The sequence below is a fragment of the Heterocephalus glaber genome, unplaced genomic scaffold (genome assembly GCF_053883595.1).
Source record: "Heterocephalus glaber isolate CG9 unplaced genomic scaffold, H.glaber_assembly_v1.0 deba00001479, whole genome shotgun sequence".
In the NCBI taxonomy this organism is placed as follows: domain Eukaryota; kingdom Metazoa; phylum Chordata; class Mammalia; order Rodentia; family Bathyergidae; genus Heterocephalus; species Heterocephalus glaber.
In genome coordinates this window covers 6,316,965-6,454,910 of record NW_028258316.1, presented here as the reverse complement: position 1 = coordinate 6,454,910, position 137,946 = coordinate 6,316,965, and the positions used below count along the sequence as shown (strand labels likewise).

At 50.0% G+C, this 137,946-nt stretch overlaps 4 protein-coding genes and 1 long non-coding RNA gene across 34 annotated transcripts in view; 3 read left to right on the top strand and 2 right to left on the bottom strand.

The window, feature by feature from the left end:
* Odf2 (outer dense fiber of sperm tails 2) overlaps positions 1–18,145 on the top strand; it is a 31,945-nt gene extending 13,800 nt beyond the window's left edge. For 8 of the 15 annotated variants that reach the window (XM_021261927.2, XM_021261926.2, XM_087183090.1 and 5 more), the window contains 14 exons: positions 479–610; positions 3,531–3,602; positions 5,944–6,015; positions 6,114–6,230; positions 6,672–6,857; positions 7,248–7,357; positions 8,440–8,575; positions 10,265–10,375; positions 10,468–10,572; positions 11,997–12,158; positions 13,268–13,368; positions 15,270–15,432; positions 15,886–16,011; positions 17,208–18,145. In XM_021261927.2, coding sequence (XP_021117586.1) covers positions 479–610; positions 3,531–3,602; positions 5,944–6,015; positions 6,114–6,230; positions 6,672–6,857; positions 7,248–7,357; positions 8,440–8,575; positions 10,265–10,375; positions 10,468–10,572; positions 11,997–12,158; positions 13,268–13,368; positions 15,270–15,432; positions 15,886–16,011; positions 17,208–17,396 — 1,782 coding nt within the window. In that variant the 3' untranslated portion in view covers positions 17,397–18,145. Of the gene's footprint in view, positions 1–478; positions 611–3,530; positions 3,603–5,943; positions 6,016–6,113; positions 6,231–6,671; positions 6,858–7,247; positions 7,358–8,439; positions 8,576–10,264; positions 10,376–10,467; positions 10,573–11,996; positions 12,326–13,267; positions 13,369–15,269; positions 15,433–15,885; positions 16,012–17,207 lie in introns of those variants that run through there. The other 7 variants (XM_013073818.3, XM_004849201.4, XM_087183089.1 and 4 more) reach the window with 2 other exon arrangements.
* Positions 18,146–20,348: 2,203 nt separating this feature from the next.
* Positions 20,349–20,783, bottom strand: LOC110350156 (uncharacterized). Its single transcript, XR_002396544.2, has 2 exons — positions 20,675–20,783; positions 20,349–20,581 (listed from the first exon to the last, which is right to left on the bottom strand). It is a non-coding gene; the product is annotated as an uncharacterized LOC110350156 (long non-coding RNA).
* A 66-nt stretch (positions 20,784–20,849) lies between these two features.
* On the top strand, positions 20,850–49,739 carry Gle1 (GLE1 RNA export mediator). 3 transcript variants are annotated; one of them, XM_004849199.4, is made up of 16 exons: positions 20,850–21,049; positions 23,297–23,518; positions 27,612–27,713; positions 31,611–31,759; positions 31,989–32,049; positions 32,163–32,432; positions 35,842–36,070; positions 36,442–36,554; positions 36,672–36,741; positions 40,943–41,085; positions 41,186–41,376; positions 42,093–42,222; positions 44,108–44,212; positions 45,436–45,518; positions 46,739–46,802; positions 48,367–49,739. In XM_004849199.4, exons 1-16 carry the CDS (start codon positions 20,951–20,953, stop codon positions 48,433–48,435), a joined length of 2,100 nt encoding a protein of 699 aa, XP_004849256.2. In that variant the 5' UTR covers positions 20,850–20,950; the 3' UTR covers positions 48,436–49,739. The 3 variants fall into 3 exon arrangements, with proteins under 3 accessions (XP_004849256.2, XP_004849257.1, XP_021117583.1); XM_004849200.4 differs by having other exon boundaries at positions 27,603–27,713; XM_021261924.2 differs by lacking the exon at positions 27,612–27,713.
* A 10,015-nt stretch (positions 49,740–59,754) lies between these two features.
* Positions 59,755–117,120, top strand: Sptan1 (spectrin alpha, non-erythrocytic 1). 12 transcript variants are annotated; one of them, XM_087183086.1, is made up of 59 exons: positions 59,766–59,894; positions 62,451–62,501; positions 70,768–71,007; positions 72,771–72,896; positions 76,879–77,019; positions 77,281–77,427; positions 78,919–79,052; positions 79,163–79,307; positions 79,381–79,535; positions 80,872–81,007; positions 82,166–82,267; positions 82,947–83,084; positions 83,823–83,933; positions 84,358–84,435; positions 84,559–84,714; positions 84,921–85,125; positions 85,601–85,782; positions 86,084–86,327; positions 86,469–86,591; positions 87,429–87,646; positions 88,874–88,966; positions 89,270–89,404; positions 90,377–90,525; positions 91,552–91,611; positions 92,780–92,978; positions 93,704–93,808; positions 94,153–94,176; positions 94,881–94,916; positions 96,397–96,444; positions 97,020–97,111; positions 97,340–97,484; positions 97,572–97,753; positions 99,577–99,676; positions 99,793–99,990; positions 100,070–100,216; positions 100,922–101,025; positions 101,160–101,322; positions 101,663–101,677; positions 103,709–103,840; positions 104,000–104,137; positions 105,021–105,125; positions 106,990–107,198; positions 108,296–108,416; positions 108,602–108,723; positions 108,997–109,129; positions 109,920–110,018; positions 111,211–111,370; positions 111,738–111,814; positions 112,454–112,663; positions 112,863–113,159; positions 113,270–113,382; positions 113,743–113,760; positions 114,573–114,635; positions 115,389–115,443; positions 115,735–115,931; positions 116,027–116,080; positions 116,164–116,310; positions 116,393–116,540; positions 116,701–117,120. In XM_087183086.1, exons 2-59 carry the CDS (start codon positions 62,469–62,471, stop codon positions 116,824–116,826), a joined length of 7,533 nt encoding a protein of 2,510 aa, XP_087039212.1. In that variant the 5' UTR covers positions 59,766–59,894; positions 62,451–62,468; the 3' UTR covers positions 116,827–117,120. The 12 variants fall into 12 exon arrangements, with proteins under 12 accessions (XP_087039201.1, XP_087039207.1, XP_087039202.1 ...); XM_087183075.1 differs by lacking the exon at positions 62,451–62,501 and having other exon boundaries at positions 59,755–59,894; XM_087183077.1 differs by lacking the exon at positions 91,552–91,611 and having other exon boundaries at positions 59,786–59,894.
* Positions 117,119–127,474, bottom strand: Dync2i2 (dynein 2 intermediate chain 2). 3 transcript variants are annotated; one of them, XM_004849197.4, is made up of 9 exons: positions 127,276–127,474; positions 120,584–120,829; positions 119,381–119,490; positions 118,891–119,048; positions 118,547–118,656; positions 118,124–118,291; positions 117,812–118,044; positions 117,516–117,673; positions 117,119–117,416 (listed from the first exon to the last, which is right to left on the bottom strand). In XM_004849197.4, the coding sequence occupies exons 1-9, from the start codon at positions 127,459–127,461 to the stop codon at positions 117,142–117,144; spliced, it is 1,644 nt and encodes a 547-aa protein (XP_004849254.1). In that variant the 5' UTR covers positions 127,462–127,474; the 3' UTR covers positions 117,119–117,141. The 3 variants fall into 3 exon arrangements, with proteins under 3 accessions (XP_004849254.1, XP_021117582.1, XP_021117581.1); XM_021261923.2 differs by having other exon boundaries at positions 117,835–118,044; XM_021261922.2 differs by having other exon boundaries at positions 120,584–120,826.
* Positions 127,475–137,946: the final 10,472 nt, after the last annotated feature.

Genomic DNA, 137,946 nt, shown 5'->3' with positions numbered 1-137,946 from the left:
GGTGCGCGGGACAGGGTGGGGCCTTTGTGTCGTCATCAGGTTGCTGTGACATCCGGGCTGGGAGGGCTGTCAGGGCCTCTGAGGAAACCTCATCATGGGTTTCCTGGGATCCCTGTGAATCCAGGCATGTGCTTGAGTCCTGCCAGTGTCAGCCACCAGGTAGTGCTGTCCTCTCTTCCTTGAGGTCTCCCTTTCCCAGACTCTCCCACGCTGAGGGACCCCCCTCTACACTCTTCTCTCATTTTTGCTTTGTTTTTTTGAGACAGGGTCTCATTATGTACTTAAAACTGGCCCTGAACTCACCACGATCCTCCCACCTCAGCCTCCCAGTTGCTGGGATTACAGCCCCTTTCTCCACCTCTTCTGCCTCCCAGGGCTGCCGCCTCTGGGAAGCCCTTGACCCCCTGCCCAGCTTCTCTTGCCGGAGCTTCCCTGGCCCCCTTCCCTTCTCTGGCATCGCATGAACGGTGTCTTCCAGGAGAAACAAATGACCTGCACGGACATCAACACGCTGACGAGGCAGAAGGAACTTCTCCTGCAGAAGCTGGGCACATTCGAGGAGACCAACCGCACCCTCCGAGACCTGCTGCGGGAACAGCACTGCAGGGAGGTGAGCCACCCACCGAGGGGCTCTGGCACCTGTGCACTCTGGTGCCACCAGCCGGGCTGAGTGCCACGCTTGGTCTACGCAGGTGCGAGCCATCCCCCGGGGTGGCGGGGTGCTGTGCTTGGTCAGTGGCGGATACGAGTAGTGGGCCCAGCTCTCTGAATGTACCCTTGGGTAGCAAATGTTTCTTCTAATTGATCGCTTCACTTTTTATTTCTTTATTTTATTGTTATTTTTTTAATGATACTGGGGATCAAGCCCAGGAGTGCTCTGCCACTGAGCTACATCCCCAGCCCTTTTAATTTTTTTATCTTGAGTCAGGGCCTCACTAAGTTGCTAAGTTGTTCAGGCTGGCCTCAAATTTGTCATCCTCCTGCCTCAGCCTCTCAGAGTGCTGGGATTACGGGTTTGTTGCCATGCCTGCCTGAGACCATCATTTTTATCCTTAAGGCCCTAGATTTTTTTAATGAATCCTCACTGTTCTATTTTATTTTGCAAATGTAGCAGTGTATTTACCCGCTTCTGTCAGTGGCCGTTTTCAGTTGTTTGCTGTCACAGGCAAGGCTCATGTGCATTTTTCTGGTATACTTGAGAGTTTCTGGAATATGTTTCTAATAATTTCTATCTAATAACTTTGCTAGTTATGGCCAAATTCATCCCTAAAACAGTGATACATGTTTTATTTCTGGCTCAGTGACCACAGAGAGGTGATTCTTACTTCTCTGAGCCTCATTTTCCCCACTTACAAAGTGGGCACGGTGTAGGGCTGGGGATTTAGCTCAGTGGTTTTGCTGCCTGCTGTGCAAGCGCAAGGACCCGAGTTCAATCTCTGGTACAAAAAAAAAAAAACCCAAAAAAAACAGGCACAGTGTCTCTCACATAGGGGCGGTCGTTTGAGGAACAGAGAGGATGTGGCGATCCTCCTGCCTCAGCCTTCTGTGCTCACCAGCATGCTCAGCTAGCTGAGGCTCTGCTCTGTGTTCTTTGTCTCTTCACCAGCTCCTCAGTCCCCAGGAAACTGGCAGCCAGGGAGCCTTCTTTCCTTTTTTTTTGTACTAGGGATCGAACTTGGGACCTTGCGCTTGCGAGGCAGGCGCCGGAACCACTGAGCTGAATCCCCGGCCCTCTTTTCTTGATTTGTGAATGGGACCTGTGGGACCTAGAGGGAGAAAGGCTGAGCCTCCTTTCTTCAAGGGACGTTTTGTCTAAGTGCCGGCAGGGGTGGGGGTTGGAATAGGAACAATCACAGAGAGGTAGCCAGGTGAGAAGGGAGATAGGTGGGAGCCGGTGACTGGGGCAGAGGGAACCCAGGCGGCTGGCAGACCAGCGTGGGGCTGTGAGCTGTGGTGATTAGGGGAACAGGCGCAGTGCTGCCGAGGTGTTGGCCAGGGCCTCGGCTGCGCTCGAGCCAGCGCTCGTGTGTCCTGCCCACTCCCGGGCCGGCCGTGTAAGCTCCGGCAGGCTCTGGAGGCGCGTTGCAGCCGCAAATCACAGACCTCCCAATTGGGCCATCTCTGTTTCCTATCAACCTAGAGAGAGGCTTGGTTCCTGCCTAGCATTGTCCATTGCCACACACTTTGTAGATACAAAACCCGGGCACAGCTTCTTTGGCAAGATTGTGGGGAGAAGTTGAAATTGCAGTGGCAGGGTGGCTGGAATCCCACCAGTCAGGAGGCTGAGGCAGGAGGATCAGCACAAATTGGAGGCCAGCCTGGGCAGCACAGTGAGTTCAAGTCCAGCCTGAACTACATAGTAAGACCCTGTCTCAAGCCATAGGGGCTGGGGATTTAGCCGAGTGGTTCTGCTGCCTGCTTTGCAAGCGAAAGGTCTTGAGTTCGATCCCTGGTACCAAAAAAGAAAAAAAAAAAGCCAAATTAAGGGCCGGGGATTTAGCTCACTGGTGCTGCTCCGGCCTGGCAAGCGCAAGGTCCTGAGTGTGATCCTTGATACCGGAAAAAAAAAACCCAAGTTAAAAAAAAAAGTAGTTTGGAGAAGAACCAAGTTGGCATTATGTTTGGAATAATACTTTCCTAATGAAGGAGGAAAATTTCAAGGCTTTAAAATACCTTCTGCTCTTATATTAAGACCATATTACTGTTAGAAGGTAGGACAGATTCCTGAAATGGTGATGATCATTCTTGGTTTGAGTGAAACAGCTGCTGTAGTTAGTTCTCTTAGGGTAGGAAGTACTGTTCCACCCTTCTTGGAATCGCACATTCAATGTCTTGTTGAACTGTCACAGTATAGTAAGTGCAGAGGCAGAATGGAAATCCAGCTTTGATGCCCGGTACCAAAAAAAAAAAAATCAGTTGCAGGGCCAGGGATTTAGCTCAGTGGTGTCACACCTGCCTGGCAAGTGCAAGGTCCTGAGTTCAATCCCAGGGACCCCCCCCCCAAAAAAAACTAGTTGCAAGTACAAACCTGGGCGTGGCAGGGCACCCCTGTAATCCCAGGATTTGGGAGGCTGAGGCAGGAGGATTGCCATGAGTTTAAGGCTAGCCTAAGGTACACAGTGAGTTCAAGGTCAGCCAGGAAGACATACAAGGCCCTGTCTCAAAAAAACAAACAAAAAATCAGTTGCAAGTGAAAATTTAAAAAAACCAAGTTCCAACCCAGAGATACAGTATTATATTGTACTTGTGAAGCTGCACATGGGTCTCTTCTGTCCTCTCCCTAAAGAAAGACTGTTTCTCTGGGCAGGGCTAAATGTAAATGCAGAGAGAAAGGGCGGGAAGGGCCCTTCCCAAACTGTGAGCAGCAGGGTGAGGTCTGGTTAGCTTTCTTGGCATTCACTGTTGTACACTGAGAACAGATTCATTTACTGCTTTTAGACTTGGTAATGTAGTTTTCGGGGAAGGAAAAGAATCAAAGGATGCAGGATCTGGGTTTATTGTTTACCGACCTGACTTCCCACTTCCTCCAGGACTCTGAAAGACTCATGGAGCATCAAGGAGCACTGCTGAAACGGCTGGCGGAGGCGGACTCCGAGAAAGCGGTAACACAGTGCCCCCTGCTGGCCCTCATGGGGACTAGGCCTGAGCCTGGGGAGCCCAGAGAGGCGAAGGCTGCAGCCCCTGCTCTGGGGTTGCTTTGGGTGGTGCTTTCATGATCTGTAGGATGGCGTTGTCCAGTTGATCACACGAAAGCCGCTGGAAGGAAGGATGATGGATGTGTAACCCATGCAACTGCTCACCTGCATTTCCAGGGCTGGGGGTGGAGCCCAGGTGTGCAGCTCTGGCTTGGTGTGCGGGAGGCCCTGGGATTCATCCCCAGCACCAGAGAAAGAAGGAAACCTGGATTCCATATTGTACTGTAGATTCCAAACCATCAAAAAGTGCACACTTAGGGCCAGGCATGGTGGTGCACCCCTGTAATCCCAGCATTTGGGAGGCTGAAGCAGGAGGATTGCAGTGAGTTTGAGGCCAACCTGGGCTCCATATAGAGTTCAAGGCCAGCCTGAACTGCACAGTGAGACCCTGTCTCAGAAAACCAAGGAGGAAAAGTACACAGCTTTTTCCTCAATAATTCCGAGTGTAGGAATCTCTCCTAAGCTGATCTGTTCATGGACAATTAAGTTCTTTTTCTTTTTTCTTTTTTTGTGATTCTTGTGTACATTAGTTCAGGCTGGCTTTAAATTCACTATGTAGCCCAGGCTGGCCTTGAACTCATGGGAATTCTCCTGCATCAGCCTCCTGAGTGCTAGTCTTACAGGCACATACCACCACACCTGACTACTTAACCCATTTATGCTGAAGATTGAAATTTTAAAAATATTTGCCTGAAATTCATATATGTTACCTAGAAAAATTCAAGAATTTGAAGAGAGCACATTTCATTGTGTTCTCTTGTTATGGGCATTCCAAAAATGGATCACTCAGCACTGAAGGGTTAAGTTCCATAGGATGGTAGTTAATAGATCCACGGTGGAAGGCTGAGGGAAGAGGATCTTCCTTTTTAAATTTTTTTGCTACCAGGAATCGAACTCAGGGCCTTGTGCTTGTGAGGGGCAGCGGAACCACTGAACTAAATCTCCAACCTGCGGATCTTAAGTTCAAACCCAGCCTGGGCAATTGAGCCACTTGAGATCCTGTCTCAAAATTTTAAAAATGAAAAAAAGGACTGGGGGGATGTGGCTTAGCTGGAAGGCCCCAGGTTCAACCCCCAGTACCATAAACAAACAAGCACTTACAGTGAAGCAAGAGGGGCCATTGAGGAGCATGATGATAATGCTGAGCCTGTATTTTCTGACTGAGAGAGCCACCTTATGATATAGCAGTGCATTGAAACTAACTGCTTCAAAAGATGTAGAGTATTTCATCACATTCAGTAAGCAGGGTATGAGAGAACTGTAGATTGTAGAACAAAATAAGCTTTTTATTATTCAGTGTTTGCCGTACATCCTGGGGAGGTGGTGTATGTATATAACACTTATTAATTTGTTTTACCAAAATACATTGTTGGGTTTGAATGTGTATGAACAGTGGTTATATGTGGGTAAGAAGGTTATGCGGATTCTTTAGTGCTTTTTGTGTGTTTTTTTCAATATTTTCCATGATTAACATTACTTTTTTTTGTACCAGAGATCGAACTCGGGACCTTTCACTTGCGAGGCAGGTGACAGAACCACTGAGCTAAATCCCCAGCAACATTACTTTTTTTAAATTAAAAAATACAGGGCCAGGGATTTAGCTCAGTGGTTTCGCCGCCTGCTGCACAAGCGCCAAGGACCTGAGTTTGATCCCCAGTACCAAAAAACAAACAAACAAATAAATTAAAAAATACATGTTCGTTATTTTGGGGTTTTTTTGGGTACCAGGGATCAAACTCGGGTCCTTGCAGTTGCACAGCAGGCGACAAAACCACTGAGCTAAATCCCCGGCCCCATGTTCATTATTTTAAAAATATTTTATTTCATTTTTGGTACTGGGGATTGAACCCCAGGGCCTTTGCACTGAGCTATATCCCCAACCCTGTTGCCCAGGGTAGGATTGAACTTGCAGTCCTTCTGCCTCAGCCTCCCAGAGTACGGGGATTACAGGTGTGTGCCACCATGGCCTACAAAAATTCTTAGAGATTTTATTCTGTGCTTTCTTTTACTTGTTTGGCAGTGCTAGGAATCAAATGCAGGGCTTTGGGCATGCTAGGCAAGCACCGTACCACTGAGCTACATGCATCCAGCCCTCAATTTTGAAAAAATGTCACCCAGATGTTAGGTGCTTCCTGCTAGGGTCTTGGTGACAGGGCTGGTGAATCTCTGTACCTTGGGCCCCAGTGGCCAGGTCTCAGACCTCTCTCCTTCCTGGGCTGGGACACGTGACAGAGTTTTTTTTCCGCAGCGGCTGCTGTTACTGCTGCAGGACAAGGACAAGGAAGTGGAAGAGCTCCTGCAGGAAATACAGTGTGAGAAGGTGCTGTGCCACACCTCTCTAAGTGGGGGCAGAGCACAGTGGGTTTGCTGGAGCTGGGTTCACATCCTGGCTTTGCCACTTTCTCCATCTCTCCAAAGGCCCAAGCAAAGACAGCATCTGAGCTTTCCAAGTCCATGGAGTCAATGCGTGGGCACCTGCAGGCGCAGCTCCGGTGCAGAGAGGCTGAAAACAGTCGCCTGTGCATGCAGATCAAGGTGCCTATGGGGCTGTGGGGGTGGAGACAGAGGTGGAGGCAGTGCGTCCCCCCAGGACATTTGCCCCAGGCCTTTATGAGCAGAGGCTGCCACGGCCTCCTGAGGCTGAGACTCGAGGACACTGACAATGGCAGTGGTCAGGGGACCTGAAGGTCTGGGGCCTTTCCCAGCAGTGACCAGGTTGGGTGCCATTCCCTGGGATCTGTCACAGTCCCTCTGGTGCTCGACTCAGCTGGCTCCCTAAGGGACGCCATAGTCGCAGGTGCTATCAGGGTCCCCTAAGGTGACCTCTCTGCCAGGTGACTGAGGGGATTTCTGAGTACCTGGTTGGGTGTTCAGAGGACTCCAGAGGATCCTGTCCTGACATCAGCCCCGCTCAGGTGCTGATCTGTCCTCTGGCTCCTTCCCACCGTCCACCTCACCCCTCGTCCCTCACCACAGAACCTGGAGCGCATCGGGAACCAGCACAAGGCAGAGGTGGAGGCTATCATGGAGCAGCTGAAAGAGCTGAAGCAGAAGGGAGACCGTGACAAGGAGTCCCTAAAGAAGGCCATCCGGGCCCAGAAGGAGCGGGCTGAGAAGAGCGAGGAGTACGCTGAGCAGCTGCACGTGCAGCTCGCAGACAAGGTGGAGGGGTAGCAGGGTGTGGAGGAGTGGAGGGACAGTGGTTGTGGACAGGGTGGGGTGAGGGGCGTTGGGGGACTAAGGAGAAAGGGAGGAGGCATGGTTGTCAGGTGGGGTAGCGCAACCCTGTCATCCCAGCCCTCAGGAGGCTGAGGCAGGAGGATCACTGTCAGGTTGAAGCCAGCCAGGGCTACACAGGGAGATCCTGTCGTGGGTGGGTAGGCGGAGATGGCTGGGAACATTGGTGGGATAGTTGGGCCTTGTCCGCTCTAGGGACAGGCCGCCACAGGTGATTTGGGGAGTCCAGGAGCGGTGGTCAGGTTGATGGCGTGGGGGTTGGTTAGGGTGAGACCTGCAGCTGGGCCACTGACCCACCCACTCCCTCCTCCCCAGGATCTTTATGTTGCTGAAGCTTTATCCACTCTGGAGTCATGGCGGAGCCGCTACAACCAGGTTGTGAAAGACAAGGGAGACCTGGAGCTGGAGATCATCGTCCTGAACGAGTATGTCCCAGTCCACACAGGAAGGGGGGGGGGTGGCAGGTGCCCCAGGTCATGGAGCCTGGCAGGGCTGCCCGGGTTGTGCTGCCTTGAAGTGCGGGCACCCTGAGCAGGGCTCCAGATGGAGCTGGCTGCAGCTTTCAGTGATGGCCTCGGGCCCCTCCCCTGCGCAGTGCCAGCCTGTAGGGTGACAGCAGGAAGATGGAGACTGGGCCACGAGAGACACAAGCTCCCTGGGCTGAGCCTGGGCCTCCCAGGTCCAGAAAGCCTCCGCCAGGAAATAGCCTTGCTGTATTCAATCCAACTCAGCAAATGCACCAAGACCCTGCTATGTGCCGGGCCCAGGCTGTGGGCCATCCTCAAGGAGTTCTCCATCTAGTGGGAGAAAAGAGGTCACTAAAGTAGAAGCATCCATCATACTGATGGGAGGAGTTGAGGAAGGGACGCCTGAGAAGGGGAAATCTGAACTGGGTTTTTATTTTTATTTATTTATTTTTTGGTACGGGGGATCGAACTCGGGTCCTTGTGCTTGCGAAGCAGGTGGTGGAACCACTGAGCTAAATCCCTGGACCCAAAATGTTTTTGTTTGTTTGGTTTTGGTACTGGGGATCCAACTCGGGATCTTGCACTTGTGTGGCAGGCGCCAGAACCACTGAGCTAAATCCCCAGCTGAACTGGGTTTTAAAGGGTGAGTAGGAGCTTGCCAGATAGGATGTTTACTTACCAGAGGTGGTATTTGGACCCAGTCAGTGGCTAGTAAGTATTTGCTGAATGGTGGACCATGAAGTACAGCTACTGAGAGCGAAGGTTTTTTTGACACATCTGAGCTGGACAAGAGTGTCCTTGGGGACAGCGTCACAGTCTCATTGGTGCTTACTAGGTCATCGCTTGTGACTGAACTGTGGATGGTGTCTTGGAGAGGGTGCCATGGGTGACAGATCTGGAGGATGTTACCAGGAGGCCGCCTGGAGACTGGGGAGTCAGGAGTGGGTGTGGCCTGGGCAAGACCCCAGGGCCCCTCCCCACAGAGAGGCCTCAGAGCTGTGGTGCTGATTCCCTGCCATTGTCACTTTGCTGCCTTCCAGCCGGGTGGCAGACCTTGTAAACCAGCAGCAGACCTTGGAGGAGAAGATGCGGGAGGACCGCGACAGCCTCGTGGAGAGGCTGCACCGGCAGACGGCCGAGTACTCTGCCTTCAAGCTGGAGAATGAACGGCTGAAGGTCCAAGGAGCCTCGGGTCTGGGTGGGAAACAGGGAGGCTGAGGCCAGTAGGGACCAGGCAGGGGTCTTTAGGAGGCCTGGAGGCGGCAGTGCAAGTTTTTGTGTCTCTTTGGTTTTTTGATTGGATTGAGCTGATGTCTCTCTATATAGCCTGAAACTCACAGCTATCCTCCTGCCTCAGCCTCCCAAGGGCTGGGATGACAGGCAGGTGTGCACCACCATGCCTGGCTCAAGTCAGCAGCACAGTGAAAGGGAGTGTGCTCAGGTCTGGGAGACCTGGGTCCAGGTCCCGGCTCTGCCTCTTGCTAGCTTTAGGCCTGGGTGAGAATTTCCCAGCTCATTACTGCGGGACATGGAACTGACTCGAGGGGACGAGAATAAGGAAATGGAGGCCTAGGGAGGGCCCAGGGTCATGCCAAGATTGTGGCCAGGAAGAGTTGGAGGTGGGATTTGAACTTATTATGTAGCCCAAGCTGGCCTTAAACTCATAGTGATCCTCCTGCCTCAGCTTCCCGAGTGCTGGGTATTACAGGTGTGCACTACCATGCCCAGCTTCAAAATGGTTTTCTTTCTTTTTTTTTTTTTTGGTACCAGGGATCGAACTCGGGTCCTTGCACTTGCACAGCAGGCGGCAAAACCACTGTGCTAAATCCCCAGCCCTCAAAATGGTATTTTTAGAAGTTTTTTTTTTTTTTCCTGTGGTGCTGGGGATTGAACACAGGACCTGGTATATACTAGGAAAATGCTCTGTCATTCAGCTACACTCCCTAGAAGTGTATTTTCCTACTTAGCATAATCATAAAAGTCAAATACATGAATAATAAGTTTAAAACATAAGGAGCTGGGGGTGGGGTGTAGCTCAGTGGTAGAGCGCTTGCCTAGCATGCGCAAGGCTCTGGGTTCCATCCCCAGTACCGCACATGCACACGCATGTTGCAAAGCAATAACAATCTAATCCCATTCTTGCTGGAAACAAAACAACTAAGGAACTATAGATATGGGGCCAGTTACAGGCATTCTGCATGTAATTAGTGTGTCTAGATTTGGTATCCTTCCTCTTCGTGGTGCTGGGGACTGAACCCAGGGTGTGTTAGGCAGGCAAGCATTCTATGCCTGAGCTGCACCCCAGCCCCCTGTTTTCGTCAGTGCTTGTAGCTTTTGGAGTTTCGTTTGTTTGTTTGTTTTGGTACCGGGGATCGAACTCCGGTCCTTGTGCTTGCAGCATCGAAACCACTGAGTTAATCCCCAGCCCCCCCCCCCCCCGCTTTTTTTTTTTTTGGGTATTTGGGATCGAACTCAGGACTTTGCACTTGTGAGGCAGGCAGCGGAACCACTGCGTTAAATCCCCAGCCTGCTTGTAGCTTTTGGAATGAGAAGTGTGTCTGCCCACTTGAGTTGGTCACATTAGGAGTCAAAGAAAGTTGCTAGTTGCTGTGTGGCTTAGAGGAGGGGCCTTGCCTTTGCTGGTACTTTCTTTGCTTTTTTTTTTTGGTCTGTTTTTTGCGACAGGGTCTCACTATGTAGCCCAGTCTGGCCTTGAACTCACAGCAATCCTCCTGCCTTAGCTCCTGAGTGCTGGGATCACATGGCCCAGCTGGTTTTGCTGTTTCCTTGGAATAGAGCGGAGGTTGGGAGGGGTCCCACTCGATGGGGCCTATGTGGCGGCTGCTCATGAACCACCCCCTCCAGGCCAGCTTCACCCCAATGGAGGACAAGCTCAACCAGGCACACCTCGAGGTCCAGCAGCTGAAGGCATCGGTGAAGAACTACGAGGGGATGATCGACAATTATAAGAGCCAGGTAGGCCTCTTACAGTTCTGCCGGGGGGCGGAAGGCAGGTCTCACCCAGCCGGGGTCTGCCCACAGTGGCCCACTGTGGTGTTGGCCCCCAGGTGATGAAGACCAGATTGGAGGCTGATGAAGTGGCTGCCCAGCTCGAGCGCTGTGACAAAGAGAACAAGATCCTTAAAGACGAGATGAACAAGGAGATCGAGGCGGTACCGCTCCTGTCCTTGCCTTCTCCCCTCCCCATCCCAGCATGCAGCTCAGTTCATCCCACCCACCATGCGCCCTTGGCTCTGGGTTGGGATCCTATCTGCCCCTCCCTGTGTCTGTGTTCTCCCCTTTCTTTCTTATTCCTCCTCACACTTTACCCTTCCCTTCCTGATTTTCTTCCTTCTCCTCTTCTGCATCTGTTTTGTGATGCCAGGGATCAAACCCAGGGCTTTGTACATGCAAAGCATGTGCAGTGCCATTGAACTACTCCCCTAGCTTTCATTTCCTTAAAAATGCAAGCAAATAGGCAGGCGTGTTGGCCCAAGCCTATAATCCGAGCACTTGGGAGGCTGAGGCAGGAGGATTGCAGCAAATTTGAGGCCAGCCTGGGTTACATAGTGAGTTCAAGGCCAGCCTAAACTGCATAGTGAGACCGTCTCAAAAATAATAAAATAAATAAAAATGGCAAACAACTCCCTCCCACATGAAACACTGAAGTGGACTCAGTCCACAGGTCTGCTAGGTCTCTGGCACATCCATTTCATTTTGTATGGTGTCTTTATTTTTGTATTATTATTTTTTTGGCACTGGGGATCAAACTCAGGACCTTGCGCTTGCGAGGCAGGCACGGCACCACTGAGCTAAATCCCCGGCCCTGGTGTCTTTATTTTGTACCAACCAAAAAATATGCCTCCTGTCCCCTTCCCAAAGAGCCTGCTCCAGAGGTACTTGGCTGGCCAGGCACAGGGAGTAACTCAGCATTAGCCCTGGAGACAGGGTGGGTCAGGCTCAGCCACTAGTTAGTTTTGTAGCCTTCTCTACTCCTCCATATCCTGGCTATGTACAAAGATGGACCAAGCCCAGGTATTTCTTACTCTACCTCTGAGCTGTGGCATTGTGGCTGCCTTCTTAAGGGCTTGGGAACTAGTCTTGGCCTTACCCCTGACTTTGGCTGAGTGACCTTAAGGATATTTAGCATTTTGTTTGTGTTTTGTTTTTTGAGACAGGGTCTCATTTTGTAGTTCATGGTGGCTCTGAATTCACTATGTAGCCCAGGCTAGCCTCAAAACTCACAGTGATCCTCCTACCTCTGCTTCCCCAGTGCTGTGATTACAGACATACCCCACCTCCACCGGCTTGTTTGTTTTTCAAGGCAGGGTTTCAGGTGCAGTTCAGGCTGGCCTTGAACTCACTATGTAGCACAGACTGGTCTCAAACTCACATTAGTCCTCCTGCCTCGGCCTCTCGAGGGGAGGGGATTACAGGCCTTCACCACCACGTCCAGCTCCCGCTTTTATTTGATGACTACTGTGCATGAATCCAAGCCCCAGAGTGAAGCAATGTACCTACCCCCTGCAGCAGCGCACTTCCGCCAGTGGGGCCCCACCTCCCCAGCCCTTGCCAAGCACACTCCTTTCCCCCCAAGCAGGCGCGTCGGCAGTTCCAGTCCCAGCTGGCTGACCTGCAGCAGCTACCTGACATCCTTAAGATCACAGAGGCCAAACTGGCTGAGTGCCAGGACCAGCTGCAGGGCTATGAGAGGAAGAACATCGACCTGACGGCCATCATCTCCGACCTGCGCAGCCGGGTAAGGGACTGGCAGAAAGGGTCCCATGACCTGACCCGAGCAGGGGCCCGCTTGCCAAGATGAGCCGCATGCTCCCCACGGGACGACTGCTGCCTTTTTCTCCACTGCTGCTTTCGGAAGGAGTGAGCTATCATCAGTGCTGTGAAATAAAAGTCTGCTGTGCCAAATGCCTCGTGTCGCACAAAGTGATTGTCGTCGTAGGAGCCGCCACTTGCTGGGGACCCCCAGGCCCTTGCTGTGCCCCAGCCCAGCCCTGCACTCCGATGGCCTCCACCCCACAGACACCCAGCCACTGCTGCTCCCTTCCCATCCTCCTCCTGCTTTAACCACCTCTGCTTCCTCTTTGCAGATGCGCTGCTGAGATTTTGTCCTGAGGGACAAAGCCCTCGGCCCCTTCTCCAGCAGTGGTCTGCCTCTGGGTTCCCGGACCCAAGCCTGCTGCCCGAGGTGGTCCAGAAATGCTAGGCCACTCGTGTGCGGTGTGGCCTTGGGCAGGGCCCTTCCCCTCTCTCGACCTGTTTGTTGCCTTGGGATAATCAAGCAGCTACCGTTCTTTCAGTGATTGCCCGGGAACTTGGTGAGGTGGACATGTCATTTCCCTATTTTATAGAAAGCAGCCTCGGGCCTAGAGGGGAGAGTAGTTCCCCAGTGTCACAGGGCTGCTGCATCTTGACGCGGATTGGAATCCAAGCCCAAGTTTCCAGCCTCCACCTTCCCTGTCTTCTGCATTGAACATTTGCACTCTCAGGGCCTTTGGAGCCCCGATACCTGAGGCTGTGTAAAGTGGCCCCCTGGGGACTTCTCCAAGTGGCCAGCTCAAAAGGCCGATGGCTGTCCTGCCGCCTTGCTGCTCTGGTACCAGCACTGTCAGCCAGGACCCAGCATGGCCTCTCCCTGAGGGGAGGAGCGAGGAAGCATCACTGGGGGTTTCTCCTGGTGTGCAACAGTGCCCCCGTCTCTGCTGTCCTCTCTGGGTTACATCCTGAGCTTCAGACACCGGCCTCTCTCCTGGCTCTGGACCATAGGTCCAGGGAGAAGGGAGAATTCCCTCGCTGTCTCTCCTGAAGGGCAATTCCTTTGTAAACCAGTCTGTGTTCCTGTCCTTTTAGATTGAACACCAGGGGGACAAGCTGGAGATGGCGAGAGAGAAACACCAGGCCTCCCAGAAGGAAAATAAGCAGCTGAGTCTGAAGGTGGATGAACTGGAGAGGTTAGAGGCACTTGGTCCCTTCTGTGTCGTCTTCCTAGGACCTGAGACTTTCAGCCACTTAGCTGCTTTGTGCTCAGTGTGCGGAAGTGTTTGAGGGACTTGAGGCCCCAGAAGGTGCTAGGCAGACCTCAGAGGAAGCCTCTTCCTGCAGTGGTAAGGACGTGGGCCAGGGGAACGAGGTCTCAGCCTGCAGGGAGGGATGCTGCTGGACCGCGTGATCACTCACGGTCAGCCTGCCTGAAGTGCTGCTTGGTCCTAGCAAGTCAGTGGGCCTGGTGCGAAGGAAGGGCGGGGCTTCTTCTGCTCCTCTTTTTCTGAGACAGGGTCTCTACGTAGTTCAGGCTGGCCTTGAGCTTGAATCATGAAGCTCCTCCTGCCTCAGCTTCTTTTTTTTTTTTTTTTTTGGTACCGGGAACTCGGGTCCTTGCGCTTGCACAGCAGGTGGCAAAACTACGGAGCTAAATCCCCGGCACTGCCTCAGCTTCTTGAGTGCTGGGATTACAGGCATTTGCCACCATGGCCAGCTATTTATTTATTATATTTTTTTGTTTTGTGCTCCTGGGGCTCAAACTTAGGTCCTTGCTCATTCTAGGCAAATGCTACGGCTCCACCCTGCTTCCCACTTCGCTGTCCTGTGTTCCCAATTGCCCTTGCTGTGACCTGTCTGATCCAACCCCTCTCTCGCTCATGGACTATTGGAATCAGAAGCCCTGGTCCCAGCTCTGCCACTTAATTGCACTGTGACCTGGAGCAAATCTTTTGTGAGGCAGGTGGGGCAGCAACACTGAGCTAAATCCCCGCCCTCAAGCAAATCTTTTAATTACTGTGGACCTCACATTCCTCCTCCTTTTGGGAGTAGGGTGTTTTGTGAGGTTTTCTTTCTTTTTTTTTTTGAGACAAGGTCTCACTGTGTAGTCCAGGCTGGCCTTGCTGTGTAGTCCAGATGGGCCTCCAACTTGTGGTGATCTTCCTGCCTCAGCCTCCAGCGTTTCCTCATCTCGAGGAGGGCTTGAAGTAGGGAGGGGAATCCATCTTCAGTGAGAGGATCCTGAAAGGGTCTAGCACATTCCCTGGTACAGAGCTGCTCAGGATACGTCAGTCTTGATTTGCCGGCTGCTCTGGCCTTGGCCCAGTTTCCACATGAGGACTCTGAGCTGGGGGACAGGTGGTCACGTCTGAGGTCCCAGCGGGGCGCTGCCCAAGCTGTGGTGTCCTCTGGAGCCTCTGCCCGGCCCGGCGGACTTCACGCCAGCTGGCGCCAGGTGGTCTCTGTGAGGCCCTCCCCGAGCCCTGCCCTGCCCTGCCGGGCCGCACCGTCCAGCCAGGTCCAGCAGCACTTATGATGCTCCATAAAGTGGAAAGGGAAGTCCTGCCTGGGGCTGAGGGAGGAAGATCACAACTTTGAGCCCAGAGTGGGCAACGTAGTGACTTAGTGAGACCTTTTCCCCAAAAAATAAAAGGCTGAGAGGTAGCTCAGCATGAAGGCCCTGGGTTCAACTCCCAGTATGGCCAAGTTAATAATAACCTCTGATGATAGACTGGAAGGTGTCTGGAAGACCGGCAAGGACAGCGTGTGGACTCTGGCATGGCCATGGGTGCCCGTGGGCTGTCTGCCACAGGAGGCAACAGTGAACAGCGGAAGTTGAAGTCACGGGGTCTGGTGACAGACCTGGCCCGGCCAGGGTGCCCTCCCCGAGGCTCAGGCCCTTCTCTCTCCTGTGGAGCGGGGTGGCGATGGCAGCCCCTCTGCAGCTGCAGGCCTCCATCCTCGCTCCCTCCGTCCTCTCGCTGCTCTGACCAGTGCCCGGCCGCCTGCTCATCGGCACATTTCCTTGGAGATTCTTAATGGGCTGCAAGAAGACGGGGGCGACCGCGGGCTCTGACTGGGCGCTTTCACCTAGGAAACTGGAGGCCACCAGCGCCCAGAATGTGGAGTTCCTGCAGGTGATCGCTAAGAGGGAGGAGGCGATCCACTTGTCCCAGCTGCGGCTTGAGGAGAAAACCCGGGAGTGCGGGTCGCTGGCCCGGCAGCTGGAGAGCGCCCTCGAAGACGCCAGGCGGCAGGTCAGTGTCTGTCTGCCCCAGCTTTCTGAGCCTGGCTCCCCAAATGACGAGTGGGTAGAAGTGGCACCTGCCTCACGGCCTTGTGGGAAGAATCAGATGAATGGGGGCTCTCGCCTGTAACCTGAGCACTTGGGAGGCCGAGGCAGGAGGATTGTCATGAGTTCAAGGCCAGCCCAGGCAACATGATGAGTTCGGGCCAGCCTGGACTGCATAGCGAGACCCTGTCTCAAAAAAACAAACCAAATCAAATGAGTAATTATTGTGCAGGGCTCAGGTGCTTCTACAGATTGCTCGTTTACTGCAAGTCTTAGCTGGGGAAGGGGAGGAAGACGGGTGCAGGCATAGGCTCAGCCCTTAGCTCCTGTCTGGAGCCCCCGGGAGCTCTTCCCACACTACTGTGCAAGTGCTGGCAGTGCCAGGCCTCTCTGCCCACCTCTGTGCCTTCCCTTGCAGGTGGAGCAGACCAAGGAGCAGGCGCTCTCCAAGGAGCGAGTGGCCCAGAACAAAATCCTGGACCTTGAGACGCAGCTGAGCAGGACCAAGACGGAACTGAGCCAGTTGCGTCGGAGCCGTGAGGATGTGAGTTGGGTGGGAGGTGGGACCGAAAGACAGCCCTGGATTATGCTTTGGTCCTTGGGACCTTGGGCAAGGTGTTCTGTTGTTAAGAATCTAACTTCTTTTTTCAGTTACTTTGCCATCTCTTAAGGATGCCCCATATAAATACTTTTTTTTTTTTTGGTACTAGGGATCAAACTTGAACTCCTGTCCTTGCGTGCAGCAAGTGGTGAAACTACTGAGCTAAATCCCCAGCCCTAGACACCTTTTTAAATACAACTTTAGCAGGGTGTGGTGGTACACACCCAGCACTCAAGAGGTTGAGGAAGAAGGATCGATGCAAGTTCAGTGCCAGCCTGGGCTTCAGTGAGTTCAAGGGTAGTCTGGACTACATAGCAAGACCTTGTCTCAAACATCCCCCCCAACTTTATAATGTTTATATCCCATAAAATTTACTCACTCAAATTGTATAATTCAGCTGGGCCTGGGTGCTGCATGTAATTACAGCATTTGGGAGGGTGAGGCAGAGGATTGCTATGAGTTCAAGGCCAGTCTGGGCTACATACCAAACACTGTGTCCAAACCCAACCCACCACCGTAAATTGTACAATTCAGTAGTTTTCCGGGAGTGTACTCACAGAGTTATGCGATTACTAGGATAATCTAGGTTTGGAATATTTTTAGAAAAAAATCCCCAAGCCACCTACCCAGGAGGCTGAGGCAGGAGGATTGATTGACTCTAGGTGTTAAAGGGCAGTTTGGGCAACACAGCAAGAACTTGTCTTTCTCTTTTTGCTCTCTTTTTCTTTTTTTAATGTTTTTAGATAGAGTCTCACTGTGTCATGCAGGTTGGCCTTGAACTTACCCAGGCTCACTTGAACTCAAGGTGATCCTGGGCCGGGGATTTAGCTCAGTGGTTCCGCTGCCTGCTGCGCAAGCACAAGGACCCGAGCTCGATCCCCAGTACCAAAAAATAAATAAATGAAAAGACAAACAGGGCTGGGGATTTAGCTCAGTGGTTCTGTTGCCTGCCTCGCAAGCACAAGGACCCGAGTTCGATCCCCAGTACCAAAAATAAACAAAAGAAAAAAAAATTGCTGTGATTTCAAAAAAAAAAAGCTAAACAAACTCACTCCCCATGTACCTCCCTAGCCTGACACCCTGTATGAAAGTCCTGTGTCTGATTCCGCTGTCCCTTGTACAACCCGTTTCTCTCCCAGGCGGACCGCCGCTACCAGAGCCGCCTGCAGGACCTGAAGGACCGCCTGGAGCAGTCAGAGAGCACCAACCGAAGCATGCAGAACTACGTCCAGTTCCTCAAGTCCTCCTATGCCAACGTGTTTGGGGACAGTCCCTATACCTCCTTCCTCACCAGCTCCCCAATCCGCTCGAGATCACCCCCTGCCTGAGGCTGCCTGCCCTGGGCCAGAACCCTGCCCAGTGCCAAGAAAGGAAGGAGTTGCCAAGCCATAGCCGAAAAGCTGCTGGCCCCACGTCCCGGTGAGGAAGCGTCTGGGCTTGTCCTTGGCTGTGACTCCAGATCATCCTAACTCGGCAGGCGGAAGCAGGGCACACTTGGTTGTCTCCTTCCCGATGGCGCTGTCATCTGATGGAATTTTGTTAAATTTTCTACTCCGTCGGGGAAGCAGATTCCAACTCCCCTCGAGTTGCCAAGAGTCTCCCAAGAGAGTGTGGACTGGACTTCCCCCTCCAGTCCCCACCTAGCCTCATCTTCTTGGGAATCCGTCTTGGGATTTCTGATCTGAAACAGCAGACATCTCGCCTGGGCTGCGAGCAGCTTTCCTGCCTCTTTCTTGTTTCACGGGTACAGGCAGGTGTGGCACTCTCTCGAGGTTCAGGGAGCCCTCGACACCTCTCACACCTGTTTCCTTGAGGCCACTCGGTCCCTAGCACTTCACAGACACCTTCTCAGGGCTCGGGTCCCCTCTAGACTTTACAAGTGTAACGCCGAGCTCGTCCATTCCGGTTTTCTTTATATCTCTAGAACACATTTATTCTTGAAATATTTGTATGGTTTTACAAAAAGTTTTATAATCAGTTATTTAAGGCTCCCTTTATCCAGCCACCCCATCCCTCTTTTAAAAAATGAGTAAAGTAAAATGCTGCAGGAGAAAGTAAATGTTTTGAAAGCACTTGGTATGTGAAGCATCAGACTCTCTTTTATTTTGGCATGTTTCTTTTTCTTTTTTCTGAGACAAGGTCTTGCTGTGTCATTTAGGCTGATTTTGAACTCATTGTGTAGTCCTTGAACTCATGGCGATCCTCCTGCCTAGTCTTTCAAGAGCTGTGATAAAAAGCGAGCACCCAGCTGTTCTTTCACCTTTTTGCACTTTCACATCATAACGCTCAGATGTCTGAAGGAAACCCACTTGGTGAGACATTGCTCGTGCTTTGGGTAGGCCCCTCTGCCTGTTAGGAAGAGCATGGGAGGTTCTTGTATTTTATTTTTTTTTAACGTTAACGGGTTTCTGAATGTTAAGATTATGGACCACTTTTCTGTATTTATATGAAAGAATAGGCCAGGCAGAGTGACACTTTAATCCCAGCCACTCAGGAAGCTGAGGCAGGAGGATCACAAGTTTGAGGGCAGCCTGGGCAATTTAGGTAGATCCTGTGTCAAAATAAAAACTATGAAGGGCTGGAGAGGTAGCCTGGTGATAGAAGGCTCCTGGGTTTGATACCCAGTACTGGGGGGTGGGGGATGGGGATGTAGCTCAATGATAAAACACTTGCCTAACAGGTGCAAGGGCCTGCCTTCCATCTCTAGGACCACAAAAAAAACACATAAAAAAGGAACAACCCAAGCACGAGGTGCTGAGTTCGATCCTTGGTACAAAAAAAAAGGAACAACCACATTCATTAGAGAGACAAGAACAAACTGGTGCTGTGGTGAACCCTGTAGCCTTTTCATTCTAGCTGGAACATGTTTCTGTCCCTTGGCCTTGTCATCTCTCACCCACTATAACCCAAGTACAAAACACTTTGTCCTTGAAGGCAATTCCCAGCCCAGCATATTTGATTTCAAAGGCTGGAAAACTCCCCTTCAAATTTCAAGGAAATTTGTCATTTCCAGTTTTAAGTATTTCCAATGAAAGTTTTGAGTCATTGTCTCACTATGTAGTCCAGGCTGGCCTTGAATTTGTGATTCTCCTGCCTCAGCCTCCTGAGTGCTGGGATTACTTGTGTGTGCCACCACACTCCACCGAAAGGAATTTTAAAGTTAGCTCCTATTGCCACAGAACTGAGTCCATTTTTTTCTTGTAAATAGATTTGATTTTATAAGACCTTAAAAAAGAACAAGCAGCAAACTTACACCAGTATGTACCTATAGACCTGTGTAACGCATAACCAGTCAGCAAACATGTGAAAACTTAGTGCAGGGCTGAGCTCCCCAGCACCACTGAAGGGGGTCCATTCCTGGGACACTCCCACCAGCCTTCTATTTTTCTTTGTAAAAACTTTTATTAGAAAAAGTCCAACCCAAGGGCTGGGGATCTAGTGCAATAGTTCCGTCGCCTGCTTCGAAAGCACAAAGACCTGAGTTTGATCCCCAGTACCAAAAAAAAGTCTAACCCAGTTGTGGTGCCCTCACAAGGTTGAGGCAGGAGGATCACTGCGAGTTCGAAGCCAGCCTGGGCTACATAGTTTAAGGTCAACCTGGACTACCTAGCAAGACTCTGCCTCAAAAAAAAAAAAAAAAAAGTCCAGGGAATTCGTAAAAAAAAAAAAAAAATCAGAAGGGGCCAGGGATTTTTCTCAGTGGTTCTACCACCTGCCTTGCAAGTGCAAGGTCGAGTTTGATCCCCATTACCAAAAAAAAATCAGAAAATTAAAAATGTTCATACTGTTCATGAACATTCTCCAGAGACAACCCTTCCCACCTCAAACAAATCCTGTGAAATAAATGCTGGGCTGTAGAAGGGGCAAAAGGATGAGGCCCGGGTAACTGAGCCTCATGTTCTACTTATCTACTGAGAAAATTCAGAGACTGTAAAATGCAACCATTTAAGGTATATAATCCAGTGTTTTAGTGTACTCACCAAGGTGTGCAACCATCTCCATTATCTAATTTTAGGCCATTTTCATCATCCCCCCCAAAAAATAAAACCTGTATGGATTAGTGCACTCCCCATTCTGTCTCCCTGTCAACCACAAGTCTATTTTTTGAGACAGGGTCTCTAGGTTGGCCTTGAATGCATTATGTAGCCTAGACTTACAGGACAATCCTGCCTCAGCCTTCCCAGTGCTAGGATTACAGGCCTGTTCCACTACACCTGGCTTTTTCGTTGGTGGTGGATTTCCCTGATATAGATATTTCATATAAATGGACTCATACACCATGTCATCTTTGGTAGTTAGCAAAACACTACCATTTACCTTGTTGGGCGTACAAGTACTTTTTTTTCCCTTTTTTTTTTTTGTGGTACGAGGCGCAACCGGGGGTGGGGTGGGGGCTTGTTTTTGAGATAAGTCTCCCAGGCTGGCCTCGAACCATTTGGTTGCTTGCACATCTTGACTAACGCTGCTTCCAGCATTCTCATCCAGGTTTTACTGGTGGGCATGTTTCGTTTTTCTGGTATAGTTCGGAGAAATGTTAACTATGTTTATCCTTTTGAGGAGCTGCCAGACCGTCTCCCACAGCATCTGCCACATCTCACATTCTTACCAGCAGGCTGCCAGGGAGTGTCCCAGTTTCTCCGCACTCTCATTCGCAGCTGCCCGATTATCTGCATTTCCAGGGAAGGCAGCCACTGCAGCCCCACTTTGCGCACGCGCTTTAGAGAGTGGCCCTGTCGTCAGGGGCGGGGCTTACCGCCATTGGGGCAGGGCTCCCCTGCGCACGCAACCCGGAAACGGAAACCGATTCCCCTTTCCTGGCGGTGTATTCGAGGGCTCGCTTTGTTGCTAGCAGCGCCTCTGAGGAAGTGCGGCAGGACTGGCCATGCCGTCCGAGGGTCGCTGCTGGGAGACCCTGCAGGCGCTGCGCAGCTCCAGCAAAGGTCGTCTCTGTTACCACCGCGACTGGCTGCTGCGGGGCGAGGTGAGCGATGGCCTCGGGGGAGGTCAGGCTCTTCCGGCCCTGGCCAGTCCCCTGTGCGTTCCGAGCGTTCCGACAGCCTGCGTTTATTTCCTGACTCCTGTGTTTATTTCCTGACTCCTGTGTGTGGGTGTCTATGTCCTAGCGCTTCTGCCCTTTACAGGGTGTTCAGGGGGCTTCATTTTCACCCCAGTCGGGGTTAGGTGCCCCTCCTGTTGTCACGGCAACCTTGACCTTTCAAGCTCTGTTTTTTGTTTGGTTGTTGTTCTGGTTTTTTGAGGCGTTGTCTCACTATGTAGCCCAGGCCGGCCTTGAACTCTTGGTGATCCTCCTGCCTCTGCATCCCGAGTGCTGGGATTACTGGCATTTTTTTTTTCCTTTTCCTTTTTTGAGACAGGGTCTCCCTGTGTAGTTCAGGCTGCCCTTGAACCTTGGATTCACTAGTCCATGCCGGCCTCGAACTCACATCGATCCTCCTTCCTCAGCCTTCTGAGTGCTGGGACTACAGGCCTGCGCCACCACCCTCAACCAGGGTCTGTTTTACTGTGCATCTCCAGTGCTCAGAGCTCCAGATTTAGCAGAGCGATTAACCGCCTGTGAAGTGACCAAATGTTTAGATGGTATTGGGTTGATCTGTTGAAGTGGGGGCGTGGTTACTGTGCCTTTTTTCACACCCCTGTACTACAAGTGGGAGGTGTGAAGACAGTTAAGGCAGAGCCCCTGATCCCAAAATACTGGCAGTCTAGCTACAGATGCATGTAGTCCTGACTCTTCAGACTTCCATGGAAAACAATTTTAAAAATATTTCTCTGTCTTTGATGGTTTGGGGAGTTTTAGCTGGGCACGGTGGCGTTAAGGAATGAGTAAAAGACTTTGTCTCAACATTATTTCTTTCTTATTTTTGAGACAGGCTGGCCTCGTACTCACAATGTAGCCCAGGCTGGCCTTAAACTGCTGGCAGCAGTCCTCCTGCCTCAGCCTCCCGAGTGCTGGGATTACAGGCATGAACCACCACACCTGGCTCTAATATGCTTTTTTTGGGGGAGGGTTCCAGGGATCGAACATGGGACCTTGCGCTTTCGAGGCAGGTGCCAGAACCACTGAGCTAAATCCCTAGCCCAACCAGGAGAGTGTTTAGATCTCATTTCATTTTATGGTCTTGCCAGAGAGATTTAGCTCAGTGGTTTCACCACCTGCCTTGCAATCTCGATGTCCCAAGTTCGATCCCCGGTACCAAAAAAAAAAAAAGAATTCTATCATTGAGCTACATCCCAGTCTCAATCAATGTGGTAAAGTGACTAATATTCCACTGTGTAAAAGATATCTTACCTCAAAATTCTTTATATGTTCTGTTCTGTTTTAATTTATATTGCTTTCCAAATTGTAGCCTAGGTTGTCCTCAAATTCACGGTGATCCTCCTGCCTCAGTGCTGGGGTTGCCAGTATGTGCCACCCTGCCCTGCATCAAAATTGCTTTAATGACAGTCTTCATATGTTGCTCCTTTTCTTTTAAAATTTTTTTGTAGTTTTGAATCCAGCATCTCACACATGTTAGGCAAGCAGTCTCCTACTGTGCTATAACCCCAGCCTATTTATTTATTTGGTACTTATTTTTTATTTTAAAAAAGTATCTTGCTAAGTTGCTGACTTGCCCAGGCTGAGCTTGAACTTGAAATCCTCCTGCCTCAGCCTCCCAGAGTACTGGAATTACAGGTGTGCGCCACCACACCCAGCTCTCTTTTATTTATTTATTTGGTACCTCGGATTGAACTCAGGACCTTGAGCTTGCCACAAAGGTGCTATGCCACTGAGCTGAATCCCCGGCCCCTCAACTCGGTCTTATTTTGAGACGATCTCCCTCAATTGCCCAGGCTGGGCTTGCTTCAATTTTTTTTCTTTTTTGGTATCAGGGATCAAGTTCAGGACCTTGTGCCTACGAGGCAGGTGGCAGAACCACTGAGCTAAATCCCCGGCCCCTTTGCTTCAATTTTGATCGTTCTTCCACTGGGATTATAAGTGTGCACCACCACTCGTGGCTACATTGTTACTTTTTTGTAGTTGGAGTTGTTTAGTTGGATTTTCTTTAGGATGGAGGCCAGGATCATTACCACGGAACCACTGTGCTTCCTATCCATCTCTGACTGTCAGAACAGTCACTTTGGGCCTTGGGAGATGTTCAGTGAGGCATGTGGTGGGTTATGCTTAGATCTAGGATGTGCGAGTTGGGCTTAGCCCTCTTTTTCTCCCTAGGATGTTCTAGAAGAATGCCTGTCTCCTCCCAAGCTGTCTTCTTACTCTGGATGGGTGGTGGATCATGTCCTACCCCACACGCAGGGGAACCCAGCTCCCTCCGAGACGATGCCATCATCGGGATCGACTTCTACCTTAGACCAGCCCCTGGTTGTTCCCAGGTCTCCTGTCCAGAGCGATGCCTTCTCTCCAGCGTCCCCCACAGCCCCTGATGGAGCCAAGGTAAAACTGGACTAGCTCAGCGCAAAACATGGTGGCTTCAGAGTTCAAGTGTTTGATGTCATAAGACAGTGACCTTCTCTGGGGGGAGTAATGACTGTTTCTTGTTACAGCTGTGTGTAGGGATAGTGTTTACTACATCAGCCAATGTTCTCTTTGCGGGGGGTGGTACTGGAGATCGAACTCAGGACCTTGTGTTTGCGAGGCAGGTGTGGTCCCACTGAGCTACATCCCCAGCCCCAGCCAGTGTTTTCTTTATGAAGACTCAGAGAAAACCTCATGCTGGTATCAAGAACAATAATCAGTTTCATGAGCAACTTTATTTGTTTTTCCTCAGGAATATTGCATCTGTTTAACTGTTGGCTGCTGAAAGGCTTAGAGTAAAATTTATATTTGCTCTTAAATTAAATTTACCTCTCTTACTGGTTTTAGTGGTTTAACCTGTAATCCCAGCTACTCAGGTGGCTGAGGTATGAGAATTGCAAGATTGAGTCCATCCTGGGCAACTTTTGTTGCCTCATAGACCAAAGGAAAAAAAATGAACCTTGACCTAAAGCTCGTATCTTTTGTTTGTTTAATTGTTTTTTTTCAGGGGGGGTGGGGGTACCGGGGATCGAACTCAGGACCTTGCACTTGCAAGGCAGGTGGCAGCACCACTGAGCTAAATCCCCGGCCCCCATAGTTTGTTTTTTTTTGAGACAGGGTCTTGGTCTGTAGTTCGGGCTGGCCTTGAGCTTACTACGTAGCCCAGGCTGGCCTCAGACTTATAGCCATCCTCCTGCCTCAGCCTCCTGAGTGCTGGGATTACAGGCATGCACCACCATCCTAAATGTCATATTATGTAACAATTACAAAATGATCAGGGACTTAAAGGTAAAACTGTAAGCCTACTAGAAATAAAATATAAGGCATAACTTGTAAAAGGAAAAATTGATGTTAGACCTCATTAAAATGATAGTTTTTGTTCTGGGAAAGACACTGCGAAGATGATATAAACAAGTACAAACTGGGAGAAAGCAGTTTGTAATTTCATATCTATATCCAGAATATACTGTACAAAAAGCTTTCAAATTTTTTAAAAGGGGGCAAATGATATGACCAAACATTTCATCTGCGACAGTATAAGATGATAAATAAAGCTATGAAAGGGTGTTCAACATTAGCTAGTAGGAAAATGGCAATTAAAACCACAGTGAAATATTATACTTTTTTAAGAAGAGTTGAGGGGCCAGGGATTTAACTCAGTGGTTCCGCTGCCTGCCTTGCAAGCACAAGGTCCCAAGTTCAACCCCCAGTACCACCAAATACTGTTGAGGATATGGAGAATCTGAATCACACATACATTTTGAATTGAAATACAAGATTGTCCCACGTTCCAGAAAACTGTGGCCAGCCAGGCAGGGTAGGGTATGCCTATAATCCCAGCACTCAGGAGGCTGAGGTTGGAGGATTTCTGCTAGTTCAAGGCCAGCGTGGGCTATATACTGAGGTCAAGGCCAGTCTGGAATACATACCAACACCTTGTTCCAAACCGCCCCATAATAGAAAACAGTTTGGCAGTTTTCTGTGAAACTGAACATGCTCTTAACTATGTCACCCAGCAATTGGATTCCTGAGTATTTATGTCAGAGAAATCAAAACTTCCATTCTAGCAACAAGTTGTAGACAAGTGTTCATGGCAGCTTTAGTTGTAATGTCTAAAAACTGAAAACGACTAAATGTCATTCACAAGGTAAATGGTTAAACACACTGTTTTGGATTAACCATGTCATGAAATTATTACCAGCAATAAAAAGGAGTGAACTGTCAGTATGTGGAGCACTCTGGATGAATTTCAAGGGCTGTATCCATCAGCTTTGTCATCACTGAGACACAGTGCCTGACATCCGCAATTTAGAAGAGAAGGGTTTACTTTGACTCAGGGTTTGGAGGGATTCAATCCATGGCCAGCTGACTCCAGGGCAGAAGGATCATAGTAGAAGGCTATGGTGGAGCAAAGCTGCTTAGCTCATGGCAGTTGGGAAGCAGACCAGGGAATGGTACCAGAGAGAGAAGAACCAGGTCTTTGGTGGCCAAAGTCATCTCCATGACCCATCCAACGCAAAGTGTTCTTTATCAGTCCCCTTGGCAGCTGCTCCCCAAGCCCATCAATTTGACACAATTAAGCTCAACTACCACAAGGATATTATATCAAGCTTAAGAAAAAAAAAGCTAATCTTGAAAGCTTATGTACTGTATAATGCCATTTGTTTAACATTCTTGAACTAACAACATTGTGGAGGTGGAGAACAGATTAAGGATTATGGACCAGAAAGGAAGTGGCCTGGCCACAAAGTTGTATGGGCTCGGCTCTGTGGTGCATGCTTGAAGTCCCAGCTATTTGTGAGACTGAGGCAGGAGGAATGCAAGTTCAAGGCCAGCATGAACAGCTTACTGAGATTCTATCTCAGAATAAATGCAAAGGGCCAAGAACATAGCTCAGTGATGGAGCACTTGGCTAACATGCACAAGACCCTAGGTTCAATCCAGGACAGAAGAAAAGAAAAAAAAAGATACAGAACTCTTCGCTCAACACCAGACTCCCCCATATCACATTTATTTTTTGCATGTTTGTTTTTTGCACTCCTGGGGATTGAACCCATGGCCTCTAAGCAAGCACTTGACCACGGAGTTACATCTCCATCCCTTTTTATTCCATTTTGAAACAAGGTCTTGATGTGTTGCCCAGGCTGGTCTTAAGCCTGGTGACCCTTCTGCCTCAGCCTCTGAAGTACCTGGGTTTGTAGGTGTGTGCCGTCACACCTGGCAAGAGTTATGTATATTAAGTGTACTTATGTCTATGCAAGTCTACATGCGATAAAATTGCACTAAACTGTACATAAGCACAAAATCTGTTGAAATCTGAATAAGCCCTCTGGATTGGACCAATGCTGATTTCTTCCTGGTTTTGATATTTCTGTATATTTATGAAAGATGGCGCCATTGGGGGAGACTGGGGGAACCATACACAGGACCTATGTTCATACTCTTGCAGCTTCCTGTGACATAATTATTTAAAAATATGTTTGAAAAGTGTATGTGATGAACTTCTCAGAGCCAGCAGTTGTAATGTTGATCCTAACGGTTCCCCTCACGAGGTCTCAGTTTTTTCAACTGTAAATCTGACACTAGACTCACTTATTGGTCCTCTCTGGGTACAAAGTTCCATAATTTTTTGAATTTACATATATTCTTGGGCCAGGGATGTAGCTCAGCAGTGCAGTGCTGGCCTGACAAGCGCAGGACCTTGAATTTGATTCCCAGTACCAGGAAAAAAAATTTACACACATTCTTGAGTGATTTTATTTATTTTATTTTATTTATTTATTTATGGTACCGGGGATCAAACTCGGGTCCTTGTGCTTGCGCAGCAGGCGGCGAAACCACTGAGCTAAATCCCCGGCCCTCTTGAGTGATTTTATATACTATGTTATTTTATCATTCAGGAATTTTTGGTGTTTTTCAGAAACCCAGTGAAACTAGCTTAAGGCAAACAAGGGTTGGGGGAGGAATTATTTCCCATAAGCAGAAGTGAATATGGAGTTACTTAGATTCAGAAGGTCAGCGTTCTCCTTACTACTTGGCATTATTTTTGATTTGATCCAGTGACCCAAACGCGGTGGGTGTGTTTCCTCCTGTTTCTCCGTTCTTCTACACTCTTGTTGCTTTTGTCTTGTGGCCAGGCACTATGTGGCGAGTTGGCTCATCTGGGGAGCATTAGGCTGGTCGTGTGCTTACCTGAGGCCAGGAGGGAGGATTGGGGGTATGGACAAGTGGACACTCATCAGAAAAGTGGGGGATATTTGTTGGGCGGAACAGAACAGAACAGAACAGCAAACAAGCAGGCCAAATGGAAAACAGCAGCAACACACCTAGGTTTATAAAGGAAACAGAACAAGGTCAGTGTCATGGGAAGCGCCCTGCTTCCAACCTAAGTTGTCTTTGTTATTGGTGTTGTTCACAGGATGGATCTGATCTTTGTCCCAAAGAGATAGCATGGACTTTACCATGGTAAAATCCTAATTCTTTCCCCACCTTCTGTCTCGAGGGCAAACAGGAGTCCCAGCACGGAGAATCCACGGCGCTGCAGTCCTCGCGCAGAATCAGTGTGGAAGGCTGCATCCGAATGTATGAACTGGTGCACAGAAAGCAGGGGAGCGTAAGTGAGCCGTGGCATGTGACAGGCCTGGTCTGAGGGAGCCACATTTCACTGCACTTCCTCAGGGTGTGGGAATGCTTCCTGTGCCACACCCACCAGGACTCAATGGGGGCAGTAGCATAATGTAGAAGGCCCATGACTATAAGCCAACACCATGAGAAGCTGAGGCAGGATTGTAAGTTCGAACCCAGCCTGGGCAACTTGGTGACAATTTTGACTGTCTCAAAATTTAAAAAGGGGATGGGCCAGGGATTTAGCTCAGTGGTTCTGGCACCTGCCTCACAAGCGCAAAGTCCTGAGTTTGATCCTCGCTACCCAAAAAAAAAAAAATTTTAAAAAGAGGTGAGGATACAGCTCAGTGTGAAGGCTCTGACTTCAGGCTCTAGTACCACCAGAAAAAAAGAAAGTAGAGGTCTAGAGTGAGCACACAAGTCAAATCTGGTTTCACGTATTGGCTTTTCTATTTTACAAGTAATTTTGAGAAAATTACTTAGGCTTTCCTGGCTTCCATTTACTTCTCCAAAAATTGGAGATGCTCCAGGATTAGCAGACAAGGTTATAGTATAAAGATGGGACCTTAGCTGGGTGTGGTGGCACAGGCCTGTAATGTCAGCACCTGGGAAGCTAAGGCAGGAGGATCACCACGAGTGAGAGGCCAGCCTGGCCTACATAGTGAGTTGCTGCCTTGAACTTGCAGCAGTCCCCCTACCTCAGCCTCCACAGCACCAGGCTCTTGTTTAGAGGGAATCTTACCGTGTTGCCCAGGCTGGCCTCAAACTTCTCGGCTCAGTGATTCTCCCTCAGCCTCTGTATTTTTTTTTTAAATAAACATTCATTCATTCATTCATGCTTTGCTGGGGGATTGAACCCATGGCCTCACCCATGCTAAGCAAATGCTCTGCCACTGAACTACACCAGACCCTCAGCCTTCCCATTATGAGGTTTTTCTTGTTATCCCCTTGTTCCTTTTTCAGAGCATCGCACTCACATTTCATGTCATACTAGAGTTCTTTTTTTAGATTCAGGTGTATTCTTTGAAATATTTTTTCCTTCCAGATTCATCATTTTCCCTTTGTTCATCTTGATCTCCTTGTACAATGTAGAGATTCCCCACATATCTAAAGATGATTGTTTACTAGTGGTCAGATCAGGGATTCAAGTAGAATAATCAGAACAGGATTATTACGCTCTGAGACTTCCTGGGGTACTGTTCTGGAAAACCAGCTCCCAGACCAGAGGACATACTCACAGCCGGCCCTCCCTCCCTCTCTCCTGTCTTCCTTCATTTTCTTTTATAGAACTCTCCATTCTTCACCTGACTGTCCCAAACCTTGTGCCTGGAAGCAGCTGGTTTCATTACCCTTCTGTATCAGGGTCCCTAGCCTCAGCCAGTAGGGTTCTGTCTGGGTTTCTTGTGGTTGTAGCAGCTGAGACTGGAGTCATCACAGTGCTTTCCCTGTCTGGCTTTGAGGTGCACTGGGACCTCTGTCTTGCCTGTGTGGCCTGGACTTCCTCAGGTCTTCGTCAGGTTTCAAGACCAAGGATCCTAATCCAGGTGTGGCGGTGCATGGCTGTCATCCCAGCATGCAGGAGACTGAAGCAGGAGGATTTAAAGTTTAAGGCCAACCTGGGCTGCATAGGGAATTCCAGGCCAACCTGGACTACAGAATGTGGTCCTGCTCAAAAAATAAAATACGGGCTGGGGATTTAGCTCAGTGGTTTCGCCGCCTGCTGCGCAAGCGCAAGGACCCGAGTTCAATCCCCGGTACCAAAAAAATTAAAATAAAATATGTGCGTACATACAGCAAGCATCCTAAGAGCCACTGGCAGAGTTGCATGTCCCTTTCAAACCTACCCTCAGAAGTCGTGTCCCAGCGTTTTATGGCCACATTCACTTCACCACGGTGGTTACAAAGGCCAGGCGACTTGAAGTGGGGAGGGGTGGGTGACAAAGAATTTGCAAGTGTTTTTAAAACATAGCACAGATGCCTTGGTCTTGGCCAGCTGGTCTGTTTTCTGGGAGTGGTGGCAAGAGTTGGCTGTTTTGTCTGCACACATTTGGCTCGTTCTTCCAGTCCAGCCCCGGGAGGCCACTGCACTGCAGCCCTGGCATTTCCACTCTCAGGCTCCCCACATGCACACAACTAGGGTAGCAGTTATGTGCACACACATGTGTATGTTTATGTCAGCGTCTGGGGTTCCTCATCTCTGCTCCGTCGTACCACTCCTTTGCCCACTTCCTGTCTTCCAGTCATGCTCAGCCGGCCTGGCCTGTGACAGCCCCTCATACGGTGTGGTGTCTTTCTCACCTGCCAGTTCCCACTGTCAGGAAGGCTCAGAGGGGAGGAGAGAAGCGGCTTGTGTTCAGTTTGCATCTTACACTGGAAGCTTAAAATGAGTTTCAAAACAGAATGACGTCATGCTTTGTCTTCTCCTCTTTTTACTATGGTGCTGGGCGGCCCCCATCCCTCGTGTGTGCTGGGCACGTGCTCGAGACTGAGCCGCCCCTGTTGTCTCCACACTGCCGTACAGCAGCGTCCAGCAGTGTCTCACCCTCCTGAGCCCAGCTCGGAGTGTCCCACACTATGGCTTCATGGGATTGATTCCCTCATCCCCAGTTCTTCCCCTTGTTTAACTGCACTGCCACCGGCCACGGGGCTGCAGGGAGCATCTGTGTCTGTAGATCTTTGCGTACATGTGGGGTTTTTCCTCGGTATAAATTCCTAAAATGGAAAAAAAAAAATTCCTAAAATGGAACTAGTGCCCAAGGGTAAGTACACTGTAAATTTTAACAAATACCAAATTGCCCTTAAACCGTATGAAAGTGCTCTTGTGGGTGAGAAATGCAGTGCCGGCTGCCCTTCGGTGTTTTCCGTAGGTGTAAGGAAAGGGACACTGCTCAGCAGAGGTCGGGGAGCAGCTGTTCTAGGCAGAGATAAAACCATGAGGAAGGGAGTGAGGTAGCAATGAACATAGCATGTTTGCAGAATTAAAATAGAATAAGAGTTTCTGTAGCTGCTCATGCAGCCCTCATGAGAATACATAGGAGAGAGCTGGGTGCAGTGGCACATGTCTGTAATCCCAGGTGCCCCAGAGGCTGAGCCAGGAAGATGGCAAGTTGTGTACCAGCTGAATCAATTAGGAGAGACCTTGTTTCAGAAGGGGCTGAGGTATAGTTCAGTGTCCTTGGGCTCAATCTCCAGTAACACACACAAAGGATACACAGGGTGGAAGCTTAAAAGTGCATGGTTGTTCTGAGTTTGATCCCTGGTACCAAAAAAAAAAGTGCATGGTTGGCCAGGTACAGTGACACTTGTCCTAATGCCAGCGCTCTATGAGGCTGAGGCAGGAGGATCCCAAGTTCAAACCCAGCCTGGGCAACTTAGTGAGACTGTCAAAATAAAATACACAAAGAAAGGACTGAGATTGTGGCTCAGTGTTAAGATACTAGTTTCAATCCCCAGTACTGCCAGAAAAAGTAAAGGGGCTAGAAGCCAGGTGTGCCGAGGCATACCTGTAATCCCAGCTGTCAGGTCTCTGAGACAAAAGGATGGCTGTGAGTTAAAGGCCAACCTGGGGTACCTAGCAGGACTCTGTCTCAAAAAAGAAAAGGGTGTGGCTGCACTTAATCCCAAGTACTACAAAATCTAAATAGCACGTGGTGCCTGATGCAACATTTGTAAGTACCTGTCCCTTCCCAGTGCTCGCTAGAGTGATACCATATGGGGCAGACCATAAAGATGGACTCACAAGAGAGCGAGGCTCCCCGTGGTCCCCAGGAGTGGGCTTGAGTCTGGACCCTCAAGGTCTCTGCAGAGCTCAGGACTGAGGGAGGGTTGCCAAGGGCAGAGGAGCAAGGTGTGGGGACAGTACCAGAACAAGTGCCCTGCCTTTCAGGAGGGCTTGCAGCAGTGGCAGGAGGAGCAGGAACAAAAGGTTCGAGCCTTGTCAGAGATGGCGTCGGAACAGCTGAAGCGCTTCGATGAGCTGAAGATGCTGAAGCAGCACAAGGAGTTCCAAGAGCTGCAGGAGGTGGTGGAAAGGAGGTGAGTCCTAGAGGATGCTGGGAATGGTAGAAACGAGGTGAGGCCTAGAGGATGCTGGGAGTGGTAGAGGTGAGGTGAGCCTCAGGTCTTGTTGGGAAGGAAAGTGCTTCAGAGCTGGCAGGGCAGCTTCTAACTGCAGGTGGCCGGTGCAGTCCAGTGAGGACGCCCGGCGGAGGAGTCCAGGCCTAACAAGCACCCCTGCCTCTTCCTCCCTGCCATTTCCATGCAGCACCAGAGAAGCCCTGGGCCATCAGGAGAAGCTCAGGGCAGAGCATCGCCACCGAGCCAAGGTCAGTTCTGGGACATGGGGTGTGACGAGGGGTCGGGTTCACAGCCCTGCTTCTGTGACCACCCTGGGAGTCCTATTCCCAGAGCCCCAGTGACCTCTGCTGGCCCTGTGCAGATTCTCAACCTGAAGCTGCGAGAGGCAGAGCAGCAGCGCCTGCGGAAGGAGGAGCAGGAGCGACTGCGCAAGGAGGAGGGCCAGGGCCGCCTGCGAAGCCTCTACACCCTGCAGGAGGAGGTGCTGCAGCTCAACCAGCAGCTTGAAGCCTCCGCCTCGAGCGCCTCCGACCCCCATGGGGACCCGCTGCAGGTGGACCTGGCGGCCTTCCGTGCTCGCGGCAACCAACTGTGCAGCCTCATCTCCGGCCTCATCCGTGCTGCCTCGGAGGTGAGGGCCACCCAGGGACTCCTCTGTCTTCACAGTGGGGACCAGAAGTGCAGTGTGTTTTCCAGTTGAACTGCAGTGCCTGGGCTGGGGGTGCAGCTCAGGGGCAGAGCGCTCGTCTAGACTGGCTTGCCATGGGTTCCACCCCCCAGAGTAAGGCCTGCTTACTGGAGGAAGCAACAGGCATTGCTGACACCTCGCCCAGAGGCAACCTAATTTAACATTTTCTTATGGGTCTTTTTCCTGAATTTCTTACATTATATCTTAGGTTAAAAAATTTTGTTTCTAGCCAGGCATGTTTTGCGCACACCTGTATCCCAGCACTCAGGAAGCTGAGGAGAAGGATTGCTGGAGTTCGAGGCCAGCCTGGGCTACATAGTGAGACCCTTTCTCAACCAAAAGGAAAAAAAAAAAGGGCCAGGGATTTAGCTCAGTGGTTCTGCTGCCACCACCTGCTTTGCAATCGAAAGGACCCAAGAACCAAAAAAAAAAAAAAGATCTTTTTTTTGCCTATAGCTGAATTGTGTGGATGGACAATAAAATTACTATTTCCCAGGCTGGGGATTTAGCTCAGTGGTTTTGCTGCCTGCTGCGCAAGAGCAAGGACCCAAGTTCGATCCCCAGTACCAAAAAAAAAATTACTATTTCCCTTTTCTTGAAAAAATCCTTAGGTTACCAATTTGATAAATGATTCGGGTCATTTTTTTTTAACTGGATTTAATTTTGTTTTATAATTGTATATGTTTCCAAAGTTTGAACTGCACAACAAAGTATATCCAGAAGTCTAGCTTCTTTTTCTTGCTTTGCACTCTGTTCTTTGTGTTGTTTGTTTGTTTGAGACAGAGTCTCACTGTATAGCCCAGGCTGGCCTCGAACTCAATCAATCCTCCTGCCTCAGCCTCCTGAGTGTTGGGATTACAGGCTTGTGCCACTGTGCCGAATTTTCCACTCTGTTCTTGTCCCCTCTACAAAGGATAGTTTCATTTAGCTTTTGGATATTGTATCCATTGTTTAAATATGAAAGCAAAGCAGAGTATGGTAGTGAAGTCTGTAATCCAAGCACTTGGGAGGCTGAGGCAAGAAGGTCAAAAATTTGAGGCCATCTTGGTCTACATAGCATGTCTGGATTATATAGGGAGACCCTGTCCCTAAACACCAAAAAATACTCCTGAGGTAAAAGATCACTTACTGTTGTGTGCCTTGCTGTTTTGTACTGCAGTGTATCATTGCAGGAGGTACCAGTCGTTTCTTTATAACTTCCATATAAGTGCATAGTTCTCTGTTGTGGGTGTACATTAGACATCTATCCTGCGTCCATGCTTTATGACTTTTTGAGTTTCTTTTCTTTATCCTGAGGATTGAACCTAGGGGCATTCTACCACTGAGCTACTCCCCCAGCCCTTTTTGATTTTTATTTTAAGACAGGGTCTTGCTAAGTTGACCAAGTGGGACTCAAATTTGTGATCCTCCTGCTTCAGCCTTCCACAGTATTGGGATTTCAGGTGTCCACTGCCTTGCCTGGCTGGCATTTTTCAAATAACGTGACCAAAATTCAAAATGTTCTGGCAAAAGGAGTTACAAATATAATGGAATATAAAATACGTAGAAAGAAATGAATACAAAATGGATGTAGTTTACATAATGAAAATTGCAAACTCGTTTTTGATTTATAAAATGAAACTTGAGTAATTAGATTAATAATGTTTCTGAAACTTCAATAAAGTGAGGTATGAAATATGTCCAAAAATATATCGGACCATCTCCAGGTGATGACTAGTGATGGAGGACCTGCGTTACCAATATAGAAACACTTTCTAGCAGTATAGTGAAATTAATTTGCTCTTGGCAAGGAGTAGACAGCAGGATTAGGAGCTATTCCAAGCCCAGGAAGAGACACATCTTTTGTAGGTAATTAACACATAGTCGTGCATTGCTTAATGACAGGGCCGCCTTCTGAGAAATTTGTTAGGTAATTGCGTAGTTGTGCAAACATCTTACAGGGCACTCATGTAAACCTAGGTGGCCAGTGTGTCATTAGATGATAGAATCTTACTGCACCACCCTTGTCTGTGCCGCCCACCTTTGACGGAGCTGTCATTATGTGGCAGTGCCAGACTAAATATTATCACTTTATGTGTATGTGTGGAGATGTATAGTCATTTTCCTCAGTGCTGGTGATCAGACCTAGGCTTTCCCATGCTAGGCAAGTCCTGCCACTGAGCTACAACCCAGCTCATATCACTTTACATCAGTGGGAAAGGGCCAGGTCCGAGTCCCTCTGAAAACACAGCAAGAGAGTCAGAGCTGGGGGTGCAGCTCCTTGGGACAGCGCTTGCCTCATGCTCAAGGCCTTGGGGTCCATCTCTAGCATTGCAAAAACAAAAAAGAAGAGAGAAAAGTCAGACCATGTGTATGTATATGTATATATGTATATATATGTATTTTAAAATCTATTTTTAGAGCTAGGGGTGGATTTGTGTTTGATTACCAGAACCACAGAACATACAAATAAAATCAGTGGAGGAAAGATATAGGGAACTGATAGGTAAAGGTTGAATTTACACCACTTTCATCTTATCCCATATTTCTTGGATATTTAAATTTAAAACTATAAGGTATAGGCCAAGGATTTAGCTCAGTGGTTCTGCTGCCTGCCTTGCAAGTGCAAGGACCCGAGTTCGATCCCTGGTACCAACCCCCCCCCCCCAAAAAAAACCAACTATAAGGTAGAGAGCCCCTGTGTAACCATAGCAGTAAAAACAAATCATAAAGGAAATGCTATGAAAACATAAACACTGGGCCAGGGATTTAGCTCAGTGGCACTGTGCCTATCTCACAAGTGCAAGGTCCTGAATTCAATCCCCGGCACCCAAAAAAAAAAGAAAACATAAACATTGAGGATATTATGTATTAGGAAACATTTGTAACATACATAGCACAATAAAATTTAATGTCCATGAGCTGAGGGTTTAGCTCAGTGACACCGCACCTGCCTGGCAAGTGCAAGGTCCTGAGTTTGATCCCGGGCACCGAAAAAAAAAATTTTAATGTCCTTGATATAAACTTTTTGTTTGTTTGTTTTGGTACCAGCGATTGAACTCGGGACCTTGCACTTTCGAGGCAGGTGGCGAAACCACTGAGCTAAATCCCTGGCCCCCCTGATATAAACTTTTAAGAGGTGACTCTGGCCAGTGTTGCTGAGAGCATAGGAGCTCCAGCTTAGATACCTGGGCACGGTGGTAGATCTTTCAGCGGACAGGAAAGTGGCACATGTAAATGTGTTGAGTGTGGGTGCTCTGCTGGTCCAGCCGCACCAGGCCAGGAATACCTTGCTTGTGTGGGGTGTGATTGGACCCACAAGGGCACCTGGGGATTGAGTGCTGTGCCCCCCACTGTGTCCCTCCCTCTGCAGAGTGGCTACCCCACAGCAGAGAACCAGGCTGAGGCTGAACGGGCCCTGCAGGAGATGAGAGACCTGCACACCAACCTGGGCCAGGAGATCACCAGGGCCTTCAAGGACAAGAAGCAGGAGGAGGAGCAGGCCCGGGGCAAGCTCCAGGAGTCACGGGTGCAGCAGGCGCTGGGGGCCGCACCCCAGGCTCCAGGCCCCAGCCAGAGCCCGGGCAGGACACAGAGTGAAGGTCGGTGTGTTGTGGACACGGTCCTCAATTCTAGCAGATGTGTTATTCCAAGTTACTACCGCTGAGTATTTTGAGTAAATCAGTACAGATATATGTGGTGTCCACTCACTGTGTACGAGAAGCAGTAGCGTGTAGTGTGTGACAGTGGGCTCTGGAGCCCGAGCAGGGAAACCTGTTTCTACTTGCGGGAAGCATTTAACCTTTCCATGCCAGACCCTTCATCCATACAATGGAGCTGATGCTGATACCTATTTCATAATGGTACTGTGATCATGAAGGCAGCTCCCACATTCGAGGAACGAGTGCCGCCCCAGCCCCTGCACAGGCTCAGTAAACATAGCTGCTGTTGAAGTCTGTCTTCTACTACCCAGGCCTCCAGGTGAAGGTACAGGACAGTACGATGCAGTGGTACCAGCAGCTGCAGGATGCCGCTGCCCAGTGCGTGTCAGCTTTCGAGGGCCTGAGCAGCAGCAAGGACACACAGGTAGGGAAGGGAGGGTGGCAGAACAGCAGGCCTCAGGGGCCGTGGGAATGCCTAGCCCTGAGGGCATGTGCCCAGCCCTTCAGAGTGCTCTGTCTCCTCACTGTTCTCCTCTGGCAGACCAAGAAGACAAAGATGGACCTACAGAAGGCTGCCACCATCCCCGTGAGCCAGATCTCCAGTGTTGCAGGTGAGTCAGGAGGTTGGGAATGCAGCCCTTCCCATCCGGCCTCATCGCTGTAGTAGACCCAGTGCTGCCGAGCTACTGCAAGGTTCCTATGAAAACACCGTTCAGGGCAGGCACAGCGCAGTGTGGGACCCTCGCCTGGCGAGTGCCAGGCCCTGGCTTCAGTCCCCAGCACCGCAAAGAAAACACACATGTTCAAACAAATGTTGGTTGTTGCTGCCTGTGTGTGTAAACCGGGTAGACCCTGTTTTTCTCCCTTTTTTCTTCAGTGCATGGGTGATAATGTAATCACTGTGTGTTGACTTATTTTTTCGGTACTAGGGATTGAACCCAGGGCCTTTGCACAGATATATGTCCTTTTTTATTTCGAGATAGGATCTCACTAAGCTGCCAAGGCTGGGCTCAAATTTATAACCCTGCCTCAGCCTGCCGGAGTACTGGCATTACAGTCATGTACCACCATCCCTGCCCATTGACAGATTTTAATAAGATATATAGTAATAATAAATTATTTTTTAAATTTATATTTATTTATTTATTTATTTATTTATTTATTTTTGGTACCAGGGATCGAACTCTGGTCCTTGTGCTTGCAAGGCAGGCAGTGGAACCACTGAGCTAAATCCCCGGCCCTCAAAGTTTTTTTGGTTTTTTGAGGCAGAGTCTAGCTATGTAGTTCAGGCTGGGCTTGAACTCACCATGTAGCCCGGCTGGCCTCAAACTAGCAGCAATCCTCCTGCTTCTGCCTCCCAGGCAATCCTCCTGTCCCAGCCTCCCAAGTGCTAGGATTACAGGCTTGCTCCACCACACCTGGCAGTAATAATAAATTATGTAGGATAGCTCTTAACTATAAAATTGACAGTTACTGCTACAAACATCATAAAAGGAACCTAAAATGTGTCTTTACTTTGGTCATAAACATTAGCCTTTTCAAAACCCACACTTGCCACCTTTTTTTTTTGAGACATGGTCCACTGTGTAGGCTAGGCTGGCCTCAGACTCATGTGGCAACACTCCTGCCTCATCCTCCCGAGCTCTGGGATTTACAGGCTATGCCACCACGCCTGATGCACATTGATAGGACTGGTAGCATTGATATTCTGCAGAGACTGAGATGCAGAGAGGAAGAAGGAGAGGAGAGACCTCCCTAGGGTTATTTTCATACAGCTTTATCGAGGAAGCCCCCCAAGTGCCGGCTGTGCCACCTCAGGCTAGGGAAGTGGGCACCACTGGGAACCTGCTGTCACTTACCATGGCCCAGCACCCCATTAACCTGTCACCTGAGAGGCACAGGAATTCCCAGGTCAGGTCCTTGAGAGGCTGAGGTTACATGTCGTCTTGTTAGAAATTCTTTGTGGAACAGGGCACGGTATAAGTGGTTAAACCTACGGCTGGGTGGGATTTACGGTGCCCTTTGTTGTGATAGCAGCAAGGGAGAGAGGCGGCCCGCAGGGCCACACTGCGTTTCTGCTGCTTTCCTGCCCCTCTCCTGTCCTTTCCCTCAGTCACCAAGAACTGAAAACACAGGTCACCTGGGAGTCCTGCTCCTCCACCCCTGCTCTGCTCTGCTCTGGTCACCTTATCTCCTGATTCAGAGCCGAAGTGGCCTTCTTGCCCCAGTTTACCCTTTACCCTGCCCTGCTCCCTCTCCTCGAGGCCTCCTGGTCACTCCGCCCTTCCTCTCCCACTGATGCAGTTGCTCCCTTCCCAGGCTGTGCTGCCCCCAGCCTTGAAATGTGCGGCCATTGCTCACATCCTAATGAATCTCCTGCTCTCGTTTTCTTTTTTCTTTTTTTGGTACCGCAGATCGAACTTGGGTTCTTGTGCTTGCACAGCAGGCGGCGGAACCACTGAGCTAAATCCACAGCCCAGCTCCTGGTTTCTCATCTTTCTCACTTTTCTGTTTGACACTGTTGACCTCCCTCTTCTGTATAGGACTTCTGCAGCCAGATACAAGTGTGGTGCTGGTGGCAAACGTCTGTAGTCCCAGCATTGTGGGAGGCTGAGGCAGGGAGATCACAAGTTTGAGCCCAGCCTGGGCCACTTAGTGACCTAGCAAGACCCTGTCTCAAAATTAAAAAATGTTTTTCTAAAGGCTGGGGGTGAAGCTCAGTGAGAAGGTCCTGGGTTCAGTCGCTAGCACCACAAAAACAAACAGCCTTCACTCATGTGACTTCCCAGCAGCAGCATTTCCAGATTATGCCCCTGCCATTTGTCCATCTGCCCCTTCCCCCGGTCCTTCGCTCGCCCACCTTTGCCTTAGATGGAAGTGTTTCCGAGGGAGCTGCCCTCACCTTTGTTTTTTTCCTCTTGCTGGCCTCACACCTCACCTAGGTGCCAAGGATCCCTCTTCTCCCTGGGTCACCCCTTTCCTCTGGTCCAGTCACCTGAGGGACATCTCTGCCCAGGTGTCTCTCAGTGACCTTGCCTTAGTGTGTGCAGAGCTGAACCTGTCATCTTCTCTCAGTGCCTCGCTTTCTTCCTGTTTCCTGAAGTAATCAGTAGCCTCATCCCCTTAGCTGGACCCCAGGAATCGCTGCACAGCTGCTTCCTGTTTTGTTCCCCGAGTCCGGTTAGTCTTGCTGGGCCTTTTGTTTGTTCATGTGATCATATATTCCTAGGCTCTGCCCCTGTGTTGCCATCATTGCTGCAAGCCTGTTGAGAGCTCACAGGCCAGCCAGACACAGGTTATGCTCCGGAGTTAGTCCTCAGGCAGGGAGAGTGAGTGAGGGAGAGAGAGGAAGGACCTCATTCCTGTCTTTTAAAGAAAGCCTGAGTGGGCGTGGTGGGGAAGCCTGTAATCCTGCCACTGGAGAGGCTGTGGGAGGACCACAGGGTCCAGGCCAGCCCCGGCAGCATAATCAGGGAGGGGCACTGGAGGTGTGGCTCACAGGCAGAGCACCCCTGGGTTTGATTCCCAGTACCAGAAGAGAAGAAAGGGGGTGGGGAGAACGGGAAAGAGAGGTGGGAGGTAGGGAGAGAGAGCAGAAGGGAGAGAGATAAGGCCAAGAGCAGTTAGCTTTGGAGACAATTTTATTTTTTTAATTCAATTTTGGGGGTGCTGGGGATGGAACCCAGCACCATGTGCATGCTAGGCAAGTGCTGTACCACTGAGCTGCCTTCTTAGCCCTCGGAGGAAGGGAAAGTGTAAATGAAGACGTGAGCTGGTGGATGAGGGAGGCCATGGAAGGCTCCAGGGTGGGAGGATGGAGATTGGAACCAGATTGGGAATTCTGCCCTGGGGTCCTTGGAAGTCAGCAGTAACAGTGGAATACATCAGGAGTGTGAGCTGGAGGAATTTATATGGAAATATCCATATTTTATCATCTAGTAAGGCTTGGGTCTCTGTTAGGGTTTTCTGGGATTATTCATTTTAGAGTTTTTGTGGTGTCATTATTTGATGCTTGGTTTCCTCTTGAAATTAATTCAGATATGCTTGAGAAAAAGAGCAGCTCCCTTTCAACTTCTCCCTGCTTGTCCAGAGTAACTGTCATCTCTTTTTCTCCTTTCTCATCTTCAAATAAAGTGTCATGTTTTACTGTAAAAGAAAAAAAAGGGTTATGTCCCCAAGAGGAAGAGTCATTTCCTAGAACCCAGTGACCCCAGTGTGGGGTAGGTCTCAGGAGGCGGAGCCTGCAGTTCTCTGCCTTCCTTGTCTCCTCTTCAGCTGTGCATCTCCACCCTCAGATTCCATACCGCTGGTCTGTGGTGCACACTGCAGGTGCTGGGCCCCACTGCAGCCCCTGAGTGTGTGTGACAGGGACACCAAAGCTGCCTGTGTGAGAGGCTGGAGGAAGGCAGACTGCAGAAAAGGGGAGAATCTTCTTCCCCGGGAAGGTCCTTCGGGTTCCAGACATGCGACTGACTCTTCTAGGGATATCTCCACCAGCCGTGCATCTGGGACACGATTTCGCATCATCTCTTCTCTGTCTCTTCATATATGTTGGTTTCAGAATTATTTCATTCCCAAGTCAGGGAAGGAAGAGAACCATGACCTGTGCACTCTCACACCCCGCACAGTGTGGGTTTGACTGTCATTCATTCCTCTGCACCTGGGTTTTGGCATCAGGCTTTACAGTGCTGTGCAGCTGCTGGGCTTGGTTCTGAGATGCTGTTGCGATTACATGATGGGGAGGAGGTTGGCACGCAGTTGGATCTGCTCATTGTCTCTGTCTCTGTCTCTGTCCCTGTCTCCCGCTCCCAGGCTCGAAGCTGAAGGAGGTCTTTGACAAGATCCACAGCTTGCTGTCAGGAAAGCCGGTCCAGTCCATTGGGCACTTCGTGTCCATCACACAGAGCCCACAGGGGCTGGACTTCGTGCAGTACAAGCTGGCCGAGAAATTTGTGGTGAGGAACCTTGTTGGCAGAGGTATGGGCAGAAGCGGCTGGTGCACAGCATGAACCCCTTCTGGTGTTGATGCAAAGGTGAACCCGTCTCTGTTCCCAGAAACAAGGCGAGGAGGAGGTGGCCTCCCACCACGAAGCGGCTTTTCCCATCGCGGTCGTGGCCTCTGGGATCTGGGAGTTGCACCCCAGAGTTGGGGACCTCATCCTTGCCCACCTACACAAGAAGTGTCCTTACTCTGTTCCTTTCTACCCAGCGTTCAGGGAGGGCATGGCTCTGGAAGACTACCAGCGGTGAGGTTGTTTTTCTCCTTGCTCTCCCTAGGGTGACCAGTGCAGTATAAATAGAATTGGAATTTGTTTCCCTCTTTCTCAAGCTCCTCTGCTTTACCTGGAATATTTAGTCAAAAAATACAGTGTAGGGCTGGGGATTGAGCTCAGTGGTTCCACTGCCTGCCTCGAAAGCGCAAGGTCCTGAGTTTGATCCCCAGTACCAAAAAAAAAAACTCTTTGCGCAGGGGCTTTAGCTCAGTGGTTCCCGCACCTGCCATGCAAGCGCAAGGTCCCTGGTACCGAAAAAAAAAAAATACAGTGTATTTCATGCAAGTGGACAGCTTTGGGATTTGTGGATTTAGGCACAGTAACCCATATACTTTACTTTGCTGAATCTAGAATTCAGGGATCTTAGAACTGATCCCTTTTTTTTTCTTTTAATAGCTTTGCAAAATTGGGTAGGTAATCTAAGCTCTTCGAGCATCAGTTTCCTCATTTGTAAATGGGGTAATGATATCCGTTACCTCCTGAGTTTACCTGTGAGTTTACCTTGCAGGGCTTCTGTGAAGCAAATCAGTAATGGACAGGAGCACTTTGTAAGCGAGGCAGTCCACAGTTGGAATAGTACATAACAGCATAAAGTATAACATCATTACTCTGACCCATTTTTCGATCTTTGGTTGGATTTGTCATCCTCATGGTGGCATCGTCTTAGTGATTATTTTGTTCCTCCACAGAATGCTTGGCTACCAAGTGAAGGACTCCAAGGTGGAACAGCAGGACAACTTTCTGAAGCGCATGTCTGGGATGATCCGTCTCTATGCTGCCATCATCCAGCTCCGGTGGCCATATGGGAACCAGCAAGCCGTAGGTTCAAAAGGCTCACTGTGACTATAAGAGCTTGGCCTGAGAATGTGTTAGTGTGTCCTGCCTTCAATGTTAGTCAGCTTTCTGTTACTGTGACAAAATACCCAGGGTAAACAGTTTGTGAGGGCAAAGGTTTATTTGGGTTCATGGTTTCAGAAATCTCTGTCCGTGGTTACTTGGCCTCATTGCTTTGAGGCTTACAGTAAGCCAACACTTTACGGCAGGTGTGTAGATGGAATAAAGCTGCTCACCTCAAGGCAGCTGGGAAATGAAAGGTAGAGATGACCTGGCGTGATGGCGCACACCTGTGAGCCCAGCACTCTGGGAGGCTGAGGCATGATGATCACAAGTGTGAGCCCAACCTGGGCAACTTAGCGACCTGGTGATATCTTGTTTCAACAAGATAAAAAGGGCTGGGGCTGTGACTCCATGTGAAGGCCCTGAGTTTAGTCCTCGTACCACAGAAAGGTAGGAGATGCTGAGGTGAGGTTCCAGTATCCCCTTTGAGGCACAGCCCTGTCACCTAACTTCATCCAACCAGGTTCTGCCACCTCAGTAGTGCCCGGGCTGGCTACCGAGTCTTTCACACTCGGGCCTCTGAGGGAACACGTACAGACTTGACGTCCTTCCTCAGACACTCAGGTCAGTGGAACGATAAAGGAGAGCGTGGTAGCTTCATCCGTGTCTTTTAGAAAAGAGGACATGGATTGTTGGGAGGTTTTTTGGATCAACAAAGCCATTTGTTCAATGGCTGACTCATCTGGGGCCTCAAAGAACTGGTTTTATAACAGTCTACCAGAGGAAAGGCTATTATTTGTCAGTAATTAGGCTTACAAGGATTTATTTACTTATTTATCTGTGCAGTGCTGGGGATGGAACCCAGTGCCTTGCATATGCTAAGCAAGTGCTCCGCCACTGAGGTACATCCCAGCACTGAGACTCCCTCCCTGTCCCCCTCCTTTCTTCCTTCCTGAACCCAGCGCCTCACACTGAGCAAGGCTCACAGCCACTTACTTGTTTTTTAATAGAGAAATGAACAAGAAATTTTCACCTTAGACATGGTTGCAACCTTGGAAGCCATCTAGGCCCCTACCTTCCTCACTGATTGGCATTTGGAGACTCAGAAAGTTAGAGGGACAGAACCCTGACCGAGGTTCGGGGCTTTGACATGCCAGCCCAGGCCTTTCTGCAGGAACACAGGTTAGAGAGAGGGGAATTTAGGGACTGGAGACCTAAGGGAAAAATAGAAGTTGATTGAATTCAAGAAGTTTTTAGTGTGTGCCTGCTGTACCCAGGTTGTGTTGTAAAGGTACCAAGAATAACAAAATGTCAGTGAGAGCCAGGCATGGTGTTGCACACCCATAATCCCAGCTACTTGGAGACTAAGACAGGAGGATCACAGGTTCAAGGGCAGCCTGGGCAACTCAGCAGGGCTGTGTCTCTGAAAAAAGTCATTAAGAATAAGTGTTGTCCTATGGAGTCTCTGAAACTGATGCTAACGTGTGTATCAAAGGGATCCTGTAAAGAACATGTGTGAACCAGGCACAGTGGTGAACACCTGTAACCCCAGTCACTTGAGAGGCTGAGGCAGGAGGATCACAAGCTCAAATCTATCATGGGAACTCAGGGAGATCCCATCTGAAAATAATTAAAAGAAGGGCTGGGGACCGAGCTCACTGGTAGACTGCTTGCCCAGTATGGCCCTAAGTTCAGTCCCCAGTGCATACTGATGGGACATCCAAGGACATCCACCATTCAAGTGTATTCACCTGTGTCATTTCGGCCCTGCGGTGTGTGCTTGGGCTGGCTGGTCGTGAGGTTTGTGTCTGACAGGAGTGTAGATGTCTAATAAAGTGAAGTTACCACCAGGCTTCTTTTCCCCCAGACTCACCCTCATGGCCTGAGTCACGGCTGGCGCTGGTTGGCACAGGTCGTGAACATGGAGCCTCTGTCCGATGTGACAGCCACCATCCTTTTTGACTTCTTGGAGGTATGTAATTCAGTCTTCACACAAGGGACGGTGGTTGAGGTGACCTTAGGACCCTGAGTGACACGAGTGGGGGAATAGTATAGAAAATGGACCCCAGGTGGGTGTGGTGGCACACACCTGTAGTCCCAGCACTCAGGAGGATGAGGCAGAAGGATCACTGAGTTTGAGACCAGCCTGGACTACATAGTGAGACCCTGTCTCAAAAAAGAAATGTAGCCTAGTGGTGAACAGTATTAGGCTAGTATCACAGGTTTTTCTGAGCTATAAGAAAAACCTAGCTTCCTACAATGTACCAATAAAAGAATTTAATTAAAAGAAAAAAAGAAAAACCTAGCTTTCACTTTTTCTAACTACCATACTTGCCTTCTCTGGGTAGATGCTTTTTTTTATTATAAAGAAAATGTGTATGTACATCCTAGAAGAAGTGGAAGAACAGTCATTGTAGGGATAGAGAAGGACTCCCAGAACCAAGGATGACATGTGCTGCAGTCTCCAGGACCTGGCAGCCCCCTGGCACCCAGACAACCTCTGCGGGTCATGTGTTCTTTTGTGCTCTTCCTGCACACTGCCTTGGCTTTGCTCTGGACACCACCTCTCCATTTTCCTGTGCATAGTAAGAGAAATGGACATCCCGGACTGTCACTCGGCCTCAGTGTGGTGACACCAGTGTCCTCTTCTCCTGGGTCCTCATTCTCAGGAGAGCCACCTTGTGTCAGCTTCTGTCCCGTGGAGAAAGCGCTGGACAGTTCTGGCTACAGCTAAGGGAGCTCGCAGTGGGGTGAGGCAAGGCTTTCTACAGAAAGGACACACTCCTTAAGGAAGGCGTGGCCAAATGCCAGGACCAGCCTGGGACCTTGTGGCTGAAGATGCCAGCAGTTCTCAGTCATGTTTTAGCTCCCGGAGTTAGCTGCATGAACAGGAGCTGAGTGTGAGAACACAGGCATGTGCTGGATTCTTTTCTTCTTAAGCCTGGGGGTGCCAGACCATTCAGAAGGGTTCCATTCAGTCCAGGAAAAATCATTCCTTAGGACCTGACAGTCTGATTAAGTGGAGGCGTTGCTGTGCACAAAGAAGTACATTCTGGAGCATTTCCAGTAGAGAAAAAAGTTGGGTTTTGCCATTCATTTCCTTGTCAGGTAGTTCATTGCATTCTGAAAGGCAGAGGGCTGAGTGCACAGTAGAGGTATCCCGTGTCTGCTTACAGCACCTGTCTGTCCCTCCAGGTGTGTGGCCATGCCCTCGTGAAGCAGTATCAGGTCCAGTTCTGGAAGATGGTACTTCTCATCAAAGAGGAATACTTGCTCAGGTACTAGGCTCGTGCAGCGGGTGTGAGGATTTGGTCACACTCATGAGCTAGGTGTCATGTCCCCCTGAGTGCTATTTATTCCCTGCTAGTTTTGACTCATATAAAAATGTATTAAGGCCAGGGTAGAGCACTCCATCTAGCATGTCCAAGGCCATGTGTTCAATCCAAAAAGAGAAAAGCCTGTGTTAAGTATGACATCTTCCTATTCCCAACCTGTCCTGTCCTTCTATTTGATTTGAACAAATGCATTTAAACTCTGATGAGAGTCTCTCTCTTCAATCTTGTTGGCTAAACCAAGCACAAAGCAGGTCTTAGATCAGGTACCTGGAATTTTTAAAATGTTTTTTTCTGGGCTGGGGATTTAGCTCAGTGGTTTCCCAGAGTTCGATCACCAGTACCAAAATAAATAAATAAAATAAAATGTTCTTTTCCAAACTGCCCCAGATAATCTGGGATGGTGATTACATTCGGTCGCAGAGGCAAGCGCCCTCATTCCGCAGTAGAAGAATCTAATTTATCCACTGTCTTAACTTTTCTCTTGTTGCTGAGACAAAATAGCCAACACCCAAAGTTAAAGGAGGAAAGGTTTATTTAGCTCAGAGTCTGTAGAGGTTTCAGTCCATAGTCACTGGCTCTAAGGCAGGTGGCACAGCAGCCCGGCATCACAGAGGAGAAACAGTTCATGGCTGGTAGAAGGCAGCAAAACAAGCAGCAAGCAAGGGACAGGATGAGCCTCTTTCTGTCCCTTATATTGTATCAGGCTACCAGGATTAGGGCGGTGCCAAACCAATCAGCGGAGTGATTTCGTGATTACACACCCTTAACCCTAGCATTGCACCCATGAATCAATCACACATTCTAGATTCAGCCACCTCTGAAAAAGCCCCAGCTATGACTGCCTGAGGTGACACAAGACATGACACACAGCAGTTTGCATAACTGGTGTGGAGCCACATCTCAATACCCCTCCCTTCTCTCAGCTCAGCTAGGGGTGGCTGTGGCAAGGCCCATCCCACCTGATCACAGAGAGCTCGGGAACAGTGCTCTCTTGTCCTTTGTCCTTTGTTGGGGCCACGTGGAGAGTAGAGTGTCCATAGGTAGGAGACAGTGCTCCAGTCCCTAGCTCTGCCCTTCGGCCCAGAGCAGCAGGTCCTTGACATCTCTCTGGAAGAGGTGGGCCCCATGGGTAGGATTCACAGGTCTCGGTTCTCTCTGCATAGAATTGAAGCCATCACGAGCTCAGGACAGATGGGTTCCTTCATACGCCTCAAGCAGTTCCTGGAGGTAAGCTGCCCTCGGCCCTCGTGTCCCAGCTCTGGCCTGGAGTGCTGTATCCATGCTGAGAAGTCTGGGCCTCCAGACACGGCTCACAGTCTCCCCCTGAGTTTCCCAAACCCAGATCTTGGTTTCTAATTTCCCTTTTGGAGTAAGGGCTGACGTTTCATCTTCCTGTGTATCATTCTCCATACCCCTATGAGGCAGCTGTCCTTAAAGATGAGTAAAATAGCTGGGGATTTAGCTCAGTGGTTCTGCCACCTGCCTCGCAAGCGCAAGGTCCTGAGTTTGATCCCCACTACCAAAAAAAAAAAAAGATGAGTAAGATATAATTAATAACTTCTCTCACTGGTACATTTTTTTTTGTTTTTTGGGGGGTTTTTTGGGTACCGAGGATCGAACTCGGGACCTTGTGCTTGTGAGGCAGGCTCCGGAACCACTGAGCTAAATCCCCAGCCCACCAGCACATTTTTTTTTTTTTTTGGTACTGGGGATTGAACTGCTTACACAGCAGATGGCGAAACCACTAAGCTAAATCCCCAGCCCCTAACACCAGCACATTTTTTTGCATGTTAGCCAAGGTTCTTTTCTCAGTCTTGGGCCCAGGGGCATTTAAGTGTGTTTACTTTTCTCCATGAGAATAGACTGCACCACACTAAGCTGCATTCTTTGTGGGGTTTTGTTGCTTTTGGATTTGGATTTTTTGGGGGGGGGGGTACCAGGAATTGAATTCGGGTCCTTGTGCTTGCAAGCCAAGCGGCAGAACCACTGAGCTAAATCCCTGGCCCTTGTTTTGGGTTTTGAGACAAGGTCTTGCCAATTGCCAAAGCTGGACCTGAACTTGGGATCCTCCTGCCTCAGTCTCTGAGGGTACTAGGGATTACAGGTGTGTGGCACTGTACCTAGCTACCAAGAAATTTTGTTTTGTTTTTTGTTTTTGGTCGTACTGGGGATTGAAACCCAGAACCTTTGCACTGAGCTACATTTTTTTTTTTTTTTTTTTTTTTGAGACAAGGTCTTGCTAAATTGCCCAGGCTGGGCGAAAACTTGTACCTCTCCTGTCTCAACTTCCCAGAGTGCTGGAGTTACAGGCATGTGCCACTATGCCTGGCTTACTAAGAAAATTTAAGGGGTTCGTTTTTAATTCCACAGTAGATCTACCAAGATAGCCAGCCCTCCAACCTTCAGTGTGGTGTTAGTGACAGATGAGGCCAGACTATGATGAGACATAAAAATAGCACCATTGTCACTTCCTGGCCCTTTCCTTTATTGTGTGTGTTTTTGGTTTTTGGTTTTTTGAGACATGGTCTCACTTTGTAGTTCAGGCTGGCCCTGAACTCACTATGTAGCCCAGGCTGGCCTCAAACTCTTGGCCATCCTCGTGCCTCAGCCTCCTAAGTGCTGGGATTCCAGGGTGCGCCACCACACCCAGCATCCCTTTCCTTTTTTTGTCCACTGTTCTGTAGGACTTAACCTTGCCATCCCTCAGTGTTCTCTCAGCTCTGAGTGTTGGAAGCAATATGGTCAGAAACTCATTCTGGTTTGGTTTTGTGTTTCATCTTTCCCTGCCCAGAAATGTTTGCAACACAAGGAGATTCCTGTTCCCAAGGGCTTTCTGACTTCTTCCTTCTGGCGCTCCTGATGTCCTTTTGTCACCTGCCATCACCATTGTGTTGCGGAGAAGTAATAATAAAGCGACCGAAGGCAGCTGTATTTGGAAGAAGTCAGGCTTAGAAATTTGTTGGTGTGTGCTGTATACATTCATACCATGTGGCTAGGTGAGACTTTAACAGGAGCAGTCCCTTAGCAGATTGGGGAGCTCCTTACAGCATCTGCATGACAGAGTGAATGAAATTGCCTTTCTTATTTTACAAAAATCATGAGTGGAGGCCTTCACCACTGTGTCTCTTCCTTTGCCTCCATTGCCTCTGGATCTGTAGGGAGCTGTGATGTCCTAACCGTTTCACTCTGCACTGGACTGAGCTACCTCTTTACCCGGCCCCCCACGCCACCCCGTTCCCATGGAGTCTCCATTAAAGGCTGACCTGTGAGGCTGGGTGATGGTGGTTGGCCTTTCTCAGGTGAGGGAGGGGTTCTAGATGCAGAGCAAATGTGTGCGGTGGGCAGGGGCTCAGTCCCAGAGTGCACCAGGGGGAGCTGGGTATCCGGGTTGAGGACCGGAAGCAGGTCACATCGGGCCACACAGGATTTTCCGTCCCCTTAATTTGGAATCTGCTTCCTGCTGTGCTGGGGATGCATGCACCAGAGTAGGTGCATAGCTTTTTTGGTTCTGGTTTGTATTAAGATGTACTCTAGGCCAGCGTAGTGGTGCACACCTGTGATCCCAACACTCAGAAGCCTGAAGAGGACTGAGCAAGTGTGAAGCTGGGCTGGGCTACAGAGTGAGTTTAAGTCCAGCTTAGACTCCACAGTGAGACCCTGTCTCAAAAACAAAAACTGGAAGGGGCTGAGGATTTAGTTCAGTGGTTCTGGCGTCTGCCTCGCAAGTGCAAGGTCCCAAGTTCGATCCCTGGTACCAAAAAGCAAAAGAAACAAAAAAAAACTGGAAAAGATGGACTGAGATGGGGCTGTAAGCATGCCCAAGCTGAGCGAACATCCCTGTCAGAGCAGGGGTCAGGGTTGAGTGAAGGTGTTTGGGAGGAGCTCGGAGCTGCTGTGTAACCCTCTGTTGTGTTTTGAGTAATGAATGATGACTGGTTTGCCTGCCTGAAGCCACTGCAGAAGTCCCGAGCGTGGCTGTTGACATGGAGGTTTAGGTTTATCATGTGAAAAACTCACTCTGACACTGCAGAGCCAGTGGACGCTACACGCCTCGTGGCGCAGTGTCGCAAATACTCTGGAGTGGCTCAATGTGACCTCTTCTGTGAACTGTTGACTATGGTGCCAAAATAAGTAATAAAGCTTGATTTTTAAAAGAATAGTAAACCCCTTGCTGATGTACAGTTTGTTCGGTAGGATTAACTAACTTTCTGTCCCTTCAGTTGTGCAGTCACTAGGGTCCTGGTAGGTAGTTCACAAGTCCAGATACAGAGCGATATGTGTTTCTTCCTTTTTTGTCCTCTTGACCTTCACCTTAAGAAAATTAGCTTATGGGGCCGGGGATTTAGCTCAGTGGTTTAGCCGCCTACTGCACAAGCGCAAGGACCGGAGTTCAATCCCCGGTACCAAAAGAAAAAATTAGCTTATTTTCTGTCATTCCTGTTTTGGAATTATGTACCAATAGCTGACTATATTTTCGTTTGTTTTGAGAGCATCTTGCTTTGTGGCCTTGAACTCACTATGTAGCTCAAGCTGGCCTTGAACTTGCAGTGACCCTCCTGCCTCAGCCTCCTAAGTGTTTACAGGCGTGTACTGCCATGGTTGGCAGCTGACTCCTATCTAGCAAGAGATATGAGGGGCTCAGGATGCAGCTCGTATTAGAGCACCTGCCTGACACGTGTGAGGCCCTGGGTTCCATCCCCAACATCCCTTCCACCCCAAAAAGGAAAGAGATGTGAAAGTATTATCTGTCAGTGTAGACCCAGGCAGTGAGCACGAGATAGGGGTCAGGACACCTGGGCTTCATTCTCATCTCTGAACCTCAGTGTTCCCACGTGCAAAACAGGAAATGCTGGGCATGGTGGCACACGCCTGTAATCCTGCACTCAGGAGGCTGAGGCAGGAGGATTGCTGTGAGTTCGAAGCCAGCCTGAACTACAAAGTGAGACCCTGTCTCAATAAACAAAGGAAGGGGCTGGGGATTTAGCTCAGTGGTGCCATCGCCTGCCTTGCAAGTGCAAGGTCCTGAGTTCGATCCCCGGTACCAAACAAAAAAGTAAATGAATGGGACTTGTCACAGGAGCTTTGAGGTTATGCTTGGTAGCAGCAGCTCCGGGGCTGTTTCCCAGCTAGTGTGTTCTGCAGTCTGACCTCCTCAGCCTGCGGGGCTGCGGGACAGGGCCCTCAGTGGATTCGAGGTTCCCTGCCCGTTACCACTTGGCAAGAAGCAGGCTGGGCAGCGCTGAGTGCAGGATGGTGGGGGAGGGGCATTGGGAGGGTGGGGCTGAGCCCTTAGCAGATAGAGGAGGCTCGGAGCTGGCTTCTAGAAAGCATCCCTTCCAGATACCACTACCCTCTGCTGGGAATTAGCCCGTTCATCACTGAAAATGACTGGCCGGTGAACAGTGCCCATCAGAACTGCACAGCCACATTTTGCACAGCTGTTAAGTGGGCCCCGCTGGAGCTGTGGGGTCCCCTGGCACAGCATCTTTGCTCTGTGCTTTCTTTATGGGGCTTCATGTAAGACTAGACAGAGATCACTCTGTCAAAACCGAAATGTGAGCCAAGCCTGTCAGTGCACACCTATGATCCCAGCACTCTAGGAGGCCGAGGCAGGAGGATAACAAATTTGAGCCCAGCCTGGGCAACTTAGCAATTTAGTGGGACCCTCTCTCAAAAAATAATAGTTGGGGGCCAGGGATTTGCCTCAGTGGTGCCGCTGTCTCCCTCAGAAGCACAAGGTCCCAAGTTCGATCCCTGGTACCAAAGGAAAAAAAAAAGTTGGGGATGTATGGGCTGGGGATTTAGCTCAGTGGTTCCACTGCCTGCCTTGCAAGCGCAAAGTCCTGAGTTTGATCCCCGGTACCAAAAATAGGAGTTGGGGATGTAGCTCAGTGCAAGGGCCCTGGGTCCAATCCTCAGGAGGACAAAAGAGACATGGTCTTCCCTTTGCCATTTGATGCTGGTATTCCTGATGGATTCTCAGGTAAACCAAGAGAGGAGCACATGGGAGGCCAGGGTTCTGATATCCCTGATAGCGTCTCCTCTGAGACCTCGATGGCGGCAGCCACAGGAGCAGCAGGAGCATCAGGAGCATCAGGAGCATCAGATTCCTCACCGTAGATGCCCTGGGCTGCATTGGCCTCCAACTCATGGGCTCATCTTGTTTCCCTCTGCCTTGGCCTCGCTTCTCAGGCCCAGTGCTGTGCTTCTGTCATACCAGTGTCTTGTGTCACCTTAGAGCAAATCCAAGGAGGCATGAAAACTGAGAGGGTGGAAACTGCAGGTCCGTCGTGTAGAAGAGCATTGCTGCTCTGGGGTGCTCCTGGGTGCTGCAGCTTCCCTGCTTCAGGATTCCTGTGATGACAGTGACAAAGTCAAGGTCTAGAACCACAACCTGAAAGGACACTGGTGACAAAGGTTGTCCTGAATCCATTAATTTGTAGCCAGATAAAGTTGATGTGAAGCGCATTTTGCAAAATACTTCCTCCTTACATGGAGTAAGTGATTGGGGCAAAAATGTAATTCACTGGAGAATGTGACTGAGTTCTTGGAGTGCTTTCTTGATGACTTGAGCTTCAAGTTATAGAAACCCGAAAGAGATTTATTTCATCCAGGACAGAGTTTCCTGGTGTTTTTGTGCAAGGACCTAAAAAAGAGTTTGGGAGCCAGATAAGTTTGGGAAATATGTTAAAGGTAAACCAGTCAGGCGTGTTGGCTTGTGTCTGTAATCCCAGCAGTCTGGGAGGCCGAAGCAGGAGGATCTCAAGTTTGAGCCCAGACTGGGCACATTAGCTAGACCTGTCTCAAAAGTAAAAAATAGTCTCTGGATGTAGCTCAGTGCAAAAGCCCTGGGTTCAAGCTGTGCAGAGTGAGTACTAATCCTAGTATTCAGAAGGCTGAGGCAGGAGGATTGCTGTGAGTACAAGGCCAGCCTGAACTACATAGTGAGACTCCATCTCAAGGAGAGAAAAAGCCCTGGGTTTAGCCCCCAACATGAAGAGAGAGACAGAGGGAAGAAAGAATAAAAAGTTGAACTAGCACAAGTGCAAGGTCCTGAGTTCGATCCCCGGTACCAAAAAAAAAAAGTTTTAACTAGGAGGAAGCAGGCCAGCCTGGACTATATAGTGAGACCCTGTCTCATATAAGTACATAAGGGCTGGAAATATAGGTCAGTGGCAAAGCACTTGCCTAGCACGTACTTGGCCCTGGGTTCAATCCCCAGTATGAAACATACACAAAAAGTCTTAAACCAGCTGGGAGTCAGGCCTTGCACCTGTAATTGCAGTACTCAGGAGGCTGAGACAGGAAGATCACAAGTTTAAGGACACCCTGGCCAACATAGTGAGGCTGTGTCAAAAACCAAAAAAGGCCAATGGGGTTGGAGGGGTGGGCAGGTACAGCACCAGCACTCCTTCCCCAGAGGAAAGTAAAGCAGGTAAAGCAGGGGAGAGATCAGGATCAGTAATTGTTGAAGCTGGCAATGGGCACACGGAAACAACCAGTGGGGTTTGCAGAGACGGTAGCAGGAGACTGACTGGAGGGTCAGCCATGCGTTTACCACCTGCTGACCCACAGGCAAGGCTGCGTTCCACTTGGATTCCGAAGCCCAGGTAACCAGACAGCTGATGGCTCCCCGGACTGGAGAAAGATGGGGATTCCAGCCCCAGCCAGCAGGCAGCAAGCAGCAGGGGAGCAGTTCCTCCTTCTGGCTTTTTGTTCCTTATCAGATTGGTGACACCCACTCCCATGAGGGGGCGCAGTTTACTGAATCCACAGATTTAAATGCTAACCTCATCCAGAAACATCTTCATAGACATCCAGAAAGAATGTGCAATTGGGGCACCCCGAGCCCCAGTCAAATTGACACTTAAAATTAACCATCACTGGGTGTGGTGGTGCACGCCTTTAATGCCAGCACCCAGGAGGCTGAGGCAGGAGGATCACTGCTTGTTCAATGCCAGCCTGGGCTACACAGTGAGTTCAACACCAGCCTAAACTATATAGCAAGACCCTATCTCAAAAATAAATAAAACGTAACTGATGGTTAATTCATTACATTGTCTTATTTACTATATCTTTGAAATCTTCCATAATCAATTTAGGGATGGGGTAGGGGTATAGCTCAGTGGTAGAGTACTTGTCTGGCATGTGTGAGGCCCTGGGTTTGATTCCAGCACAAGACAAAACAAAACAAAAAAACTTAGAGATTAAAGAAAAATTTTTTCTAGCAATACTTTTTGGTGCCTTAACCATGCACACTTTTTTAACATGTGTTTTGTTTTGTGGTTTTTTTTGGTACCGGGGATCAAACTCGGGTCCTTGCACTAGCAAGGCAGGCGGCAGAACCACTGAGCTAAATTGCCGGCCCCATGTGTTTTGTTTTTTGAGACAAGGTCTTGCTATGCAGTTTAGGCTGGTCTTGAACTCACCTTGTAGCCCAGGCTGGCTTTGAACTCTTGGAGATCCTCCTGCCTCAGCCTCCTGAGTGCTGGAATTAGGTATATGCCACCACACCTGGTTGTAACTGTGCTACTTTGAGTTATTAATCTCAAGTTTTCACTGTTTACCAAGGCTTCTGTTGGGCCCAGTGTTTTGGGAATACATACTTTAAGGTGCATGCGTGCCTGCGTGCTTGTGTGTGTGTGTACATACCAGGGATGGAACCCAGGGCCTTGCACATGTTAGGCAAGCACTTTACCTGAGCTACATCCCCAGACCTGAATTCCATCTCTGAAGTGCTTTTCTTTTCTTGGAGGTTAGAGTGGTCAAGAAGGTATATTAGAAATGTGTGAGCCTGATACTTAAAATTATCCTGAGTCTTTAAAAAAAGAAAAAGGCTCAAAAATCCCTTTATCTCGAACACCCATTGTGAACATCCTCTCAGCAATCTCTATATATATGTCCACAGACTGATAAATATAACCCTGACGTAAATGGTCTCAGTACCCTTGTTCTGTAACCTACTAATAGTCACTCAGATCTCAGATATTCTTTCTAGTCAATCTGAGCTGTATCACTCATCTAGTCTGTTTGGTTTATAAACCATAAAGTAGAACAGGGAATGTGGCTCAGTGGCAGAATGCTTCCCTAGCATGCTTGAGGGCCTGGTTTCAAAACCCAGTACTGCCAAAAAAAAAGAAAGAAAAGAAACCAAACAACAGCAACAATAAAGTTGAGGTGCTGGGCTGGGGATTTAGCTCAGTGGTTCCAGCGCCTGCCTCATAAGCGCAAGGTCCCGAGTTCGATCCCCAGTATCAAAAAACAAAACATAAAGTCGAGGTGCTGTGGTACATGCATGTGATTTCCGCACCAAGAGATGCTGAGGCAGGAGGAAAACACTTTCAAGTCTCACCCAGGCAACTTAGATTCTGTCTTAAAATAATAAAAGAGGACTGGTGAAGGGTGGAGTGGTAGAGCAGCCCTGCTTTTGATCCTATCCCCAGTGCTGAAAACAAAACATAATTAAGTCAGTAACTAGATTGCTTCTAGGTTTTTGAGTTTTTATTTTTATTTATTTATTTATTTATTTTGGTACCAGGAATCAAACTTGGGTCCTTGGACTTGCATGGCAGGTGCCGGAGCCACTGAGCTAAATCCCCAGCCCCCATTCTTTGTTTTTTGAGACAGGATCTCACTATGTTGCCCAGCCTGGCGTTGAACCCCTGGGCTCAAGTGCTCCCCAGCCTCAGACTCCAGGGTAGCTGGGATGGTAGGACTGCGCCCCATGCTGGCTGTGCTCAGCTTCTAACATGCTTTCTCAGGCCAGGCAAGCACTGCACCCAGCCCCTAACATGCAGAGCTATACATCTTGTCCTGCCTCCTAGAGCAAAGCCCCACATGCATCTGGGTATGGGCGCATGGCCACTCCTCAGGCTTGAGGCAGGGGGATCACTGTGAGTTTGAGGCCAGCCTCAGCTACATAGCAAGACCCTGTCTCCAAAAAACAAAACAAAGCAAAGGAAAGTTGGAACCAGACTGTACACTCTAGAATGTCTGTTGCAGTAGTTTCAGCTATTCAGTAGTTTGAAGTGTGGGAAGATACTAAAGTTTTTTGGGTTTTGTTTTGGTTTTTTTGGTGCCGGGGATCGAACTCGGGTCCTTGCAGTTGCGCAGCAGGCGGCGAAACCACTGAGCTAAATCCCCGGCCCTTATATGTTTGGCTTCTTCTTTTTTTTTTTTTTTTTTTGGTACCAGGGATCGAACTTGGGTCCTTGCGCTTGCGGAGCAGGTAGCGGAACCACTGAGCTACATCCCCAGCCGGAAGATACTAAAGTTTTGGGGAAAGGTTTGACATGGTTTGTAAAAGTAATTCTAACCATGTGTTTAAGGTGAGTAGGAGGGCTGGGGAGTGATCCAGCCAAACAGGCCGGCAGTCTCCCAAGGGCACGAAGGTGAAACAGCTGGAGCTGGGTTAGGGTTATGAGAGGAGGTAGAGGAGCTCCTCTTTGCTTTCACCCTGAGGTCCTTTTAATCAAGGCGGGCAGAAGATGCCATGCTCCCAGCAGCCATCGGGTCTCTACTCAAATGTCGTTTTTCTTTTTCTTTTTTCAAGACAGTCTCACTATGTAGTTCAGGCTGGCCTTGAACTCACTACGTAGCCCAAGCTGGCCCTGAATTTGTGATGATCCTCCTGCCTCAGCCTCCCGAGTGCTGGGGTTACAAGCATGTGCTACCATTCCTGGCCAAAAGCCTCATTTTAAAATTCAGCTTGGCTGGGGATTTAGCTCAGGGGTTCCGCCACCTGCCTCACAAGCGCAAGGTCCTGAGTTCGATCCCTGGTATCAAAAATAAATAAATAAATAAGTAAAATTTAGCTTCTTGACTCTTGTGCTTGTGCCTTCAACACTTTCACAGTGTGTTCTGCCCCTTAACAAGGAAGGCACGCCAATCTTGTCCCAGACTCATTACCCATTCACACACCCACTGAGGGCCCTGCTGACATGTCTCATTTTAGACAATCCCATAAGAACCTTTGGTCTCACAGCAGGAGGGCCTCACAGGCAGCCTGGACACATAGCTCGTGCAGATTTTGATGCTTTCCTGCCCTTCTTGGTATAAAGGCAAACAATTTTGATACCAGGGCCTCCCAATAGCCTGCTTCTGTTAGAGGCTGTATCAGAAGAAAGCCATTTGGAGTGACCTCATGCCAGCTCAAAGAGCTATTCCTGAGAACTTTCTGCTCCTGCAACTCCTTGGATGGCAGCCAATTATAGATGGAATCAAGTTTAACCTTTTTATATTTATTTATTTATTGGTTTTTTGAGACAGGGTCCTGCCATGCAGTTCGGGTTGGCCTTGAACTCATGATGATCTTCCTGCCGCAGCCTCCCCCCCGACCCCCGTGTAGGGATCACAGCCGTGTGTCACCACGCCAGGCAAAGTTTAACCATTTTTAAGCATACAGTTCTGTGCGTTAAGTACATTCACAAAGTTGTACAACCATAACTCCCACCCATCTCCAGAATTTCCTTATCCCAGTTGGAAACTGGACCTATGAAACAATAATTTCCCATTCCTCCCTCCTCTTAACCCTGGAAACTACTGTTCTGCTTCATTGCTGTGATTCTGATGATCGCAAGGACCTCACCTAAGTGGAACTGTATTGATCTTTCTGTAGCTGGCTTGTTTCCCTTTATACAATGTCCTCTGGGTTCATCCAGGCACTGTGTTCAGACGATCTGCTCTTGCTTGGCGGCTCTGACACTGCAGAATGTCATCTGCAGTGAGGTACAGTCCCCTCACCAGCAATGACTCTTCCCAGTCAGCTCCTTTACAGGGAGGGAAAATGCCACAAGTGCCCACTTTTGAACTTTGCAAAGAATGTGAGTGAGGGGCCCTCTCCCAGAGAAAGCAGGCAAGTGATATTCCCTGGTTGGTCTCCTGAACTTTAGGAGATACCTGGACCACCTAGACACATACTTGAGTTTGAAGTACGTATCAAGGCTTCCAGGGACTGCTGCAACTAGAAGCAGCAGCTTAGAATTAGCTGGACCCATTGCCTGGCGGAGGGCAGGCGACTGTGTACTGCTCTCGACTGCTCCCTGAGCTACCACACTGTCCTGTGCTTTTTTGGGTTTTTTTCCCCTAAATTTCTCTTAGAAAACAAAGAAGGCCATTATCTATTTTATCTTCTCCTGGTCCTCACACCTACTAGAGTTTTAGGCATTTCCCGAAATTGGTGGGAGGGAAGGAGACTGACAGTGAAACAAGCAAAGAATGGCTTTTCAAATGTCTCCTTTCCAGTTCCAAATACAGAACTGGGTGGGTGAGTGGGAGGCGGAGAGAGCTGGGGCTTCAGTTTCTTGGCCATGGCTCAGATCACAGAAAGGATCAACAAATAAGATTTTCATTTCTGATTCAAAACAGACCCCTCTCTTAGGCCACGGTGACTGAAATGAAAAACCCACAGCCCTGAGACCCATTCTTTGCTGAAGCCAAAGGTCTAGGAAATTTTGGAGACCTAGGATTGTGTGAGCCATTTTGTACCCAGGGCTGAAAATCTGATTAACAATTTCGCTGCTACTGGCTGGAAAAAAGGACACTGACGCCATCAGCTGTTTCCAGAAACAGCACAGCCCAGGGAGGAGCCACCACCCGGCCCTGTTTTCTCTGCATAGAAGGTTGCAGAAAATGCCTCTCAGCGCCTACGTTTTTCCTCTACATTCTCTGTAAACTGCTCGAGGTGTGGCCCCTTCTTTTCTTTCTCTCCACTCCAATGGAGAGGTAATAGGGGAATGTTTCCTATCTTGGCTACAGCCAGGGCAGCTTAGAAATCAGGTCGCAGATCCCAGGCCCCAGGAGAAGAAGCCAAACTGTAGAGGACCCGGAAGCCCAGGGCTGGCCCTGGGCCCAAGTACTGGTGCAATGCCTAGTGCCTTTATACTTATTTAAAGAGGAGGGCTGCTTGGTAACCAGCAGACTGAAGCCTCGGGAGCCAGCGCTCCCACTCTGCCTGAGTGCACAGGAATGAGCTGGGTGTTACTCCCAATGGCTGCGGCCCAGCTGTCGCCCAAATGGGGGTAGGGAAAGGGTTTGCTAACGAGGGGGCCCTCTGGTTACAGGGTTTAGAGGCAGGGCCCTGGGCTGCTAGAGCTGTAAGGAACAGAAATTGCAGGAATCTTGGTTTTCTCTTCTCCAGCACCCACCCACATCACAATGCCTCCCTTTCCTACTGGAAGGTAGTAACTGCATGGATTCAAATCCTAGCCTTTGATTGCTGGCCACCTAACCCCAAGCAAGAGACCTGGCTTCTATGTGAGCGTGTTCATTCGTAAAATGGGGAAATCATGTCTACCTGGTAAAATGATTGCAAAGGGGCAACACACTCGAAATGCTTGGCATGGTGCCTGGCACACACGCAAAGTCCAATTAATTGTGGGAAAAGGAACCTTCAGAAATTGTCTATGAAATATGACTAATGTGTCCCATCCCACTGGCGACCAGTGAGAAACCTTCTGCTGTCAGAATGAGAAATTATTAATTCTCCAAATTCTGTAACGGCAAATTTATGCCCCAAATTAGTCGCTTTTATTTTTTCTGATCCAGATTTGACCTTTTTTTTCTGACCACCTCCTCAAACTGCGAGCCCCAAATCATCTTAGTTTTCAGGACCCCAGCCGTGCTGGCTAACCCAAGTCCCCAACGCCACGAGCCTCCTCCAGGGAAGGTGGGCAGGAAGAGCAGGCTTTGGGTGATCTCAGCCCTAGAGACTGGGCGTTTTTCCGGCCCGGACGCGCAGCATCCCCAGGCGGACTGCAGCAAGGGCCCCTGCCCCGCCCTCTGCCGCAGTCCTGGAAGGGCTGGCGAGGGCGGAGGGGTGCGGTGCAGATTCTGCTGGGCGGGAGGGGAAGGGCGGGATTGGAGGGCCCAAATTGCAGGGAGGGAGGTGCACCGCCAGGGCGGAGGGCGCGACGCCAGGGCGGAGGGCGCGACTCCACTGCACCATCCCCTCCCGCCCCTTGCGCGCGCCCTATTTCCTTCTACCCCCCCCCCCAGCACCGCCGCTTCGGCTGCTTCCGGGACCGCTCGGCCCTTTCCGTCGGACCGTCCCTCGGCGAGCCCGCGGAAGCTCCGCCCCCTCCTCTCCGCCAGCGCGCTCCCTCGCCTCGCGCCTCGCCCTGACGCTTTCCCCCACGGTCGCGCCCGCCAGCCACGGGAGCGCGCAGGACCGCCTATAAAAGAGGCGGGGCGGGCGCGTCGTCGTCAAAACTCGCTGTGGAGCAAACGGCGCGGGGCGGAGGCTGCGGAGTCGCGTCGGACCTTCACCCCCTCAGCACTCCTCAATCCGACGCACCCACGGCCTTCGCCGTCCAGGAGCCGGTGAGGGGGGCGGCGGGTGAAGGGGGCAGCAGGCGAGCTCGGGGTGGGAGCCGGGTAGACCCCAGGTGGGGCGTGGCCGGCCCGCGGACAGGTGAGCCGCGCGGGCCTTGCTGCTCCTGCGACCGGTCCATTTCTCAGCCACCGCCGCCTTTGTGTCGCGTGGGCTGCTGGCCCGGGCCCAGGTGCCGGCGCTGGTTTGTCGCCGCCGGGGGGAGGGGACGAGGCCATGGTCTCTCGCTGCCCGCCACCCCCGGCCGACCGGCCACGGCCCCGCCCTGCCCCATCCGGCCGCGGCAGGTGGGGTGTTCCCGTCCGGATCCTGCTGTCCCAGCTCCGCTGAGCGCTCCCCGGCCACCGCGTCCCTACAGTCCCTGCCTCGGTGGGGAGGAAGCGCCAGTGCTTGGAGTCCAGCGCTCCTTGACCTTAATTTCATCCTAGATGGCGACCCTTGGCCCTCTCTTAACTGCAGAAGGGTCTGGGATCGGAGTCTCCTTTCCTTTCTTTGTAATAAACATTTCTTTCTTCCCGAGTTGTGACCTGCTTGGAAAAATAGGTAGACGCAGCGCTTGCTTCTTGTGAGACACAAATCAAATAACCTAATACAGTGCTTTGTGTGTCTGTGTGAGTGTGTGTGTGTGTGTGTGTGTGTGAGAGAGAGAGACAGACAGACAGACAGACAGACTGGGTCTTGGAGGTCGAGGGCTGTATATTATTTGTTCAAAATTCTACGGCCATGCCAGTATGGAATGATAGAGCAGTCTTTTGTTTGAAAACTGTCCCTGCGAATTTGATTAGACGCTTCCCAAAGACAGTTGTTTTTTAAAAGTCTCAGGTACTGGGATAAAATATATTTTAAATAAGGGGCTTGTTTAAATTAAGAGTTAAATATGTTTTAAATGAAAGGCATGAATCGATTTTTGAACTGCTACAGTACGTACCTTATCAGATAGATCTCTTTTATCTAATCCTAAAATATCTAGGTCCTTTGTTCTGTCTTCATGATGGTATTTTAAAGAAACTTACCATCATGGCTGTCTGGGGAGAAAAGAGACCACATGAAGTATTTTCGTAATTGTTGAGAAATTGCGTCGTCATAGCAATTGGACTTAAGTAAGCCAATGTATCAAAGATGGTAGGATGGGGGTGTCCTGCAGCCAAGGAACAGCAAATCTTAAGAATAGCAGCTGGAACACTCAGCTGCATAAAGCCTGGAGCCAAGGTTCCCACTCCTCAAAGTCCCCACTCTTCAAAGTCGTCATTTATTTTCCCTTTCATTGCAGCTAATGTCTTAGATTGTGAAAGGTCAAATTCAAGGCGAAGTTTAAAAAATGTGCTATGAGGGAAAAATGTGCTGCAGTAAAGGCTCTGCAGGAAATTAACAATAAGCCGTTTTTAGTAACTGGGCCAGTAATTACTCCAAGGGACCCTCAAAGTGTGTTAACTGTTACCCAGGGACCTAGGTGGCCGGAATGGAAAAGAGGATTTGCCCTGTACTGGACAAGGGTGAAGCAATTCTTATGGTAGAATATTAGCTTGGTAATTTACTTGCTGATGTTTTTGGTTTTGGCAGTCTTATTTGTAGTAATCTAATAATTGGAGAAATCTGATATGTCACAGGCTCCAGTGTAAACCTTTTAAGCAATTTGATGATGAGATTTAGGTGGGAAAACTGTCTTAAGTACATCTTTCGGATCCCTGGGTTGGAATTCTCTTTTGCCTTCCTTGTCTTCATCCCAAAGGGTGGGGCCACACTGCAGATCTTGAGAGGTCAGTCTCAGAAATAGCCCCCACCTCCTGTCACTGTTGACAGAGGACAGAGGATCTGAGGGCAGCCTGCCTTGGTGACCAGTCCTCAGTGGGCCATGGGAAAACTCCGCTAGTTAGCACTGCTAGTTATGGCCTGGGTCCGCTGTGGCTCTGCAGCGGAAGAATGCACCACCCTGCTGGCAGATGCTAACTCCAGGAATGCAGAGGACCGCATAGCTGATCACTTGGGGCCAGTGGACTGAAGCAGCTGTGCAGTGAACCGTCATCTCCCTTCCACCTCTTTTGCATATTCCTCTTTACTAGTTCTGAGCAGAAAGTATATTTTGTAAAGAAAGTGCACCAGCAAACTAGGCCCAAGTAGGAGCTTCCTTCGTGACTCAAGTTCTTTCTCGTTCTGTTGATTTCATGAAGACATACTATCTTTTCACTGAATGAGAGAAGATTTAGGAATCAGGTAGCCCTGGGATTCTTAAGTTTTTAGAGTGTAATGCAGGGATGGTTATTCAGTTTTCAGAGTATATTTAGTGTTGCTTGGCTAAGGCAGCACATTTGGATGCTAGTAACTGTCAAGCTTGGGAAGCTTGGTTCTCTTTCCACATTGAAAATCCCCAGGGGGGGATTTAGGTGCTGTATGAACGGCCTGTCAAAGAGAAAACACTGGGAACCAGCAGTTTTGATTTTCACCTGTGATTCATATATTTTTACAGATCTCTTTTCTTCATTTTGAAATAATTCTGTTCCCTTTGCCCTTAGACGCTTGTTATCTTGCTCTCCCCCCTCCCTCTTTAGACTCCACATTCCTCCATCATGTTGTCATCGTTTCGTAAACGCAGAGTCCAGGTATTTGTCCAGCATGCAGATAATGTGTTGCTTTTTTGGTTTTGCCTGGCTTGCAGTGAAGACACGTTTGTGTCAGAAAAGTTGAATGATCCAAAGAGGGGGGGAAACCCTGCCTGCATGACCTTTCTGTTAAACAGATTGGTTAGAGGTTGTTTGGGGTTTTGGTGTTCCATGCCTAAAAGCCTATTTAAAATTCCCAAAGCGGGCCGGGGATTTAGCTCAGTGGTTCTGCTGCCTGCCTCGAAAGTGCAAGGTCCTGAGTTCGATCCCCGGTACCAAAAAATAAAAAAAATAAAAAATAAAAATTCCCAAAGCTTCTTGTTTTTCTCCTTTCCTCTCCTTCTCTTTAAGGCATGAATATATTAATTTCTTACAGCCATCCTGGTGTTTGCATGTAGTGTTTGCTGATTTTTCCTTGATGGCTGCTTGGTTCTTTAGAACCAAGGACTAAAGAGATTATCCTAGATATTTGGATAGATTATAATCAGAAAACATGTAATATAAGTAGTGTTTCTAAAATTTGACAGATACTATAAACTTGAGTTTGTTTCCTCTTTGGTTGATTTATTTCTTCTGTCACAGTCCCTGTAATGAAATGGAGCTTATGTTTTTATTTTTCCCTAAGCTCTGTATATTTATTTATAGTTTTTGAGTGTTTACTAAAATTGGACCTTTTTCCCCAAAAATGCTTAAAATGATTATTTTGATATCCAAAAATGAGAAATAAAAACTTTGGAAAATTTCTAGTGATTATAGGTGATAAATCCAAAACAGGCCCTTTTATAAGTCAGACTAATTATTTAAATGAGATTTATTAAAATGGGCCACATTATAACCTTTTCCTGTTTTGAATCTTAGTAACAGTATGTTGCACTTAAATGCCTTTCATCTGAATTTTTCAGGTTAAAAGGTAAGTAGCAGCAAGATAGTGTTTGGGAAGCATTCAGAAGTAAGTTTTCTCAGTGTTACTCTGCATTTCTGGATTTTGATGCAATGCAGTATGAATCTTTTGCTTTCTTAAAGCTAAGTCCTGCTTACCTTTGCAGAATTGCACTACCAAGTTGAGATGAATTAATCATCTTGAAGGCTGACAAACACGGATCCACAATCCTGAATGGAATGTGGTTTATGTAAAAATATTTGTTGTTTTTATTCATGGTGCTGGAAGTCTTTATGTATTATGTACCTCTCTGCTTCCCATCTAAAATCTGCAGCTGGGCCGGGGATTTAGTTCAGTGGTGCCAAGCCTGCCTTGCAAGTGCAAGGTCCTGAGTTCGATCCCTGGTACCCCACCCCACCCCAAATCTGCAGCTAAGCTGGTTTTGAGTTAATTCGTTTGACCTGAGAATCCACTGTTAAACACAGTTGTATGAGTACTAACCAATTCCTTGGTAGTGTGTTCACGGTGGGGAGGAGAAAAGGGGGAGCCCTTCCACACCCATGGACATACATAGTTCTCTTGCTTTGCAAGTCTAAAGTTTGGTAATAGGCTGGCTTTCTAAGCCATATCAAAAAAGTATTGTCAGTTTTGCACATTTGGGCTCTGAGTAGTTTTTATGAATTTTTCCATAGAGCCAAATGATCCCTTTATCCTATTAGTGTCTAATAAAATCCTTTTTTTTTTCCCTCAAAACATTGTAGTTCTGCCTGAAAATTGGCATTCATTTGGTAGTAGTCCAAATGCCTCTTAACATCCAGCACCTTCATTTTGCTAAAAGAATGGCAATCCCAATGCTCTGTAATAGAGACTCCTTTCTTTAGTATTTATTTATTGTGCTGGGGTTTGAACTGAGGTGCTCTACCACTGAGCTACCTCCGCACCAGCGTTTTTTTCCCTTCGAGACAGTGGCTGGAATCACAAGTGTGCACGCACTACTGTGCCTGATTTAGAAACTCTCATGTCTGCTGTTTCTTCTCTTTTGAGATTCCTCAGAGAAACGTGGTTGCTGGATTCTTCCACTCTCTAAGATGTGTGTGAAGGTGTCCTGAACCACTCACTGTGGGTGGGTGTCATGTTCGCAGAGCCCAGATTATTTGACCTTTGGTTTGAAAATGTTTGCATCTGCAGTCTGTCCTGTTGCTCAGCACAGTGTGGTTCCCACCCAGTGCCTCTACCTGCTCCCCACGTAGATATAGTCCCTCCCTGTACGTGGCATGTAGCTTCCGTAGATTGGGTAAAGGCATTTTGAAATTCCCTGTGTGCCGAGAACTCCTCACACAGTGGTCTCTTGGCCCTCATCAGGAAGATAAAGACAGTCCTATCTAACCTCCTTTGTAGGAATTGGTTTCAGTTGATGTGTGGAAGTTTGTATTGGATATGAGGAACCTCTCTCAGGCATGTTATATCTTTGGATTGAATTAGAAATTTCTAGTTAAACTTCATATCTTTAGAACGTGCTCTTCCTTCCCAGAGATATGGCAGCGGTGTAAGAATGCTGACAAGTCCTTTTTATTTATGACAATAGGGGACATACTTGTAATTCCTGCTTCATCCCAGAGATCAACCCACATCACTCACTGAATGCTGCAGTGAACATTTGCTGCGTTGCAGCATTTATAAATAGCCTGCATCTTCAGTCTTCTTTAATATTTGCAAAAATAGGAGCTTTTCCTTAAATGAAACACTGTACTTAGACATATACACAATGTACTTAGCACTTCGCTCCCCCTCCCTGTCTCTGTGTACAGGGATTTGATTGGCAGAATCAGAGCTGGTGGGCTGCTTTGAGATAAGCAGCTAATGACTGCACTCCTAGGAAGTCTCTGTTGCCGTTTAACGAGAGGAGTGGACAGATAGGCTGGTCAGGTGGAGATTGTTTAATGGCACATTTCCCAGATTTCCACTCCTCATGGGGTGTTAATCTCACAAGTCCAGGAAGGGCCTGGAACATTCTCTGTGGGGTGGGCCTTATCAGACCACTGCATATTGCCAGGGCAAGGGCAGGGTTCTGTAGCCTGCAGCCTTAGTCGTGGAAGGAATCTGGCACACACAGGCAGGTTTGAGAAATTCCACTAACCCTCTGACATAGTTTTGGCTGAGGGTCTTTGGATGGTGACATGTTTGAAAAATGAAACATTTCCCATGTTTAGTGTAGTCTATGGAAATGACCCTTTTAGGAGCAAAAGGAAACTGGGACTCTTGTAGATAAACTAGAGCCAGCTCTCTGTCGCATTAAGAAGGGGAACCTCTCATTAACCCATAATCTTTCTATTGTCCCCTGTAAAAATCTGAATGCGACTGCAGTGTGAGCATATGGGTGACTTTCAGATGTCCGGCTCCCAGAGACAGCCAGTTGTGACTTGGCAAAGTTCCCACCCACTGACATCAGCTGATCCACTGCAGGAAAGAAAAGTCCATTATTGCCTGACCAAAGCACTTGGTATAGAATTGACTTGTTCTACTTCACTGGGGTGACAAAGAGGGCCTTTTAGGTTGGTTAACTTCAGCAGGGCCCCACCCTGGATTGGTAGGGGTAGATGGGCCAGCTGGGCCCACAGGAGACTTGCTCCGGTGGTACCTGGCAGCCTGGTGATGGAGATTATTTTTTCCTTCATAAAGAACTGCTTCCAAGTAAGATTTCTTTTGTGATTTTCAAAGCAGCAAAAGGCTTTTTTTAGAAATGCAGTGAATCAGTGATAGGAGACAGGTCAAATACCATACACTTTAACCCTGAAGACTTCAGATGTCTTTCAGGTACTTCTGTACAGTGTCGTTATTCTGATGAGAAAATTTTGTAAGCAAGCAAATTAGATACTTGATTTCCTGATGTTTTTCCATCTTAACTAATTTCCTGGCGGTGAGAACAACGGAAATGTATAAATAATTGTAACCCTCATTTTTGTTTTTGTTTTTTTTGGTATCGGGGATCGAGCTTGGGTCCTTGAGCTTGTGGGGCAGGTGGCAGAACCACTGAGCTAAATCCCTGGCCCACCCTTGTTGATTTTTTTCAGTGCTTAATACATCCTCGCCCTATTTCCCTCCACGTGAGAATGGAAAAATAAGAGAGTGAATAAATAGCCACCAATAAGGAGTACGTTGGCTCTAGTCATGTTAAAATCCCCTGGTTCTTGTATGCTCAATCTAGGAGCCAGAGGATCCTGGATCACCCTGCTCTCGGCAACTTGCTTACTAGATTACCTGAGTCTCCTGACTACTTAATTATAGAGCAATGCCTGGGTGAGGTGGCATGTGCCTCTAGTCCTGAGGCAGGAGGTTGCTTTACCCCAGGATTTCAAGGACAGCCTGGGCAATAGGGCAAGAAGTCATCTCCTTAAAAAAAAAAGAAAAAACAATAAAAGTAATAGTAGTTTCTGTATTTCCAAGTTCACAATGTAGTTGACTCTTTTAATACGAGTCAGGTCCTGAGTTCTGCGTTCTGAAAGTAAGATGTAGTCTTTAAAAAATATTTTTTAGCCAGGCAGGCATGGTGGCTCACACCTGTAATCCCAGCACTCAGGAGGCTGAGGCAGGAGGATTGCTGAGAGTTTGAGGCTAGCCTGAACTACATAGCGAGACCCTGTACCAGGGATTGAACTTGTGATGCAGTGACTTCACAGAGGCCAAGGAATTCACCGGAGACCTTGAAAGACTTGTGTGACACTAAGTGGTAGAGTTGGCAGCAAGGAAGGAGCACTGTGCTCCTGCCATAGGGACATTTGGAGCTGCGCAGTTGACCTTGCCAAGGTGAGCTGTGGCTGGTGGAGACCCCTGCAAGGTGAACCCGGGAGGCCTATGGGCCTGTGGAAAGCACACTGGCAATAGTAGGAACGAGGCTGGACTGTCAGTAGTAATTAAGGATTGCTACAGAGACTGTGCTCAGCAGACTTAGTTTCTTAAGGTCATCTGTTTTTGCCTTTGAGGACTTGGGATGTTTTGTTGTTGTTGGTTTTTGTTTTTTTTGTTTTTTTTGCTGTACTTGGGATTGAACTCAGGGCCTTCTCACTGAACTACATCTAGCCCTTTTATTTTTATTTTGAGACAGGGTCTAGCTAAGTTGGCTAGGCTGGGCTTGGACTTGTGATCCTCCTGCCTCCACCTCCCAGAGTGCCAGGATTGTAAGTGTGTGCCACTATCCCCAGCTTCAAGGTGTTTTAAAAACCTTAAAGCTTTAGGTTGCAGGTGTAGCTCAGTGGTAGAACTCTTGCCTAATATGCAGTTCGATTGCCAGCCCTGCACAAAAACCCCAAGAAAACAAGTATCTTCTCTACTGAGGATACAAAGCCCTGCCTTCCCAACTTTGTTTCCCAAGGTCCTGCCCTGTGCTGGTGAGGAGAGCAGCTGCTTTCTAGGGGACATGCCAGGCAGCCAGTCCAAGACTGGTCATCCAGACTGATTCATGTCAGTGACAGTTCGTCCCATAGCCTCACTCATCATGTTCTGTTTGCCATTCCTGTCTCCAGTCTCGCATTTACCTGGGTAGATGGCACTTTTCCCATATGGGAAGGGAAAGCTTCATTCCGGGGCCCTCTCCCCAGCTCTTCCACATGAACACCCAGGATAGCCTCAGTCATTCATTCAACAAGCATTTCTTAATGACCTCTCTGTCGGGCACAGATTAGGTTGTCCAGGCTAAGCATACAGTGGGGAATATGTGCAAGTGGTTTGCCGGTCTGCAGGAAGTGTGCTTGCATCTGAAAAGAAGACGAGGGGACATTGAGTACAGTTTAGTAAGAACACAGGGTCCTGCCGTTTACTCATGTTGGCTGGGTGTTGAGGTGTAAATAGTTACCAAGGCAGAGAGGAGCTGGCCCATTCTAGGCCAAAAAACAATCATGTGAAAATGGCTTGGAATTCATGGAGTCTTGTAATTCACAGAAGAAAGATTGCTGTGTGTCAAGAGGGTGAAGCGTGGGTGAGATGGTACCGGGCAGGTGTGTTGGGCCAAGTGGGGGAAGGTCCTGCTTAAAGAGGCAAATTCTGGGGCTGGGGATTTAGCTCAGTGGTTTTGCCACCTGCTGTGTAAGCACAAGGACCCGAGTTTAATCCCCGGTACCAAAAAAAAAAAAAGGCAAATTCTTCCTCTGTTAGAAGGGAGCTGGAAAGGTTTGGGAGTGATGGGACAAAGAATATTTCTGTTCATGGTTAAAATAAATCAGTCTATGTGGAAAACAGTTATACAACAGAAGACCTTGTGGCTATGTGGAGTGTGATTTTGGAGGCATGACAAGAAGGCCGTGTCGCCCCATGGCCCTTTGCAGGGAAGGGGTCTCTTCACACAGAGGTCGCCCTCAGATGATGAGGTGACATAGACCTCACATGCTGTGACCTTCAGGCAGGGTGCAGGCAGCAGTTCAGCGACCCCAGCCCCGCTTCTCAGCCTGCTCATGCTCTTCAGTAGCTGGGGCAGGCAGTGGGGTCCTGGGATGAGCTCCCGTGTCTCTCGGTATCACTATTTCTGTATCTCTCTTGTACATTATGGAGCAGTATCTGGAAGAGACCATTACACTCACTGGGTAGCCCCTTTCTAGGCTGTAACCTGCAAGGGATGGTAAACCCCTGCCATTGTCAGACACAGCAGGAAACCGAGGTACAAACTGGAAAGTGGATTGTGCGCATATTGCTGACGAATTTAGAAGCTTTTTTTCATTAATCTATTTACCTTTGTGGTCCTTAATTCCTGATAAGATCAAATAGTCTGCAGTGCTACAGAAACGGTCAAGTTCTCTTTTTGATATTAAATTTGGCAAAACTGCACAGAAAACCAATGGTATAAAGCTGGGGCAGGTTGAGTGCTACAGGAGAGCACCCCATCCAGTCAGCCTGCATTTGCAGTGAAGTGAAATTGATGCTGGCCCTACGCATCCTCTTTGCTTTCCAAAATAACAGGTAGACATTAAGTGGGGAAAATGTTTCTCATACACCCCATCCAAGGTGTACTTTGATTTGGTTTCTTTCTTTGTTTCTTTTTTTTTTTGGTATCGGGGATCAAACTCGGGACCTGGCACTTGCAAGGCAGGTGGCAGAACCACTGAGCTAAATCCCCAGCCCCCCCCTTTAAAAATTTTTATTAATCCGTATTTGCCATACATAACAATTACCTTCATCATTGGAACATGCACATAACACATCTCAGCTCTTTTACCAGGTTTTCTTTTCATTATGCACATTCAGATAAAACTAAGCCTATACTTTCTGTCCCTTTCCCTGACTATGTGATAGTCTGAAGATTTGTATGGTTGATGTTTTGGAGTAACAGAGATCAGATGCTTTGGATAAACTCTGTTTCTTCTTTTATTTATTTATTTTTTGGTACCGGGGATCGAACTTGGGACCTTGGGATTGTGAGGCAGGCGCTGGAACCACTGAGCTAAATCCCCGGCCCAAATTCTGTTTCTTATTGATGCTAAGGACTCAAGTTACTTTATAGTCAGTACTTTCCTTGAATATTAGGCCGACATCTGGAAAAATAGCAAACCTGATTTTTTTTTTTTTTTCTTGAGACAGGATCTTGCCATGTAGTTCATGCCTTGAACTCTTTTTGTGTAGCCCAGGCTGACAACCCTCCTGCCTCAGCCTCCCAAGTGCTTACAGGCAACAAACCTGATTTAAATAAGAGTAAATTCATTCTAATCTCCTGCCCCATGAAATGCAAAGACCAGAGGAAAAGACTTTTGAATGAGCTTATCAGTAATTCTCTGAATACCAATATTGATGTTTCCTTTGAATTCTTGCCTCACAGTTTTTTTTTGGTACCAGGATCGAACTCAGGTTCTTCCCCTTGCGAGGCGGGCGAGGGAACCACTAACTAAATCCCCAGCCCTCTCCTTTGAAGTCTTAAGCCCTTATGAAATTGACAGTTTCCACACATCTTTTCCATTTTGTTATTTCATTGCCATGTTGACTGGGCCTCCTCTGTGGACCCCAGGAGGTAGGAAGGTGTTTTGTGGAGTGAATAGTTGTTTTGTTTTTTTCCTTCTGGTCCTGGGGATTGAACCCAAGGCCTTTGTGCTAAGCTACATCTTCAGCCTGTTTTTATTTATTTGAGAAAGGGTCTTGCTAAGTTGCCCAGGGTGGGCTCAAATACGTGGTCCTCCTGCCTCAGGCTCTCAGAGTTCTGGGGTTACAGCTATGTGCCATCATGCCCAGCTCTGAACAGCTATTTTTAAATAGAGGGTTTGGTTGTTTGATCCTTAGGAGGGGCCGCCTTCTGGGTTCATTTGTCTGCTACGGGATCTGATGCTTCTCTCTTGCCTTCAGAGAGCCTTATTCCACAGAGTCTGTCTTGGTGTCCTGGTATACTTATCTCAGGGCATTCTGTCTTTTCAGAAAATGGACCCAAGCGGGGTCAAGGTGCTGGAAACAGCAGAGGACATCCAGGAGAGGAGGCAGCAGGTCCTGGACCGGTACCATCGCTTCAAGGAGCTCTCAACCTTGCGGCGTCAGAAGCTGGAAGATTCCTATCGATTCCAGTTTTTCCAAAGAGATGCTGAGGAGCTTGAGAAATGGATTCAGGAAAAACTTCAAATTGCATCCGATGAGAATTACAAAGACCCAACCAACTTGCAGGTGTGTCTGATCTCCCCAAGATTACTACCAGAACTCAAGAGCCCAAGTGTCATTGCCCAGAAAGTTAGGCAGCAATCAGGCAGCAGGAGAACACAGATCAGGGCCCGGGATTTAGCTCAGTGGCACCTCGCCTGCCTTGCAAGCTCAAGGTCGAGTTTGATCCCTGGTACCAGGAAAAAAGAAAAAAGAGAGAACACAGATCCGACGCAAGGTGGCACCAGCTCACTGTCCTGAAGCTCCTCGTGCATTAGGAAGGGTGAATGAATGTGGGGCCTTGGAAACATTAACTTTTCTTTTCTGGATGCTTTTTTTGTTTTTGTTTTGAGACAGGGTCTCACTGTGTAATTCAGGCTGGTCCTGAACTCACTATGTAGTTCAGGCTGGCTTTGAACTCGTGGCGATCCTCCTGCCTCAGCCTCCCAAGTGGTGAGATTGCAGGCATGCCCCACCATGCCCAGCTTCTCTGGAAGCTTTAAATTGATGGTTCTTAAACAGTTGTCTTGAAACCACTGGTAACCCAAACATTATTCAGGAAAAATCTGAGTTCTACTCTTGGACTGTGAATTTTTGAGAAAGGGATGCCACCAGTCTTGTTGGCAAAAATTCATAGTCATGAATCCCTGCAAGACTTGTTGGGAAGTCTTATTAAAAGCGAAACGTGGGCCGGGGATTTAGCTCAGTGGTTTCCCCACCTGCTGTGCAAGTGCAAGGACCCAAGTTCAGTCCCCGGTACCAAAAAAAAAAGCGCAAAACGTAGCCTGAATTGTATAACATTTAAATTATAATAATTTTATAATTATTTAATTTACAAATTTAGGAGAAAGCCTTTTTTTTTTCATTGAAATTTTCTTTTGCTGGTGCTAGGGATCCAACCCAGACCCTTGTGCATGTTCAGCAAGAACTCTGCCACTGAACTATATCCCTATTCTTCTCGTTGATTTTGATTTGTGTTTGTTTTGAGGCAGGGTCTTGCCATGTAGTTCAGGCTGGCCTTGAACTCACTGTGTAGGCCAGGCTAGCCTGAACTCATGGTAATCTTCCTGCTTCAGCCTTCCCAGTGCTGGGATTACAGGTGTGCGCCCCTACACCTGACTATTTTGGTGAAAGAGTTTTTAAGAATATTATTTTGGTAGCAAGTGGAACAGTAGTTGGGCCTGAGGTAGTTTCTGTACTACACCCACATAGTGTAAGATGAGAGAACTGTGAGTGTTGGTTAAGGTGCAATGCAGGCCCCTTCCCAGCTCAGTTTTTTTTTCTGGTAGCAGGAATCGAACTCAGGACCTTCCTCTTGTGAGGCAGGTGAGGTGCCACTGAGCTAAATTCCCGGTCCCTTAGTTCAGTTTTTTTTTGTTTGTTTGTTTGTTTTTGGTTTTTTTGGTTTTTTTTTTCCTTAGTTCAGTTCTTGATGACAGGAGGTATTGAGAAGCAAAATGTAGGTAGGAGCAGGGCGTGACTTCTGTAGCAAACAGAACAGTGTCAGGTTGTGAGTATGGGTGAGAGTAGATAATGTGTGCTGAGATGACTGACATTCGGGTTCTGTAGCCACGTAAGGCCTCATTTCCTGTCAACAGTAAAAGTAGGATATTCTGTAGCATCTTCCATCTGAAAGGGTAGGAGGCCACATGGGTCCAGCTTTCAGAAGGCCAGGAGAGATGAGTCTGAGCCCTGGAGAGTGGATGACATGCTGAGTGGGGCCTCCCTGACAAGAGGGGTGGGACTGAAGAGGGGAGGAATGATGGGCTCACTTCATGGTCCCCCACCAGGGAAAGCTTCAGAAGCACCAGGCCTTTGAAGCTGAAGTGCAGGCCAATTCTGGAGCCATCGTCAAGCTGGATGAAACTGGAAACTTGATGATCTCTGAAGGCCATTTTGCATCGGAAACCATCCGGGTGAGTGTGGTTCCTGCCTGGCATGGAAGGCCTTGCCAGGGAGGAGGGAAGGAGTGTGGAGCCAGGCTTGCATGTCAGTTTGGGTTCCCAGAAGGATAGGATTTTCCAGCTTTTTAGAGGGTCTGTAGTCACCTCAAGGAGTTGCCCACATCCTGCCTTTGAAATCGAATTCACCATGAATGTAAATCAGTGTTGGCTTACTCAATGGGGAATGAACGTGCTTCTGGTAGAACATACTGGAGTGTTACTACACATTAAAGAGTGTGTGAATGAACTCTTAGCAGATGGTAATTGGACAGGGGAGCATATGAAGGAAACCAGTGAATGTGGGGGTTAAGTTACAAAGATAAAGAGGGACAGCCAGCACTCCTAGAGAAGGTTCTCTGTTGGAGGCATTGCCGTCTACATCTTGGTGCTTTGCCCTGGGTGAGGTTGCCAGGTGTAGACTGCAGCCAGGAGAAATCTAGCTATGAGGAATGACTTGTGGCACTTGTTGGTCTATGATGTGGTGATGTGGCTGACTTTAAGGTAGGTGGCCTAAAACTTTTAGGGCTGGCTTGTTTTGGAGTCAGGATAATAATGATTGTTCTCTGCCTTGTTTCATATTTCTAATACCAGAGGATGAAGGGAAAACCCTTCCTTATGATGAGCGTGCACCCTGAGTTTCTTAGGAGTGGACAGCTCCTACCTGTCTTTGATGTCTTCATACCTACCTGTGTGTCTTGTTTGGTTCCATGTCCCCAAAGCCATGTTCCATGGAGGACCCAGCTTTTTCTAGGCCTTTCCCTGTCAAGCAGTCCCAAAGACTTAGATGAAAGCTGCGTTCTTCAGCCTCAGCTAGAAATGTTGCATCCTCCTCGATTCCCTGCTGACCATCTTGAAGGTTTCATGCTCTCAAGATCCAGGCTAGTGGTTTTCAGCAATAAATATTTGCTGGCTTACGTTTGTTCTGCTGTATTCTGCAGTTGTATTGAAGACTTGTAATTAGCTTTGAGCTTATGATTAATAATCATTAACTATTACTAGTAATAACTGTAAGTAGGAAATAAAAATGAGTTCCAAATACATGACCTACTGCTTAATTATATTGAACCATTTGGGTGATATAATGCATGCAATTAAATACAAATACTTATCTCCCCATTTTCCCACTGCTTTGTATACAGTCTTACAGTAAGTGAAATCAGCCTGCTTATTACTTTCCTGATAGAGGGAATGGGGCTGATTGGTAGTCACCTAACCAGATCACAGGTGGGAGCATGAGGAATAGACCAAATGTTCCAATGATGAATCTGACTTTGTTCATGTCTGTTAGTACCCCTCTGTCCTGTTTAGAGATCTTGTTAAAGCAACATTAAAAATATTGTTAACTACTGTTTATTGAGCAGCTATTAGTAGCTATTAATGGACAAGCACTTTGCTAATTCTGTAGAATGATTTTTTTTTTTTTTTTTGGTACTGGGGATTGAACTTGGGTTCTTGATGCTTGCAAGGCAGGCGGCGGAACCACTGAGCTAAATCCCCGGCCCACCTTTGCTAATTCTGATTCTCATAATAAATTCGCAAGGTGGCCAATATGGAAGGGTAGAAACTAAGGCTCAGAATTTTGAGTGACCTGCCCACAGTCCCACATCTATTAGATGACACAGCTAGAATTTCAGCCTGGACCTTCTGCCAGTAACAACTTATTGTCCCCCTCCACTTGTATTTTATTCCTTCCTTCTTCAATGACTGCCACCAGTGTCTCTGAAAGCTTTGTCTGCTGGCTCCATCCCTGTTGAGAAATCCACCTGAGTGAGCTGGGCTTTCTTCTCCATCCTGTGCTCTGGGTCCTTCTGAAATGCACCTGCTCCCTGCCCACTCACGCTGTCCAACAGGAGGAGGCCTGTAAAGCTGGACTCTAACCGACAGAATTAACGAGATTAGATAGACAGGCATGGGAAACTAGCTCCTGTACCAGAACAGGCCGCGCCTGAGTGTTGAGTGTGTGAGGTTGCAGCTTGTGAGGCTGACAGCAGATCTGAGCGGTTTCTCCCTGGTCCTCCTACGTCTTGATGTGAGCACGGAGCCCTGGCTTGCACCCAGTTCCCATGGTGATCCCACCTTGGCAGTTTGTCCCTAGTTCCGCAGCTCCATGTGGCAGGCAGCCGTAGCGTGCAGGAAGATGGGTGGGCTGGAGGCTATGTCTGTCCTCTGTAACCTGTGTGTCACTGGTTTAGACTTTCACACCATACCGGACGGCATGGCGCCCCATAGTCACCGCCACCCACATTGGGTCCCACATCCGAGTAGGTGGAGTATTGGCGTGCTGCTGTTTGCCGTGGAGTGGAATGCTGTCACTTCTGTCTGTGGGGCCACCCATGCCCACAGGCAGAAGTGACTTGTGTGAGTGCCCGTCTCCCTGCTGCTTTCTCTCTGAAACATCCATCCCTGTTTTGAAGAGACTCCACCCACGCTGACTGTCCCCTGGCTTTCAGGTTTTTTTTGCTGGGAGTGGCACTTAGTGACGGGTGGATCCCAGATTCCATCTCATTTCTGCTCTGTTTGAGCCTTTCTGTTTGGTTTCCCTCTGCCTTTCCTGTGAAACTCCCCGTGTCTTGGGTGGGGGTAACCACGGCCTACGCACAGCCCTGAGGCTGCAGTGCTCCTCAGGTCCCTGCTTCTTAGTCCTCACTGGGCCTGTGGTATGAGCACCCAAAGATGCTGAGGTAAAGTTTGAAATAAGCCTCACTTTTGTTTTTTGTACCAGGGATGGAACTCAGGACCTTGCGCTTGCCAGTCAGGTGCGGTGCCACTGAGCTACATTCCCCAGCCCAAGCCTCACTTTTGAGATGTTGTGTTTGACCACTGTCTTTTCACAGATGCTCCCAATCTTTGCCAGAAATCGTTTTAATAGCTGATGACATTATAGGACCCCGCCTCCTCTCCTTGTAGCCTAAGATTTTCCTGTTGTCTTCGTAATCTTTCTGTGTATGATAGCTAAGACCTCTTGCTTTGTTTTGTTTTGCTTTTGTCCTCTCGCCTCCAGTAATTCAAAGTACAACCTTCAGTCCGTCATTTTTGCTCAGTTTCCACATTAATTCTGTTTTGTTTTTTTGTTTTGTTTTGAGACAGAGTCTCACTCTGGCTGGCCTTGGACTCACTGTGTAGCCCAGACTAGCCTCAAACTTGCTGGTGATTCTCCTACATCAGTCTCCTGAGTCACATTAACTCTTCATCTTTCCTCCCCCACTAATCTCCTGACCTGGGAATCCCACCTTAATAATTATTAATACTTTAATAATTAATAATATTGATTATATAAGATGCAGGCAATAATTATAATTGAATAATTTCCTTGAAGTAAGCTAGAAAAACATACCTATGAAAGGTCCATTATTTCATAACTTTTAAGACTAAGCAAAGCCCTCTGATGCATGTACTCTTTTTTACTCTCAGTTAAAGTAAGATTTCCTCTCAGGTTAGGGATTATCTTTTTTTTTTTTTTGGTACTGGGGATCAAACTTGGGACCTTTTTTTTATATATATATATTTTTTATTTTTATTATTTTTTCCCCATTAACTTTATTGGTACATTTTAGCTATAAAATACAGTTACATTCATCATTGGGATCTTGTACTATTACATGAGTCTCTTGGTTCTTATTTTTTTTCCCCTTCCTATGCCCTCCCTTCACCCCCTCCACCCTTCCCTATTTGCAAAGACCTTGTTTCCATTTTTTTCCTCTTCTCATATTTTTTCCTTTCCCTTTTTTCCCTTCCCCTACCCCTCCCAATTCCCCTGCTCTTTTAGACCTTTTCTTCCTGTTACACAATATCCAAACTTGGGACCTTACACCTGCAAGGCAGGCAGCAGAACCACTGAGCTAAATCCCTGGCCCAGGATTATCTTTTTAAAAGAGCTTTATTCAGAGCCCAAGAGGTTGGCCGGATCCCACAGAGCCAGTTGTAAGGCAGTTGAGAGTGATTTTTTGCCCTCCAGACTCGTTTGATGGAGCTGCACCGCCAGTGGGAATTGCTTCTGGAAAAGATGAGGGAGAAGGGAATCAAACTGCTGCAAGCCCAGAAGTTGGTGCAGTATCTTCGGGAGTGTGAGGACGTGATGGACTGGATCAACGACAAGGTGTGTGTCCAGCTGGGTGGGATGCAGAGAGGCAGGGTGGGCCTGCTGTCTCAGCTGCTCTCCAGCACCTCCTGTGCTCTGCCTTGGGAGCCTGGGTCCCAGGTACTGTGAGGGTGCTATGAGAGCCCTGAAATCAGCAACTGCACACAAAGCTGTATCCACTGAAGCCCCTGCCTGGTGCCTCTGTTGCATACTAAGTCTCTGAGAACCTCTGCTCCCAGCTGCTGGCTGGTGACCCCACTCTGTTTCCTGCTTGACTAGGAAGCAATTGTGACTTCAGAGGAGTTGGGCCAGGACCTGGAGCATGTGGAGGTTCTGCAGAAGAAATTTGAAGAGTTTCAGACAGACCTGGCTGCTCATGAAGAAAGAGTTAATGAAGTGAACCAGTTTGCTGCCAAGCTCATCCAGGTAACTGACAGACTGCTAGTGCTCCTCGCCGCATCTCCTGTCAGCCCTCCAGCATCTCAGGGTCCATATTTGCTGAGCGAATCTTTTTATAAGTGTGTCTGAGTTTTGTTTAGCTGTGCGGAACACCCTGTACTGATGACTCCTGAATGGGAATGTGCTTTTGAACTGTGGCCTTGGGCAGGAAGGGCAGAGTTCATTTGATCTGTTTCTTCCTCCCACTTTTGGGCAGGTGGGGTGAGGCTTTTGCTGGGCTGCTGGATCTGGGCCTCCAGGTTTCTCAGACGAGGGTGTGGTAGGGAGTGCCTGCTTGGTATTGGCAGCCATGCACTGGGCCTTTTGCTCCTCCTAACCTTTCCTTTTTTTTTTTTTTTTTTGGTACTGGGGATCGAACTTGGGTCCTTGCACTTGTGAGGCAGGGGGTGAAACCACTGAGCTAAATCCCCAGCCCCTCCTTTCCTTTTCGATTGAAGACTCTCTGGGTTCCCTGGGGTACCTCGGGGACCTTGTGATGGACAGGGTCCCCACTGGTAGCTCTGGAGCCATGAAGTGGGGAGACAGCCCCTCTGCGATGCTCCTCTGCAGTTCTGGGAACTGCTTTTCACTCTCCCCTTCTGCTGTGGAGCTCAGCCTGCTCTAAGACTTCAGATAGTAGGAAGGAAGCTTTTGCTTTGGGGTAAATGTTTGTTGAGGGGCATGGATTTCAAATTTTTCTGGTTAGCAATTAGGTAAAGAATAGCCAGTTTGCCTCAGAAATGCCTGCTGACCTGGCATTCCCGCCCCATCCCAGCACTGTGCTGGAGAAGAGCGGACTGACCACGCCCACGATCTCATTGCCTCTCCTTAGCTGATCTCTTTAATTAAAACAAAGTAATAAAGCATGCTTGGTGGGAGGATACTTTTAACAAAATGTCAGCAGTCTAAAACCAGAACAAACCCTTGCGCCCTGAGAATGGTGTGAGTGGGCAGGAGTGCTCATCGGAAATGCCAGGCTTGGAGCACTGGGCCAGTGAGTGCAGAGGTGAGCCTCGCACAGAGCTGGAGCCCAAGCATTGGTTAACATCTGGCGCAGATGCACAGGACCTCTTGCAGACCACCTGCACTACCCAAGGGACACACAGCACTCTCCCCGTTCACATAAGGAGAAGCGCTCTCTTGAGTTGCTAGTCTCATCATTTCACATGGAAAACTACTGGGCCAGGGATTTAGTTCAGTGGTTCTGCCACCTGCCTCACAAGTACAAGGACCTGAGTTTGATCCCTGGTACCAAAAAAAAAACACACATGGAAAACTACTAATTGTTCCCTGGAGGGTTTTTTTGTTTTTTTTTTTCTGGTACCGGGGATCGAACTGGGGTCCTTGCACTTCCCTGGAGTTTTCTTCAGAACAATGAAGCTTTGGCCACACAGATGCATGAAGGAACCAGGCCCAGGGTTACTAGTTAGAGGGGCCAGAGCTGGCGGACAAACCTGGTCTCTTCTGCCCTTTGTTTAGGAACAGCACCCTGAGGAGGAGCTGATCAAGACCAAGCAGGATGAAGTGAATGCTGCCTGGCAGCGGCTCAAGGGCCTGGCTCTCCAGAGACAGGGGAAGCTGTTTGGGGCAGCTGAGGTGCAGCGCTTTAACAGGTACGACCCAGCGAGGCTTTGCACACCAGGCATCTCCTGAGAGAGCTCGGGAATGTCTGTGGCCCGAGGGCTCCTGCACAGGTGTCATGACTGGGTCACTGTGTTTCCAGGGATGTGGATGAGACCATCAGCTGGATTAAGGAGAAGGAGCAGCTGATGGGCTCGGACGATTTTGGACGAGACCTAGCAAGTGTTCAGGCCCTGTTGCGGAAGCACGAGGGTCTGGAGAGAGACCTTGCTGCCCTAGAGGACAAGGTGGGTTTTGGGAGCAGCTGACTAAGCAAGTTCCAAGGGTCGCTGCATGGCTCTGACAAGAGCGTGTCTCTAGGTTAAGGCCCTGTGTGCAGAGGCCGACCGCCTGCAGCAGTCCCACCCTATGAGCGCCAGCCAAATCCACATGAAGCGAGAGGAGCTGATCGCCAACTGGGAGCAGATCCGCACACTTGCGGCAGAGAGACACGCACGGCTCAACGACTCGTACAGGTGGGAGCATCCTCCGGGGCTCACCAGCCAGTGTCCCCTGCTCTGGTGTAGAGGGGGGATGCAAAGGGAGGGATCAGGTCTGTGTCCTGTGGACCCTGCCAGGTACCTCATGCTAAGAAAATGCAGCCCACCTTTTCTCACCTGCATTTATGTTTGCTTGGAGACTTTCAGCTATGTACTTTTACTTCATAAGTGCTTTCATCTTCTCTTACTTCACTGTGACTGATAGGAATGGAGCTATCGAGCAGAGCATGGTGGTTCACACCTGTAATCCCTACGCTCTGGAGGCTAAGGCAAGAGAATCACAAGTTCAAGCCCAGACTGGGCAACTTAGAGACTTAGTGACAGCCTGTCTCAGAATTTTTTCTTTTGGTACCGGGAATCAAACTTGGGACCTTGCGCTTGTGAGGCAGGTAGTGGAACCACTGAGCTAAATTCCCAGCCCTCAAAATTTTTTAGAAAGGGGGGTGGAGTGGGGAATGCAGCTGGAGATGCAGTGCTAGAGATGCAGCTCAGTCCAAAGGCCCTGGGTTTAACCCCTAGTACTACAAGGGGGGAAAAAATGGAAATGTCTGCAGAGAGTCATGTGAAATATCCTATTAAAATAGAGTAAATTGCTGAGTGTGGTAGAGGATGCCTGTAATCCCAGCACACCCGGGAGGCTGAAGCAGTAGGAGCACTGCAAGTTCCAGGCCAGCCTGGGCTACATAGTGAGTTCAAGACCAGCCTGACCTACATAGCAAAACACTCTCAACGCCCTCTTCCCCCAGCACAAAAAGCAAGTATTAGGAAGGAAAAGAATGCTTTTTACTGATCTGGTGTTTGACCCTGGAAATAGCAAGTAGTTTAACATGTGGAACAGTGACCAGCCTGGGCAACACAGCCAGACTCCATCCCAAAAAACACATAAAAATGTATGTGGGAAAAGGTTGGGGCTTTATAGTGATGGGCAGAACCTACATTTTATTTGGTTTTTTTTTTTGTTTTTTGGGGGGTTTTTTTGGGGACCGGGGATCGAACTCAGGACCTTATGTTTGCAAGGCAGGCACAGTGCCATTGAGCTAAATCCTTGGCCCAGCACCTACGTTTTAAAGGATTGACTTCAGCCTGGGAACTGCAAGGTCCTGAGTTCGATCCCCAGTACCAAAATAAAAAGGATTGACTTCAGCCTTGTCTTGCTTTCCTTTCAGTCTAGGTTGGGGAAAGTTTCTGTTTCCCAGGACGATGGTGTACAATTTGTTTCCTTTGAGAATGTAGATTTCCAAGCTTCAGGGAGGCCGTCTTCCCCCTGCACCCTCCCCCAGCAAGAGCTAATGACACAGCTTTGTTTCCCAAGGCTCCAGCGCTTCCTTGCTGACTTCCGAGACCTCACCAGCTGGGTCACTGAGATGAAAGCCCTCATCAATGCGGACGAGCTCGCCAATGATGTGGCTGGGGCTGAGGCCCTGCTGGACAGACATCAGGAGCACAAGGTAACCTCGCCAGGGGCTCCCGGTACCATATGTCAGTACCTCACATTCATGACGCTGGGAGCGAGTGCGGGAATGCTATTCACAGGGGCCCCCTTGGTTAGGCTTAGGGTTTCACCCTTGAGACCTGCTCTACCTCCTTCTAGGTGAGGCCCAGGAGGGAGGGAGTGGGGGGTACAGGTGCTCCTTCTGGGCCTGTCATTTGTCCTGTCTTAGAAATGTCTGTTTGAGGGCTGGGGATTTAGCTCAATGATTCCTGCCTCGCAAGTGCAAGGCCCTGAATTTGATCTCAGTACCAAAAAAAAAAGAAATGTCTGTTTGAATTTCTTATTGCAGGATCTCCCCAGAGTATGTTTCATGGAAGATTAATTATATAAGATCTTGAATAGGCTTTACTCTTAAAAAGAGGAGGTTTTCCTGCTAATCACAGAGAATATAAAGCTCTTGGGAATAATTTCTTTGAAAAGTTGTGTAAGAGCTGGGCATGGGGCCGTTCATCTGTGATCCCAGCACTTGGGAGGCTGAGGCAGGAGGATTGTGAGTTCAGGGCCACCCTGGACCACATGGTGAGACCCCATCTCATAAAAAAGTATGAGACTTTCATGGAGAAAGCTGAAAATGTTTGGAAGACATTAAAGGGAAACTGATTAGACTGATTTACCTAATGTAAAGGTATAGATTTCCCCTAAGATACAGATATCCAGTGCAATTCTAGCCTAAAACCCTACAGAAGTAGGCAAGTGTGTGTTTGGAATGAGATAAGCTGATTCCAAAACCAATCTGGAAGGAAAGAACCCTTCCACTTTGAAGATTTGGTAGGGGAGAGAGGAATTCACCCTACCAGGTGCGGTAAAGTCATAAACAACAAATCATTCAGCACAAGGCCGACTGCCAGGCCAGTGAGAAGAGAGAGCAGGGCTCAGACCCAGGAGGAAACTGACCAGTGATAGAGGTGGCCTGCAAAGCCAATGGACAGGATCTCAGCCTGTCAGTGGTTTTCACATCTGATGACCCTGGCTGGTTGTTGGGACACAGGGCCCAGTGGTCCACTCTCTCCTCATTTTAGATGAGCCAGTCTCACCTGTGGTGATATTTGAAATTCAGCAGCTCATTTTTCTTTTACATGGTGCTGGGAATAATTTGTGCCTTTTCTCTCTGCAGGGTGAAATCGATGCCCATGAAGACAGCTTTAAGTCCGCAGATGAGTCTGGACAGGTGCTGCTGGCTGCTGGTCACTACGCCTCAGATGAAGTCAGGGAGAAGGTAGGGAGGCAGAGGAGCTTCTTAGAGGAAGCCAGGCCCGGAAGGCTCATAGGCGTCCTTCAGTGCATAGATGGAGCATCCAGCAGCCCCTGTCAGAACACAGCCTGGGATTCTGCCTGCAAGGGAGCAGGTTTTCCTTCAGAGATTTAAGAAAAAGATGTATGCATGTATGCTGACTCATCCAAGGACAGGTTTTTGTTTTTTAATTTGGGACATTGTGTGACACATTTCCTACCTAAAAAGGGAATTTGCAGCGAGCTGCTTCTGTTTTAGTAGTTGGAGCAAAGATGAAACAAATTTCTATAAAACAAGTCTGGAACATTCATAATTTATTTGAGAGCTTCTGTGGAGAGCCCACCCAATGGCATTTCTCAGTTGAGAGTCCCTCCTCCGCTCAAACAGCCTCCTGTTCATAGAGCGCTTTTTCTTCTGCCTACCAACCTATCTGAAATCATTTGTAATAATATGGCACTACCAGGACAGGGCCGTCCCACTTAGGGTCAGTGTATGCACCCAAGCATTCATGTGTCTCCTGTGACAAGGCTTACACAGTCCATGCAGTTCATCCACTTTTGCAAATCAGAAAGGTTAGCCAAGAATTACGTGAGATCTGGGCTCTCCAGGAGGCCCCTTGTCCAACCTGAGGGGAGGAGACTGACCTTGCTTCCTGTCTCCCAAGCTGACTGTCCTCTCGGAGGAGAGGGCTGCGCTGCTGGAGCTCTGGGAGCTGCGCAGGCAGCAATACGAGCAGTGCATGGACCTGCAGCTCTTCTACCGAGACACGGAGCAGGTGGACAACTGGATGAGCAAACAGGAGGTAACTCACCGCGGGGCCTTGCCAAGTGGGGAAATCGGTGCCATTTCAGTCCTGGAGCATGCGGAGGGCTGGAACTGAGCAGCTTTCTGTCTTCTGCCATCATCCCTCCCTGCACAGCAGAAAAGGTCCCAGTTTTTTAGATTAGTGAGAAGTACAATTATTGACAGAAAAGATTTTTTTCCTTAGATTTTTATCCTTATTTGTAATTTAAATCTAAGACAAGGAGCAAAAGCTATTTGGAAAAAGTTGGAGAACTGGGTGTGGTGCCACATTCCTGTAGTCCCAGCTGCTGAGGCAGGAGGATCACAAGTTCAAGCCCAGCCTGGGTAACTTAACAAGACCCTGTCTCAAAAATAGAAAGGGCTGGGGGCTGGGGATTTAGCTCAGTGGTTCCGCCGCCTGCCTCGCAAGTGACAAGGTCCTGAGTTGGATCTCCGGTACGAAAAATAAAAAATAAAAAAATAAAAATAAAAAGGGCTGGGACATAGCTCAGTGGTAGAGCACAAGATCCTGGCCTCAGTCCCCAGCACTGCCAAAAGAAAGCAATGGGATGCGGAACAAGGGTTTCTTGGTGCTGCTGGATTGATTGTAAGTGAATGTGAAAGGACTTCAGACTTTCCAGAAATCTCAGAGTTCCTTAGCCAGAGAATCTCTTTCCTTTTTTCTGTGTTGTGGCTTTCGAGTTTTAGAGGATCAGAGACCAGGACGTGATCCTGAAGACTTTGTTTTCTTCACAAGGCATTCCTGCTGAATGAAGACTTGGGCGACTCCTTGGACAGTGTAGAAGCGCTTCTCAAGAAGCACGAGGACTTTGAGAAATCTCTTAGTGCCCAGGAGGAAAAGATTACAGTAAGACCTCTCTCGTCGGAACCCTTGAATAAGCAGTACCCCAGCCATGGCAGGCCATCTTGTTTGGGGACCTTTACATAGTGACATTGCTTACTTGATGGAAACTTCCAAACAGAGATGCAGCTTTCACTAAAACTAGTTCAGAATGAATGTGCATGTACCCTTCCTGTGAAAACATGTTGGAAGAAAGAATTGGAAGGCTGCTGATCTGTGTCCCATGCCAGTCAGGACCTTGTGCTGTCATTCGAGTCTTGAGTCTTGAATGGAGTAAGCACAGTCTTGTTCTAATAACATGCAGCAGAATGTGACAAGTAGAAGGAAAATGTGGCCATTACCAGTTGTGGGGTGTGAACCTTGAGGTTTTGAGGCCTGGGGGTGTCTCATGTCCTATTTGAGCTCACATGACCACCTTCCTCCTTCCCAGGCGCTGGATGAGTTTGCAACCAAGCTAATCCAGAACAACCACTATGCGATGGAAGATGTGGCCACTCGCCGAGACGCTGTGAGTGCCCTGGTTCTCTGTGCCCTCTCCTGGCTGTGGGGTCCTTTCCAAGGCAGTTGTCCCAAGAGCCGGACAGCTTTTGGGACTAAGAACTGGAGAGTCACAGGAATCCCTGTCTTCCAGCTGCTGAGTCGCCGCAATGCCCTTCATGAGCGAGCCATGCATCGACGGGCCCAGCTGGCCGACTCCTTCCACTTGCAGCAGTTCTTCCGTGATTCTGATGAGCTCAAGAGTTGGGTCAACGAGAAGATGAAAACTGCCACGGATGAAGCTTATAAGGTGAGATGCTGTTGGTCTTGTGTGGCTTCTGAGTAGACCCTGGTGTCATTCGTTGTAGCTGAATAAAGAGATGAGACTACACAACTGCTTATCTAATAGGACCTGAATGTTTTATGCACACCCTATGAATATCAGTATGAAGGGATGCAAAGTACCTTGACAAACTTAGGTTCCATACAGAACCCTCTGTTCATTTTCATGGGCAGGACCCGTCCAATCTGCAAGGAAAAGTACAGAAGCATCAGGCTTTTGAGGCTGAGCTCTCTGCAAACCAGAGCCGCATTGATGCCCTGGAGAAGGCTGGGCAAAAGCTCATCGATGTCAACCACTATGCCAAGGACGAAGTAGCCGCTCGGATGAATGAGGTCATCAGCTTGTGGAAGAAGCTGCTAGAGGCCACGGAACTGAAAGGTAGGTGACAGGGATGTTTGAGGAACTAAATGTTCCCTCTTGGTTTAGTGTTAAGGGACATATACACCCCCAGGGAAGGCTGGTGATGACTTTGGGCATAGTGAGTGTTTCCTGTACACGAGTTACCTGGCTGGGTTTCTCATGTTTTATTGATTTGGCAAGTGTGATCGAACATGCTGGCTGGTGGGGGAGCTGGAAAGGAATGAATCGCACCTCATCACTGAACACCAGCGTTCTTAGGCAAGCTAAGGACATTCAGTAAAGCCCAGAGGCCCTAAGCTCATGGGGCTGGAGCGCTTTCCAAACTTCCCATTCATCTGCAGTAGAGCAGAGGCTGTGTGCATCCTGTGTTAAAAGGGAAACAGTTCAGATTCTGATCCTTAGTTCTTCACCAAGGTGGTGAGCGTGCTTCGTGAGTGTTATGGTAGACAGACCCCCTCCACCAGTAGAAAATCAAACTTGCCTTCTTGGACAGGAATCAAGCTTCGTGAAGCGAACCAGCAACAGCAATTTAATCGCAATGTGGAAGACATTGAATTGTGGCTGTATGAAGTAGAAGGTCACTTGGCTTCTGATGATTATGGCAAAGACCTTACCAACGTCCAGAACCTGCAGAAGAAGCATGCTCTGCTGGAGGCGGATGTGGCTGCTCACCAGGTGCGTGGGCACCAGGGCCGGAGCCAGGAACAGGACTGCACGAGTGAGGAGGGGACGATGGCAGGAATCGAAGGGCGAGACTAGTGCCGGGGGACAGACTGGGCGGCTGTCTTTGGGAACTCTCTGCTGTTACTCAAGTTGTCTTCCTCAGAGCTCTCCTGGAACCTAAAGTGAGGGGAAGAGATGTTGGGAAAAGCATCCTCTTAGTCTTTCTCCTCCTGAGAAAAACACATGCACCGTAATAAAGTCAGCCTTGTCACTCCACACTGGCATCCAAGGCTCTGTCCTCTCTTGTGCCCAGGATCGGATCGATGGCATCACCATTCAGGCCCGCCAGTTTCAGGATGCTGGCCATTTTGATGCTGAAAACATTAAGAAGAAGCAGGAGGCGCTGGTGGCTCGCTATGAGGCCCTTAAGGAACCCATGGTTGCCCGGAAGCAGAAGCTGGCAGATTCTCTGCGTCTGCAGCAGCTCTTCCGTGACGTGGAAGACGAGGAGACATGGATACGAGAGAAGGAGCCCATTGCGGCATCTACCAACAGAGGTGAGTGCCTCCACCAGACAGGCTGTGCATCAGGTTCACTACCGCGCGGACGCCCTGGTAGCTCCTAGGAGTGACAGTAGGTGCTGCTGCTTCTCTTTGGGGCTGGAGGATGAGGGAGTGCTTTCTGCTTTCTGCCTTCAGGCAAGGACTTAATTGGAGTCCAGAATCTGCTAAAGAAACATCAAGCTTTACAAGCAGAAATTGCCGGACACGAACCCCGCATCAAAGCAGTGACCCAGAAGGGGAACGCCATGGTGGAGGAAGGTGAGTGACTGTCTGCAGCGGGCGTGGTGTGGCTGTGCGTTGCCTGTCTCCCCTCCACTGGTAAAGGTCGTAGGTCAGAGCGGACTGAGCTGGGGAGAGTCCCATTGCCACCCCTTCCCAACCAGAAGACCGTGACCAGGTCAGACCCTACTGACCCTCGTTTCTGACCTGTAAAGGGGGTGATGATGGCGATGCCACACCTGCTCCTCGTGGAGTTGTGAGGCCGAGTAGAGCTCAAGTAGATAAAGGCTCGAGAGGCCACCTGCACTCTTAAGTCTGTCACTAAGGTCCACGGCAGTGCTGCTGGTTTTTTTTTTTTTGTTTTTTATACCAGGGATCAAACTCAGGACCTTGAGCTTGCAAGGCAGGTGGCAGCACCACTGAGCTAAATCCCCGACCTTGCTGTTGGTTTTATTACTTCTTTTATTGTCTTGTTTTTCTTTAGGGTTGAGATAGGGTTTCCCTATGTAGTTCAGGCTGGCCTTGAACTCACTATCGAACTTGTGATCCCTCCTGGCTCCACTTGCTGGGATTATAGGCTGTGCCACTACCCCAGCGCATGGTTTTATTATTTTTCTTTTTTTAAATTATTGTTCTTTTTTTATGATAATGCTGCCATTGCCACCTGAGATGTGTGCCTCCTAGAGTCTAGAATGAGACATGATTTGAGGAGGCAGAAACGAGACTGCCTGTTAAAGGCTTAGAACCTGAACTGTGATAGGAATGTGATACAGCCGGGCATTTCTGCCTAAAATGTAGTAACGAGCACCGTGAGCACCAGAAGCCTCCTCTTGCCTTCTGTGATGTCAGGTAGACGTCTCCTCATCCTCCCTGCAGGCCACTTTGCTTCAGAGGACGTGAAGGCCAAGCTCAATGAGCTGAACCAGAAGTGGGAGGCCCTGAAAGCCAAGGCCTCCCAGCGGCGGCAGGACCTGGAGGACTCGCTGCAGGCCCAGCAGTACTTTGCTGACGCCAACGAGGCCGAGTCATGGATGAGGGAGAAGGAGCCCATCGTGGGCAGCACGGACTATGGGAAGGACGAGGACTCTGCTGAGGTAACCTTGGGCTCAGGGGCCCATGTCTGCCAGGAAATAGGCAGTGGGGGGGCCGGGTAAGGCAGACACGATGAGGTGGGGAAGGTGCAATGTCTCAGCGATTGTTTTGCAATCTGTTTTTCACTGTTTGTTGTGGAAATTCAGTCAGAACTAAAGGAGAAGACTCCCTGTCACCCACCTGGACTGTTCACGTTTACAGTTCTTGTCTTCTGTGTTCTCCATCTTGTGCACATAGATGTGCGTGCACACATCACAGCAACACGTGGGCGTCCAGTACACATGTACCCATGTGCACATAAGCACCAGCTTACATTCATACTGTTTTTGCTAGTCTTTTTTTTACAATAAATCTTTTTATCCATAAAGGTATGAATATAGTCCTCAAACATCCTTTCCCTTTCCCCGTCTCTTTTCTCTTCCCCTTCTCCTCCTGCCATGTAGTCTGGGCTGGCCCTGAACCCCCAGTCCTGCCTCAGCCTCCCAAGTGTTGGAGTTACAGGTGTGCATCACCACACCCGATGTACCTATCTTTTCTTGCTATTGAAAACTGGAATGAGGGTGGGGGATTTAGCTCAGTGGTGCCACTGCCTGCCTTGCAAGCATAAGGTCCCAAGTTCAATCCCCGCCCGGTACCAAAAAAAAAGAGAGAGAAAAACTGGAATGAGTTTAGTATTGACATAAACTGTCTATATTTTTCCAAAAGATGGGAGAATGAAAACTTTGGAAGTGGTATGAGTGGGAAAAGATGAAGCAGCAGATGTAGAGTGAAAGAGCAGTGTGCACAGCCAGGTTTGCTGTGGTGGTAACATTTGCTCTCTCAGGACGGCGGCAGATTCACCAGTATGTGGGATGCTGTTTTGTTTTTCATATTCATTTGCATGTTTCAAAACTGCACAATGAGGTAGAAGCAAGGTGAATATAAGAGTGTAAGTCACACTATTTCCCCCAGATTGAATGTTGATTTTCAGCTAGGGGAGGGTAGCTGGGCTTGGTGGCTCACGCCTGTAATCCTCGCACTTGGGAAGCTGAGGCAGGAGGGCTGCTGTGAGTTTGAGGCCACCCTGAGCTACACAGTGAGACCCTGTCTCCAAAAATCAAAAAAGGCAGGATGGTTTGTAGAACAGGAGGAAGTCAGAACTTATGTGGCTGAAGGGGCTTCCAGTGAGGGTGGCCGACAACAGGGCTTAGACTCCTTGCACCATCACTTACGTGTCATTCTGGCTCCAGGCTCTGCTAAAGAAACACGAAGCTTTGATGTCGGACCTCAGTGCCTATGGCAGCAGCATCCAGGCTCTTCGGGAGCAGGCACAGTCATGCCGGGTGAGCACATCAGCATTGACAGGTTACCTGGGGAAGATAGGGTCAGGGAACGTCACCGGACCCATTGTCTGCAGTTGTGATGTCCATGGGCAGTGTTCTGTGACTCAGGTTTACGGTCAGACAGTCTAGGGTGAGGTTTTTCCACAGATACGCAGTGGCGTGAATAAGATGCCATTAGCTTTGGGGAAGAGCTCCCATGAGTGCACATTTGTGAACATGGTACCACTGTTGGAGGGGGACTCTGCTGTCCGTTTGGATGGCACGTCCTGGTGTCCTTTATCTGCTTGCTCTTTGGATTCTCAGCAACAAGTGGCCCCCATGGATGACGAGACTGGGAAGGAGCTGGTCTTGGCTCTCTATGACTATCAGGAGAAGAGTCCTCGCGAGGTGACCATGAAGAAAGGGGACATCCTCACCCTGCTTAACAGCACCAACAAGGCAAGGCTCGGGAAGCGCCACGCCCCTTTCTGCACCCCAAAGTGGGCCTGCAGAGAGGGCTTCCTCATCATTCTGCCGCTTGGTCGGTGCCAGCCCAGCTGTGTGTGGGTATGACCAGGAAGGCCCTGAATTGCTTCTGCAGGTAGCTCACAGGTTGGATTCTTGGGGTAGCTTTGCTCCTGACTGAACATCATCTCTCTGCTGCTACCTCTGCTGCTTGGTTTTTTGTCATTTGGGAGTCAATTTGTCTTTTTTTGTGTGTTATACTCGAGAATGCTAGGCGAGTGCTCTACCACTGAGCTCCGTCCCAAGTCCCTAGCTGTTGGTTGGTAGCATAGACCGTAGAGCTGTGCCTTGGCCTGGCAGATGGTCAAAGACAACAGAGCTGTCACCTTTTACTCTTTGTCTTCCACATTAAATGCTGCCTGGTTCCTTGGCCATTCTTCCTTGACACATGCTGATTTGACAGTGGCCTCCAACAGAGGTGCAAGACCCTCCATGTTGCACCTGACTCATCCTGAAGGATCTAGTCTTTGTCTTGTTAAGGCCAGAGAGAGGCTCTGGGCCCTTGTTGAGACCCTCTTTATTCCCTCACCTAATTAACCTCATCGTGAGTCTCTAAGGAAACCTGTGATTCATATCTTTCTCCTGGATTCTGGTTTAAAGTTAAACTAACTGCCTGGCCTGAGTGTTTATCCCAGAGCAGTGCTTCTGTGATGGTTCAGCGTTCCGGGTCTGTGCAGCCCTGTGGTAGCTGCTAGCCTCGTGTGAGTGCCCCCGAGTGAGCTGGGCCGGCACAGCCGAGTTTTCACTGACTGTGACTCAGCCTTGCTGGACATTTGAGAGGCACAGGTGGCTAGTGGCTGCCATGCAAGGTGGCACAGAGTTGCAGTGTCTAAGCACAGAGAAGGCTGGCAGTGTGCACAGCAGTGCAGAAAGTGATCTGCTCACTCATCCTCCTTGTACCCGTAGGACTGGTGGAAAGTGGAAGTGAATGATCGTCAGGGTTTCGTGCCTGCTGCTTACGTGAAGAAGCTGGACCCTGCCCAGTCAGCGTCCCGGGAGAACCTGCTGGAGGAGCAGGGCAGTATCACGCTTCGGCAGGAGCAGATCGACAACCAGTAAGAAGTGCGCCGTCACACACAGGGCCCGGTGTCACTCAGGGTCAGCCTGTTGCACGCAGACTGAGGTTTCGCCAGTGTCCCTCCGGAGCCCAGCCCCCCTTTTGCCTTCCCAAAGTCACTTTTAATCCACTCACCTCCCTGTTCAGTTTGCCCCACATCTCTGCCTGACACCTTAATCCCCTTTGGTTTTTTTGGTTTTTTGTTTTTTTTCCTTTGAGTCATTGCCATCTTAAGTTTTGTCTTGTGGTTCAAGATGCCTTATGAAATTGGATGTTCAGACTTCCCAGCCCTTACCTCTGGCCCCTTTTGGACAGCTGCTTAGAGAGCATCTCTGTATCATGGCCTTGTGTTCTCAGGCTGGAAGTGACTTTATATAAACTGCCTCTGTCCTCATTGCTCTAGTTAAGCCCCATGTTGCCCTGTGTCCCCCCTTCAGGGCATATCTTGTTCCATAATGAACTTTGGAACAAGGCTTTGGAAACCTGGGGATTACCCAGAAAATACACTCCTCCTAGCATATAAAATAATGGAACTTTTCTCACCCTAGTGATCCTTAAAAAGACTAGATGTCTTTGCACATGTCCAGATTCTCTTACTGTTTAGACAAGAATAAGAGATTTGGGTTTCTATTCTTAGCGGTCTGAGATGTAAGCATGAGAGCAAAAAAAGTGACCAGATATATGGTTATTGCTTATTAGCAATCAAAAAAATTGCTTTCCAAGCCCATTTCTCCCCTGGCTTCACTCCATGAAGCTAACAGTGTTGCAATACAGGGAACTCTGCCTTGAGCATGGTGGATTGTCAGGAAAACAAAGGTGAACTAACCCTTTCATTTAATTTTCCTGCTGTTTCTTTACTGCGATTTCACTCCCGGCCTGGACACTACTAAGAGCTTTTGAATGACTTCTTCATTTTCCCCACTTTAAGCATCCACTGTCATGGCACCAGTTGGAGCTGCCGCTTTTCCTTCCTGTGGATTAATCCCACTAATTCATGCATGCTTTTGCTGTACCCTCTGTGCAGGACACGCATTACTAAGGAGGCCGGCAGTGTATCTCTGCGTATGAAACAGGTGGAAGAACTGTGAGTAGGCTGAGCCTCACTGACACCCATGTCCATTCTCCCTGCCACTTCTCTCCGAGGCACTTGTCCATCCAGACAGATGAGGTGGCGGGAGGGACGCACATCTGTGTGGTGGCTTTGCTGGCAAGGGGAGAGGTTTCGGTGCTGCCACGTCCATGGTGACGGCTGCTCTTGTTGGTGGCTTCTGCGGGTAGCTGTGTGTAGTGTGGTGTCGCTTCCCTCCGGGGCTCGGTGGTGGAACAGGCCCTGTCAGCAGAAACCTGAGGCCGGTGTTGTAGTGTTCCTTAGTAAGAAGGAAGCTGAATGCTTCTCAGTTCTCTGATTCCTGGTGACTCACTGCTTTTTTATTTCTGTTTGGGAAGCTGAATTAATGGTGATCTTAGAGTTCTCAACTTTCAGGTTTTTTTATCAAGTTTGTCATTTTTGTGTCTAACGATAGTTGGAATTCAGCTTTTTGTATTTTAATACTCAAGGGCTAGAATGTTCTCTTAAGTTTCATAAATCTTCCAGACAAGGAAATGGTACAGAGATTCTGTACTCTATCTGATTTTCCTTCTTAAGTTACAATAACTTTCTGAAAAACTGATTTCCTTTTAAAAGTCCTAAGGATGCAAGCATCCTAGAAAGCGATAAAGCTTTGTGTGCCAATAGGCCGGGGATTTAGCTCAGTGGTTCTGCCGCCTGCCTCGCAAGCTTAAGGTCCCGAGTTCAATCCCCGGTGCCAAAAAAAAAAAAAAAAAATTGGCGTGCCATCCATCCCCCGACCGGGGCTGCTCAGAGAACGATGTAAGAGGGGAAACCCTCTGTGTAAGTTCATAGATCGTCTCGTGTCTCAGCCATAGTCCCACAACCCTGTGTTTCTGTCTGAAACGCTTGGTTTCAGTCATTTGTGGTCATGATGTTATACGTGCAGAGGTGGCCTAGGGACAAGTGTGCGTGGCTGCTGCGGCCACCTGGCTGAGACCGCTTCAGCGTGTGCTTGCTTATTCCTGCAGCTATAGTTTGGGGACTCGGGAGCCTCTTCTCCTGACACCCTGATCCCTGTCACAGCACAGCTCATCACACACTCATGCCCGGCTCCCAGCTCGCACACGCCCAGTGGCCTCCTCTGTCAGCGTCTGTAGGTAGCTGACTGCCCCTCACCCTTGTCGCCCTTGGCCCATGGCAGATACCACTCGCTGCTGGAACTGGGCGAGAAGCGCAAAGGCATGTTGGAGAAGAGCTGCAAGAAGTTCATGCTGTTCCGCGAGGCCAACGAGCTGCAGCAGTGGATCCACGAGAAGGAGGCGGCGCTGACGAGCGAGGAGGTTGGTGCTGACCTGGAGCAGGTGGAGGTGCTGCAGAAAAAGTTCGACGACTTCCAGAAGGTGAGGGTGCTGCGGCCGGCCCCAGACCTGGCTCGGGGACTGGTTCTCCTGGCTTTTCCCAGCCTGCACAGCCCCTGACAGTCAGTCTTCCTCTGTATCTGCGTTATCTTATTCTGGACAGCCATTTAAGTGGAATCACCCATTATGTGACTTTTTTTTTTTTCAGTGCCGGGGATTGAACTCGGGTCCTTGCCCTTGCTCAGCAGGCGGCGAAACCACTGAGCTAAATCCCTGGCCCCTGTACTTCCTTTTATTTAACATGTTTTCAAGACCTTCCCTGGTATAAGGGTACTCTATTCCTTTTTGTTGCTAAGTAATACTCCATTGTGTAGATGTAGCATGTACTGGGTGACCATTCCTGTTTGCAGATTCTTAGAACCCATGGCAGGGCCTTCATTCTCCCATACTGGCTGTCGTTAAAGCTTCATCACATTTTAAAAACATTATTTCCCTCTACAGAAAATGTTCTTACAAGTACACATTCAATCAGAGTAATGGTTCCTTACTGGTACTTACTGAAGCAAATTGGAGACAGGCTGTTTGTGTCCTTGCTTCTTTGATAGTGGCAGTCAGGGTTACCTGATCTCAAGCCCTGTTGAGTCAAGAAGCCACAGGATACCTGTGGGGCAGCTCTTCATGGGCTTGAACTTTGTTTAAGAGCCATCGCTGCCGTCCTCTGCCATGCCACACTGTTCTGGGTTAGTTTCAGGGCCTTTGCTTTACAGGATCTGAAGGCCAATGAGTCCCGGCTGAAGGACATTAACAAGGTGGCGGAGGACCTGGAATCTGAAGGTCTGATGGCAGAGGAGGTGCAGGCTGTGCAGCAGCAGGTGAGTGTCTCCTCCCTCCCTGTGACCCTCACGGCCCCACAAGCAAGGTTTGCCAGCACAAGCTGCAGCTCTGTGCCCCGAGCCATTATGACTTCTTGGGCTGATGTCCCCCATCTTCATCCCGGGGGGCTCCCATGTCCTCCCTTGCTGAATGTTTGTGTTGCCCTTAATTAGCAGTACTTCCATGAGTTCCTGAGTGCCTGGAAGGTTTTGTGTATGCATACATGAAGTCCTGCTTTCAGTGGGCTGGCCTTCTGTCAGTGTCGCCTGGCCTGACGGTAGTATTGTGTGTGCTGAGAGGGCTGTTTCCTCTAATGTAAACTGATTTTTCTCTCTCCTTGTAGGAGGTGTATGGCGTGATGCCCCGGGTAAGTCTCAGGGCTCCCTGTGGAGCTTGAACATGCAAAGGCTTAGATTCTGGCAAGGATGGAAAGTCAGGAGTTGCTACCTGAGGATTTCTGTTCCTGATCCTAGAGATCCTTTTCTGTAGAAAAATCTGGAAAAGAAATTCTGGACATTGATTTCTACTTGCTGTTCTCCAGAAGACCAAAAACATTTTCTCACTGGGCATAGTGGTGCACGCCTGTAATCCTAGCACTTGGGAGGTGGAGGCAAGAGGATTGTCTCAAGTTTGAGGCCAGCCTAGGCTACATAGTGAGCTCAAAGCCAACCTGAATTAGAGCAAGACCCTGTCTCAAAAATAAATAAATAAATTAAATATTCTCCCATTTTCTAAAACTTTGTCCCAACTATCATTTACCATTGTTACCTCTTTCAAAGAATCTTGTATGACATAAGAAAAATTGGTCATTTTCTTATTAAATTTCCTCGTATCTCCCTTTCTCCTACTAGATAAAAAGATTGGAATTTTTCTGTTTATTTGTGTAGCTTTCCTCACCCAGCCTTGGGCTTGTTGTCAGTATGTGGGTATCTCTGAGCCACAGATGGACGGGGCTGCTCTTGCTCATGTGTCTGTGCGCCCTGGGAATATTAGCACCAGTCACAAGCAGGGCCGGTGCGGGTGGCTCCGGGCTCCCTTGCCGTTTCCCTAAACTCCTCTTCCTCTGGACAGGATGAAGGGGATTCCAAGACCACCTCCCCGTGGAAGGTAAGGGCTCCCTTGCAAGTTGGTTTCCAAGGCCTTGGCAGCAGTGTGCATTCTTTTCTGTCCTTTCCTGCTGTGCCTTTTCTGAGTCTTCAGCTTGAACCTTCTGTCGCCTCTGGACTCACTCAGGCTAGCTTCTTTCTGACCTGGGAATTGTGACCTCTTAGCTCTGGAAGTTTGATGTGTGAGGCGCAGGCTTAAAGCACTCACATTCAGGTGCTCAGCCTGGGCGGACCTTGTTGCTGCCAGCATGCCTGTCACGGGTATCGTGTGTCACTGGGTGCGGCAGTCCCACTGAGATGATGTAAACAGGAAAGGACTTCGGAAGTGAAAGGTCAGCCTCCCATCCATCCCCTCTTCCTCCTCTGGTCTGAGAAAGGCTTTCTAGAAGATTCTGAATCCAGAGGTGTGAAGGGAGGAGCAGGTTAGCCACGGCATGGGCATTGCTCATGCTGTGCAGGTGTGGTGCTTCACAGAGCAGACAGACACTGGCCGAGGACAGGCGGTGGAGGGCAGGGCAGGGAGGGGCCGGGGCGGGAGGTGCACGCGCTATGCTAAGATTAAGCTATAGGCCAGTTAGAGTAGATTTCTGTTTCATGAACAGTGCATCCTTACCAGGTGTGGTGGCCAATCTTGACCTAGCTCAGATAGCAAACTCTGACGGTTGGTGACTTAAAAGGACAGTGGCTTCTTCCCTGCCACAGCACTTTTCTGGGGACCGTCAACACGTTAGACACCTTCACTGGTGCCCATACCTGCTCCTCTCAAGGAGGGGTGGGCAGAGGGGCTGCCCTAGTGGGGACACTGACGACCTTCTTTCCCCTGTGCTGAAGCCAACCCCCCCGGCGGGGGCCACAATTGGAGAATTATGGGCTGCGTGAGCTTTCTTTCACGGGAATGTCATGGGCTCTGGGGTTTCTAGAAGTATCTACATTGCTGAGGAGACAGCTACTGGAGGTCAGGCATACTGGTGCATGCCTGTAATTCTAGCACTCGAGGCTGAGGCAGGAGGATCTCTTCGAGTTCAAGGCCAGCCTGGACCACATAGTGAGACCCTGTCTCAAAAAAACAAAACAAAACAAAAATGAAAACTTATAGACCACTTATTTCCTTTTTCTCTGGCAAAGCTGTTACCTTTGTGGGGAGGACACTGTTGAAGGGAACAGTGGCCCCGTAGCTGTGCCACACGTGGACAGTTAGGGCACCATAGGACCTTAGGGCACCACACAGTTTAAACAGCCGATGAGCTGTTAGAATTGTAGTCCTTCCGCTCTTCACTCCTTGTCAAGTAAACTTCCTCTCAGAGCTGGGTCTAAGTGTGCCTTTGGGTTTCCTCAGGCTTCCCCAGGGTTGACACTGTTAGTGCCCCTGCTCAGAACAGTACCAGAGTCCTGCTGAGGTAACTGGTGCAACTGCAGCTCAGATCTCTGTCCCTCATCTGGCGGGCGCTCCATCGGTTTTCTCTCTGCTCTCCTCCCTACAGTCTGCTCGTCTGATGGTTCACACTGTGGCTACCTTCAATTCCATCAAGGTGAGGAACAGGGACTAGCATCCCTGGCTTCCCCTGCTTTTCTTCACTGCCTTTCTCCCTGTTGTCAGTGGGTCTCTTGTTCTGGTCGGCCAGGTGACTCTAGGTCTCAGGCAGGCCTCCCTGTGAGGCCCTCTCAGGACTGTGGGTGGCCCAGTGCTTCCGGCCCGGCCTCAGGTTCCAAGCAGGGCAAGAGAGCACCTAGTGCCTTTCTGGCGTTCTCGTGTTCTGGCCGAGGAAGCAGCTGGGTACGTGTTGGAGTGGGAGGTTCGGCATTTGTCCATGAAGCAGAGGCCCCATGCCAGGCCCCAGGCCAGCTGAAAGAGTTAGCTGTGGCTCCCTTTGCTTCTGAGGGGATTCCTACGTCAGGTATTGGGGGTTTCACGCCACCAGATGTGGCGGGTTTAGACTTTCTGGAATTGTGCTGGTGCTGGTTACTAACTTCCTTAGCTGGGAAAGTTGGAAACATGAAGTCTGGTATGCCTTAGCACTCCTGTCCAGGTCAGCCACCCTCCCAAGGCCTGGCTGTGGCTGTGACTGAGGAGAGGCAGGCCTGACACTGTGCCATCCTCCTGCAGGAGCTGAATGAGCGCTGGCGGTCCCTGCAGCAGCTGGCTGAGGAGCGGAGCCAGCTCCTGGGCAGTGCTCACGAAGTGCAGAGGTTCCACAGGTGAGGGGCCCAGCACCGGGCTGGGGCAGGAGAAATGGGGACTGTCACCCACACTGAGACCCTGGCCTTGCTGATAGCTGCGTTCTGGCACCTAGTATTTCAGCTGACATGGTGGCTCCTCGGGAAACACTTCTCAGTGCCAGCTAACGGGACTTGCCCTGTGTCTGTCCTGGAACCAAGGCATGTGTGCTCAGGATTCATTAACCTGCATGTGTGTGTCATGTACAGAGACGCAGATGAGACAAAAGAGTGGATTGAAGAGAAGAATCAGGCTCTCAACACAGACAACTATGGCCATGATCTGGCCAGTGTCCAGGCCCTACAGCGCAAGCATGAGGGCTTTGAGAGGGACCTTGCAGCTCTGGGGGATAAGGTGAGCGGTGCCTGGGGCAGAACAGAGCCTTCCATTCTACGGAGCACGGTTCCCTTATCTGTGTTTCTCCCCACTTTCTCTCCATAGGTCAACTCCCTCGGTGACACAGCCCAGCGCCTGATCCAGTCCCACCCCGAGGCTGCAGAGGACCTTAAAGAGAAGTGCACTGAGTTAAACCAGGCCTGGACCAGCCTGGGCAAACGCGCTGACCAGCGCAAGGCCAAGCTGGGTGACTCCCATGACCTGCAGCGCTTCCTTAGTGATTTCCGGTAGGAAAATATGTTGCTCAGAGCTCTGGAGCCCAGAGCCTTCTTTCTGGTGGTCATTTCATGTGCAAGTAATCCCGGCTCATACAGCAGAGTCAAACTACTGAATGCCAAACTCCAAGATAAACCTGCTTCCTGAGGATGTGGTCACATGCTTGCACACATGCGCATGCACACACACATGCCTTAGACGTTCCCTTGAGAGATGGAATTCTGTCTTTTCTTTAGACCTATTTTCACTTACTATAGATACGCCTTTGTTTTCCATCAGCTTTCTGTGATTTTTTTGTTGTTTTTTTTTTTGGTACCAGGGATCGAACTCAGGTCTTTGCGCTTGCGAGGCAAGCGGCAGAACCACTAAGCCAAATCCCTGGCCCAGCTTTCTGATTTGGAAATTTTAAGGCCACAGAGAAGTTGAAAGAACAAACGAGGACCAGCTGTGACGCTGTCATCTGCAGTCACCAGTTGGCTTCAAGACATTCTTGTTTTCTCTGGGCCTTTCATCTTTGAGCGTCGCGAGTAGATATTGCAGCCCTGTGGTGCCCTCCCTCTGCATGTGTGCATGTACATCTCCCGAGAGCGAGGGCATCCTACAGAGTGGCTGTTACCAGGCCGAGAAACAGACACGAACAGAGTAGTATCAAGTCTGTTTTCAGGTTTCCCATCTTCTTGAGTGTATATTTTGTCCTCAGGGAGTTTGATTCAGAGTCTAGTCGCAGATTGCCAGGCACATTTGGTGGCTTTGTCTCAGTCTCCTTGAACCATGAATAACATCCCCACACCCTGTTTTTGTCTTTCATGGTATTGGTATATTTGAAGTGGCCAGGCCAGGTGTCTTGCGCAGTGTTCCATGTCTTTTTTGTTCCAGGGATCGAACTCAGGACCTTGCGCTTCCCATGCAAGCGGCAGCACCACTGGACTCAATCCCTGGCCCCAGTTTCTCATTCTTTATGGCTAGTAGTACTATATTTTGAGACAGGGTCTCACTGATTCACTTAATTGCCCAGGCTGGGCTCAGATTTGCAATCATCCTGCCTCATTTTCCCAGAGTACTAGGATTACAGACATGTTCCGCATTGCTTGGCGTTTTAGTTAACCATTTTAAAGTGTGCAGGTAATTGTACTCAGTGTTGTCTCAGTGTTATGCAGCTACCACCTCTCAAGTTTTGCAGCCTTTCCTCTCTGTTGAATTAACACCCCTAACCCTTAGCTGACCACTCCCTAACTCCTCCTCTCTCAGCCCTAGTAACCCTTCACCTGCCTTCTGACCCTGTGTATTTGCCTATTTTGGAAGTTTCCTTTGGAACGAGTCCACACTATATGGCCTTACACACTTCCGGCACACCCATGTATCAGTACCTTTGTGAGAAGCTGGGGCTAAATGCCTGCACAGTCCCAGTGAAAGACTTTCATTTGAAGCCATCAGAAATTTTAGTACGGGGGCCAGGGATTGAGCTCAGTGGTTCCACCGCCTGCCTCACAAATTGCAAGGTCCCGAGTTCGATCCCTAGTACCCCCCCAAAAAAGAAATTTAAGTATGGGTGTCGCCTGTGTTAGAAATGGGTGTTCTGTAAGGTGAAAGACCTTAGTTATAAAGCTGTTCATTCTTCCCCAAGGAAATCCTGCCCTTTTTTTTCCTTAAAGTATCTCAACAAGAACCAGAGGCTCTGAAACCCTGTGCATCAAGGCCCAGGCCCGTTTGATAGATGATTAGGTTAACCCGAAGTAACCTTCTGAGGCAAGACTGAGGTAGTTTCATTTTCCCAGGCAGAGGCTTGCTTGCCCATATAGTATAATGGCTGTTGCTCTGTGGGTCTGGTTTCCAGGGACCTCATGTCTTGGATCAATGGAATCCGGGGGCTGGTGTCCTCAGATGAGCTAGCCAAGGATGTCACCGGAGCCGAGGCGTTGCTGGAGCGGCACCAGGTGGGTAGACCTGCTTGCCGAGAACCCTTGCCCACCAGCGTTTGTTGTGAGCCAGTGGTTGACACCAGGCTGTGCATCTTCTGCCAGTTATCTAATCCATTCCCTCCTCTTGGCAGGAACACCGGACGGAAATTGATGCCAGAGCTGGCACTTTCCAGGCATTTGAGCAGTTTGGGCAGCAGCTGTTGGCTCATGGGCACTATGCCAGCCCTGAGATCAAGGAGAAACTTGACATCCTCGATCAGGAGCGTGCAGACCTGGAGAAGGCCTGGGTTCAGCGCAGGATGATGCTGGATCAGTGCCTCGAGCTGCAGGTGCGAGCGCTTGCTGACCCCAAGTGTCTTTGGCTGGGGCCCTGCCTCGGCCTGCTCACCTACCTTTTGGCTCCTGCAGCTGTTCCATCGGGACTGTGAGCAAGCCGAGAGCTGGATGGCCGCGCGGGAAGCTTTCCTGGACACCGAGGACAAAGGAGACTCGCTGGACAGTGTGGAAGCTCTCATCAAGAAGCATGAGGACTTTGACAAAGCTATCAATGTCCAGGTAGGGCCTGTGCCGTGACGCCTGCGTCTGGACTTTTCCTGATTGACAACTGTTTGTTGGCTAATGCTTCTTTCATCTCTTAAAAATCAGAATAAAAAGTACTTACTGACTTGGTTTTTCTCAGCTAGAGAGCTTTGGCAGTTGGTATTAGGGCTGGAGATGTGGCTCAGTGAGCTAGGGATGTGACTCCTGAGCAGGCATGAGGCCCTGGGTTCAATCCCCCACCCCCCATAAAAAAGCTTAAAAAACTTTAAATAATTCTGGTATTTGTGAAGTTTAATATAAATTATGTCACAAGAAAATTTATATTGGTTTTAAGAATGGGTAAATTTGGGATAGGTAAGGGAATTACAGGAATAATAGAAAAGATAATATACAACTCTGATTTAGAAACCATTTTGTTGAAAATCTGATCACCTTTTCTTATTATGAAGTCTAATTTTTTGTGTGACATCTAAGTAGTGTTCTAGCACCTGCCCACCCCAGTGTGACCTGGAATATTCTTGAGTTAAACTCTACTCTAGTAATGATTAAAATCAAGCTTTCTTTTGGCTTTTTACACTCTTGCTTCTAAAGTGTCGGTGTATTCTGATCCTGTCACCAGCTAGTTCCCAGTAACCCAAAATAACCACTCTGTTCTGAAGACTGGCGGTCTCAGAAGGCCCTCGCTGGCCACCCTGACCTCCGGCCTTTGTCCACCCCCAGGAGGAGAAGATCGCTGCCCTGCAGGCCTTTGCCGATCAGCTCATCGTGGCTGGCCACTATGCCAAAGGGGACATTGCCACCCGGCGCAATGAGGTCTTGGACAGGTGGGTCTCCGGGCACTGATAGTCAGCACCTCAGAGAGGACGTGTTCCAAGGGTCAGAGCCTGGCCTGCTCTGTCTCCTGGCTTCCTCCTCCACAGTGAGGGACATTCACGTTTGCTCTTGGGGTTTCACTCAGGTGGCGACGCCTAAAAGCCCAGATGATTGAGAAAAGGTCAAAGCTTGGAGAGTCCCAGACCCTGCAGCAGTTCAGCCGGGACGTGGATGAGATCGAGGCTTGGATCAGTGAAAAGCTACAGACAGCGAGCGATGAGTCGTACAAGGACCCCACCAACATCCAGGTGCGCAGGCCGGGTGGGCGTTTGTCTTCAACCCTGTGCTACTGAGCCAATGCCGTTAAATAAGCATCTTTAAAGGGGGTGTACCTATGGCATAATCTCCTGGCACCCATGGTGAAGCCAGGGGAAAATATTTCAATGGTCAGAGCAGCTGAAAAGCTGCCTTTCTCGTTCTCTCTGTTGAAGCCACATCTGCGGTGAAAGCGCATGGAATCCCCTTGTTACTGCTCCAATGCTGAGCTTCCCGGGGGAAGTATGATGGCAGGATGAGACTCTGTTTGATAGCAATTTGCATGTTCACATCAGTGTACTGAACTCTTGTTCTTTTAATCTATTTTTGTAGCTTTCCAAGCTGCTGGTAAGTTCTTTTTGTTTCTACAAGTTCTAGATCCATGAGCTCCGGTACTTGTGTTCTCTCTGTAGAGTGCTGTCACTGTGGTCACACATGGTCCGCTGGTGTCTCTCCGTCCATCCCTTCATTTCTAATCCTCATCACCCTCCATCCAGTGTCCCTGTGGGATATGGCTTCCTCTGTTGTAATCAGCCTGCATCCCTCACCCCTTCTTTCCCGAGTCGCCACGTAGGCGAGTTCTGTATGGTGTTTGATTTAGGGGCAGTAGTTGCCTGCTTTCTTTTAAGGGACATTTCTTTTGGAAATGGAACAGTCAGCTTTTCTCTGTAGAATTTGGCACTGTCTTGCTTGTGGTGAGGTGCCCCATGCAGAGCAGTCTGGCCTGGTGTGAGTCTGGTGCACACCCAGAGGTGCTGGCCACTGGGGGAGCAGCTGGGCAGCTGTAGAGAGGCCCAGTCTCTCCCAATGGGAGAGGAGCAGGAGCCAGAGGTGAAGATAAGAGCAGAGATTGGAGTCTGGCATGGTGGTGACCTCCTGTATTCCCAGCACTCAGGAGACTGAGGCAGGAGGATCGCTGCACATTCAAGGCCAGTCTCAACTATATAATGAGACCCTGTCTCAAGAAAAAGAAAGAAAGAAAAAGCACACTGCTGAGCAGGGAAGGAAAGAAGACATCTCTGTCACATGTAGTTCAGAATTTGCATAAGTGGGCGGCAGGATGAAGCTGTAGAAGAGAGGAAGTGGGCTCTGAACTAAAACACGATCAGAGGAAGACACATGAGAGAATGGACTTCTGCCAGGGTCCGTGGTTGAGGCCCCTTCTGTCCTTGTGTTTGGATGGGGGTTGGAGCACACGACAAGGGCGCATCACGTTGCTGCCCCAGCCTCTTGACAATTGCTGCCTCTGAAATGAAACATCTGATGCAGAATTCTTCCCCAGCTACACTGCTTTTTTCTTTCAGTTTTCCCCCAGTAACACTCTCCCGAGACCCTGCATTTCTTACCCCTCCAGGTGTTTTGCCCAGAAGTCTGCCTCCGCTGCCATCTTCTTGCAGTTGTCTCCTATAGTGTTTCAGCATCTTCTGCTTCTTAATGAGTTCTTTAGAATTTTATCCAACTCCCCAGCCCTCTTTTCCTAGCAAAATAAATTCCCACCTACCATCAGACCTGGGTTTTGCCACCAGCTCAGTGTTTTGATTCCTGGCAGCTACCAGAGGAGAAACCAACAAAGCCAAGGTCTGTAGCAGCTGTAGATTGTCCCTCTCTTTTCAGAGGGACAGGACTTGCCACCAGATACACTGCTGTATGGTGGTCATTGCCTTAGATGGTGAGATATCCCCATGTGTGTTATTTGTTAAGAATTGCTGTCCAAGCTGGGTGTAGAGGCACACACCTGCTATCCTAGCACGTAGGAGGCTCAGGGAAGAAATTTGCCATGAGATCAAGGCCAGCCTGAACTACAGAGTGAGACCCTGTCTCAAAAGAGCAAAACAAGAAATTTCTGTCCAATGTGGACAAAGCCATGGTGGGTGGAAATTGACATGCCAAACAGATTGCAAACTGAAATTGAGACGTGTGGTGACTCCCACTTGTAATCCCAGCTACCCTGGAGTCTGAGGTAGGAGAATTGCAAGTAACAAGGCCAGCCTGGGCAATAAGCAAGAGCCTATCTTGGAATTTTTAAAAGTAAAATAAAAAAGGCTGGGGATAGTTCAGTACTCCCTGAGTTCAATTCCCCAATACTGAAAAAAAGAAAAAAACTGAAAGTGGCCATTGCCACCATCCTACAAAATGTAAGGAAGTCTGCAATTCTAGGAGTTCAGAACTACCTTTTAGACCCTGCTTGTGAGCCAGTGCACTTCCTTTCTTCTCTGGCCCTGGCCCCTGCTGAGCCCCCAGCATCACCCACGTGGTCTGTGATGCCTGCTAGAAAACATGTCAGCCCGTGGCCTAGTTCTTTGGCTTTCCCTCCACTCCGGAGCTGAGAGCCCTGCTGCTGAAAGCGAGCTGCTCTGATAGACGGTCTTGGTGTTTCAGAGCAAGCACCAGAAACACCAGGCCTTCGAAGCCGAACTGCATGCCAATGCTGACCGCATCCGTGGCGTCATCGACATGGGCAACTCCCTCATTGATCGAGGTGCCTGCGCCGGCAGCGAGGACGCGGTGAAGGTGCGGCCTGGGCGCCTGCCTGCTGTGCTGCAGGACACTCTTGAGAGCCTGGGGCATGGGAGCCAGGGGAAGTTGGGAGCAGCTCCTGTGGGTGATTCCAGTTCTGCGGGGCTTGAGGAGAGGCTCCTTCCCATCCTGACAGCCCCTTCCGCTCCCCAGGCCCGCCTGGCCGCCCTCGCCGACCAGTGGCAGTTCCTGGTGCAGAAGTCCGCTGAGAAGAGCCAGAAGCTGAAAGAGGCCAACAAGCAGCAGAACTTCAACACTGGCATCAAGGACTTTGACTTCTGGCTCTCTGAGGTACTGTGGGATGGTTCCTCTGGCCCCCAGCAGGGATTCCTAGGCATTTAGGGAGATGAGTGGGTCAGCAGCACCGACCATGAGCAGGCAGTGCTCACGGATACCGGTCCCCAGAATCCCTTGCTCTGGATGGGAGCTGCTTGGCCTAGACTGCTAAGCAGAGGGAGTGGGTGTGGAGAGAAGAGAGCTGGCCTCACCCCATTCCTAGGGAAGGCACGGAAGAGGAGGTGGGGTCTGGCTGGCGGGGAGTGGGCACTGGAGACCCTTTCTCTGTGGAGGAAGTTGGGAAAGTGCAGAGAATACAAAGAAACAGACTCCTAGAGACCACCACTAATGTCTTACAGTGTTTTCCAGTCCGTGGATATTCGAATGTGCATTTTGAGTACTTGCAGAGGTCTGTTTCTTATAGCCCAGCTCGCTGTGTGATTTTTTGTTTAGGGTGTATCAAGAGCACTACCCTAAGTCACTAAAAATTCTTCTCGAACATCAGCGACTGGGTGGGTCCCTCCCGGGGCTCTGCCATTGTCATCCTTGCCCATCGTATTGGACACGTGGGTTGTCCCCACTTTGGGGTGTGAACCTTGCTGCAGGGCACAGCTCTGTTAATCTCTACACAAACCGCTGTCCCGCCCCCCTCCCCCCCAGCGAGTTTGGAGGCCGTAGGTTGCTGTGCTCCGTACCTAGCCCCACAGGGAAGGCGGGGCCTGTGCGTAAGTTAATGGCCTGGCAGAGGCAACGGCACAGCTGGGCAGCTTGACCCAGCCCAGCAGCCACTGGACTGCCTTGAGCCTGAGAAGGGCCTGGAGCAACTTCCAGGCAGCCTGCATTTTCCAGAATACTTCATGTACACCAGAGCCTTTGCTTTGTGTGTCTCCAATGCCAGGTGGAAGCCCTTCTGGCATCCGAAGACTACGGCAAAGATCTGGCCTCTGTGAACAACCTGCTGAAGAAGCATCAGCTGCTGGATGCGGACATCTCAGCCCACGAGGTGTGCAGGGTGTGGGTGGGCGGGCGCAAGGCACAGGAGTCTGGGGCCTAGCATCATCATCAAAAAATCCTTTTTTAAAAAAATTTCAAGACGGTCTCACTGTGTAGACCAGCCTGGCCTCAAACTTGGTAGCCATGCTACTGGCTCAGCCTTCTAAGCCCTGGAATTATAGGGATGGCCCACCATGCCCATCTTTTTTTTGTTGTTTTTTTGTGCGGGGGGGTTTTGTTTTGGTTTGGTTTCTTTTTTGGTACCGGGCATTGAACTCGGGTCCTTATGCTTTCGAGGCAAGCAGCAGAACCACTGAGCTAAATCCCCGGCCCGATCATGCCCATCTTACAAATTTTAAGTTAAATTTTAAGTTGGGCATAGTGGCACACACCAGTAAATTTCAGCTACTTGGGAGGCTAAGGCAGAAAAATCACAAATTAAAGCCCAGCCTGGGGAACTTAATAAGTCTTTGTCTTAAAAACTAGCAAGGGCTGGGATAAAGCTCAGTGGTAAAGCACCCCTCGCTCCAATCCTCAGTATCTCGCAAAAAAAAAAAAAAGTTAAATCTCCAAAAGACATCTAAAAGGTTACATATCATATGATTCTTTTTTTTTTTTTTTTTTTTTTGTACCGGGGATCAAACTCGGGTCCTTGTGCTTGCGCAGCAGGCGGCAAAACCACTGAGCTAAATCCCCAGCCCTACATTTCATATGATTCTGCTTCACACCAGGCATGGTGGTGCAGGCCTATAGTCCTAACACTCAGGAGGCTGAGCCAGGAGCATCGCTCTGAGTTTGAGGCCAGCTTAAACCACATAGCAAGACCCTGTGACCAAAAAAAAATGATTCTGCTTCCGTATTCTCAAAGTAAAAAGATGAGAGTTGGAGAACAGATTCCTGGCTGCCATGGGGTAAGGGAGTCCCTGGGTGCAGTGGAACAGCTTTGCATCTTGGTTGCAAGTCTGCACGTGGGAGAAAATTGCTCTGAGTTGCCTGTGCACTCACACATGAAGATGAGTGTATAAATAAGGCCTGCAAGGGCCGGGGATGTAGCTCAGTGGTTCAGCTGCCTGCCTCACAAGCGCAAGGTCCTGAGTTCCATCCCCGGTACCAAAAATTAATAAATAAGGCCTGCGGGTTGCACCTGGCCGGTTCCCAGCCATGTTGCGCCACATCTGTGAGAAATGTGCGCTGCCAGGTGATGGCTCAGGGATCCATCACAAACTCAGTGTGAAACAGGTTCAAGTGGAGAAAAGTTCAAGTACTTAGGGATTCACTTCAAATAATAATAAGTCTTACAGGGCCGGGGATTTAGCTCAGTGATTTCGCTGCCTGCTGTGCAAGCTCAAGGACCCGAGTTCGATCCCCAGTACCAAAACAAAACAAAACAAAAAGACTGGGTTTCTGCTGGGCACAGTGGCACCCACCTGCAGTCCTAGCACTGGGGCCGGGTGGCTGAGGTAGGAGGATTCCAAGCTCAAGGCCAGCAAGTTTGAGGGGAGCCTGAGCTACATAGCTGGACCTTGTCTCAGACGACAATCACAAGAAGGAATCCCTTCCTGCTGGTACAGCGTGGCTGCCTGGCTGTGAGTGGGCCATGGGCCTCCCCACGCCTTTGCCTTTGCAGCATCAGTCCAGGTGTCCACACAGTGAGAGGGCATGTCACTGAGCTGCATCCCCAGCTAGGTTTTTTGTTTTGGTTTGGTTCTGGGTTTTGATTTTTTGAGACCAGGTCTTGCTATGTAGCCCAGGCTGGCCTCAGACTCCCAGTGATCCTACTGCCTCAGCCTCCCGAGTGCCGGGTTTACAGGTGTGCACCACCACATTGAACAAGACCCAGGTATCTGACCATTCCCTTCCGTCCCTTCCCCCAGGATCGCTTAAAGGACCTGAACAGCCAGGCCGACAGCCTGATGACCAGTAGTGCCTTCGACACCTCCCAAGTGAAGGACAAGCGGGACACCATCAACGGGCGCTTCCAGAAGATCAAGAGCATGGCGGCCTCCCGGCGCGCCAAGCTGAGCGAGTCCCACCGCTTGCACCAGTTCTTCCGGGACATGGACGATGAGGAGTCCTGGATCAAGTGCGTGTCCTGCAGCTGTGCTCTAGGGCTGCAGGGCCTCCAACCATGGGTGGCGGGAACACAGGCTGCCAGGGAGGTGGGCGGTTTCGGGAGATGCCGCTAAAGGGCCACAGTCAGAGACCCTGCTGGGCTCACAGGCCACCACACTCAGGTCCACATCCTGACGTGCAGTGGCGGTGACCAGTGGTGTTGCACTGGGCCCTGCCCTGGCCCTGGGTGGTAGAACATGTGTGTCTGAGCTGGGAAGGAACAGGTCTTTAAGGAAACAGGCTTAACCTCCTGTTCCTCCACAGTGTCAGTCTGTCTTTCTTAAATGATGTAGCATGCAAGAGACCACTGCTTTATTTTAAGACAAGGTCTCTGGCTGGGCATGGTGGCGCACACCTGTAATCCCAACACTTGGGAGGCAGAGCCAGGAGGATCGCCGTGCGTTTAAGGCCAGGCTACATAGTGAGTTTAAGGGCAGCCTGAACTACATAGCGAGACCCTGTCTCAAAAAACAAAACAGGGGCCAGGGATTTAGCTCAGTGGTTTCGTCGCTTGCTGTGCAAGTGCAAGGACCTGAGTTCGATCCCCGGTTCTTAAAAACAGATAGGGTGTCACTGCATAGTGCAGGCTGGTCTTGAACTCGTGATTCTTCTGCCTTCGCTCCCAGTGTGCTCAGATTACAGGCATGCGCCACCCTGCCAGCTCCAGCAGACTACTTTGAAGGACAAACTCCTTCTTAGTTCTTTGCTTGCTTGAAACCTTAAATCATATATCTAAACCAGACTCAATGGTGCTCATCTATAGTCCCAGCTACTCAGGAGGCTGAGGCAGGAGGATTGAATGCATGCATTCAAGACTGATCTGGGCAGCATAGTAAGACCCATGTCAAAAACATATAACACCTTTCTGTGCTAATGTGGATGTAGTGGGGACATGATGAAACCGGGCTCGTAAGTGCCCTGCAGAACCCAGACACGCAGATGAGTTTGCATGTGGACAGAGAGGCTCCCAGCAGGGGCTCCCTGGAGGGACTGGCTGGTGTGTGCCCCATGGGAAGACAGGCGGGGTGTCCATGCTGGCTGACTGGCTGCACTGCCCTCGGCCTCCAGAGAGAAGAAGCTGCTGGTCAGCTCTGAGGACTATGGCCGCGACCTCACCGGCGTGCAGAACCTGAGGAAGAAGCACAAGAGGCTGGAGGCAGAGCTGGCCGCACATGAGCCGGCCATTCAGGTGAGTGCACCTGTGCAAGGATGACCAGGACAGGTACAGCCCGGCTCTGACCTCGCCAGGCCAGTCCCCGGAGGAGAGGCCAGGCTGGATGCAGAGGCCGGCCCTGCAGTCCTCGGCACAGAGGCAGTGGCACGCAGGCCCCAAGGCTCTGCCTCGCTGACTGATCTGCCGCTCTCCCCCTGCAGGGCGTCCTGGACACAGGCAGGAAGCTGTCTGATGACAACACCATCGGGCAGGAGGAGATCCAGCAGCGCCTGGCCCAGTTCGTGGAGCACTGGCAGGAGCTGAAGCAGCTGGCGGCTGCACGGTGAGTGCTTGACTAGTGTGGGCGCAGTTCAGGGCCTCTCCTGGGGCACCACGCGGTCACCTTGCCCAGGGATGCCCCTCAGGCCCGCACGGAGCTGTCCGGTCCACAGATATGGACCCTGTATGCGGTTCCCAAGTTTCCTGCCTGCAGGGCCTCATCTGCCTCGTGTCCCAGACCCTGTACATCCTGCCCTTCTTTTTTTTTTTAAACACATTAAATATCAAAATTTCAACCTGAGGAGAATACGACTTTGTTCCCATTTCCTGTAACCAGGGGTCAGCGGCTAGAGGAGTCCTTGGAGTATCAGCAGTTTGTAGCCAACGTGGAAGAGGAGGAAGCGTGGATCAATGAGAAGATGACGCTGGTGGCCAGTGAAGATTACGGAGACACTCTGGCTGCCATCCAGGTCAGGGAGAGCCATACCCCGCGCCTCACCAGGGCCCAGGACGCAGACAGGTCCTGATCGCGGGTGGCCTGTCACATGGCTGGCAGTGGACCCACTTCCTTGGTGGCAGAGGCAGAAGGTGTAGGGTGTCGGCCTCGCAGTGTTATCCTCCTGGCATTCTGCTGAGAGCCAGCCCCAGGGTGTCCTATAGGCATGGGAGGAGGAAAGACCCAAGTTGGCAGGAGACACCGCTAAATGTCACAGCCGCGTGTCCCTGAGTTCCCAGCAGCAGAGTTGCACATCAAAGGATCAGGGTGGCCATGTGCAGCCCTCTTCACTGTGGGAAGCAGCTTCCGCTGTCAGGGTGATTGAACCACTGACCTTAATCCCTGCCCCAATTGGTAGAATCATGATGAATTTGGTGGCTTCTCCCTAGCATAGCTGATTTTGCTGGGAGCAACGAGCTGGGTGTGGTGGCTGGTGCTTGGAAGGCCCCTAAGGAGATTCCCCAAGCGAGGGGCCATTTGTCCCAGGTCTTCTATGGGGACAAGGGACCTTGTAGCTTGATGAGCAGGCACTTGAGCCCCGCAGAGAGGTGTCTGACAGCAGCTTCCCCCATACTGGGTGCCACTTCTGCTGCTGCATCCGTTCCGTTCCCGCTCTCTAACCACCCTCTGTCATTGTGCCTCGGTGCTACCTCACTTTCACTGAGACTTCTGTGTGAGGGTGGGCCCACGCCAGCTTCACCTGCTCTGTCCCGGGACCCATGCCCAGCACATGTGGCTCAGTTGCTGCTGGCTCTCCACTGCAGGGCTTGCTGAAGAAACATGAAGCCTTTGAGACTGACTTCACTGTGCACAAGGACCGCGTGAATGATGTCTGCACAAATGGACAGGACCTCATTAAGAAGGTGACCGCGGGGCCTGGGTGGCTCCTGTCCCCTGCACATAGAAGGGAGGGTCATGTGACCAGCAGACCAGTGACGGAAGCACCTCTAAGGCTGGGTTTTCTCCCTTAATTAAGCAAACAGTATTGGTTCTCCTGTGATATTAGCACTTCCAAAGTGCTGCTCTTTTTTTTTTTTTTTTTTTTTTTTCCTTTTTCTCTTTTGGTACCAGGGATTGAACTTGGGTCCTTGCACTTGCAAGGCAAGCGGCAGAACCACTGAGCTAATCCCCGGCCCCCCAAAGTGCTGTTCTTAATTTCCTTCTCAATAATACAAGCTCTTTATAGAGATGACAAAATAAAAATAAAATTACATAAACTAGAAATCATTCATATCTGGGTGCTGTAATCCAAGCACTCAGGAGGCTGAGGCAGGGTGCTCACAAGTTTGAGATCATCCTGGGCTATACAGCAAGAGCCTGTCTCATTAAAAGAACAGCTGGCTGGGATGGAGCTCAGTGGTGCCGCACCTACCTGGCAAGCACATAGTCCTGAGTTCCATCCCCGGTACGGGTGGTAGAGAAACAAAATATACATATGTATGCACACATACATACACACACACATATATAAATACTGTCCTGGCTCCTTTGTATTTTCAAATACACTTTTAGTCAAGGTTTAATCGGAATGTTTAGGGCTTAACAGTTCACTGTCTGTGGTATCAAAATTTTTCTGAACTGTTGTCTTTATTGCAATGTGGTATTTTAGTGAAATGATGACTCAGGTTTTTCCAGTTTTTGGTTTTGCTATCAGAAGCACTTTGTAGCTGGGTGTGGAGGCACACACCTATAGTCTCAGCACTGTGGAACAGTGAGGCATCAAGGTCACAAGGCTGAGCGCAGCCTGTCCAACTCAGTGACTCAGTTGGACCCTATCTCAAAGAGTAAAAAGTGGCTGGGATGTAGCTCCATGCAGAGGCCCTGGTCCCTAGTAACGACTGTGACTGTGCTAAACGCCACGCCTTCCCTCCCTGTGCCATCTTCAGCATGAACTCCCAGAGCATCCCTGCTACCCAGAACCTCCATCGTGAGCCCTCGGCACGGCGTCCCTGAAGAGGCCCCGGTGGAGCGCCAGGGGCCCACTGAGATGGAGCCCCAGCCCAGGGCAGAGTGGCCACAGTGGGAGGGAGGCTGATGTGCTTTTTTTCCACCTAGAACAATCACCATGAGGAGAACATCTCCTCGAAGATGAAGGGCCTGAATGGGAAGGTGTCCGACCTGGAGAAGGCTGCAGCCCAGAGGAAGGCAAAACTGGATGAGAACTCAGCCTTCCTACAGTTCAACTGGAAGGCAGACGTGGTGGAGTCCTGGATCGGTGAGCGGACGAGCTGGAGTCAGAGAGCTGGTGCTAGGGCTAACAGAACAAGGCCCTGTGACCCTGACACAGCAGGCTGGCCCAGGGCCAGGCCAGTCAGCACCTTCACCAGCTGCCCCAGCCGAGGGTGCCATCCAGCCCCTGGGTGTGAGGAGCTGGATTCTGCCTTGGGGCCCTTGTGGCTCATGTCACGCAGAGGCCAGGTTGGGGTGCAAGGAGCAGCCAGTTGGCATCGGCCCAGGAAGGGGTGTTGGCGACTCTGGACTTAAGTATAAACCAAGTCATGCTTTGCCTCTCAGTCCTGTCGTTTCTAACATGTCTCGAGGCACTGTGAGGGGGTGGCACAGTGCCCAACTCTGTTTTCTAGGTGAAAAGGAAAACAGCTTGAAGACAGATGACTATGGCCGAGACCTATCTTCCGTCCAGACTCTCCTCACCAAGCAGGTAAGTGCAGCCACCAGGCCATTCACAGTGGGCCACAGGCGGTCGGCATCCTTCCTTGAGGTGTTTTGGTGATCTCCTGTGAGGCCCGGGATGCAGCAGTTTTCAGCTACAGCCCTGGGGCCCAGAGCTAACAGACTAACTGGGAAGCAGACTGTCCCCAGCCTTGTGGGACCTACCGTGTTTCTCCAGGAAGAAGACCTAACTGAAAAGTAATCAGCCTTGAAAACTAGAGATCGAAAATGCCGGCCTCAATCAGCCTGTCCTTAGGATGGCCACCAAGCAAGAGAACACTGAGGTCTAATCTTTGCACGACACTGGCCATTGCCGTGGTAATGACCTCCTAGGGCTTATTTGCCAGTTAGGTCTTCCTTTCAGGGAAACACGGTAGGTGTGAGGGATGCCTGTCAGTCGTCAGCAGGGACAGCCTTCCTGGGCTATCACGAAGGTAAACTGAGTTGGTGGGGAGAGCAGGTCATGTCCAAGCAGCCGTAATCTGCCTTTGAGGCCAGTACATGTGACTGAGGGCCAGCAGGAGGCGGGGACATCTAGGAAAACCTGCCTGTACCTCTGCGCTGAGGCACCATGAGAAGAAGCCCGAGTTTGGCCTGGGTCTCTCCAAGCTTGTCCTCCTTGCTCCAGGAGACCTTCGATGCAGGCCTGCAGGCATTCCAGCAGGAGGGCATCGCCAACATCACCGCCCTCAAAGACCAGCTGCTGGCCGCCAAGCACATCCAGTCAAAGGCCATCGAGGCCCGGCATGCCTCGCTCATGAAGAGGTGGAGCCAGCTCCTGGCCAACTCGGCTGCCCGGAAGAAGAAGCTGCTGGAGGCCCAGAGCCATTTCCGCAAGGTGAGGGTGGGACCAGGTCAGGCTCGGCTGGCCCATGGTGGGTGGCAGACCCAGCTCTGTCCGCTGTGGGGACCTCTGCCTCCCCAACGCTGCCCTCAGAGCCATAGCCATGCTGACCCCGGGAGGAGAGGAGGAAGGGGCGGGGAGGACTCGGGAGCTGCCCTGCTCCTCTGTGACACTCAGCCCCCTCCGCTTCCAGGTGGAGGACCTCTTCCTGACCTTTGCCAAAAAGGCATCAGCCTTCAACAGCTGGTTTGAGAATGCAGAGGAGGACTTGACGGACCCTGTGCGCTGCAACTCCCTGGAAGAGATCAAAGCCTTGCGCGAGGCCCACGACGCCTTCCGCTCCTCCCTCAGCTCCGCACAGGCTGACTTCAACCAGCTGGCTGAGCTGGACCGCCAGATCAAGAGCTTCCGCGTGGCCTCCAACCCCTACACCTGGTTCACCATGGAGGCCCTGGAGGAGACCTGGAGGAACCTGCAGAAGATCATCAAGGTGTCTATGCGGCTCCAGGGCACTCGCTGCTCTGCCCCTGGGATTGGGCCGGGGTGGAGCTGAGTCCAGGTTTCAAGCCGGGCGGAAGGTGACCTCTGCCTCCCTGTCAGGAGCGTGAGCTGGAGCTGCAGAAGGAGCAGCGGCGGCAGGAGGAGAACGACAAGCTGCGCCAGGAGTTTGCGCAGCACGCCAATGCTTTCCACCAGTGGATCCAGGAGACCAGGTGCCACCCCTGGGTGACCCCACACCCCAGCCTAGGGAGGGGGAGCTGTGCCTGGCGCTGTAGGCTGCTCACACTGTGGAGAGTTTGGCACCGCCTGCTCAGGCCCTGGGGCTGCAGGGGTGGGCAGCTGGAGTGGGGCTTGCAGGGGTCCATCCCTGGAGGTGAGGCCAGATGTGCTGGCGGGTGGCACCATCACAGCCCACGTCGGCCCCAGCAGCAGTAGCTCGCATAGGTCGAATCCGACTGGTACTCAGGTCCTTGGTTTTGTTTCTTGTCTTCCCGGTCCCGGTCCCGGTCCCCGTCCCGATTGCTGCCGCACCTGAATTCCACCGTGTCTCGTGGCCACCTGGATCTCCACAGAACCTACCTCCTCGACGGGTTAATATCGTCTTCTTGGTCCGGGCTCGTGGTGTGGTGGTGTCTCATGTGCTTGTCCCTGTGCCCCTTGTCCCTCTGTGGCCCAGCTTGCAGGGGGTCCCAGGATGGCCCTTCTGCCCACCTTTCTTGGGCACCTGAAAGGGTGTTGCCTTGCCCCAAAGGCCCCAGCCACTGCCCCACCCAGGGCCGCTCCCCAGGTGTGATGTGGTCAGGCCCTGGGGACAAATTGGGCTTCTCTTTGCCTCCATCCATGTGTTCAAGGACACCATGCCCAGCCCCCCGGTAGTCGATGGGCACGATGCTGGGTGAGTGTTGGGTGGCAGGGCAGCAGAAGGCGGAATGGCTTGGTGGTGACTTAATGTGGGGACAGGCCACCCCCACCCCTCAGAGACTATGGTGCTTCACTGGTGCCCCTGAGGTTCTGGGACAGGAAGACACAGCCTGTAGTGGTAGTGAGGGGACAAAGCTGCCCAAGCCAGTGAGGCCACATGAGCCCCCACAGCAGCAAGGGACAGGGATGGAACGCCTGGCCCGGGCCTGACCAAGCACACCCACCGCCCGTCTGCCCTTCATGCTGCCTGCTGCCCTCAGTCTCCTCCTCGCCTGCCGTGCCCTCTGGCCTGTGGCCCCTCCCAACCCCTGGCTGGCTTTGCTGGTGCCACTGAATTGCCCCACGGTGTCCCCTCCAGGCACCAAGGTGCCCTGGCCCGAGCGCTGCCAGCCAGGGCCTGGGGCCTGGTGCGCATGTCCGTCTAGGGGTGCTCCTGCTGCCTCCCTCCTTTGTATTCATTCGGTTTCTTCTCTTTGACTAGCATAGCGTATCGTCGGGTCATTCGTGTCTATCAGTATGAAGTTGGGGATGACCTGTCTGGAAGGTTTTTCTCCTCTTATTCTCTTCTTCCCTCACTGTGGTTTTCCGATGCACTGTGGCCTCCCCGGCGGCTCTGCTTTCTGACTAACACACTCTGGGCCACTTGGAAGGAGGCTCCGTCCCCACTGCACCGGCCCTGCCTCTTGCTTCTGGCCCCAGTGCCCTCTTCCCCCAGGCAGGACCCAGGGCCTTGTCTGCTGGATCTCTCTGGACTGGGGAGACTGGGCTCACCCTGGCTCACTGGGCTTTGGGCAGGTGGGGACAGAGGAGCCTGGGCTGCATGCTGTGTGAACGCATCCCTGCATGTGACCCCAGATCGTGTGCTGTCTCTGTTCACTGGTGGCCTTTTGTGACGTAGCACTGTTTGGGGGAGAAGGGCTCCCCCAAGGCCACCTGCTCCTCAGAGCCTGCCCTAGCTGTTGGTGACAGATCTAGGCTTCCATGTCCCTTCCTCGGGCAGGACAAGGGCCACTTCCCAAACCCACGCCTGCACCCCAGCCAGCACCCCCCTTCTCTGCTGTCCCTCCTGGATCACAGCTTCCTCCATGGGCACCTGCCACACCAAAGGTCTCTGTTAGGCCTGCAGCTGCGGGGTGACAGGGAAAAGTGTTCCCTGCCCTCCTGGCCCTCGGGGCCTGTCAGGAAGCAGATAGGTTTTGTTTCCTGAGAAAGGATGTGCAGGCTGCCAGGCATTGTTCACCCGAGTGAGCTCTGCTGCCTGAACCCGGGCCCCTCCTCACTGAGCTTCTGTGTTTAGGTCCTGCATGGTGGAAGAATCTGGAACCCTCGAGTCCCAGCTTGAAGCCACCAAAGTGAGTGCCCTGGGCTCCGGGCCCAGCTCAGCCCCGCTCACCATCACTCAGGCTTGCTCTTGCTGCTTGGTCTGTCAGCACCCGATGGGTGGCTGTGCCTCTGCTGGCTCAGAATGACCCAAGATTGATGTTGCAGCGGCTTGGCTACCTGGAGCCCTGCTTGAAAGGGAAGCAGCCATTTGGCCCACAGTCCCTGCTGCCCCTGCTGTTGCCCCCTATTGCCCTCTACTCGCCCAACTCTGGGGGTCTCGGGCCTGGCCCCATCTCATGCATTTCTGCCCTGCCCTGCAGCGCAAGCACCAGGAGATCCGAGCCATGCGGAGTCAGCTGAAGAAGATCGAGGACTTGGGAGCCGCCATGGAGGAGGCCCTCATCCTGGACAACAAGTACACGGAGCACAGCACTGTGGGCCTGGCCCAGCAGTGGGACCAGCTGGACCAGCTGGGCATGCGCATGCAGCACAACCTGGAGCAGCAGATCCAGGCCAGGTATGGGCGGGGCAGGCAGGGGCCAGGCCCTGAGGTCAGCAAGAACGGGCCCCTGCTGCGTGTGGGGCTGGCTTCTCATCCTGCTGCTCTTCCAGGAACACAACAGGTGTGACCGAGGAGGCCCTCAAGGAGTTCAGCATGATGTTTAAGTGAGCAGGTTCCTCCCGGGCCCGGGCTGGGGTGGTGCGGCAGCCAGGCCACATACTGAGCAGCCCTGGGCTCTGTGCCACAGACACTTTGACAAGGATAAGTCCGGCAGGCTGAACCACCAGGAGTTCAAGTCCTGCCTGCGCTCGCTGGGCTACGACCTCCCCATGGTGGAGGAAGGGGAGCCCGACCCTGAGTTTGAGGCCATCCTGGACACGGTGGATCCCAACAGGTGAGCATCAGGGACGTGGTGGTGTCCGTGGCCTGGCCCCCAGCCCGCCCTCCACTCACTGTCCTCCCCCATCCCTCCCCAGGGATGGCCATGTCTCCCTGCAAGAGTACATGGCTTTCATGATCAGCCGCGAGACGGAGAATGTCAAGTCCAGCGAGGAGATCGAGAGCGCCTTCCGGGCCCTCAGCTCCGAGGGGAAGCCCTACGTCACCAAGGAGGAGCTCTACCAGGTGCGCGCCAGCCACAGGGCCTTGGGGACATGCATGGAACCTGGGGCTGCGCATGAGCGAGCGCCCTGTGCTGGGTCTCAGGTTTCGTCCCATGTGCAGACAGCTCTGGTCGGGCCTGGGGCTGGGGCTGCGCTCGTGCTGACTGTCGCCCCCTCTCCAGAACCTGACCCGGGAACAGGCCGACTACTGCGTGTCCCACATGAAGCCCTATGTGGACGGCAAGGGCCGCGAGCTGCCCTCGGCCTTCGACTACGTGGAGTTCACCCGCTCGCTCTTCGTGAACTGACCCCTGCCCACCCGCCCCTGTCGCCTGCTGCATGTCCGCCCCTCAGACAGTGTCATTTCATTGTAGCCATGAGCCTGCTTCGCTTGGGTGAGATGTAGTAGAAACTGGCCTTCAGTAACCACTTCTGGTTCAGTCACAGTCAGCGCCCGTGGTGGGACCGCCATCTGTCAGAGCCAGCTGCCCTCATTCCGACTTAGAAAATCCGGAGCAGCTGGCTCCTGCCCCGCCTTCACCCCATCCCCATCTTCTGTTTTCACATAAAGACACGAAATAAAGGACTCACTCTCCCCTGAAGGCTTTTCCTCTTCATTCTGCTCACACCTGACCCACACAGCCGGCTGCTCCATCGCCCTCAGGGGCCACCTCGGCTGCCAGCCGGTCCAGGTCCTCCATCTCCCGGGGCCCTTGTTCCGTGAGGGCAGTGCTCAGCCCCCACACCTTCACTGTGCCCTTGGCGTCGCCAGCAGCCAGGAGCTGGGGCTGCTGTTTGTTAAACTCAAGACAGTAGACGGGGCTTCCGTCCTGGGTCTGCGAGACGGACACTGCGGGTTTCTGGGAGCTTCTCTGGAGGTCCACCAGCTGCACGGCACCTGTGGGGGTCAAGGCCGTGGCTCTGCCTGCGCCCCACACGCCAGGGCTCCGCGGCTGGGTCTCTGGAGGTTGGCTCCGGCCCAGTGGCCTTTCCCTACCTTCCCCAGAGGCCACCGCGAAGAGCAGGGGACGCGCAGGGGACCAGCGCACTGCAAACAGGTACTGCTGGGACAGGCGCAGGGAGGCCAGGGGCTGGGCCTGCAGCGCCGAGTGCAGGTGGGCGTGGCCGTCCGTGCCCGCGCTCAGGAAGAGGTTCCTATACGGCGCGGTACAGGGTGTTTGTTCCTGGGGCTGGGGCTGGGGCTCCTCATCTGAGCCTCCCCGGCCCCCAAGTTAGCACGGGTCCTCGGGCAGGGGATTCTGGGGAGAGTGGGGCGCAGGCGGCGTCCCCCACCTGTGGAATGGGGAGCAGCTCACGGAGTAGATGGGGCCTCCTTGTGGCGAGAAGGCGAAGCGCGCCGGGGCCCGCAGGGGCACGGAGCTGGGCGTCCGCACCAGGGCCGCCTCTTCCGCCGCCAGGGAGCACTTGAGCGGGAAGCCGCCCTCCGTGCCCAGGATGAAGAGGTTGGGGTCGAAGCTGGACAAGGCCACCGCCGTGGCGCCCACCTCAGTCTCGCCCCGGGGAGGCTGTGGGGCGACGGCGGGGTCACGGGTCACGGCCATGGGCCTCCTAGGTGCCAACCCCAGGCCGCGCCCTCTCGCGCACCTTCCTCAGCCTGGCGCTCCGCGGCAGCTGCTGCATGGCCAGGGCGAAGCCCTCTCGGAGCTGCAGGGGGCCCGTGCCGCCCCCCTGCCACAGCAGCACCTTCCCGTCGGGAGCCACGCTCAGCAGCCGGAAGCGGTGGCTGTGCCCAGCCTCGGGCAGCCACACCACCTGCGACGACAGGGAGGGCCAGTGAGAAGGGGCTGGCTGTGTGCAGCCCACTTCCCTTTGCAGGAAAACTAGGGTCCCGGGTCCTGCCCGGCCCGGAATCCGGGCCACAGGAAGGAAGGGGCTGGGACACCACAGGGCCGCGGCTGCACCAGACATGACTCGTGCGTCCAAGGGCCCTGGTGACCTCCCTAGGCCAGGGGTGCCCCTCCCGCGGGGGAAGTGGGAAGCCGCCTGCTCTGCAGCCCCGAACCTGACCTGGCACACGGGGTCCGTGTGGGTGTCATCCGTCAGGCCTGTGCGCCACAGCAGCGGGTCCTCCCGCCGGCTCAGGTCCCACAGCAGCACCTCACCGCTGTACAGCCCTCCTGCGGGACCCGCCCACCGTGAGCCCCGCAGCCCAGCCACGGGGCGGGGTCAAAGGGCCCCTGTGCGGAAAAGGGCTTGAGAAGGGTCCCCTGGGGAGTCCTGGTTCCTGGTTCCAGGGGCCGCAGACCCAGCCCCCCAGGCTCCCTTCCCACAAGCTCCGTACCCCACACGCAGGCCCCAGGTTTTCCTCGGGCCCAGCTACCCGCTTCCCGCCCCCTCACCCTTGCGTTCACCTGCGACCTGGGAAGGCTGAGTGGGGTGGAAGGCCAGGCACATGACGGCGCTGGGCACCTCCACCACTGCCGACGGCTGCTGGGGGTGCAGGCCGCGCCGGTCCAGGTTCCAGGCGCACACGTAGGACTTAAGTGTGCTCCAGTCCCCATCGTCCAGCCTGCACAGGACGAGCCGCAGCTGTCAGGCTCCTGTCACCTCCTCGCCTCCACCCCTCTGTGCCCACATGCCGTGCCCCGGTACCCCAGAGGTGCAGCCCATGCACGGCCCCGACAAGGGCAGGACACTCTAGGAAGAACCCGAGTGCCGAGGGTGGCTCTGTGCAGTGGGGCAGGGAGGCCAGGCACCGAGGAGCAGGCACCAAAGGGGCTGACAGGGAAGGCGAGGCAGGCCAGCCTAACCAAGATGCCCAAAAGAGGCCAGGTTTGGGAACCAACCCTGGGGAGACAGAGGCCTGGATGAGTATGGGGTCCCCACTGCCCCACCACTCACCGGCCGTAGGCACAGGCCAGCACAGAGCCGGTGGCGTTCCAGGACACGCTGGTCACATGCAGACCCTGGCCCTGGGCCGGCGGGTACCCCAGCGTGTGCAGACAGGTCACCTGCAGAAACAGCCGTCCCCACTCTGAGCCCCGAGACGCCCACCAGGTTGTCAAGCTAGGACAAAGCTCCACCCAGGCCTGGACAGGGAAAGCCCTCAACACTGGCCAAGCACACTGGCTGACCCGGAGGAAACTGCAGCCCTGCGGATGTCACTTCAACAGCCAAGCCCCAAGCCAGCTGCGGACCGGGGCGAGGGCCACGCTCACAGGGGCTCCACACAAGCAGCCAAAAGGGGCATCACCTGCAGCTGGGGAGGGGTGACACCTGCAGTGTGAAGAACTCAAGGACAGACACCTGAGAAGGGCAGACATGGTGGATTCTGCTCCTTTTTTCTCTACTACTGAAGATGGAACCCAGGGCCTCATGCTTCCCCAGAACAACATCCCCAGCCCTTTTCTATTTGCTGATAGAACTTGTGATCCTCCTGCCTCAGCCTCCTGAGCAGGTGGGCTACTTTTTAGTGTCCATCTGTGTGACCTGCAGCCATAAATGGAGATCTCAGTACTGTACTGCCTCAGCGGGCACAGTGCGCAGCTGCTAGCCCAACCCTGCCTGCCCTGTGCTTGCTTGGTTTCACCCTGGACAAGTGGCTTCCCCTCCGGGGGTCCATTCCCCCAACTGCACTCAGGGGAGACTGATGGGACCAACCCCCGGGAAAGTAGGGCAGGCTCAAGGATTTATGCTTGCAAAGCTTAGCTCAGGCCAGCTGTTGGGGGCACATGTCTGTGCTTCTCCATTCTGGGAGGCTGAGGCAGGAAGATCACAAATTCAGGCCCAACCTGGGCAACTTAGTGACTTAGCAAGACCCTCTCTCAAAATAAAAAGGACTCGCCAGGGATTTCGCTCAGTGGCACCGCACCTTCTCTGCAAGCACAAGGTCCTGAGTTCGATCCCCGGTACAAAAAATAATAATAAAAATAAAAAGCACTGGAGATGTCCCTCAGTGGCATGGCCCTGGGTTCAACCTCCAGTACCGCCAAAAAGGAGAGATTTAGTCCAGCACCCGGCAGAAAAAGGAGCTAGATGAATGCCAGCTGGGCTGGCACTACGACCGGTAGGTGGGGCGTCATCACGGGTCGTCGCCAGCCCTACCGTCTGCTGCGGCTCGGTCCAGGTCACCTCGAAGCCATCGAAGGCGTGGCTCTGCCAGTTCCGGCTCAGCTCGCGGGTGACCGCCGGCTCCACGCGGCGCAGGAAAGCAAGCAGCCTGGGCTCGTCGGGCCTGGGCACGGGGGGCGCAGGCCGCACCGGGGCCTCCGTCTGCACCTGGGCGTCCTCGCGCTTCCGGCCCTGGGTGCCCGCGTCAGCAGTGGCGATGCTGGCTGTCTGGCAACTCTTCTGGGAAGGAGAGCAAAACTCGTATCGGCCCAGCTGTACCCCAGACACCCGACCGGTGGCACCCGGCCACCCTGCCCCACGCTGTCCCCTCCCCTTTCTAGAGTGGGCCTTAAAGGACCCAGAGCCTTGACGCATCACTCAGTCCTGGCCCACTGACCTCAAGCAGCCAATCAGAGAACCACATCCTCCACCCCCACCACAGTGATTGGCTCAGGGGTGCCCATGTGACGCAAATGAGCCAATAAGAGCCTGCCCCAGAATTTTAAGTGAATCTATTTGAGGAAAGAGCGCCCTTTCTGATATGCTGGCAACCCTAGAACCACAGCTAGTGGAGCACTGGCTCACTCTTCCACCTCCAAATACTCAGGAGACTGGGGCAGGAGGTTTGCAAGTTCAAGGCCACCCGGGACAACTTAACAAAACCTCATCTACAAAATCTCATTAACAAAAGAATTACAGCGTCTCGGAAGCAGCCTGGGCTACCTGGTCTGGCCCCTCGCCGCTCACGGTCCCCCACCTCCCTTAGGCGGCCAGATGAGGGAGTACCTCGGGAGGAGCAGCGCCCTGGCCCTCTCTCCACCCCGCCACCTTCCCCAGGTCCTTCTTCTTCCTGCTCAGCCGGCCACTGACACCGGGTCCTGAGATGTCCTGGCACACGGCCAGTCTGCACAGATGTGGGCTTCCCGGGTGGGACTAGCACTGCGACCGCTGTCGGTAGCCATCCATGCACAGGGTCCCCACCTCAAGCAGACGCAGAGTCCCAAGTACCAGGGAGCACCTGGCCCTCCAGGCAGCACTCTGTAGGATACTCAACACAGAACCCATACCCCCTGCCCACCTGAGTCCTGGTAAACCGGGCTTGGTTGACACCCTGACCATCTGCATGGCCAGCACCAGGCACAGTATGTGGCAAACAGATATTCATTCTTAGGAAAACACATGTGCTGGGCGTGGCAGCACCTGCCTGTAATCCTGTCACTCAAGAGGCTAAGGCAGGCGGGTTGCTGTGAGTTGGAGACCAGCCTGGGCTACACAGCAAGACCCTGTCTTGAAAAATAAAAATACATAAAAATAAATTTCAGGCCGGGGATGTAGCTCAGTGGTTCCAGCGCCAGCCTCGCAAGCAGAAGGACCTGAGTTCGATCCCTGATACCAATAAATAAATAAATATAAATAAATAAATAAATAAATAAATAAATTTCAAAAACAGGCAGCACCAATAGCCCAGTGTTCTGTGGGCACACAGCAGATTTGCAGAGGAGCTGGAGGGACAGGGAAGCTGCAGGCTGGGATGCACACACTGAGATGCACAGGACAGCAGAAGCCGCCAACTAGGGATCAGTGGGCAAGAGTCAGGTGGGGCCAGAGCTTGGCCCTCTGGGGCAAGGGCTGCTAACCAGCTGTGGCAGTGCACGCCTGGCATCCAGCGCTCCGGGAGGCTGAGGCATGAGGACTGCAACTTGGAAACCAGCCTGGGACATTTCAAGAGATTTTTTTTTTTTTTTTGGTACTGGGGATCGAACTCGGGTCCTTGTGCTTTCGCAGCAGGCAGTGAAACCACTGAGCTAAATCCCCGGCCCTTAAAGAGATTTTTTTCCTTTGGTTTTTCGACAGGCTTTCGCTATGTAGTTCAGGCTTGCCTCGAACTTGCAGCGATCCTGCCCTCAGTAGAGATCTTGTCTCAAAAAAAGGAGTGGGGATACAGCTCAATGCAAAGGCCCTGGCTTCCATCCCCGGTACCATAGAAAGAGAAGGGATGGGAAAGAGAGAAAGGAAAGCAAGAGAGGAAGGAAGGGAGGGAGGATAACAGGTCAGGACAGGCAAGGCTGGGGCCGGGCCTGGACACCGCCCAGCGGTACAGTGCCAGCCGAGCCCGAGATCCCCAGCGCTGCAGAAAAACAAAATCCCGAAGGCAGAAAGGTGGGCTGTACGCTCTGCGACCCCGGGCAGGCAGTGTGTGCGTGGCCTCGAGCCACCAAGAGCTAGGGTCCCCTCTGGGATGAGGCCCAGACCACTGTCAGCAGGCAGGACAGAAACCGAAGCCTCTCTGCCACTCAGGGAGGCGAGCGGGGCGGGGCCGGAGTCCAGACTTGGGGAATCATTCGGAGGGAGCAGGGCGTCAGGCCCCGGATGTGAGCTCAGCGACCAGAGAGGGCCTGGTGTGGCCTGCAGGGCTCTCGGCCGTTGTCCAGCAAGCTCCGCAGAGCTCGGGGCCGGGGACAGCGGCAGGCAGACGTGCCACTGGAGGCCACAGGACCTGAGGAGATGGAAGGAGCGGGCACAGGGGGCACAGCACCACAAGGGAGCCTCATCCTCCTCCTCCCCACCACACCACAAAGGAAATCTGATGTGACAACACTGAAAGCCACACAGAAATGACCCAAGTCAGGAGCAAAGGGTGACTCATAATTCCCGCACTGGGGAGGCTGAGGCAGGAGGCTCGCTGGTCCAGGCCAGCCTGGGCTACACAGTGAGTTCAGGCCAGCCTGAACTACAAAGCAAGATCTTACCTCAAAAAACAAAAAACAAACAAAAAAAGGGATCAGAGATCAAATTAGGGAGAGGAATACAAGTAATTTTCACACTGTGCTTTTAAGCAGACTGCAACTTCAGGCCGAATCACCCCAGGTCCTCCACGCCTGGACCCCCCAGGCTTGATTTTTAGTTCCAGGTCCATCTCACCCCAAACCCCTTAAAGAGATTATAAATCCAGGAATTAACCTAGTTGATACGGCAAAAGGCACCAACCTGACCTTAAAATAAACAGATTCAGGGCCAGGGATTTAGCTCAGTGGTTCCACCACCTGCCTCGAAAACAGAAGGATCTGAGTTCAATCCCCAGTACCAAAAAGAAAAAATTCAGATTCAGCCAAGTGTGCTGGCACATGCAGATAATTCCAGCACTTGGGAGGCTGAGGCAGGAGAATCACCATGAGTTTAAGGCCAGCCTGAACTACATGGCAAGACCCTGTCTCAAACAAACAAATGTAAAAAACAACAACAACAAAAAAACATAAAGAACCAAAAAAAAGAGCTAGGGGTGTAGCTCAGTGTAAAGTCCCTGGCTTCAATCCCTACTACTAAAAAAAAAAGAAGTCTAGGGGCCAGGGATTTAGCTCAGTGGTTTCGCTGCCTGCTGCGCAAGCTCAAGGACACGAGTTTGATCCCCGGTACAAAAAAAAAGTCTAGCAGGCTGAGAAGCAGAGACGCATTCTCCTGGACCCCACACCCTGTTTAAAAGCACTCTGGGCTGGGGATGGAGCTCAGCGGACAGACCTTGCCTGACAGGCACAAGGCTCTACCCCATCCCTAGCACAGATACATGTGTAAAAGTCACCTCTAAAAACAAAAACAAACCCTCTCGAGGGTCGTGAAGGCTCATCAATTCCAGAACACTGGGAGACTGAGGCAGGATTGAAAATTCCCCTGGGTTCAAATCCCACTTCCAAAAATAAAATATTGTCCAGCAGGGGGCGCCACATGCTGTTGGACAGATCAGGCCAAATATCCAGGGATGGGATGAGGGCAGGGCTCATATTAGGTCCCCATGGAGGGCGGCAGGATTTCTGGAAAGCAGAGAGAAAATACACAAGATCCACCCTGTCCCTCAGGGTCCCTGTCAAAGATGTGCCCCACTGAGGCAAAAAAATGCTGGAGCTATGGGGGGAGGGGCCCTGAAGGTGTCACCCCTAAAAGAATGGGATCCCATTAAATCTGAATCACACTTCCAAATTACTAAAATAGGGCTGAGGATGTAGCCCCAGGGAGGAGCATTTGCCTAGCATGCATGAGGCCCTGGATTTGACTTCCAACATTGAAGAAAAAAAAAGGCTAAACTAGCCAAGCTCAGCGGCACATGCCTAGAGCCCCAGCACTCAGGAGGCTGAGGCAGGAGGATCATCTGAGCCGACAAGTTTGGGGCCAGCTCATCTTCAAAAAATAAGAAAGAAAGAAAAAATATATATGATAAGTGCTAGACTAGGATGTGGCTCAGCAGCAGAGCTTGAGGCCCTGGATTCATCCCCAGCGCTGCAAAAATAAAAAATAAAAAACAGATCTGCAGGTCAGGCCACAGGCCAAGAAAGTCAGACTCCCTCAGGGTGATCACAGGCCTTTCATCCCATAGGGGCTGCGCTGAAGAAGTGGGGGTATCAGGGGCTGGTTAGGGGTCTCCCGCTCAGCCCCTCACACGCAGCTCCACCAAACAGTGCTGCTTTCAAATTGCTTTCTGCTCAGCAATCTCATTAAAGGTCAAGATCAAGCCCCTTCCAACCCCACCTCACACCAGGGCCTTGTCCCTCTGTGGAGAGAACAGCATACAGCAAGAAAAACTGCACCAAAGCCAGGCGTAGTCATGCCTATGGTCCCAGCACTCTGGGGGCTGAGGCAGGAGGATCACAAGTTCAACCCCAGCCTGGGCAACTTAGCAACTCAGTGAGGTCCTGTTTTAAAAAAAATTTTTTTATTTTAATTTTACTTTTAACCTACAGGTGAATACTTTATCTACCAGAAAATTAACAAGCCTCCATCTCATTCTCTGTCCAAAAAAAAGTGTTAGGGGCTGGGGATTTAGCTCAGTGCTTTCATCGCCTGCTATGCAAGCGCAAGGATCCGAGTTCAATCCCCAGTACCAAAAAAAAAAAAAAAAAAAAAGGTTAGAGGCCAGGGATTTAGCTCAGTGGTTCCACTGCATGCCTTGAAAGCGAAAGGTCCCAAGTTCGATCCCTGGTACCAAAAACAAAAACAAAAAGAAGTGTTAGAACAGGGTGTGGTGGTGTACACCTAAAATCTCAGCACTCACGAGGCTCAGCTGGGAGGATCACTGTGAGTTCGAGGCCAGCCTGTCTCAAAAAAATAATGTTAGACTGAATCAATGACTCCAACCTGGAATCTTCAGCAATAGCTATTTTGAGTCATTTTTTAAAGGTCAGTGCATGAATCATGTTCACCTGCAGTGAGGACAGAGCCTGAACCAAAATGACCATAGCCTTTGTGACTGGAGCCAGTCCTAGGCAGCATGGCACAGTGGGAGGTGCCCCAGAGCCAGGTGAGACCAGCCGCTAGATCTCCGGCAAGATACTTGTCCCCAAGAGCCAGACTTCAGGGGATATCACTGGTGTTGGTGGGGACCTAGGCTACCTACCTGCAGGTTCAACATCAATCTCTCTCTCTCTCTCTGTTGCTTTTTGTTTTGTTTTTTTTGTTTTTTGGTACCTGGGATTGAACTCGGGTCCTTGCACTTGCGAGGCAGGCTGTGGAACCACTGAGCTAAATCCCCGGCCCATCTTTTTGCTGCTTTTTGTTTGGTTGGTTGGTTGGGGTTTTTTGTACCGGAGATCGAACTCGGGTCTTCGCGCTTTCGGGCCAGGTAGTGGAACCACTGACCTAAATCCCCAGCTTGCTGTTTTTTGACGCAAGGTCACTCCCGTGTTGAACTCACTATGTAGCCCAGGCTGGCCTCAAACTCCCAGGGATCCTCCTGCTTCAGCCAATCAAGTACTGGGATTACAAACTTGTGCCACCACACCTAATTTTCTCTTCTGGAAATAGGCAGCACCCTATAACACAGCTCACTTGTGGGGGGGCGGGTTGAGACAGGATCTTGCTGTGTAGTCCTGAATGGCCTTGAACTCACAATGCACTCCAGGCTAGCCTCGAACTTGCAGTGATCCTCCTGCCTCAGCCTCCCGAGTGTTAGGATTACAGGTATGTGCCACCATGCCAAGCCACAGCTCATTTTGATTCACGTGAAAAGCCCAGTCCAGCTAGATGCGGCGGTGTACCAGGGCCCCAGGATCTCTGCACTTGAGATCAGTTCTGCCAGGACCGCTTTAGCCCAGGCACACACTGGGCTAACGCTCATCATCCCAAAAGCCCCACCCTGCAACCCGCCCTCGGCCAATGCCTCCGTCCGTCCTTCCGTCCGGCACTGTTCACCTCCTAACACTACTCCGCTCACTCTTTCACTACGCATTGCTCTTGTTCCATCCAGCAACTGCCCGAGCAAGCTCGGGGGAGGGTGACATCTGTGTCCCTCGCTCCTGGGCTCGGGGCCATCAAGGCCGGGGCTCCTCGGGGCGCACCTTCTGCGTGCTCTGACTATAAACAGCAGAACCCCGATTTACCCAGACCTGAAGATGCAGTGTGGTCTTTTTTTCTTTTTTTTTGGTGCGAGGGATCGAACTCGGGACCTTGTGCTTTCGAGGCAGGCGCCGGAACCACTACGCTAAATCCCCGGCCCCTGGTCTTCTTTTCTTAAAAACAAAACCTTCCACGTGGTCGGACCCTTAAAAGCTTTAACTTTCTGTGGTAACTGAAAGGACGGGAAAGACTGGCCGAGAGCAGGCCCTGATCAGTTCTTCGGATTAAAACCCCAAAGAAAGCGTGGGCCGCCAGAGCCTCTCCCACCGCCGCTCAGATCGCCCCGCGCGTCCCCGCGCCCTCACCGTCTCCCCGCGGACGCCCTGGACGCCCCTCCATTGCGAGGGCACGGACGCCAAGCCCAGGGTCTCGTCCTGCAGCGGCCCGGGCCGCCAGGGCCCATGGGCGCCCGCAGCCCCGCCTGTCGCCAGCTCCCCTGCACTCGCGCGTCCCGCCTGACAGAGAGGCCTAGACTGCAAGCGCGTTGCCATGGCTACAGCCCCCCCTCGCGCCGGCGCACTGAGACCCGACCTCTGCTCCCAACGCTCTGTGGAGCGGAAGACAGGCGAGTTGAAACCGGCAGCACCATTTTTGAAGTGGTCAAAGAGAGGCCTGTTCCCCGCCCCCCCCCGCCCCCCCAAGGCTGGGTCGGGGGGACAGGAAAGAATGATTCCTTTCAGCAGTACGACAAAAGTGACTGGTTTGGAGTTCTCTATTCCCAGACAGGACATGCATGGGGCAGGCGAAGATATGGGGGAGGGGGGGCCGGGGGTTTGCTATAAGTGCGGAAGTGAGGCCGAGATGCCAGGTGAGGCCGAGATGCCAGGTTCAGAGATGGCGCTGAGTGGCCAGGCGCAGAGGTGATGGTGGAGGCTTCAGCCTGGCGGGCGCGGAGAGCTGGGCGAAGAGCGCAGAGCGGCCCTGCGACAGCTTGCACCACTCGATAGGGTGGGCGGCCACCGCGAATCCAAGGACCCGCCCTCAGAGCCCCAGTTTCTGTTTGAATAGAATGATGATCTCATTCTCAGATCCCTAATGAGGAACTAGATCCCTGGAATGCTTCTTAAATCGACATTAAAAAGTGCGCAAAAAACAAAACAAAACAAAGAAACACCAAAAACAAAAACCCCCACAAACAAACCTTCGCCTAGTGCATGTCTGCAACTCTTAACACTCGGGAGGCTGAAGCAGGAGCATTACCCAGAGTTCGAGACCAGCCTGGACTATATAGTGAGTTCAAGGCCAGCCTGTACTACAAAGCAAGACCCTGTCTCCAAAAAACAAAAACAATAAAAAAAAGAATAAAGAAGGAGTGGGGCATAGTGGTGCACGCCTGTAATCCCAGCACTGAGGAGGCTGAGGCAGGAAGGACATCATGAGTTCAAGGTGAGCCTGAACTACATAGGGAGACCCTGTCCCAACAAACAAACAAATAACAAAATAAAAAGTGCTAAACCGGGCTTGGTGATTCACTCAACTAATGCCAGCACTCTGGGAAGCTAAGACAAAAGGATCGAAAGTTTGAGCCCAAGCTGGACAGTTCAGCAAAACCCTGTCTCAAAATAAAAAAGAAATACGGGCTGGGGATTAAGCTCCGTGGTTTCGCAGCCTGCTGCACAAGCGCAAGGACCCGAGTTAGATCCCCCGGTATCAAAAATAAACAAATAAAATAAATAAAAAAGAAACAGAGGCTGGGGATTTAGCTCAGCGGCACTGCACCTGCCTTGAAACACCAAGGTCCTCACTTCGATCCCGAGTAACAAAAAAATAAATAAAAATAAAAATAAAAAAGGTAAAAGGTCTGGGAACATAGCTCAGTGTGAAGGCCCTGGGTCCAATCCCCGCCTACTAATTTATTTTTGTTTGTTTGTTTTGGTTTTGGTTTTTTGGTACTGGGGATGAACTCGGGTCCTTGCGCTTGCGCAGTGGGCGGCGAAACCACTGAGCTAAATCCTCGGCCCCCGCCTACTAATTTAGAAAAATGAGATGCAATAGAAATGTCTTCTTACAAAGTAAAACTAGATAAAATACTCCTTATGAAGTCTTCTTGACCCTGGAAGAATTTGCAAACATCATCAAGGTTTCCAAAAGGCAGACTCAAAAAAGAAGCCAAAAATCAGGGATGGTGATGCACGCCTGTAATCCCAGTGCTTGGGACGCTGGGGCCGAAAGATCCATGAGTTCAAGGCCAGCCTGAGATACATAGTGAGACCCTGTCTCAAAAACCAAAACAAAAAAAGAAAAAGAAGAAGAAGAAGAAGCTAAAAGCTTTGGGAGTGATTTGAAGCCTGGAAAGAAACTGAGAAATCTGTATTCTGTTACAGGCTTGGTGTAATCAAGAGAATAAAATGAATGTTTAAACATTAGGAGCACAGGAATGGGGGGGCTTTAGAGCTAGACTGTGCTCCAGCCCTCTCTGCAGAGAGCCAGAGTGGCACTGGGCTCCGGGGCAGCCAGCACGGGGTGCCTCTCCAGCCATGGTTTCCCAGATGGAGAATCCGCTAGGCAGACCCCTCCTTTGCATGGCCGAGGGAGAGCATTACAGAAAGACAAGAGTGCTTTCTTCAGTGCTGCAAAGAGCTGGAAAAGATAAGGTCAGGTTGGGCACCTGCGTCACACCTGAAATCCCAGCTGTTTGGGAGGCTGAAGGAGGAGAATCTCAAGTTCAAGGCCAGACTGGGCACGGCTTAGAACTTGTCTCAAAATTTAAAAATTCCCAGCACTCAGGAGGCTGAATTCTCAGGAGGAGAATTGCTACAAAATAGAGGACAGCCAGGGCTATATAGTGACCTCAAGACCACCCTGGACTATATAGGGAGAACCCATCTCAAAAAAACCAACAACACCTGGCTGGGGATTTAGCTCAGTGTTTCCAGTGCCTGCCTCAAAAGCACAAGGTCCCGAGTTCAATCCCGAAACCAAAAAACAAAAAAACAAAAACAAAACTAACAACAAAAAAAGTAGGACTGGGTGTAGCTCAGTGTTACAGTGCGTGTCTACCATGTGCAGATTCAATCCTCTGCACCAGCAAAAAACCCCAAAGTTATATATACTGTGGAACACACTAGAAGATCCAGAAACAACTCAGCCACCTTATCTTTTTTTCCTTTTTTGTACCAGGGATTGAACTCTGGACCTTGTACTTGTGAGGCAGGTGGCAAAACCACTGAGTGAAATCCCCAACCCCTCAGCCACCTTATTTTTGACAAAGAAGCCAAACACCTTCCCTAGAAGAAAGACAGCCTTTTTTTTTTTTTTTTTTGGTACCAGGGATCGAACTTGGGTCCTTGCGCTTGCACAGCAGGCAGTGGAAACCACTGAGCTAACTCCCTGGCCCTAAACCAGCCTTTTTAATAAACAGTGCTGGAAAAACTGGCTTTCCACATGCTGAAGATTGAAACTAGACCCATATCTTTCACCATGCACTAACCTAAAATTGAAATGGAATAAAGATCTAAATATTAAAACAGAAACACTAAATCTGCTGGAAGAGAGTAGGTAGAACGCTTGAGGACATAGGAGTAGGCAGAGACTTCATGAACAAAACCCTGACTGCATAGGAAATACTCCAAGGAATCAACAACTGGGACCACATCTTATTTAAAAGCTTTTCCACAGGGTCAGGGATTTAGCTCAGTGGTTCCACCGCTTGCCTCGCAAGTGCATGGACCCAAGTTTGATCCCCAGTACCAAAAAAAAAAAAAAAAAAAGCTTTTGCACAGCAAAAGAAACCACCAACAGAGTGAAAAGACAACACACAGAGTGGGAAAAATTTTTTACCAGCTATTCATCAGACAAAAGACTATTAGCTAGAATATACAAAGAACTAAATAAAAATCAGACCCCCCAAATCTAAAGACGCAATCCAAAAATGGGCAACTGAAATGAAAAGACACTTCTCAAATGAAGAATTAGAAATGGCAAATAAATATGTGAAAAAATGTTCAACATCACTGGTCATTTGAGAGATACAAATTAGAACAAAACAGATTAAATCTCACTCCAAAAAGAACGGCTGCTGTCAAGAAATGAACCAATATGGGCCGGGGACTTAGCTCAGTGGTTCCATTGCCTGCCTCCCAAGCACAAGGTCCCCAGTTTGACCCTCAGTACCAAAAAAAACAACAACAAAAAACAGAGTAAACAAATGCTGAAGGGGCTGTGGGGGAAGAGGAACCCTTTTCCACTGTTGGTGGGAGTGCAGTCTGGTGCAGCCACTGTGGGAATCAGTGTGGAGATACCTAAAAAATAAAACTAGAGGTTCCATTTGACCCAGATATTCCCCTTCTTGTTATCTTCCCAAAAGAATTAAAAGCATCATACCATAGTGATATAGGCACCCTCATGTTTATAGCAACAGTTTGTAATAGCTAAATCCTGGAAACAGCCCAAATGCACGTCAATCAACAAGTGGATAAAGAAGATGTGATTTTCTTTATACAATGGAGTACTACTCTGCCATAAAGAAGGATGAGCTTCACACATTTATAGCTAAATGGATGCACCTTTAGACCATACTCTTAAGTGAAATAACTCAGACACACATGCTTAAATACCGCATTGATTCTCTGATGTGAGAAACTGAAAGTGGAAATAAGGACTGAGATGTATAATGGGATGTTGGGAAATGGGAAGAAAGTGTTCAACTGGGAAGAACAAAAAGGGAGGGAGGGAGAAAGGAAGGAAGGGACAAGAAAAAAAAGTACAAAGAGAAGGAAAAATGGAAACAAAGCTTTTGTACATAGGGAGGGGAGGAGTGTAAGGGGGGAATGGAATAAATAAAATGTATTCAAAAACATAAAAATAGGACCAGGGAGTTAGCTCAGTGGTTCTCCTACCTGCCTCGCAAGGGCAAGGACCTGAGTTTGATCCCCAGTACCAAAACAAAAAATAAATAAATAGGGCTGGGGATTTAGCTCAGTGGCCGCCTGCTATGTAAGCGCAAAGACTCAAGTTTGATCCCCAGTACCAAAAAAAAAAAATAAGTAAATAAATAAATAAAAACCTTTAGAATTGCCTAAAAATAAATAAATTTTGGGGTTTTTTATTTTGCTTTGGTTTGGCTTGGGGTTTTGTTTTTTTTTTTTGGTACCAGGGATAGAACTTGGGTCCTTGCGCTTATAGGGCAGGCGCCAGAACCACTGAGCTAAATCCCCATCCCTGGCTTGGGTTTTTTTTTTAATAACTTTATTATCAAACACACACACATAGAGAAATTAAAACCATTCAAGAAGAACAACGCAAGGGAAAAAAACTACAATAATATTCAAATACAGAAGAACTCAACCAAAACAAAACTGGAAAGCACTTAAACATTTTTCCATATAACTTAAAAAAGCATCCTGGGCCGGGGCTTTAGCTCAGTGGTTCTGCTACCTGCCTCAAAAGCGCAAGGACCCGAGTTCGATCCCCAGTACCAAAAAAAAGCATCTAAAGCACCAGCAAGACACCAGAGGATGTAATTTGCTTCAGAAAGATCCCCAAAACCAACACTGAACAAATAGTGGTCTGGAAAAAAACTCCAGTTAGCTAGCAGACTCCACATAAGCCAAGCTTCTCCCTAATTTAAATTTTGATACAGTCATATGACACTATGGAAGCACAATCCAAGAAATATGTTATTAGGCAATTTCATCCGTGTGTATCCTTACTTACACTATCAGTTTCTCACACTAGAGGAACTATTCGGTATTTACACATATGTGTCCTATTTATTTCACTTAAAAGGATGGCCTTAATATGCATCCATTTAGCTATAAATGTCTCTAGTTTCTCGTTCTTTATGGCTGAATAGTACTCCATTTTAGAAAAAAACCCACATCTTCTTTATCCAATCTCCAGTTGATGGGCACTTGGGCTGTTTCCAAACTTTAGCTATTACAAACTGTGCCGCTATAAACACGGATGAGCATATATTGCTGTGGTATGATTCTTTAACTTCTTTTGGGAAGATATCCAGCAGGGGAATAGCTGGGTCAAATGGGACCTCTAGTCCTAGTTCTTTGAGGTATTTCCATACAGATTTCCACAGTGGTTGCACCAGTCTGCACTCCCATCAGCAATGGAGAAGGGTTCCTTTCTCCCCACAACCCCACCAGCATTTGTTATTGGTTGATTTCTGGATAGCAGCCATTCTTTCTGGGGTGAGGTGGAATCTCAGTGTTGTTTTCATCTGCATCTCTTGAATAACCAGTGATGTTGAACATTTTTTCATATATTTATTTGCTGCTTTTACTTCTTTGTCTGAGAAATGTCTGTTCATTTCAGATGCCCATTTTTGAACTGGGTCTTTGAATTTGGGGGGATCTGATTTTTTTTCAGTTCTTTATACATTCTAGATATTAGTCCTTCGTCTAAGGTACAGTTGCTGAAAATTTTTTCCCACATTGTAGGTTGTCTCTTAGCTCTGTTGGTGGTTTCTTTTGCAGTGCAGAAGATTTTTAATAAGATGAGATACCAGCTGTTGATTCTTTGTGCAAGTTCCCGTGCCATTGAGGTTTTGTTCATAAAGTCTTTTCCTGTGCCAATGTCTTTAAGAGTCCTACCTAACTGACCTAACTCCAGTTTGGCCTTGTGGTCAGATGCGGGTGGCTGCACCCTGCTCCAACAGGCTTGCCCCGCCCACTTGCATCCAGGAAACCGTGAGGACACCCCACCCCCACCCGGGACACGCCCATCAGCCGACAGCTTGGCCGAGTGGGTGCCTGTAACGACAGCCAACCCCCCAACCACCCCCCACCCCCACCCGCCTCTGGCCTCTTGGCTGTGCAGCTACCTGGTTACACACTACAGAGGCACAGGGGGACATAAAGGCCATTGTCCTAAGTTCCAGAAGTGAACGACAGAGAGAGGGCCTCTCTCAGGCTCCCTGATGAAAACTGAAGCCCACTGGAAAAGTGAAGAGAATCTCTGCAATAAAGGCACACCAGGCCACCGTGCTTGGTAAGTTGGAGGTATCATCACCTCCCATTTGAACCTGGACTATCTTCAGGGGAAAGACAACTGGAACCTGTAGTAGAAACTTGCAGAGTTCAACCCTGCAGAAGGACAGGGAGCTCAGTGTGGGACTTGCAGCCAGAAATCTCCCTGAATCTCACGGATCTGTGACTGGCTTACTGAGACTCATTGACTTATAACTGATGGTACCAAAAACAAAGATAAGAAGACATTTAACCAAGTCACAAACTCAGACTTCCACCCCACAAAAGGCAATTTCTGAGGAAAATGAGGTGGAAAAGTCTGATGATCAGTCACCTGTACACCCTAAACTGATAGCACAGGAAGTAACAAAACAGATGAATGAGGCTCTAGAAAAATTCAAAGCAGAAATAATCTCCCAGATAACTACAAAGATGGTGAGCAGAGTGAAAGACATATTTAGAGGCTCTAGAACAGAAACAGATAAAAAATAGATGAGCTCAGAAACATGCTGGAAGCCATGAATGCCCAGCATAAGAAAGAAATGGAATCCATGAAACAGATTCAAACAGATATTCAGGAGAAAAAATACTCCATTGAAAGCATGCATACCAGATTAAGGGAATCTGAAGATAGAATATCAGATATAGAAGACAGGATTGTGGTTAAGGACCATGAAAACAGAGATCTCTTCAAAGTAGTAAGGGACCACAAGAAATCAGTCCACCAGCTGCTAGATGATGCAAAGAAGAACAACATAAGACTGATAGGAGTCCACGAAAAAATAGTCCACATTAAAAAAACCTGTTCACAGAAGTAATAGTAGAAAACTTCCCAGACAGAGGTGGAGAATTGGACATACAGATAAATGAGGCATATAGAACTCCAACTAGCCATGATCAAAAAAATCTACACCTAGACACATAATAATCAAGATCCCAGAAACCCAACAGAAGAACAAAACCCTACAGGCAGTTAGAGAAAAGAAATAAATCACCTATAAAGGAAAGCCCATCAGAATCACAGCAGATTTTTCAACACAAACCCTCAAATCAAGGAGAGCCTGGAGTCAAGTATTTCAAGCCCTAAAAGAAAATAACTTCCAACCTAGACTGTTGTATACTGCAAAATTATCTTTCAAAATCAATGGGGAAAAAAAAATTGTTGGGGAAATTAGATACTTCCACAACAAAGAACACCTGAGAAATTTCATGAACACCAAACCAGCACTCCAAACAATTCTAACCAATATCCTAGAAAAAGCCAATGAAGATCACAACTTCATGAGGCCCAACAGAGGGAAGCCACCAAGCAAGGTAAGAAACTAAAGGGGGAAGGGCAGGGGATTTAGTTCAGTGGTTCTGCCACCTACCACACAAGCGCAAGGTCCTGAATTCGATCCCCAGTACCAAAAAAAAAAAAAAAATCATTTAACTTGAAACTGAAAGGGGGAAAAAAAAAGAAAAGAAGCAAGAAGTAAAAGAGCCAACAATAGTAAAACATCATGACAAGGATGAGTCAATATCTATCAATTTTAACTATCAATGTTAATGGTTTCAATTCACCAATCAAAAGAAATAGACTGACAGAATGGATTAAGAAGCATAATCCAACAATATACTTTATACGAGAAACACACCGAACTCAAAAAGAAATTCATAGACTGAAAGTAAAAGGATGGAAAATGGCTCTCCAAGTGACAGAAACCCAGAAAAAAGCAGGGGTAGCAGTCTTATTTGCAGACAAAGTAGATTTCAATCCAAAACTGATTAAGAGAGACAAAGATAGTCACTACATTCTTGTGAAGGGAACAATCCAAGAGGAAGAGATGACAATCTTAAATATATATCCACAAGGGCTGGGGATTTAGCTCAGTGGTTCCGAAAGCTGCCTTGCAAGTGCAAGGTCCCAAGTTCGATCCCCAGTACAAAAAAAAAAAAAAAGTATATATATATATATACCAAATATGAATGCCCCCAGCTATACAAAACAAATATTAATTACCCCAGTATCACAATTAGATCATCTAGACAAAAAATAAACAATGAAATTCTAGAACTGAACCAAGCTATTGAACAAATGGAGTTAATAGATGTTACAGAGTGTTCCAACCCACAAAATCAGAATACACATTCTTTTCAGCTGCACATGGGTCATTCTCCAAAATAGGCCACATGCTAGCTCAGAGGACACGTCTAAGTAAATGTAAAAGAATTGAAGCTATCCCCTGTATATTATCAGACCATAGTGCAATAAAATTGGAGATCAATGACATAAGAAACTGCAAAGTCCCACAAACACATGGAAATTAAATAACACGCTCCTGAACAACCAATGGGTCACAGAGGAAATTAAAGAAGAAATTAGACAGTTTCTACAAGTAAATGATAATGCCAGTACAACATACAGGAATCTGTAGGACACAATGAAAGCGGTTCTACGTGGGAAATTCATAGCAGTCAATGCCTATATTAGGAAAACAGAGAGAACTCAGGTAAATAACCTAATGCAGAACCTCAAGCTCCTAGAAAAAGAAGAGCATAACAAACCCAAAGCTCAGAGAAGAGAGGAAATTATAAAGATCAGAGCAGAAATCAATGGAATTGAGACTAAGAGAATGATACAAAAAATTAATCAAAGAATTGGTTTTTTGAAAGAAATAAAATCGATAAGCCCTTAGCCAACCTCATCAAGAAAGGGTTCAAAAAATGGCTTGGGTTTTTGAGACAGCATCTTACTATGTAGTTCAGACTGGTCTTGAACTCATTATGTAGCCCTGGCCTCACACTCTTGATCCTCCTGCCTCAGCCTCCCCAGTGCTGGGATTACAGGAGTGCACCACAACACAGGGCCTCTGTTTAAATTTTAATAAAGCAGGAAAAAAAGAAAGAAACTCAAACCACTTGTAGTTGGGTACATAGGGAGTTCAAGACCAGCCTCCTTGTCTTGAAAAAACAAAAAGTTTATTTACTTTTTTCTTTTTGTTTTTGTTTGGTAGCAGGGATTGAACTCGGGACCTTGCACTTGCAAGGCAGGCGCCAGAACCACTGAGCTAAATCCCCGGCCCATTAGTTTATTTTTTTTTTGAGACAGTGTCTCACTATGCAGTTCAGGCTGGCCTCGAACTCATGGTGTAGCATAGGCTGGCCTCAAAGTCAGCAGTGATCCTGGGCCAGGGATTTAGCTCAGTGGTTCTGAGGCCTGCCTCGAAAGTGCAAGGTCTGGAGTTCAATTCCCAGTACCAAAAAAAACCCAAAACAGTGATCCTCCTGCCTCAGCCTCCTGAGTGCTTGGGACTAGAGGTGTATGCCACAACACCCCCCTCTAAAATAAAATTCAAAATAAGTCTAGAGATGTAACTGTGGTGTAAAGGACTTGCCACGATCCCTGAACTGAATCCACAGTACCTCAATAAAACAAGAAACACGCACAACCAAAATAAAGAAGCTGTTTGCCTCTCAAACAGCTAGCGCTCAAGGAATGGTAGCTTCGGGGTCTTTAGCCATCCGGGGTCCTGGGAACAGATAACTAAAGCATCCTATGGCCAGTTCCGCGGTTGCCTAGCAACACCCTGGAAATCCAGGAAGCCCAACTTTTCCAACCTGGAGAGAGAAGGAAAGGTGGGTTCTCGAATGTCCGAGTAGAAGCTGTCCTGGGCTGGGTGGGTGCTATACTAAGTGAGCTCAGACAGATGTGGTTTGTGAAACTAGAAATTTCATTTGACCCAGCTATTTCCCTCCTAGGCGTCTTCCCGAGTTAAGACATCACGTTACGGTGATCCGTGCACACCCAAGTTTATACCTGCACGATTCATAACAGCTAAATATTGGAAGCAGGGTATCTGTCCATCAGCAGATGAGTAGATAAAGAAAATGTGGTATTTATACATAATAGAGCACTACTCTGCTATAAAGAAGGATAAACGAGTCATTTGTAGGAAAATGGATGCAACTGAAGAGCGTAATGTTTTTTGTGTTTTTTTTGGTACTGGGGATGGAACTCCGGTCCTTGCGCTTGTGCAACAGACGACGAAACCACTGAGCTAAATCCCCGGCCCA

What these genes read in the sequence shown, in the direction of transcription:
- Sptan1 (XM_087183086.1), top strand. Translation starts at nt 62,469, where the DNA reads ATGTTGTCATCGTTTCGTAAACGCAGAGTCCAG. An exon ending in TTGCAGCTCTGGGGGATAAG is followed by an intron (nt 97,485 to 97,571) that starts GTGAGCGGTGCC and finishes TTCTCTCCATAG; the next exon opens with GTCAACTCCCTCGGTGACAC. An exon ending in TTGACTTCTGGCTCTCTGAG is followed by an intron (nt 104,138 to 105,020) that starts GTACTGTGGGAT and finishes CTCCAATGCCAG; the next exon opens with GTGGAAGCCCTTCTGGCATC.
- Gle1 (XM_004849200.4), top strand. Translation starts at nt 20,951, where the DNA reads ATGCCGTCCGAGGGTCGCTGCTGGGAGACCCTGCAGGCGCTGCGCAGC. An exon ending in TCATCCGTGCTGCCTCGGAG is followed by an intron (nt 32,433 to 35,841) that starts GTGAGGGCCACC and finishes CTCCCTCTGCAG; the next exon opens with AGTGGCTACCCCACAGCAGA. An exon ending in GCTCTGGAAGACTACCAGCG is followed by an intron (nt 41,377 to 42,092) that starts GTGAGGTTGTTT and finishes GTTCCTCCACAG; the next exon opens with AATGCTTGGCTACCAAGTGA.
- Dync2i2 (XM_004849197.4), bottom strand. Translation starts at nt 127,461, where the DNA reads ATGGCAACGCGCTTGCAGTCTAGGCCTCTCTGTCAGGCGGGACGCGCG. An exon ending in ACACGGACCCCGTGTGCCAG is followed by an intron (nt 118,292 to 118,546) that starts GTCAGGTTCGGG and finishes CTGTCGTCGCAG; the next exon opens with GTGGTGTGGCTGCCCGAGGC. An exon ending in GGAGCGCCAGGCTGAGGAAG is followed by an intron (nt 118,045 to 118,123) that starts GTGCGCGAGAGG and finishes GTCGCCCCACAG; the next exon opens with CCTCCCCGGGGCGAGACTGA.